The sequence below is a fragment of the Tachyglossus aculeatus genome, chromosome 19, assembly GCF_015852505.1.
Source record: "Tachyglossus aculeatus isolate mTacAcu1 chromosome 19, mTacAcu1.pri, whole genome shotgun sequence".
NCBI lineage: Eukaryota > Metazoa > Chordata > Mammalia > Monotremata > Tachyglossidae > Tachyglossus > Tachyglossus aculeatus.
In genome coordinates this window covers 17,625,127-17,769,305 of record NC_052084.1, presented here as the reverse complement: position 1 = coordinate 17,769,305, position 144,179 = coordinate 17,625,127, and the positions used below count along the sequence as shown (strand labels likewise).

Sequence of the window (144,179 nt, the reverse complement as noted above, 5' to 3'; positions counted from 1 at the left end):
TCACAAGTTGGTAAGGAACAGGTCTCTTCTGTCTGTTTTTTAAGGGGATGTGTAGGTGGGGTTTTATTTTTAAGTGCTTAATATGTTCCAGGCACTGTACTAAGCACTGGGGTAGATACAAGGCTAATCAGGTTGGACACGGTCTCTGTCCCACACGGGGCTCACAGTCTTAATCCCCAGTTTCCAGATGAGGCAACTGGGGCTCAGAGAAGTGAAGTGACTTGCCCAAGGTCACTCAGCGGACATGTGGCTAAGCAGGGATTAGAACCCAGATCCTTCTGACTCCTGGGCCCATGCTCTATCCACTGGGCCGTGCTGTTTCTCTTTGTATTTTCCCCAGCGCTTGGTGTAGCACATTTAATATTCACCCCACCCCTAACCCCACACCAGTTTTGTACCTATCTTTAAATTATATATTATACATTATTTATTTATATTAATGTCTGTCTCCCCCTCTAGACTGTAAGCTTATTATGGGCAGGGAATGTCCACTAATTCTGATGTATTGCACTCTCCCAAATACTCAGTACAGTACTCTGCCCATAGTAAACATTCAATAAATACAACGGATTGATTATAACCAGCGGGCGCTCATTAAATAACACTTCCATGGCTACTACGGCGAGCATAGGTGCTGCTTCTGAGTCACAGAACTTGGCAACAGGGGCTGAGGTTTGAAAGAGACTGGGTGCTAAAGATGAAGATATCAGAAAGAAGGACATCCCACGTCCCAGGGGTATCAGATAGAGGAATCAGACAGAGGACAGACGTAAAACCCGATGAGAGGACCCTTTAGAAGGATATCAGTCATATTTATTGAGCACTTACTGTGTGCAGAGCACTGCAGTAAGCGTTTGGGAGAGTCTAATATACTAATGTAACAGAGACATTCCCTGCCCACAAGGAGCTTGCAGTCCAGGTCGTCCGTTCTCCACACACATCCAGGAAAGGATGTGGCTAGGAGTCCCACTTCATTGCCGGTGGAGAAATTTTTGTTCTCCTTCCTCTGCCCGTCATGTCCTAGAGACACGAGCTGCCTCTGCTAAATATAGAGTGACTTTGTTTATCTAAGTCTGAGCAACTTAACTTTTAATAACCGAGTAATTTAACCTTGTGATGGCGAACCGTGGCCCAGCTAGATGCAGAGGGTGGAGAAATCCCGGGTTGGTGGGGATAGAGAAGCAGCATGGCATAGTGGATAGAACACAGACCTCGGAGTCAGAAGGTCATGGGTTCTAATCCTGCTTCACTACACGTCTGCTGTGCGACCTTGGGCAAGTCACTTCACTTCTCTGAGCTGCAGTTATCTGTAAAAGGGAGATTGAGCCCATGAGCCCATGTGGGACAGGGACCGTGTCCAACCCAATTTGCTTGGCACATAGTAAGGGCTTAACAAATCCCATTGTTTGTTTGGTTTTTTTGTCCCCACGGAGCAGGAGATCACCAGTCAGAATCAGACCGAGGTCAAAAAAGAGGAAAAGAAATCATTTTCTCCCCGGAGACACCCCCCACCCCCCAGCAACTCTGGGGGCTGCAGTCAGAGAGATGCAGATCTGATAGATTTTAGCTCTTGGCTTGCTCCACCCCCAGTTCTGTCTGTGAGGGCATCTGGCACGAGATGCAAAGCTGAACTGATGGACTGTTGTCAGATAAATGTGCATTTTCCATTTGGACTTGTCCAGAGAAGTCCAAGACGTTTCCCACGATCGTCTCGCTCTCACCAGACAATGTATATATTCAAGAGGAAATGTGCTTGAGGGGCAGCAGGAAGGATTGAGGGCAGGTCCAGAATTTCTCCACAGGGAAGAGAGGGAGGCAAAGAGCTGGTCTGGGGGGCATCTCCATAATGCCTGCCTTGTGCTTGGGTCAGGCGGTCATCTTGTCTGGAGAGAGGGAATGGGATAATAATAATAATGGTATTTGTTAAGCGCTTACTATGTGCAAAGCACTGTTCTAAGCACTGGGGAGGTAAAAGGTGATCAGGTTGTCCCACGGGGGGGCTCACAGGTTTAACCCCCATTTTACAGATGAGGTAACTGAGGCACAGAGAAGTTAAGTGACTTGCCCGAAGTCACACAGCTGACAGTTGGCGGAGCTGGGATTTGAACCCATGACCTCTGACTCCAAAGCCCATGCTCTTTCCACTGAGCCACGCTGCTTCTCAAGATCCAACCTCATGAGACCCCTTTCATTCCAAGTGCTCCAATTCTACTCAGTGAGAGTGAATTGCAGTCATCTTCTATATGACTTAAATCATCTAGAAGATGGTGAGCCCCATAAGGGAGATTGTGTATTCTCTTCCAGCCATTAGAACAGTGCTCTGCACTGTAATAAATAATAGGGAGTGGGAGCGAGCACAGACCTGGCAATTAGGTGTGGAGCGTGTCTCTGAAAAGGCTTGAAATCTCTCACTATCTAAGTAGATCTGGGTTCCTATTCTGGTTCTGCCACTTGCTTGCTGTGTGATCTTGGGGAAGCAATTTCAGTTTCCTCATCTGTAAAATGGTTATTCAGTACCTGTTCCCTCTCTTACTGAGACTGTGACCTCTATGTGGGAAAAGGATTATACACCACCTGATTATCTTGTATCTACTCCAGTGCATAGGGCGGCGCTTGGTACTTAACAAATGCTTAACATGCCACTTGTTTACTATGTGATGCTGGGCAAATCACTTAACTTCTCTGTCCCTCAGTTACCTCATCTGTAAAATGTGGATTGAGACTGTGAGCCCCAAGTGGGACAGGGACTATGTCCAACCCGGTTTGTTTGTAACCACCCCAATGCTTATTACAGTGCCTGGCACATTGTAGGCACTTAACATATACAATAATAATAATAATAACAATAATTAGCATCATTATCTCCTCGTCCCCTTCCCTGGCCAAGGACTGTTTCAGGCCTTTTGGTCTCGGGGGGTTTATTTTTGGCATCAGCCGCTGGATCCGGTTTCCAAATGTCCCTGGCTAATGGCACGGGCTGAGGTGGGTAGGGAGACAGAGCCTTCTCCCGTAGGATGACTAAGTGGGGGAAGCCAGGTGGCCTGGAGACCCAAAGGAAACAAACCTGCCTGCTGAGCCCTGAGCTAAATGACAATGTGCCTGCATGACGAGATCCCTAAGCCCCAATAGGGTTTTGTCGGTTCCTAGAGCTGCAAGGTTTCGGCAATGTCCCCAGGCCCAAGCAGAGTTCTGGCGGTGTCCCTGAACTAGGGAGACTTTCAGCAGTGACCCCGGAGCTGGGCACCATTTCGACAATGTCCCCAGACCAGGCGGGCCTTCAGCAGCGTCCCCACATCTGGGAAGGGTTTCAACAGTGTCACCGGTGGTTTCATCAGAATCCCCAGGTCCAAGAAAGGTTTCAGCAACGTCTCCAGGCCCGGGCAGGTTTTTGTCAGCATCGCTGGGGCCAGGCAGGATTTTGATAGTGACTCCAGGCTTGGGCAGGGACCGAAGGCGGGCCGTGAATTAATTACCCATAACATGGTAGGTAAGTTGGCATTCCCACCATCGCTGTCCACTTTCCACTCTGCCTGTAGGTGTGGCCTTGGGATAGGGCTAAAACATCCTGGACATGTCACCCCCCTCCTCAAAAATCTCCAGTGGTTGTGTATCAACCTCCGTAGCAAGCAAAAACTCTGCATTATTGGCTTCAAAGCTCTCCATCACCTTGTTCCCTCCTACCTCACCTCCCTTCACTCCTTCTACATCCCAGCCCAAACATTCTGCTCCTCTGACGCTAACCTTCTCACTGTGCCTCATTTTTGCCTGTCCCACAGTCAACCCCTGGCCCACACCCTACCTCCTCAAATCCACCAAACAATCACACTTCCCCCTTTCAAAGCCCTACTGAAGGCTCACCTCCTCCAGGAGGCCTTCCCAGACTAAGCCCCCTTTTCCTCAGCTCCTCCTCCACCCCCACTTCGCCCTGACTCGCTCCCTTGGCTCTACCCTCTCCCCACCCTATAGCACTTGTGTACATATGTACATATCTATAATTCTATTTATTTATGTTAATACCTGTTTTACTTGTTCTGATGTATATATGTATCTCTAATTCTATTTGTTTATATTTATGCTGCTGATGTCTGTTTACTTGTTTACTGTTTGATGTCTATCTCCCCCTTTCTAGATTGCAGGTAGGGATTGTTTCTCTTTGTTGCTGAATTGTACCTTCCAAGTGCTTAGTATAGTGCTACACAGTAAGTGCTCAATAAATACGATTGAATGGATGGATGAATGCTGGAGGGATGGGGGAAGAGAATAAGGGAAAGGCAGAAGGGAAAGGACAGAGATCCTGAAAGTCCCATCTGACCTGAAAGTCTGAGCCCGATGAGGGGGTCCTGTAGGTACTGAGAAAGAGGCTGCTGCCTGACCCCCTGATTTCCTGCTTCTGGCTGTCTGGGCTGGAGGAGGAAGGGCAGGCGGGTTTTCAAGGGGTGTGAGCTCAGACCTGCCAGGCTGACACTGAGGCCGGTTACTCTTCCGGCCACTAGATTCTGCGGTTTTCCACTCCAACTGCAGGAACCCAGAAGAGACAGGTTTTAAGCAACACGATCTTGGAGCCACTAACAGGCTGGGAAGAAAATCTGGTGTTATTTGTGTTTCAGACCGCACGGTCCCCTCTCTCAGATGCATGCGAAGCTGCTAGTCTCCAGCAGGCATTTCAGGCAATTTCCGGAATGTTGCTATGTCTTGCTGCTCTTTTCTTGTCCCACTCTTCCCAGATGTCTCTGGGGCCTTATCAGGAGGCTAGGGATTCCTCCGGTGTGGATCCGGCAGTTGGACCTTGGGATTTCTGAATCCCTCGGCTTCTGGCAAACTCTTTGCCTCTCCTCCTCCTCTTCTTCTTCTTCCTCTTCTTCTTCTTCTTCTTAATAATGATGGCATTTATTAAGCACTTACAATGTGCAAAGCACTGTTCTAATCGCTGGGGAGGTTACAAGGTGATCAGGTTGTCTCACGGGGGGCTCACAGTCTTAATCCCAATTTTACAGGTGAGGTAACTGAGGCACAGAGGAGTTAAGTGACTTGCCCAAAATCACACAGCTGACAATTGGAGGAGCCGGAATTTGAACCCATGACCTCTGGCTCCAAAGCCCATGCTCTTTCCTCTGATCCACTCTTCTTCTTCTTCTTCTTCTTCTTCTTCTTCTTCTTCTTCTTCTTCTTCTTCTTCTTCTTCTTCTTCTTCTTCTTCTTCTCCTTCTCCTCCTTCTCCTCCTCCTCCTCCTCCTCCTCCTCTTCCTCCTCTTCCTCCTCTTCCTCTTCCTCTTCATTGTTGTCTTATTATTATTGTATTTTAATATTATATTATTGATAATAATAATAACAATGGGTTTTTATGGCATTTGTTAAGTGCTCATTATGTGTCAGCCACTGTAATAAGTGCTGGAGTAACGACAAGGTTGGACATGGTCCATCCCATATGGGGCTCACAATCTTAGTCCCCAATTTACAGATGAGGTAAAAAAGGTTATAAAGCAGATGAGTGGAGGAACCAGAATTAGAACTCAGGTCCTCCACCTCCCAGGCCTGTGCTCTTTCCTCCAAGCCACACTGCTTCTCTCTTCCTCTTCTCTTTTTCCTTCTTCTCCTTCTCCTCTCATGACCTCACATGAGCAGTCAATCAATTAATGATAATTTACTGAGCACTTACCATGTGCTCAGAAAGTATTGTACTAATTGCTTGGGAAGGTACAGCACAACAGAATTAGGGGACACGTTCCCTGCCAATAACAACCTTGCAGTCTAGAGAAATGAGCCAGCTATGTCCTCCAGAAACCCAATCTCAGTGTGGCCATCAGTGGCCAAAGCTCCTGTTCCAACTGCTGGAACTTAGAAACTCATGGGGCTGGGTGGGTTGTGCCTCAGTTTCCCCAGGAGAAGGAAGGGTGGCCCCTGCTCCCAGAAAGGTGTGGAACCAGAGGGTTTCTTAAGCACTTACTCATGAGCATATTCCTTTTGCTGTCTCTCTTCTCTCTCTACTGTACTTTTATATCTGTCTCCTGACTAGATCGTGAGCTCTTTGAAAACAGGTATCATGTCTACTAACTTTAAAGTATTGAGCTCTATCAGGCATAGAGAAGCAGGGTAGTCTAGTGGATAGAGCCTGGGCTCGGGATTCAAAAGGACCAGAGTTCTAATCCTTGGCTCTACCACTGGTCCTCTGAGTGACCTTGGACAAGTGACTTAATTTCTCTGAGCCTCAATTCTCTCATCTGTAAAATGGGGATTAACAGTGTGAACTCCATGTGGGACAGGGACTGTGTCCAAGGAGTAGCATGGCTCAGTGGAAACAGCCCAGGCTTGGGAGTCAGAGGTCATGGGTTCTAATCCCACCTCTGCCACTTATCAGCTGTGTGACTTTGGGGAAGTCACTTCTCTGTGCTTCAGTTACCTCATCTGTAAAATGGGGATTAAGACTTTGAGCCCCACGTGGGACAACCTGATCACCCTGTATCCCCCCAGTGCTTTGCACATAGTAAGCGCTTAACAAATACCATCATTATTATTATTATTAACTTTTATCTACCCCAGCACTTAGAGCAGTGCTTAGCACCGTCCAACATGGGGCTCACACTCAATCAATCAATCAATCAATCAATCGTATTTATTGAGCGCTTACTATGTGCAGAGCACTGTACTAAGCGCTTGGGAAGTACAAATTGGCAACACATAGAGACAGTCCCTACCCAACAGTGGGCTCACAGTCTAAAAGGGGGAGACAGAGAACAGAACCAAACATACCAACAAAATAAAATAAACAGGATAGAAATGTACAAGTAAAATAAATAAATAAATAAATAAATAGAGTAATAAATATGTACAACCATATATACATATATACAGGTGCTGTGGGGAAGGGAAGGAGGTAAGATGGGGGGATGGAGAGGGGGGCGAGGGGGGAGAGGAAGGAAGGGGCTCAGTCTGGGAAGGCCTCCTGGAGGAGGTGAGCTCTCAGCAGGGCCTTGAAGGGAGGAAGAGAGCTAGCTTGGCGGAGGGGCAGAGGGAGGGCACACTCTTCATCCCCATTTTACAAATGAGATAACCGAGGCCCAGAGAAGTGAAGTGACTCGTCCAAGGTCACACAGCCAGCCAGTGGAATCAGGATTACAACCCAGGTCCTTCTGACTCTATCTACGAAGCCATGGTGCTTCTCAGGTTCCCGGGAAGTACAGCTGATGGACTAAGTGATTGATTGATGGATTGACCGATTGGCTGAGCTCCAGATTCCCATCCTTGTCCTATGTCAGGGGTGTTTCTTAGTGAGGAGGGGTCGGGAGCCACTGCCAAACTTTCCTTTAATAAACTTTTCCTTTCATAGGCTGCTGCTGCCATCTTGTGGGAATATTTATCTTATCCGTTGCCATAGCTACCCACAATCAATCAATCATTCATATTTATCGGGCGCTTTCTGTGCGCAGAGCACTGGAATCAGTGTTTTGGAGAGTGCAGTTTGGCAGAGTTAGTCGACAGGTTCCCTGCCCACAGTGAAGCTCAATCAATCAATAAATCCACGGTGCTTACTGAGCACTTACTTGTGTGCAGACGTTTTATTGAGCACTTGGGAGAGAGCGCTACAACAGAGTTGGTAGACATACTCCCTGTCCACAAGGAGCTCACAGTCTGGAGAGGAAATTAATCAACCATTTTCAGAAGCAGCGTGGCTCAGTGGAAAGAGCCCGGGCTTTGGAGTCAGAGGTCACGGGTTCAAATCCTGGCTCCGCCAACTGTCATCTGTGTGACTCTGGGTGAGTCACTTCACTTCTCTGGGCCTCAGTTCCCTCATCTGTAAAATGGGGATTAAGACCGTGAGCCCCCATGGGACAATCTGATCACCTTGTAACCTCCCCAGCGCTTAGAACAGTGCTTTGCACATAGTAAGTGCTTAATAAATACCATCATCATCATCATCATTCATTCATTCAATCGTATTTATTGAGCACTTAGTGTGTGCAGAGCACTGTACTAAGCGCTTGGGAAGTACAAGTTGGCAACATATAGAGACGGTCCCTACCCACCAGCGAGTTATGTGTATAAGTGGGGCTCTGGATGAGGTGAATATTTGATGTGTCTCCCCGTGAGCCCGTGGTGGACAGGGATTGTCTCTATTTGTTGCTGAACTGTACTTCCCAAGCGCTTAGTACAGTGCTCTGCACACAGCAAGCGCTCAGTAAATATGATTGATTGAATGAATATCATGTGCTTAAAGGGTACAAGTCCAAATGCAAGATCAATGCAGGAGGGAGACTGAGTGTTAAGATTGTGAGCACTATGTGGGAGAGGGACTGTGTCCAATCCAATTATTTTATAGCTGCTCCAGCGCTTAGTACAGTGTCTGGCACATAGTAAGCACTTAAATGCTACAATTATTATTGCTATTATTATTGGAGATGAGGGCTTAGGCAGACATTTAAATTACATTACTTAAATAAATAAATTACTCCCATAAATGCTAAGGGAGTTGTGAGGACATAGTGCTTAGATGGGAAGAAAAGACTGACTTGGGGAGATTAGAGATTAATCCGGGAAGACTTCCTGGAGGAAATGTGATTTCAAAAGGGCTTTGAAGATGGAGAGAGATGTGGTCTGTCGAATTGAAGCAGGAGGGAGTAGGGGGGAGGTCACAAACAGGAGTTTGATAGAAGGATAGGTGAGAACGAGGCTCAGTGAGTAGGTGGGGTTGGGAGGAATAGAGGGGTGAGCAGTGGGGCAAAAGAGTGGATAGTAGGAGGAAGTAACTGATCTAGTGCTTTAAAGCCCATGGGTAGGAATTTCTGCTTCATTCAGAGAGAAATGGGGAACACTAGATGTTTCTGAGGAGTCGGGAGGCACATTTTAGAAGAATGATCTGGGCAGCGGAGTAAAATATGATCTAGGGAGGAGAGATCCTAGAGGCCAGGATGTCAGCGAGGAGCCTAATGCGGGAGGACACTCTCAGTTTCAGGGAAAATGTACAGAGCTTCTAAAATGTTTTCATCCCTCCAAGATTCCAGCAACCTCATTCCTCCCGCCCAAATGTGGCAGCAGCACGGAGGTAGAAGGATGGTGGTTCCAATCCCAGCTCTGCCACTTCTCCGCTGTGTGACTTCGGGTAAGTCACTTACTTCTCTGTGCCTCAGTTACCTCATCTGTAAAATGGGGATTAAGACTGGGAGCCCCATGTGGGACATAGACTGCATCTAATTTGATTAGTTGTATCTATCCCAGGGCTTAGTACAGTGCCTGGCACAAAGTAAGTGCTTTATGCATATCATTAAAAGAAAGAGGGAGAGACAGAGAGAGAGAGAGAGATTATGCAACAGGCAAAGGAGCCAGAGAGCAAGTTCGAACATGGAAGAGACCCCACCACCACCGCCACCACCCCTGAAACAGAAATGCTGTTCTTACTCCTCTTCAGATCAGGTGTCTCTACAATTCAACAAACTCGATAAATGATTTTGTTACTTATTCCATTTGGAGAAACTTCTCTTTTATCTCAGTGATTACATCTTTATCTGGCCAACCCACCAGCTTATCTATTTTCCCATAATATAATTGCTAGGGCCCTCTGGCTGCTTGGCAATATTGTCAACATAATGAACATTTCGTTTTTCTCCTGTGCTTAATATTTTTATTTTTCTTGAGCAAACTAATTGGGCTCCATTTCATTTTGTTTTATTTTCCTCAAGACTTGGATGGTGTTTTGTTGCTGCTGTGGCTGTTGCTTCTGTTTTAAAAGTTTAGATGGTGCAATTTTGAAAGGAACCAGGTGGCTTTCTAAGTAACAGATTAATTTTCCAGATGAGGCCTAAGGATTAGTTTGGAGACCAGGGAATGAGGAGACAGAAAACACAGATTCTGTTCTGAGCCCATCACCGACTCACTGGATGAATCTTATTTTGACTTCCAGAAGAGGAGTGTGGCTTAGTGGAAAGAGCACGGGCTTGGAGTCAGAAGGACCTGTGTTCTAATCCCACCTCTGCTTGCTGTGTGACCTTGGACAAGTCACTTAGCTGCTGTGTGCCTCAGTTACCTCATCTGTAAAATGGGGGTGAAGACTGTGAGCCCCATGTGGGGCAGGGACTGTGTCCAACCTGATTTGCTGGCACCACCCCAGTGCTGAATATTGTGTCTGGCCCATAGTAAGTACTTAACAAACACTATTGTTATTATTATTATTATTATTTCAGGTGGTTATTATTTCAGGTGGCTAGTCTTCAGAATAGGTGGAGGCGTGTCTGACTCCCAGACTCAAACTAATGATCATTAAGAACCTTGGTCACACCACCCCCTGACAAACAGAAGTGTGTCTACTAATTCTATTGTCCTCTCTCCAAATCCAAGTCCAGTGGATTTCTTTTTTAAAAAATGGTACATGTTAAAGTGCTCAGTTTGTGCTCTCCCCAGCACTTTGTACAGTGCTCTGCACCTAGTAAGCACTCAATAAACCCAGGCCCTATTGACTCCCAGGCTGGTACTCTATTCATTAGGCCACACTGCCTTTCTGTCGAAAGCCAAAGAGAGATAACATGCGTCTTTGAAGGGAGCAGACAAGAAATATCTTTTCTTGCACTTGTAGCTGTGAATGTCAGCGCTCGTTGTAGGAAAATTGCTCTAAGGGGAAGTGCTGATGAACCAATCAACCATCTTCAACCGGTGGCATTTCGTAAGTATGTTTGACGCTTATCTCCACTCAGAGATTGCCTGAAACTCACAAGGCGTAAAGTTGAGAAATGGTCCCTGCCAGAGAGATCAAAATATTGCCTTTCTGCCGCCGAAAAAGAAAGGAATCTGTTAAGAAAAAGTTTTCTCCCAGTGTCTTTCTAAATGGAAATGAACTGTCATCATCTTCCCCCTGAGCCCCTGATTCTGAATTTATTGGAAATTCCTTGGGGCAAGGGCTTGCCTTCATTTTTTCTTCAGCATTCCCCAGTTAGCATTCAATAATTCCTCTTGGTGATGATGGTGATGATGATGACAATGATGATAAGGAGGAAGAGGTGGAAAAGGAGGAGAAAGAGGAGGAACAGAAGGAGATGGAGGAGCAGAAGGAGGAGGAGGAAGAAATCCCTCTGGAGAAAAGGCCTCTTCCAGCCAATCTGAATCTTCCATTTTCCTTCCATTATTTTTAAATGGTATTTGTTAAGTGCTTACAATGTGCCAAGCACTGTATTAAGCACTGGGGTAGTTTCAAGTTAATCAGGTGGGACACCATCCCTGTCTCACAAGGGGTTCGCAGTCTTAATCCCCATTTTACAGATGAGGCACAGAGAAGTTAAATGACTTGTCCAAGGTCACACAATGAGCAATTGTCAGAGACAGAATTAGAGTCCAGGAAAGAGCCCGGGCTCTTCCCCCAGGACACCCCATTGCAAGCATTGATTCCTCTCATTTCTTGTTTCTTTTGACAACTGGGGTTGTCTCCCTTTCAGAACCCTTTGAAAAAAGGGTGAAAAATCACCACCAAACCTTTCCCTTCTTCACGCTAACAAGCAGTGTGGCCTAGTGGAGAGAGCAGGGGCCTGGGAATCAGAGGACCTGGGTTCTAATCCCACCTCCACCCCCTATCTGCTGTGTGACTGTGGGCAAGCTGCTTCTGTGAGCTTGCTGTGGGCAGGGAATGTGTCTGTTTTTCTATTGGACTCTCCCAAGCACTTAATTGAATTTTTAACATACAGTAAGTGCTCAGTAAACGCGATTGACTGAACTACTCTGCATCTCAAGTCCCCTATCTGCAAATGGGAATTCAATCAATCAACCAATCATATTTATTGAGTGCTTACTGTGTGCAGAGCACTGTACTAAGCGCTTGGGAAGTACAAGTTGGCAACATATAGAGACAGTCCCTACCCAACAGTGGGCTCACAGTCTAAAAGGGGGAGACAGAGAACAAAACCAAACATACTAACAAAATAAAATAAATAGAATAGATATGTACAAGTAAAATAAATAAATAGAGTAATAAATATGTACAAACATATATACATATATACAGGTGCTGTGGGGAAGGGAAGGTGGTAAGATCAATTCAATAACTGTTTCCCCTCTGATTTAGACCATGAAGCCCGTGTGGGAACTGATTATCTTGTATCTATCCCAACACTTAGTACAGTGCTTGGCACACTCAAAGTGCTTAACAAATACTATTAAAAAAAGCTTTAGCCGTTGTTGAATCAATAATATTTATATCTACAAAGAGGAGGAGGAGAAGGATGGGGAGGAAGAGAGGAGGGACGAGGGGGAGGAGGAGAGGAAGGAGGAGGCAGAGGTGGAAGAGTAGAAGAGGGATAGGGGAGGGAAAAGAAGGAATTTGGTAAGGCATTGTCAAATGCACTCTCTAGATTGTGAGCTTTTTGTGGGCAGGGAATGTGTCTCCCAAGCACTTTGTACAGTCCTTTGCACACAGTAAGCTCCCAATGAATACAGTTGAATAAATAAATGGGAGGGGAAGGAGAAGAGGAGGAGCGGGAGGACGAGGAAGGGAGAGGAGGAGAAGAAGGAGGAGGGGATGGGTAAGATGGAGACCACCCCCAGCATACTGCTTTGCAATTTTGGCACCCACCTCCCCTGCTTCCTAATAGAAAGAACCAGAAATAAATTTTCTTTCTCTCTCTCTCTCTCTCTCTCTCTCTCTCTCTCTCACATCCCCCATAAATCCAATATTAACTTCAGTTTATTATTCTTATTAGTTCATACTCACTCCCACAATGAAGGATGTCAATGTGTGTTTCAATTGTACGATTGGCTCTTTGTGAACCAGCTGCTCAGAGGTTTCATTTTATATGGCTCTGCTGCCCCCAGAAGAGCGCTGATCCCCTCTCCTGAAAAAGGGAAGAAGAGTCCCCTAGTCGATAAATTATTATTATTATTATTATTATTAATAATAGCAATATATATATGTTTCCAACTTGTACTTCCCAAGTGCTTAGTACAGTGCTCTGCACAGAGTAAGCGCTCAATAAATACGATTGAATGAGTGAATTTGTTAAGTGTTTACTATGTGTCAGGCACTGTTCTAAGTGTTGGGGCACTGTTCTAAGCGCTGGATGGGCTTGGGAGCCAGAGGCCTGGGTTCTAATTCCAGTTCCGCCACTTGCTTGCTGTGCAGCTTTGGGCAAGTCACTTCACTTCTCAGGGCCCCAGTTTCAGGGATTCAATACCTACTTTCCCTTCTTTTTAGACTGTGAGCCCCATGTGGGACAGGGACTTTTCAACTTGAACAGTACCTATAACAGAGCTTGACACATAGGAAGTGCTTTTTTTTTTTTTCCAAATGGTATTTGTTAAGTGTTTACTACATGCCAAGCACTGTACTAAGCCCTGGGGTAGATACCGGATAATTGGGTTGTCCCACATAGAGCTCACAGTCTTAATCCTCATTTTACAGATGAGGTGACTGAGGTACAGAGAAGTGAAGTGACTGTCAAAGTCACACAGCAGATAAGGGGTGAAGCCGAAATTAGAACCCACGTCCTCTGACTCAAAGGCCCATACTTTTCCTACTAGGTCATACTGCTTCTCTGCACTTAACAAATACCATAAAGAAAAAAACCACCAGGACAGCAGGTTGTATTTGTCATTTTTATTGAAGGCCTGCAGCCTGATTCTTCGAAGCCCAGACTAATTTCATTGAAGCTCTTGACTTGCGGGTCAAGGCTAATTTGCAAGGCTGATTTCAAACATCAATTCTGAAAGAGCGGGGGCCTTGTTTGGAGCCCTTGTCCACTAGGTCGCTTAACAAACGTTGTTGCCTTGGATGACTTCACTTCTGTGCCTCTTCTATTTCTCCTTCCTCAGGGACCTGACAAGCTATCTCACATGAGTCAGAGAATCAATCAGTCAGTGGTATTTACTGAGTGTTTACTGTGTGCAGAGCACTGTACTTAGCGCTTGGGAGAGTAAGATATAAGAGTTGGTAGGCATGTTTCCTGTCTACAAGGAACACACAGAGAGGGAGTGTCCATGAAAGCTTCAGGATGCTGAGTGTCTTGCATGGAAACAGCTATTGTGTTATGATATGTGTTAAGCGCTTCCCAAGTGCCAGCCACTGTACTAAGCGTTGGGGTAGGTCGAAGTTAATCAGGTTGGACACAGTCCATCGATACTGATGCTCTTTATTCAGATTTTGGTAGGCAGAGCTTGGAAGGACACAACTAAAGCTGAATCACAGGACATATAATCAAAACATAGCTTTATAAACACCTTTATTCACAGTAATGTCTGTCTCCCCCTCTAGACTGTAAGCTCTTGTGGGCAGGGAACATGTCTACCAACTCTGTTGAGTTGTACTCTCCCAAGCGCTTCGTGCAGTGCTCTGCACACAGTATGCGCTCAACAAATACCGTAGACTGACTGAACTGGTTGATTTCTTCTCAAGAGCTCAGGCCACTTTCACATCAATCCAAATAGATAAGGAGAGTCTTCTCTATTGGCTCATTTCAGGACAGTTCAATTTGCCGTGGGAGAGGAGAAATTCCTCGGTGAAAGACAATCGTTTCAAAAACTCGGCATTATTAAAATCCTTGAGGGCTTGGAGGATTTGCTTTCTGATTGATTCAGTGGCGACTGTGTTCTAAATAATTCCATTTCCAAGCTACCCAGATAATAGAATTTGGGGGGCTGAAATTAATCTAAATGGGCAGCTGTAAGCATTCTCATTTACACATATTTAGTCAACTTTAGATTACTGGAACACAAAATAACCTGAAGGATTACATATCAGCAATTCTTCCAGACTGTTGTCTTGCCAACCCTCTCTCCTGCTGGTCAACAACATTAAAAAAAAAATTTGTCCTTCATTCAGCTCCATTGAACTAATAGAGTCGGATCATTATATTAACAATCATTTGTTATTCAGCCGTCCTGAGTGAGTCAGCGTCTGGAGATGAGCAGAGAAAGGAAATCTTTGAGTCATCGAGTAAGAAAGTTCCTTTCAATAAATTAAGGGAACCACATTGAAGAGAATTAGCCAAATGTGTTAATCATTTATTGTATATCCAACTGTCCGGGGCGTACATAATTAGCCAGAATTGATATTTATGGGGCCAGAGGGGCTCTAAAGTGATGCGGGATAAACATTGACTTCTGCAAAGCACAGGCTTTCGAAATGAGACTCCAGAAAAATTATCCGGAGAAGAGGTGAGATATTGACCCACTTTTAGGATGTCAATCAATCAATCTGCCAATAGCAGAGGTGAGATATTGACCCACTTTTAGGATGTCAATCAATCAATCTGCCAATAGTGTCTATTAAGCTCCTATTGTCTGCAGAGCAGGAGTGCGAATCCTACTCCCAGGGTTCTTACCATAAAGCAGGGGAGACAGACACAAAAGAAATTACAGATAGAAGGAAGAAGAGAACGGAAAGTGGATATAATGGGGATAAGGCTATAACGTGGTGCTGTACTGAACTGCCCTAGACAATATTAAGGCAGGATGATAATGAGCAAATCTAAGCTCGTTGTGGGCAGGGAATGTGGCTGCTATACTGTTGTATTGTACTCTCCCAAGTGCTTAGTACAGTGCTCTGCACACAATAAGCACTCAATAAATATGACTGACTGATTAGAACCTGAAAGATTAAAACAAGTCTAAAAGAAAGCAGGCAGCGGATTCAGTCAGTGGTATGGCTTAGAGTCAAGAGCCCGGGCTTGGGAGTCAGAGGTCGTGGGTTCTAATCCAGGCTCTGTCACTTGTCAGCTTTGTGACCTTGGGCAAGTCACTTTGCTTCTCTGTGCCTCAGTTACCTCATCTGTAAAATGGGGATTAAGACTGTGAGCCCCACATGGGACAACCTTATTATCTTGTTCCCCTATGACTAGAAGGATGCAGAGGAATGAGGTAATGAGAAGCAGCATGGCTCAATGGAAAGAGCACGGGCTTTGGAGTCAGAGGTCATGGGTTCAAATCCCGGCTCCGCCAACTGTCAGCTGTGTGACTTTGGGCAAGTCACTTCACTTCTCTGTGCCTCAGTTACCTCATCTGTAAAATGGGGATTAAGGCTGTGAGCCCCCCGTGGGACAACCTGATCACTTTGTAACCTCCCCAGCGCTTAGAACAGTGCTTTGCACATAGTAAGCGCTTAATAAATGCCATTATTATTATTATTATTGTTATTATCTATCCCAGTGCCTAGAACAGTGCTTGGCACATAGTAAGCACTTAACAAATACCATCATCATCATGATGAGCAGCGTTCTCTACTAAGCACTTGAGAGAAAAGAGTAAGTAGACACAATCTCTGCCCTCCAGGAGTTTACCCTATAGCAGATTCAAAACAAATGTAATTAATCTGCCTCTTTATTTTTGTTTTTTTGTTTCTTTTGGAGTCTGTGTCTGGGAGAATCTTGAGTGTTTTTGATATAGGGAGAGGCTTGTGTTCTTTTAGCCAAGTGATGGAGTGAAAAGCAAAGAGGGGGTGATGGAGAATTGGCAGCTATAGAAAAGATCTATGGAACCTTCATCAGTAGAATAAAAAGTCTGCAGGACAATGATTTTTGTACACTGCTTGTTTTTGATGCGTATTGGCTGAATTGCGGCTTAGGTAACCACTGAAAACTCGCAGGCGATTTTTTAAACTTTGAGGGCGAACGTGGCAGAATTCCAAGGATTTGCAGATAATCTGAAATAACCCAGAGGCCCAGAGTTGCTCTGCAAACGAAAAACAAGAAACGCCAGGCCTTTACAATGGAAGGAAAAGCTAAGAACACAGGTTGTTCCCCTATGACTAGAAGGAAGCAGAGGACTGAGGTAATGAGTTGGATCATTCAGGAGAAGAAGAATGGAGCCAGGTAGCAAAGGCCTCTATTCTTAGCTTTCCTTGGGCCATGGAGACCTCGCCGAACAGAATTATACCCACCTAGTAAAACCAGTTCATTAACCATGTCCTTAAGCGTCCTTCTCACTCCACTGAAAATAACCTCACTGTGCCAAGATACTGCACCAAGCCGTTGGAAACTCCCCGTTTGAGTGCGTTGTGAGAGGGAGAAGTGCTTATTAATAATAATAATCACAAAGACAATGGTGTTTGTTGAAGCATCTACTGTGTTCCAAGCCCTGTTAATAAGCATTGGAATAGGTACAAGCTAATCAGGTTAGACGTAGTCCCTGTCCCACAGGGGGCTCAAAGTCTTAATCCCCATTATACAGATGAGGTAACTGAGGCCCAGAGAAGTGACTTGCACATGGTCACACAGCAGACACGTGACGAGGCTGGGATTAGAACCTAATTTGGGGGATGTTCATTTTGATTATGCCCCCGACCCCCCACCCCAATCCCCACCAAACACGTTTGTAGCACCTCATCTATCTGAGCAGTGACTTCTAATCCCGGCCCTGCCACTTGTCAGCTGCGTGACTCTGGGCAATTCACTTAACTTCTCTGTGCCTCAATTTCCTCATCTGTAAAATGGGGATTAAGACTGTGAGCCCCATGTGGGACAACCTAATTGCCTTGTATCTACCCCAGCACTTAGAACAGCGCTTGACACATAGTAAGCGCTTAACAAATACCAACATTATTAATATACTAGGTATCAGCTGCTTACCAGAAACCTCTGCAGGGGCCCAGAAATTTTTGACCAATCGAGAGTGTAGGATGGGGAAGTCACTAAGCACTTGGGAGAGTACAGTAATCAATCGATTGTGTTTATTGAGGGTTTATTGTGTGCCAAGCACTGTACTAAGCGCTGGAAGAGTACAGTATAATAGAGCTGGTAGACATAGTCCCTGCCCACAATGAGTTTATAGTCAAGGGGGGGAGATACGGGCATTAATACAAATAAATTATGGATATTCATTCATTCATTCAATCGCATTTATTGAGCGCTTACTATGAGCAGAGCACTGTACTAAGCGCTTGGGAAGTACAAGTCGGCAGCATATAGAGACAATCCCTACCCAACAATGGGCTCACAGTCTAGAAGGGGGAGATGGACAACAAAACTAACCACGTAGACAGGTGTCTGGCATAGTTACCCCATCAACAGGGGGATCATTCACTGGAAACTCGAAGGGACTTTACAAAGTCAGAATGAGTGCGGCTGACTTAAAACGAACTTTTAAGCACCAAAACCCAATTCTGCTTTGCCACCCATAATGATTATTATTATATGACTCCAGCCTCTATTTAGTTGAAGTCTGTGTGGAAATAGGAGGCATTTGCGAGGGAAGTAAACAGATATAATGGGAATCTTAGGAGGTGCGCTAATTCCCTCATGAGAACCTTCGTGTGGTTCCAAAGTGTGAATCCTTAGTATTTAAAGGCCAGAAATTAGCTGATCTCCCACCTCCAGCTGGGCAACGAGGAAACCAATAAAAGGGAGGAGGGTGGGTAATTTAATTTGCCTTTTGTTAACTTCACTCCTTCCCTCTCTCATCCACCTTCCCACTCTCCCTTTATTTTCCAATTAGTAGGTCTAGGTTTGGGTTCTCTGCTTTCCTCGGAGAAACTCTTCGGCTCATTCCGCAGCTCTTCTAAAAGGCTTCCTTCGAGAGGGGAGGTTAAAACAGGTGAAAGTGCTGTCAGATGTTTGGGTAATCTTTTCCAGGGCCTTGCCCTCCATGTTGCCAATTTGTACTTCCCAAGCGCTTAGTACAGTGCTCTGCACAAAGTAAGCGCTCAATAAATATGATTGATTGATTGATTAGCTCTTAATGGAGAGGGGCTGAGGTGTCCAGATGCTTCCCCCCTTGTCTTTGCTGTCGGATTGACTTGTTAATTGAAGAGGATGGAAACCGGCCTCCCACCCATCGAGGACGTGATGACCGGTTATTCTTCACAAGTTTCTAAGGTGAATTATAAATGGCAGGCCAGCAGGAATTAGATTCCAAGAGCATTCTGACCGCCCGATGAGTTAATGTTATCGATATTTAGCCCGCCAGAATAATCAATCAATCGTATTGAGCGCTTACTGTGTGCAGAACACTGTACTAAGCGCTTGGGAAGTACAAGTTGGCAACATATGGAGACAGTCCCTACCCAACAGTGGGCTCACAGTCTAGAAATAATGAATAATAATGAAACAAACGGAAGGCCTCTGCCACTTTTTTTATGGTATTTGTTGAACTCTTACTACTCATTCATTCAGTCGTATTTATTGAACACTTACTGTGTGCAGAGCACTGTACTAAGTGCAATTCAGCAACAAATAGAGGCAATCCCTGCCCACAGCGGGCTCACAATTTAGAAGGGGGAGGGAAACAGACATCAAAACAAGTAAATAGGCATCAGGAGCATCATTACAAATAAATAGAATTACAGATCTATACACATCATTACTACGTGCCAGGCACTGTTAAGTGCTGGGGTAGATACAAGCTAATTCAGTTTGGACACAGTGTGTGTCCCACGTGAGGTTCACAGTCTTAATCCCCATTTTACAGGTGAGGTAACTGAGGCACAGGGAACTTAAAGTGGCTTTCCTAAGGTGACACAGCAGACAAGTGGCCAAGCTTGGCTTAGAGCCTGGGTCCTTCTGACTCATGTGTCTGTTATATTGTACTCCAACCAGCGTGGCTCAGTGGAAAGAGCACAGGCTTTGGAGTCCGAGGTCATGGGTTCGAATCCCGGCTCCATCACATGTCTGCTGTGTGACCTTGGTCAAGTCACTTAACTTCTCGGAGCCTCATTTACCTCAACTGTAAAATGGGGATTAAGACTGTGAGCCCCACATGGGACAATGTAATAACCTTGTATTCCCCCACTCAGTGCTTAGAACAGTGCTTTGCACATAGTAAGCGCTTAGTAAATGCCATCATCATTATTATTATTACAGTGATCTGGACACAATATGTGCTCAATAAATATGAATGACTGACTGGCTATGATTACAAGTAGATCATAGAATTCTCAAGCGGATTGATGGAGTTTCTGGTTAGGACTGACCAATAAGCCTCAGTTTCCCGATGTGAAAACCCGCATAGAGGAATTCTTTTTCTTATTATTATATTTGTTAAGCGCTTGCTTTGTACCAGGTACTGTTCTAAGCACTGGAGTAGATACCAGCTAATCAGGTCCGTGTCCCACATGGGGCTCAGAGTCTTAATCCCCATGTCACTGATGAGGCAACTGAGGCAAAGTGAAGTGGCTTGCCCAGGGTCACACAACAGACAAGTGGCAGAGTCAGGATTAGAACCCAGGTCCTCCCGACTTCCAGGAATTGATTCTAGTGGTTTGTTCAGGGCTACGCTCACAATTTCCTGCCTCATCACACTCGTCTGTCTGCCCCTTCTAGACTGTGAGCCCGTTTTTGGGGAGGGACCGTCTCTAGATGTTGCCAACTTGGACTTCCCAAGCGCTTAGTACAGTGCTCTGCACACAGTAAGCACTCAATAAATATGATTGAATGAATGAATGCCCTACACGCAGTAAGATCTCAGTAAATAATATTATTTTGTTAATATGTTTTGTTTTGTTCTCTGTCTCCCCCTTCTAGACTGTGAGCCCACTGTTGGGTAGGGACCGTCTCTAGATGCTGCCAACCTGTACTTCCTAAGCGCTTAGTACAGTGCTCTGCACACAGTCACCGCTCAATAAATACTACTGAATGAATGAATGACCACCCACGGCCCCTGTTAAGGATGCCCCTCGCTGCCATTTCTGTGAGCCTGTATATATGTCTGTACAGATTTATTACTCTATTTATTTATTTACTTTACTGTGAGCCCACTGTTGGGTAGGGACCGTCTCTATATGTTGCCGACTTGTCCTTCCCAAGCGCTTAGTACAATGCTCTGCCCACATTAAGCACTCAATAAATATGAATGAATGAATGAGGGACCGTCTCTCTATGTTGCCGACTTGTACATCCCAAGCGCTTAGTACAGCGCTCTGCACACAGTCAGCGCTCAATAAATACAACTGAATGAATGAGGGACCGACTCTATATGTTGCCAACTTGTACTTCCCAAGCGCTTAGTACAGTGTTCTGCACACAGTAAGCGCTCAATAAATACGAATGAATGAATGAATGAATATTAATTCTATTTATTTTCTTTTGTTAATATGTTTAGTTTTGTCGTCCGTCTGCCCCTTCTAGACTGTGAGCCCGCTGTTGGGTAGGGACCGTCTCTATATGTTGCCGACTTGTACTTCCCAAGCGCTTAGTACAGTGTTCTGCACACAGTAAGAGCTCAATAAATACGAATGAATGAATGAATATTAATTCTATTTATTTTATTTTGTTAATATGTTTAGTTTTGTCGTCCGTCTGCCCCTTCTAGACTGTGAGCCCGCTGTTGGGTCGGGACCATCTCTATATGTTGCCGACTTGTACTTCCCAAGCGCTTAGTACAGTGCTCCGCACCCAGTAAGCGCTCAGTAAATGATTGAACGAATGAATAAGGGAAGCAGCATAGCATAGTGAAAAGATCCAGGGCCTGTGAGTCAGAGGACCTGGGTTCTAATCCCAACTTTGCCACGTCTGCTGTATGACCTGGGGCAAGTTGCTTCACTGGGCCTCAGTTGCCTCATCTGTAAAATGGGGATTAAGACTGTGAGCCCTACATGTGTCCACCCTGATTGTCTTGTACCTATCCGGGCACTTAGTACAAATACAAATTTATTTATTTATTTATTTATTTTACTTGTACATATCTATTCTATTTATTTTCTTTTGTGAGTATGTTCGGTTTTGTTCTCTGTCTCCCCCTTTTAGACTGTGAGCCCACTGTTGGGTAGGGACTGTCTCTAGATGTTGCCAATTTGGACTTCCCAAGCGCTTAGTACAGTGCTCTGCACATAGTAAGCGCTCAATAAATACGATTGATGATGATGATGATGAAATACCTTTTATTTAAAAAAAAGTGGCAGGGCAGGATCAGAAACAAGGAAGCTCAGGAATGAACTCAGACCGTAGTAGCTATACTAGTCTGGACGTGAGGGGAGAATGAGCAGCCGTCTAGACAGTAAACTCGTCATGTGTAGGGAGTGTGGCTGTTTACTGTTGTACTGTACTCTCCCAAGCGCTTAGTACAGTGCTCTGCATACAGAGAAGCAGGGTGGCTCAGTGGAAAGAGCGCGGGCTTTGGAGTCCGAGGTCAGGGGTTCAAATCCCGGCTCTGCCAATTGCCAGCTGGGTGACTTTGGGCAAGTCACTTCACTGGGCCTCACTTCCCTCATCTGTAAAATGGGGATGAAGACTGTGACCCCCCCCCCCCCCCCCCCGTGGGACAACCTGATCACCTTGTAACCTCCCCAGCGCTTATGATATTAATAATAACATTCTCCCCCTTTTAGACTGTGAGCCCACTGTTGGGTAGGGACTGTCTCTATATGTTGCCAATTTGTACTTCCCAAGCACTTAGTACAGTGCTCTGCACACAGTAAGCGCTTAATAAATGCTAGCATTATCATCATCATCATCAATCGTATTTATTGAGCGCTTACTATGTGCAGAGCACTGTACTAAGCGCTTGGGAAGTACAAATTGGCAACATATAGAGACAGTCCCTACCCAACAGTGGGCTCACAGTCTAAAAGGGGGAGAATATTATTATTAATATGTATTATTACTGTAATAATACAGAATACTGTATTATTACAGTAAGCACTCACTAAAGACAACTGTAGGAGAATTAAACAGCGGCCGTTTGGTGTCCTGGAACTGGGAAACCAAAAGCCAGGAGGGCAGAGGATAAAATACGCTGTATCCCCGCTGAAAACTGGGAGTCGGTTGCAGGAGATGGAGCTTCCGAGTGCACTGCTGTCGTGAAAGCGGAGACTCATGAGCAAAAGCATCTAAAAGATGGAGACACGAAAGGTGGTAAAAGAGAAAACGGCACCAATCAATCAATCAATTGTATTTATTGAGCGCTTGTTGTGTGCAGAGCACTGTACTAAGCGCTTGGGAAGTACAAGTTGGCTACATATAGAGACCGTCCCTACCCAATAGGCGCTGAAGACATCAGAATCTTTTATTCATTCATTTAATCGTATTTATTGAGCGCTCACTGGGTGCAGAGCACCTTACTAAGCGCTTCGGAGAGTCCAATCTAACAATAAACAGACACATTCCCTGCCCACAACAAGTTTACAGCCTAAACGCGAGTTTACAGTTTAGATACAAGCTAATTTAGACCCAACAGCTTTTTTGTGTGTCTTGCATTGGCCTTTATAGTCACACACACACACTCAATCTCTCTCTCTCTCTCTCAAGGGGAAATTCCACCATCAGTGGTGTCTTATAATATGAAAAATAACTATATAGCCTCCGGCTAAGAGCCTTCTAAAGGTTATCTAGTCCCCTGGACAGGACCGGGCAAATCCTTACAATAAATATGATTTTCTCTTACTCTTAAAATTCACCTGCTCTCCAGGCCCACATTCTCACTCCCTGCAAATACGCTTTGGGACCCGGGACAAGTCACTTCTCTGAACCTCAGTTACCTCATCGTTTAAATGACGATTATGATTGTGAGCCCCACGTGGGACAGGGACTGTGTCCAACCTATTTCCCTTGTATCCACCCCAGAGTTTAGCGCAGTGCTTGACACATAGTAAGCACCTAACAAATTCCATAATTATAATTAATAATAATTATCCTCAGCAGCAGCCAGGAGCCATCGTAATAATAATAATAATAATGCTGGCATTCGTTAAGCGCTTACTATGTGCAAAGCACTGTTCTAAGCGCTTGACAGAACTGGACAGAAGCCCTGTGGCTTCCTGCTCCTTAGTCTTCCCCTCCGGCTCTTCACTGGGATGGATCTCAGCGCTTAGAACAGTGCTTGGCACACAGTAAGCGCTTAATAAATACCATTATTATTATTATTATTATTATCTGATCCTCATGAACTAAGGCCAAACCAGAAATTGGCGCCAAAACCATTGCCCGCTTCTGATTTAAATAGGCTCTTTCCCCGGGAAATGAGATTTTAGGAAATGAAAAAAGGTCACCAGTGCTCTGGTTAGCGAAATCAGTGTGGCCCAGTCGAAAGAACAGGGGCCTTGGAGTCCTAGGACCTGGCTTCTAATCCTGCCTCCTCCACTTCTCTGCTGTTTGACCTTGGGCAAGTCACCTCACCTACCTGTTTCGCAGTTACTTTAACTGTAAAACAGGGTTTAAGACAGGTACCCCCATGTGGGACACAGACTGTGTCATTCAGTCATATTTATTACCTTGAATCTACTTCAGGGCTTAATACAACGCTTGGCACATAGTAAGCACTTAACAAACACCATTAAAAAAATAATAAGATGGCCTTCGAAGCAGTGGGGGAAGTGCAGAAGAGATTAGATGAAGCACCGTGGCTCAGTGAAAAGAGCCCGGGCTTTGGAGTCAGAGGTCATGGGTTCAAATCCCGGCTTTTCCAATTGTCAGCTGTGTGACTCTGGGCAAGTCACTTCATTTCTCTGTGTCTGTTACCTCCTCCTCCTCATCATCATCATCAATCGTATTTATTGAGCGCTTACCGTGTGCAGAGCACTGTACTAAGCGCTTGGGAAGTCCAAGTTGGCAACATATAGAGACAGTCCCTACCCAACAGTGGGCTCACAGTCTAAAAGGGGGAGACAGAGAACAAAACCAAACATACTAACAAAATAAAATAGATAGAATGGATATGTACAAGTAAAATAAATAAATAAATAAATTACCTCATCTGTAAAATGGGGATGAAGACTGTGAGCCCCACGTGGGACAACCTGATCACCTTGTAACCTCCCCAGCGCTTCGAACAGTGCTTTGCACATAGGAAGCGCTTAATAAATGTCGTTATTATTATTATTATTATCTACCCTCCCTCAGTCACACTGCCCAGAAATGCCAAGATTGCGCTGGGCACTTGAATGACTCACAGGAACAACCTGGCATAAACAATAGCCAAGCCCATGCAGCACCCTCCTTGTGGGGGTGACGGCTACAATAGCTCTCCTTTGGGGCCCCAGAGGATACTGTGGACGCCGATATGGAGATGAAAGAGAGATCCATTCCTGCTCACAAGTGGCCCCAGGGAAAGCTTTGGCAAAGAAAAGCAAAGGTTGGGCTTGGGCTGCTGCCACGGGCGACTTTGCTCTGCAGCAGAAGATGACACAAAATCTAAAATTCACCTCCCGCTGCGCGTATCCACGCCTGAAGTTAAAAAGCCCATCTCTCCCTAGGATTTCACAGGACACACACTCCTTCACCTTTCCCCTTCCCTCCTCCCTCCCTCGTTCTGTCGCTAAATAGGACTGAAACCAAACTCATATTGCTCGTTTATTCACATTCTAAGTGTATACCATCCATTCCGCAGGCAGAGGCTGACTTTCAAAGGATCCTCGGCTGAGAGTCTTTCCATTCTGCGAGTTTCGTTTCTCCGGGCCGCCAAACTCACGGTAACCCAATTTCAGGGAGCAGGTACACGGGCTGAGGGGGGCAGAGAATGGATGGCGGCAGGGTACCCAAATAGTTGATGTAAAACTGAGTATCCCCAAACATGATTGGAGATAAATACTGCATCAGGACTCTGGCCAGCTGGGAAACCATGGCAACCGACAGACCCTCCTGACTTGCAGCAGTCAGTGAAAGAGCAAAAGACACCAGGCCACCTGTGAGATAAAAAGAAAGTAGGGTAGACAGTAATAATCATCATCATTTCACTATGTGCCAAGCACTGCTCTAAACACAGGGGTAAATGCAATATAATCAGGTCCCACGTGGGCCTCACAGTCTAATAACAATAATGATATCGGTTTCGATGCCTGTCTCGCTCCTTCTAGACTGTGAGTCCGTTGTGGGCAGGGATTGTCTCTCTTTGTTGCTGAATTGTAGTAATAATAATAGCAATGATGATGGCATTAAGCGCGTATTTTGTGCCAAGCACTTGGGAGAGACACAAGGTTATTAGGTTGTCCCACTTGGGGCTCACAGTCTTGATTCCCATTTTCCAGATGGGGTAACTGAGGGCCAGAGAAGTGAAGTGACTGGCCCGAAGTCACACGGCTGACAAGTGGCGGAGCCGGGATTAGAACCCACGACCTCTGACTCCCAAGCCCGGGCTCTTCCCGCTAAGCCACGCTGCTTCTCCAAGTGCTTAGTACAGTGCTCTGCATACTGTCAGTGCTCAATAAATATGATTGAATGGATGAATGAATAATAATTGTGGTATTAAGCGCTTACTATGTGGTGCCAGGCACCGTACTAAGCACTGGGGTGGATACAAGCAAATCAGGTGGGATGCAGTCCCTGTTCCACGTGGGGATCACAGTCTTTATCACCATTTTACAGGTGAGGCCACTGAGACTCAGAGAAAAATAATAATAATGGCATTTGTTAAGCGCTTACTACGTGCAAAGCAGTGTTCTAATCTCTGGGGGGATGTAAGGTGATCAGGCTGTCCCACGTGGGGCTCACAGTCTTAATCCCCATTTTACAGATGAGGAATCTGAGGCACAGAGAAGTGAAGTGAGCCCACTGTTGGGTAGGGACTGTCTCTATATGTTGCCAACTTGTACTTCCCAAGCGCTTAGTACAGTGCTCTGCACACAGTAAGCGCTCAATAAATACGATTGATGATGATGATGAAGTGGCTTGCCCAAGGTCACACAGCAGACATGTGGTGGAGTCGGGATTCGAACCCACAACTTCTGACTCACAAGCCCGCGCTCTTTCCACTGGGCCACGCTGCTTCTCTAAAGAAGGGAAGTGACTTGCCCAAGGTCACCCAGCTCACAAGTGGCCGATTAGAACCCATGACCCTCTGACACCAAGGCCAGGGGCTCTAGCCACTGACCCATGCTGCTGCTTGTCAAGCGCTTAGTATGAGGAGCAGCGTGGCTCAGTGGGAAGAGCCGGGGCTTTGGAGTCAGAGGTCATGGGTTCAAATCCCAGCTCCGCCACTTGTCAGCTGTGGGTAAGTCACTTCACTTCTCTGGGCCTCAGTCCCCTCATCTGTAAAATGGGGATTAAGACTGTGAGCCCCCTGTGGGACAACCTGATCACCTTGTAAGCTCCCCAGCGCTTTGAACAGTGCTTTGCACATAGTAAGCGCTTAATAAATGTCATTATTATTATTTATTATTACAGTGCTCCTCTCACAGTTACCACTCAATAAAAATGACCAAAGGAAGAGCCCTACTGAGAACTCACCTCCTCCAGGAGGCCTTCCCAGACTGAGCCCCCTTTTTCCTCTCCCCCTATTCCCCCCACCCTACCTCCTTCCCCTCCCCACAGCCCCTGTATATATATTTGTACAGATTTAGTACTCTATTTTGCTTGTACATATTTAGTATTCTATTTATTTTGTCCATGATGTGCATCTAGCTTTACCTCTATTCATTCCGATGACTTGACACCTGACCACATGTTTTGTTTTGTTGTCTGTGTCCCCCTTCTAGACTGTGAGCCCGTTGTTGGGTAGGGACCGTCTCTATATACTTGTACTTGCCAAGCGCTTGGTACAGTGCTCTGCACACTGTAAGCGCTCAATAAATACGATTGGATGAATAACAATGATGGTATTTGTTAAGCGCTTACTATGTGCAAATCATTGTTCTAAACACTGGGGGGATACAAGGTGATCAGGCTGTCCCACAGTGGGCTCACAGTCTTAATCCCCCTTTTACTCCTCACCCTGGGCTTCAAGGCTGTCCATCCCCTCGCCCCCTCCTACCTCACCTCCCTTCTGTCCTTCTCCAGCCCAGCCCGCACCCTCCGCTCCTCTGCCACCACTAACCTCCTCACTGGGCCTCGTTCTCGCCCGTCCCACCGTCGACCCCAGGCCCACGTCCTCCCCCTGGCCTGGAATGCCCTCCCTCTGCCCATCCACCAAGCTCGCTCTCTTCCTCCCTTCAAGGCCCTACTGAGAGCTCACCTCCTCCAGGAGGCCTTCCCAGACTGAGCCCCCTCCTTCCTCTCTCCATCCCCCCTGCCTTACCTCCTTCCCCTCCCCACAGCACCTGTATACATGTATATATGCTTGCACATTTTTATTACTCTATATATTTAATTTACTTGTACAAATTTATTCTATTTATTTTATTTTGTTAGTATGTTTGGTTTTGTTCTCTGTCTCCCCCTTCTAGACTGTGAACCCGCTGTTGGGTAGGGACCGTTCATTCATTCATTCATTCAATCGTATTTATTGAGCGCTTACTGTGTGCATTCATTCATTCATTCAGTCGTATTTATCGAGCGCTTACTGTGTGCAGAGCACTGTACTAAGCGCTTGGGAAGTATAAGTTGGCAACATATAGAGACGGTCCCTACCCAACAGGGGGCTCATATATGTTTGTACATATTTATTACTCTATTTATTTTACTTGTACCTATCTATTCTATTTATTTGATTTTGTTAATGTGTTTGGTTTTGTTCTCCGTCTCCCCCTTCTAGACTGTGGCTCATATATGTTTGTACATATTTATTACTCTATTTATTTTACTTGTACCTATCTATTCTATTTATTTTACTTTGTTAATGTGTTTGGTTTTGTTCTCCGTCTCCCCCTTCTAGACTGTGAGCCCACTGTTGGGTAGGGACCGTCTCTATGTGTTGCCGACTTGTACTTCCCAAGCGCTTAGTACAGTGCTCCGCACACAGTAAGCGCTCAATAAATACGACTGATTGATTGATTGATTCTGACACAGGCCACGCCCCCAAGACGACGTCGGCCTCCCCACCAATCAGGCACCGGCCACGCCCCCCATTCCGTCACAGGCCACGCCCCCAAGCCGGCCTCCCAACCAATCAGGTCTCGGCCACGCCCCCCAGCTGTCACAGGCCACGCCCCCAAGCCGGCCCTGGGCCTCCCAAGCAATCAGGTCTCGGCCACGCCCCCAACCTGTCACAGGCCACGCCCCCCAAGCCGGCCTCGGCCTCTCAACCAATCAGGTGTCGGCCTCCCAACCAATCAGGCCTCGGACACGCCCCCAATCCGTCGCAGGCCACGCCCACAAGGCGAAGTCGGCCTCCCGACCAATCAGGTCTCGGCAACGCCCCCAACCTGTCACAGGCCACGCCCCCTATCCGGCTTCCTCCCCCCACTTAGCATGCGCAGGAGCCCCGCCCGCGCCGGGTCTAGCGTGTCGTCATGGAGCGACGGCTGGCGGAGTTCCGGGCCTCCCGAAAGCGAGTGGACGGGAACCACAACGGCGCGGAAGCCGAGCCGGTTCGGACACTGCGGCCCGGACAGGTGAGATCCGCTCGCAGGCCCCGCCCCCTCCGCCTCTGTGACGCCTCGAGGCCCCGCCCCTCCCCGTGTGTGAGGGCTCAATCATTCATTCAGTCGTATGTAGTGAGCGCTTATTCATTCACTCAATCGTATTTATTGAGCGCTTACTGTGTGCGGAGCACTGGGCTAAGCGCTTGGGAAGTAGGCAACATAGAGAGACGGTCCCTACCCAGCAGTCTAGACTGTGAGGGCTCGAGGCCCCGCCCCCTTTGTATGTGAGGGCTCGAGGCCCCGCCCCCTCGTCGTGGGAAGGGTCGAGGCCCCGCCCCCTTTGCATGGGAGGGCGCGAGGCCTCGCCCCCTCCTCGTGTGAAGGATCGAGGCTCCGCCCCCTTCCGTGTGAGGGCTCGAGGCTCCGCCTCCTTCCGTGTGAGGGCTCGAGGCCCCGCCCCCTTCCGTGTGTGAGGGGACGAGGCCCCGCCCCTTCCACGTGTGAGGACTCGTGGCCCCGCCCCTTTCGTGTGTGAGGGAACGAGGCCCCGCCCCCTGCCGTGTGTGAGGGAACGAGGCCCCGCCCCCTGCTGTGTGTGAGGGCTCGAGGCCCCGCCCCTCCGTGTGTGAGGGCTCGAGGCCCCGCCCCCTCCGCGTGTGTGAGGGATCGAGGCCCCGCCCCCTCGTGTGTGACGGCTCGAGGCCCCGCCCCCTTCTCGCGTGTGAGGGCTCGTGCCCCTGCCCCATTCATGTGTGAGGGCTCGAGGCCCCGCCCCCTCCTTGCGTGACGGCGCGAGGCCCCACCCCCTTCTCGTGTGTGAAGGCTTGTGGCCCCGCCCCTTTCATGTGTGAGGGCTCGAGGCCCCGCCCCCTCCTCGCGTGAGGGGTCGAGCCCCGCCCCTTTTGTGTGCTAGGGCTCGAGGCCCCGCCCCCTCGCGTGAAGGACCGAGGCCCCGCCCCCTCCTTGTTCGACGGCGCGAGGCCCCGCCCCTTCTCGCGTGTGAGGGCTCGAGGCCCCGCCCCTTTCGTGCGAGGGCTCGAGGCCACGCCCCCTCCGGGCGTGTGAGGGCTCGAGGCCCCGCCCCCTTTGTGTGCGAGGACTCGAGGCTCCGCCCCCCTTTTGTGAGGGCTCGAGGCCCCGCCCCCTTCTCGTGTGTGAGGGCTCGTGGCCCCGCCCCCTCCTTGCTTGAGGGATGGAGGCCCCGCCCCTTTCTTGTGTGAGGGGCAGAGGCCCCGCCCCCTCATTAATAATAATAATGATAACGGTATTTGTTAAGCACTTACTATGTGCAAAGCACTGTTCTCAACGCTGGGGCTGGGGGGATACAAGGTGATCAGGTTGCCCCACGTGGGGCTCACAGTCTCCATCCCCATTTCACAGATGAGGTCACTGAGGCCCAGAGAAGTGAAGTGACTTGCCCAAGGTCACCCAGCAGACGTGTGGTGGAGTCGGAATTCGAACCCACGACCTCCGACTCCAAAGCCTGGGCTCTTTCCCCTGAGCCACGCTGCTTCTGTGTAGGGGGGCTACTCGAGGCCCTGCCCCATCCCCCGTGAGAGTGAGCCCGCTGTTGGGTAGGGACCGTCTCTATATGTTGCCGACTTGGACTTCCCAAGCGCTTAGTACAGTGCTCTGCACACAGGAAGCGCTCAATAAATACGATTGATGATAATGTGGGATGGGGACTATGACCGACCCGATTGCCAACTTGTACTTCCCAAGCGCTTAATACAGTGCTCTGCACAATCAATCGTACTTATTGAGCGCTTACTGTGTGCAGAGCACTGTACTAGGCGCTTGGGAAGTCCAAGTTGGCAACATATAGAGACAGGCCCTACCCAACAGTGGGCTCACAGTCTAGAAGGGGGAGACAGATAACAAAACCAAACATATTAGCAAAATAAAATAAATAGAATAGATAGGTACAAGTAAAATAAATAAATACAGTAAGTGCTCAATAAATATGATTGATTATCTTATCAACCCCAGTGTTCAGTACAGTGCTTGGCCCATAGTAAGTGCTTAACAGATATCACAAATTATTTTATTATTGTTGGTGATTCTCCTGCCCTACCTGCCCAGCGTCCTGAACCAAAGTAGGTCCTACCTGCGTTGAGAATAGGACTCAAATCTGGTTGAAATATAATAATAATAATAATAATGGCATTTATTAAGCGCTTACTATGTGCAAAGCACTGTTCTAAGCGCCGGGGAGGTTACAAGGTGATCAGGTTGTCCCACGGGGGGCTCACGGTCTTCATCCCCATTTTACCGATGAGGGAACTGAGGCCCAGAGAAGCGAAGTGACTTACCCAGAGTCACCCAGCCGACAAGTGGCGGAGTCGGGATTTGAACCCATGACCTCTGACTGCAGAGCCCGGGCTCTTTCCACTGAGCCACGCTGCTTCGTATGCTCTCTTTCCCTTCACAAACCAAAGTTTGTGCCGAATTTTAGAGCAGAGAGCCTGGAGGATATAGAAAATCAAGTTGCTCTGTCAAGCCCCTACTAAATGGGCGATATTTTTTTTATTGACTATGGGGACTTTTGAAGGAAGAGAGGGGCCACTTTGAAATCAACTCTTGCGACTGTGTTTGTGCCGCAGAAATCAGGCCTGGGAGTGAGAAAGACCTGCGTTCTAATCCCGACTCCGCCACTCACCTGCTGGGTTACTTGGACAAGTCGCTTTTCTGTGCCTCAGTCGCTTCCTCTGCAAAATGAGGATTGTTGCCGACTCGAAGCGCTTAGTACAGTGCTCTGCACACAGTAAGCGCTCAATAAATACGATTGATTGATTGATTAAGAAGCAGCGTGGCTCAGTAGGAAAGAGCCCGGGCTTTGGAGTCAGAGGTCATGGGTTCAAATCCCGGCTCTGCCAGTTGTCAGCTGTGTGACTTTGGGCAAGTCACTTCACTTCTCTGGGCCTCAGTGACCTCATCTGTGAAATGGGGATTAAGACTGTGAGCCCCCCGTGGGACAACCTGATCACCTTGTAACCTCCCCAGTGCTTAGAACAGTGCTTTGCACATAGTAAGCGCTTAATAAATACCATTGTTATTATTATTATTAAGACTGTAAGCCCCTTGTGGGACACAGACCGTGTCCAACCTGATTAGCTTGTATCTATCCCGGCTGTGTTTGCTTAATACAGCGCCGGACACATGGTAAGCGCCTAAATTCCATTTAAAAACAAACAGAAAAAGAAGAATATTCCTCTTGCCAAATTTACCACGAACTAAAGCCGTCTCTTTCTCCACTGAAATTGGAATCTGTTACCACGTCTCCTTTGGCTCATATTTACCAAGTCAAATGTAGCCACCAGCACGGATGTGCCGCAGTTTTAAAACAGTTGGTGTAAACGTTGGCGACTATTCTATTTATTTTATTTTGTTAATATGTTTTGTTTTATTGTCTGTCTCCCCCTTCTAGACTGTGAGCCTGTTGATAGGTAGGGACTGTCTCTATATGTTGCCAACTTGGACTTCCCAAGGGCTTAGTACAGTGCTCTGCACACGGTAAGCGCTCAATAAATACGATTGAATGAATGAATGAAATGTAGCCACCAGCACGGATGTGCCGCAGTTTTGAAACAGCTGGTGTAAACGTTGGCAACTATTCTATTTATTTTATTTTGTTAATATGTTCTGTTTTATTGTCTGTCTCCCCCCTCTAGACTGTGAGCCTGTTGATGGGTAGGGACCGTCTCTATATGTTGCCAACTTGGACTTCCCCAGCGCTTTGTACAGTGCTCTGCACACGGTAAGCGCTCAATAAATACGATTGAATGAATGAATGAAATGTAACCACCAGCACGGATGTGCCGCAGTTTTGAAACAGCTGGTGTAAATGTTGGCAACTATTCTATTTATTTTATCTTATTAATATGTTTTGTTGTCTGTCTCCCCCCTCTAGACTGTGAGCCTGTTGATGGGTAGGGACCGTCTCTATATGTTGGCAACTTGGACTTCCCAAGCGCTTAGTACAGTGCTGTGCACACAGTAAGCGCTCAATAAATACGATTAAATGAATGAGTGAATGAAATGTAGCCACCAGCACGGATGTGCCGCAGTTTTGAAACAGTTGGTGTAAATGTTGGCAACTATTCTATTTATTTTGTTAATATGTTTTGTTGTCTGTCTCCCCCCTCTAGACTGTGAGCCTGTTGATGGGTAGGGACCGTCTCTAGATGTTGCCAACTTGGACTTCCCAAGCGCTTAGTACAGTGCTCTGCACACGGTAAGCGCTCAGTAAGTACGATTGAATGAAGGAGTGAAAGTCCAAAACGTTTTAGCCACGTGACCCCCTTCAAGCCCAAGAAGTTGGCAGCAGATGCAGCTCGTGTTTACCTTCTAGAGGGGCCACTTCTAAATCAACTCACGCGACTGTGTTTGTGCCGCAGAAATTAGGATTCATTATTTCAGGAGGAAGGAATGCATCAGGTTAGTTTGGAAGCTATTAACTATCGAGGTCAAGCCCGTGGGTTAAAACGAATATCGGTCTCTTGTGGCATCGTCGGAAGCCTTTTCTTCCCGCCACACAGTGGTCTGTAGTTCTTAGTGGAATATCATATCAAGGATTGTTGCATATTAGCGTTGAAATGCATGAATAGACCCGTGCGATTCAGAATTGGAATATTGCAGGGCAGGAAGGGAATTCAAGTGCTCTACAAGGGATATTTGGCTCAGTTTTATGAAGTCTAAAACAACACTTTTTTTCTTTAAGAAAAAGGCACTGAGGAACAGGTTCTGTTAACTTTTTACTACTCTTCTTAAGTATCATATACTTTGTATTCACCCCGAAGTTTTAAATGAGGGTTTTGATATTGAGAAAAAAATCCGTCGTTGGTTTTGGCATTTGCAAATACGACTCTGAGGGCCAAGCGGATTTGCTGTGCGGAAGCACGGGGAGAGATCGTTCTCATCTAGCAGCTTGCCTCGAAGTGCGTATTTCCTTCCAGTTCTTTTTTTTCCGTTTTAGTTATATTTATTGTAAATTCTTTATGTTCCAATAATTGCGTACCGTTTCATAAGCCATTTTCTACATAGTGCTGTAAAGCCGTAACGGCACAGTCAGTTCCTTCACTTTGTTTTTGTCTTATTTCCAAAGGATTATGAGGGCATGGAAGAGCCGGGCCGACGAAGAAGCTCTAGAAGTCCTCTAGACTGTGAGCTCAGTAGGGGCAGGGAACGTGTCTACTAATTGTTGCATTATACTCTCCTAAGTGCTTAGCACAGTGCCCTGCACATAGTAAGCGCGCAATAAGTACCAATGATTGAGGCTAAGCTCAGCAAAAGCTTCCAGTATTACTGACAGTTTGGCAGAAGTGACTCAGACAAATTTGTTATTAATGTTTGTGATTTCATGCCTCTTAGTTCCTTTTTCAAGATGGTATCTGAGTTTACTCTGAGCATTTTCTTCTATACCTGTTTCTAATTTTAGTTGATTTCAACCCAGTTATTTCCACAAAGCAGTCCTGCTTGTCACGGATTCTTTTCCTTGGAGATTTGGAATAGCCGCTCGTCAGTTTGTTCGTATTAATGTTTTCTTAAGGATTCACTTTGGTCAAATATCTCTTAGCTATGGCTGGGCATATGAGACCAAGAAAACAACTGCAGAAATGACTGCAGAAGTGAAAAAGCATGTGACTCTGTTTTTCTAATCCTACAGTAAGCTCAAGATGAGGGAATCTCTGAATAAGTTGGAGGAGTGGGGAAAAAGACACTTTTTCAGTAATATTGAAAGTCATTTATGCCTCAGTTAACACTAATGCACCAATTGCCGATGGTCCTTTAAGGTTTCTGTTTTCCGTTCCAGCAATTGTCATGAAGTGAAAACATTTTACTTATGTGTCAGAGGTGCTTTTTCATGCCTGAGTGGGTTTTTTTGTTTTGTTTTCCTTTCTTAATTTCTTCTCGCACCCCATCCTTTAACATTTTGGCCAAATGCGCCAGTAATTAATCTTCCAGGGTTTGAGACTTTTTGTGTGGGGCCCCAATAAACTCCCGTTAATCAACAAACTAATCTGAGGCATCTCTGCAGAGATAGATGTTGCCAGTTTGTACTTCTCAAGCGCTTAGTACAGTGCTCTGCACATAGTAAGCGCTCAATAAATACGATTGATGATGATAATGATAGAAGAGCCTTTTGTAGGGACTTCATCGAGTCTCAGCTCCCTAACACGTCGATCCATTTTTATTCAGTTAGCGGCGAGCCCGTTAGCTCCCCAGGGTGATTATTTTTTCAAGTCGAGCGAGGAAATAGAAACCAACGAGCCCGGGAGTTTTCCAAGCGCAGGACTAACCACCTTTTTAGATCCGTCGGGATTTTTCTCAGCTTCATTACCCTCTGTTCTTCTTTCTTTCGGGTTACATTTTCCAGGAAGCAGCTCAAACTCCCGGGAGCTCAGCAGAGGCCCCAGCTCCGGCCGGCTCTTCTCCAGCCCCACGGTCTCGGTGCCCCCCGATTGTTCTCACTCTCTTGAAGGTGCTCCTGTGGTTGGTCTTACTCGGACTTTTCGTGGAACTGGAATTCGGCCTGCCTTATTTCGTCCTGTCCCTGTTCTACTGGATCTACGTAGGGACCCGGGGCCCAGGGGAGAAGAAGGAAGGCGAGTGGAGCGCTTATTCCGTGTTCAATCCCGGCTACGAAGCCATCCAAGGCACCCTGACGGCGGAACAGCTGGAGCGGCAGTTATTGAACCAGCCCCTGGCCGGGAGGTAGCATTTCCGCCTCATCCTTTGGACACCCGTTACCTAATCTCTCGATCTGGACGCGATTTGATGGGCGGAAGCGATGGGGACACCATTTTATCCCCTTGGATGCTGTGGCGGGGGGGAAAGAGTGATGTCTTTCCATCTCCATTATGTGATATTTGCCTTCTGGGTTTCCTAACGCTTCTTTTCCCGGCCCGCTGCGGCATTTCTGACCGCACTTACAATTCCGTCTCCAGACTGGCTTTCAATTTTCCTAAAAGCCGTGAAAAGGCACTATTGCACGACAGGCGCGACCCCCCACGTACAGAGTTGTATCTTGGGGAGATGGAGACCTGTTCATTTTCATAGATGAGGAAGCCAGCTTCGAGAAGGAGGAAAAGCAAATCATCAGGTGGGACGGTCTGTTGAAAGTTAGGGCTGTTAGGATTGATAAAGCGGCGCCACTTGGAGGCATCAAAGCTGTTAATAAATTGAACCGAATGTCTTTAGCCTCTCCCAAACCTAGAAGAGTTGAAATGGTGATTTTTTTCAATTTTCTTAACTCTTTTCTACCCCTTAACGGTGTTAAGGAGACGCCAGCCTTGTCGGCCTTTATGAAGAAGAATGCCTCCGGTCAGGGGAGGTTCATTCGTTCAGTCGTATTTATTGAGCGCTTATGGTGTGCAAAGCAGTTTGTCTTCATCCACGCGGTCTCTCACTCTCTCCTCTCTGTCACCCGTCTTTCAAGGGCCCTTAGGAAGCAGGTGAATTCTGCACGGTCAGAGGAGTCAAGGAAGTGGAATCAATCAATCAATCGTATTTATTGAGCGCTTGAGCGAAGTACAAATTGGCAACACATAGAGACAGTCCCTACCCAACAGTGGGCTCACAGTCTAAAAGGGGGAGACAGAGAACAGAACCAAACATACCAACAAAATAAAATAGGATAGAAATGTACAAGTAAAATAAATAAATAAATAAATAGAGTAATAAATATGTACAACCATACATACATATATACAGGTGCTATGGGGAAGGGAAGGAGGTAAGATGGGGGGATGGAGAGGGGGACGAGGGGGAGAGGAAGGAAGGGGCTCAGTCTGGGAAGGCCTCCTGGAGGAGGTGAGCTCTCAGCAGAATAGCCTCTTCCAGGGCTACGGAGAGGGCTACTTTAAGGAGTGGCGACTAGGCCCAAGGCTCTCAGTGGACTCCCACCAGCTCCTTCTGGTAGCCTCACCCCTGGGGTGTTCCCTGCAGAGCAGGCATCGAATCAAGCTAAGAATAAAGACAGGGGCAGGGGAATCAACTGTACTAAGCGCTTACTCTGTGCAGAGCACTGTGCTAAGTGCTCGGGAGAATACAACAGAGTTGACAGACACGTTCCCTGCCCACAAGGAACTTCATGGCCACGAGCTTGCAAGGAAGTCAGTCAGTCGTATTAATTGAGTGCTTACTGTGTGCAGAGCACTGTACTAAGCGCTTGGGAGAGTGCAGCGCAACAATAAGCAGACACATTCCCTTGCCCACAACGAGCTTACAGTCTAGAGGTAGGGAGACAGACATTAAAAAAAAAAAAAAATTACAGATATGTACAAAAGTTCTGGCCTTTTAGACCGTGAGCCCACTGTTGGGTAGGGACTGTCTCTATATGTTGCCAGTTTGTACTTCCCAAGCGCTTAGTACAGTGCTCTGCACGTAGTAAGTGCTCAATAAGTACGATTGATTGATTGGGAGTGGGGAAGAACAGAGGGAGCAAGTCGGAGCGATGCAGAAGAGAGTGGGAGAAGAGGAAAGCAGGGGACTTAGGGTAGGCCTTCAATCCAGGCACCCCAAGGTACCTCAACCTATTTCAATCAGAGCTCCAATCGGACTGATTTTTCTCCACATCCATGTGGCCACTTTTTTTTTTTCTTATGGTGTCTGTTAAGCGCTTGCTTTGTGCCAGGCATTGTACTAAACACTGGGGTACATACAAGGTAATCAGGTTGGATACAGTCCACGTCCCACATGGGGCTTACCATCTTAATCCCCGTTTTACAGTGAGGAAGCTGAGGCTCAGAGAAGTGAAGTGACTTGCCCGAGTCACAGAGCAGACAAGTGGCGGAGTCAGGATTAGAACCCACGACCTTTCGACTCCCAGCCTTGTTCTCTATCCACTGGCTCAGTGGGAACGAGCCCGGGCTTTGGAGTCAGAGGTCGTGGGTTCGAATCCCAGCTCCGCCACATGTCTGCTGTGTGACCTTGGGCAAGTCACTTCTCTGAGCCTCAGTTCCCTCATCGGTAAAATGGGGATCGGCTGTGAGCCCCACGTGGGACAACCTGATCACCTTGTATCCCCCCTCCCAGCGCTTAGAACAGTGCTTTGCACATAGTAAGCGCTTAACAAATGCCATTATTATTATTATTATTATTATTATTAGACCACGCTGCCTCTCTAGGTAGCAAGGTCTTGTCACCAGTTCACTCGACCCTGGGATGATATTTTTGCAAGCTTATTTCTCCAAAAACCAACTCAGTGGGGTGGGAATGTAGGAGAGACACCCCAGTCTTTAATGGAAACAGCATTTCAGACCGTCCGCTCACTCAGATAGTCTGAGGGTTTGGTTAGAGCAGTTGGCTGGGATTCAGGAAGCCTGGGTTTAAGTCCTGGTTCACCATGATCTCTTTTTCCTAGTGGATAGAGCTTGGGAGTCTTTTGGACCTGGTCTCTAATCCTGTCTCTGCCACTTCTCTGCTGTGAGACCCGGGGCAAGTCACTCTACTTCTCAGGGCCTCAGTTCCCTCTCCTATAGAATGGGGATAAAGTCCGTGAGCCCTATCATCATCAATCATCATCAATCGTATTTATTGAGCGCTTCCTAGGTGCAGAGCACTGTACTAAGCACTTGGGAAGTACAAATTGGCAACATATAGAGACAGTCCCTACCCAACAGTGGGCTCACAGTCTAAAAGGGGGAGACAGAGGACAAAACCAAACCTACTAACAAAATAAAATAAATAGAATAGATGTGTACAAATAAAATAAATAAATAAATAGAGTAAAAAATATGTACAAACATATACATATGTATATGTATATATATATATGTATATATATATATACAGGTGCTGTGGGGAAGGGAAGGAGGTGGGATGGAGAGGGGGATGAGGGGGAGAGGAAGGAAGGGGCTCAGTCTGGGAAGGCCTCCTGGAGGAGGTGAGCTCTCAGCAGGGCCCTATGTGGGACAGGGGGCTGTGTCCAACCCAATTTGCTTGTATCCACCCCAGCGCTTTAGTACAGTGCTTGGCACATAGTAAGTGCTTAAATACCACAATTATTACAATTTTTATTATTGTTGTTATTCCCCAATTGTAAACTGGGACGATATTATGGACTTCCTAGAGGTCACTCTTTTGGAAGGAAGAAGTGGAATACATTCAAGGCTAGACTGTGAGCCCACTTTTGGGTAGGGACCATCTGTATATGCTGCCAACTTGTACTTCCCAAGCGCTTAGTACAGTGCTCTGCACACAGTAAGCGCTCAATAAATACGATTGATTGACTGTCTCTATATGTTGCCAACTTGGACTTCCCAAACGCTTAGTACAGTGCTCTGCACACCGTAAGTGCTCAATAAATACGATTGAATGATTGATTGACTGTCTCTATATGTTGCCAACTGGTACTTCCCAAGTGCTTAGTACAGTGCTCTGCACACCGTAAGTGCTCAATAAATACGATTGAATGATTGATTGACTGTCTCTATATGTTGCCAACTTGTACTTCCCAAGCGCTTAGTACAGTGCTCTGCACACCGTAAGTGCTCAGTAAATACGATTGAATGATTGATTGACTGTCTCTATATGTTGCCAACTTGTACTTCCCAAGCGCTTAGTACAGTGCTCTTCACACAGTAAGCGCTCAATAAATACGATTGATTGAATGATTGATTGACTGTCTCTATATGTTGCCAACTTGTACTTCCCAAGCGCTTGGTACAGTGCTCTGCACACAGTAAGCGCTCAATAAATACGATTGAGTGATTGATTGACTGTCTCTATATGTTGCCAACTTGTACTTCCCAAGCGCTTGGTACAGTGGTGTGCACACAGTAAGCGCTCAATAAATACGATTGAATGATTGATTGACTGTCTCTATATGTTGCCAACTTGTACTTCCCAAGCGCTTGGTACAGTGCTCTACACACGGTAAGCGCTCAATAAACACGATTGATTGATTGATTGACTGTATATGTTGCCAACTTGTACTTCCCAAGCACTTAGTACAGTGCTGTGCACACAGTAATCGCTCAGTAAATACGATTGAATGATTGATTGATTGACTGTATATGTTGCCAACTTGTACTTCCCAAGCACTTAGTACAGTGCTGTGCACACAGTAAGCGCTCAATAAATACGACTGAAAGAATGAATTCAAGGTGTGAATAGAATTCCTTCTAGAAAGCAAACGGGGGGCTAAAATTGCCGGTGACCCCAGGGCCTCGTCCCTCCCAGAACGTAGCCGGTTGTAACGGGTGAAAGCCGAAATTGCCGTTCGGCTGGTTTTAATAGGATTTTGTCAGAGCTGTGCTTTCCTGCTCCTTCCCAGACACCGCATCGTCGTCGGGGAGGCGGATGGGTCTGCGAGCAAATCAAATACACGGGCAGGAGAGGAGAGACGAAAAGGACAGTGTGTATTGCGCTGTACTTATCAGGCCATTAAACCCGAGGATGGAGCCTTGATTACTTAAATTTGAACAGCCTTTCTCCCTCTTTAAACTTCCTTACGGGTTATGACCCGAGTCCCTGGAATCGAGAGAGCTGTTTCCTTCAATGGCTTCTGTCAACTGCTTTCAGGAAAGGGGCGATTCCCTTCTGCCGCACCTCAGCGGGTGTGAGGATTGACACAGAGGATAAACCCCATATAAACCGGGAAGTAATCAGCTTGCCCTCCAAAGCAGCGTGGAATCAGATCACGGGTTCGAATTCTGGCTCCACCACTTGTCTGCTGTGTGACCGACTGTGAGCCCACTGTTGGGTAGGGACTGTCTCTATACGTTGCCAGTTTGTACTTCCCAAGCGCTTAGTACAGTGCTCTGCGCATAGTAAACGCTCAATAAATACGATTGATGATGATGGTCACTTCACTTTCATTCATTCATTAAGTTGTATTTATTGAGCGCTTACTGTGTGCAGAGCACTGTACTAAGCGCTTGGGAAGTCCAAGTTGGCAACATATAGAGAGGGTCCCTACCCAACAGTGGGCTCACAGTCTAGAAGGGGGAGACAGAGAACAAAACATATTAACAAAATAAAATAAGTAGAATAGATATGTACAAGTAAAATTAATTGAGTAATAAATACATACGAACATATATACAGGTGCTGTGGGGAGGGGATGGAGGTAAGGCAGGGTTTGGGAGGGAAGACAAGGAGTTCAGTCTTGGACATTTCACTTCTCTAGGCCTCAGTTCCCTCAGCTGTAAAATAATAATAATAATAATAATAATAATAATAATGGCATTTGTTAAGCGCTTACTATGTGCAAAGCGCTGTTCTAAAATGGGGATTGAGACTGTGAGCCGCATATGGGGCAGGGACTATGTCCACCCCGATTTGCTTGTTTCCACCCCAGCGCTTAGAACAGTGCCTGGCACATAGTAAGTGCTTACCAAATATCTTTTTACCCACATTGTAACAGAGAGGCTCACCCTGGAGATTTGTCTGTCTGTGTGAGGGTTTTTCAGAGACTTGGAAATCATTCTGTTCACTGCCCTTCCAGCCTTCTCTTCTCTAGGGGTAATAACCCTAATTGGATTAGACTGTCTATCAGGCAATCAGTGGTATTTATCGAGGGCTTCCTGCATGCAGAGTTTACAGCCTGTGGGGTAGACAGACGTTAAAATCCATCAATCAATCGTATTTATTGAGCACTTACTGTGTGCAGAGCACTGTACTAAGCACTTGGGAAGTACAAGCTGGCAAGTTAAAATGAACTACAGAGGATTCCTCCTAAAGGTCTTGACTGGAAAATCAGCCGGGATCAATATGGATGAGCTGGGAGAGGCCCTGTCAGTTTCTGGGACAGCTCTGCCTCATTCCCAGGGTCCCCAATCCCAGTTTTCAAGGCCTTAGTCCTAATCCCAATCCAGGCTGGAAGTCACGGTCTAAGCAGGAGGGAGACCACAGGCGAGTCACTTAACTTCTCCGTGCCTCAGTTTCCTGAGTGGAAAAATGGGGATTCAGTACCTTTTCTCCCTCCTGTTTAGACTGTGCATGCGGATCAGGGACTATGTCCAACCTGAATAACTTGCATCTACCCGAGCAGTTAGGGCAGTGCTTGACTAGTAGTAGTTGCCTAACAAGTCCCATTGTTATTACCATCTATTAGTATTGATTGTGAACAGTGTGTGGTTGTGTGTGTGTGCGCGCGCACACCTAAAGAAGTCCACCTGGGTCCCCCAATCCCAAAATGCCCCCATAAAGACTTCCCCTGGCTGTCGCTTTTTGTTGTTTGCCACTCTTGGTGGTGCGTTATCACTTTGTGTGTTCTCGTCTCACAATCCCAACAGAGCTTCCGTTGGATTGTAGCGCGTCACGCGGGCCTGCCTGGGTTTCCGCCGAGATGCGGCCCTGCCTGAGTCCTCTGGACTGTAAGCTCGTTGTCGGCAGGGAGTCTCTTTATCGTTGTACCGTCCTCTCCCAAGCGGTCTACACATTGTAAGCACTCAATAAATACAGTCGGCCGGCTAAGACTATTTTACCCTACCCTCCAAACATTTCCTCTGTGTTTGCTCCGCACACAGTAAGCGCTCAATAAATACGATTGATTGATGGATTGATTTTGTTTCTGTTTTCCAGCTTCTGCTCTCCAGACTACTGCTTTTTGGGTAACACAGTGTTGTCCATTTGAAGCCAGGAGGGAAGGGGAGAAGCAGTCATGGGGAGTAGCAGGTATCAGGCACCCCCAGTCGGGTCCGGGAAGATTTCCCGATCCACCCAAACCGGCCGAAATCCATCCCTGGCCGTGGGGTTGAGGGGGACCGTGTCCTGCTGGAAGGTGAGAAGAGCAGGAATCACTACAAGTTGCTTCTTTAGCCCCTGGGAGAGAGGTGTGCCTCTGTTTACCCCGGTGGGCCTGGCCAGAGAAGGAGGAGGCTGTGGTCCGGCCCAGCCCAGCGGGCGCTTCCCTCAGCGTGGGGAGTCAGAAGGACCTGGGTTCTGTCTGACCTTGGCTAAGTCACTTCACTTCTCTGGGCCTCAGTGACCTCATCTGTCAAAATGGGGATTCAGAGATCCTGAACCCCATGTGGGATCATCATCATCAGTCGTATTTATTGAGTGCTTACTATGTGCAGAGCACTGTACTAAGCGCTTGGGAAGTACAAATTGGCAACATATAGAGACAGTCCCTACCCAACAGTGGGCTCACAGTCTAAAAGAATGGGATAGGGACTGTGTCCAATCTGACTTGCTGGCATCCGCCCCAGTGCGTAGAACGGAGCCTTATTAGGTGCGGTGATGTGGCGTGATAACGCTGTGGCAATTTCACAAGAGGACTCCATAAAATCGAGTATCCTGGATCTTTGGGAAAGGAAGGGAGATTAATCTGATCCGGGTGAGGGGGAAAAGATCAAGCAATCAATCAACCAATCGTATTTACTGAGCGCTTACTGTGTGCAGAGCACTGTACTAAGCGCTTGGGAAGTACAAGTTGGCAACATATAGAGGCAGTCCCTACCCAACAGTGGGCTCACAATCTAGAAGGGGGAGGCATTTAAATCAATCAATCGTATTTATTGAGCGCTTACTGTGTGCAGAGCACTGTACTGAGCGCTTGGGAAGTACAAGTGGGCAACATATAGAGACGGTCCCTACCCAACAGTGGGCTCACAGTCTAGAAGGGGGAGGCATTTAAATCAATCAATCGTATTTATTGAGCGCTTACTGTGTGCAGAGCACTGTGCTAAGCGCTTGGGAAGTACAGGTGGGCAACATATAGAGACAGTCCCTACCCAACAGTGGGCTCACAATCTAGAAGGGGGAGGCATTTAAATCAATCAATCGTATTTATTGAGCGCTTACTGAGTGCAGAGCACTGTACTAAGCACTTGGGAAGTACAAGTTGGCAACATATAGAGACAGTGGGCTCACAATCTAGAAGTGGGAGGCATTTAAAGACTGTGAACGTCACAATGAAATGACGTAAATTACGATTGTAAATGCGGGTGAAAACTATACGATTGGCCCTTTGATCGCCAGCTGTTCAGAGGTTTCGATTTTGTTTGGCTCTTCTGCATTAATGACCCCTGCTTTGGTGTCATTGCCGGACAAGGATCCTGGATTGAAGCGCTTAGTACAGTGCTCTGCACACAGTAAGCGCTCAATAAATATTATTGATGATGATGATGATGATGATGGGGCTGGCTCAGTCATGACATGGCTTGGGTTCTTTGGTCTTATTTTCAGCACATTCTGGGCCGGGACTGTGCTTTCAGGCTCGGGCTCTTTCCATTAGGCTACGCTCCTTCTCGGCATTTGCTGTTAAACACGTAATTAAGATGATCTTGATGATACTACTGCTATTCAAGAATCTGAATTCACATCTATGGCCATTCATATTTAAGGTTGGACAATCGTAGGGCTTTGGAGACTTTCACTTTGGTATGAAGCTTCACGCCCCATTAGCACTATACTCTATCTGTATCCCCCGAAGGACATGTTGGCCTTTCTTGATATTATAACTCTTAGATATGATGGTCTTTATCGAGCATTTACTAAGGGCTTGGGGGCGAACAGGACAATAAAGTTGGTAGACACAGTCCCTGCTCTCAAGAAGTTGACAGTCCAGAGGGGAATACGGACATTAAAATAAATTATTCATTCATTCATTCAATTGTATTTCTCGCATGCTTACTGTGTGCAGAGCACTGTGTTAAGTGGGAGAGTACAATATAACCATAAGCAGACTCAATGTCTAGAGTGAGAGACGAGCATGTAAATAAATAAATTACAGATATGTACAAATTACGGGTAGGGACATGAGAGAGTGTAAGGTCTCGCTTTGCACATAGTAAGCGCTTAACAAATACCATCATTATTATTATTATTAAGGTATGTACACAGATGCTGTTGGGGCAGGGGTGAATATCAAGTGCACACGCCTGAAAGTCAGAAGGACCTGGATTCTAATCCCGCTCCGCCGCTTGTCTGCTGTGTGACCTTGGGCAAGTTACTTCACTTCTCTGTGCGTCAGTTCCCTCATCTGTAAAATGGGGATTGAGACTGCGAACCCCATGTGGGACATGGATTGTGCCCAATCTGATTAGCCTGTATCTACCCCAGTGCTTAGAACAGTGCCTGGCACATAGTAAATACTTAACAAATACCGTTTTTGTGGGTTTTTTTTTAAAAAAAGGAGCCTAGACTACAGATTCAAGTGCAGAGGGGAGGAGAAGGAAGGTCAAGTAAGGAAAATGAGGGCTTAAAGAAGCCCTTTCGGCTGAGGTATGATTTTAGGAGCACTAGCTGTGATTTAGGAGGGATAGATATCATTATTATCTTAATCTATTATTCTCTGAATAAAAGTGCTTTCTTGATAAGCTAAATGCAGTTTTCCAGGTAAGCTTTGAACACTTGGAGGCTTTCAGCAGAACAAATGAAAAGGCAGCAAAAAGCCATTTCTTTCCTGTTTATAGCTCGGTGTAAAAAGGTGCAGGTTACTGAATGCCACTCTGTAAAAGGTAAAATAGCGTTCTTATTGTGCTTTAGTTACTAAATGTACAGAGTCATGCTTTCAGATCCCATTTAATCATCCTCATTTACCTTTAGATTCCTAACCTGTCTGGGTTCCAGGGGCCATAACTGCCTGGCCTTATTCACCGACCAGATTGTTGCTCTTTCATTCTGGAGAGCGAGAAATCTGACATTCTTCCTAGCCCCCCTTAATACCCAAAGCAGTTCTAGGGCACAAGTGTCCTGAGCGCTTTAAATTCCCACCTATGGATTTCTTTTCCTTCGGGTTTGTAATATAGATAAATGTTAGCGAGCTTGAAGCTGGTTGAGTGTGGAGCAGAGATACTGCGTATTAATACAGTCTTCTAGACTGTGAGCCCACTGTTGGGTAGGGATTGTCTCTATATGTTGCCAACTTGTACTTCCCAAGCGCTTAGTACAGTGCTCTGCACACAGTAAGCGCTCAATAAATACGATTGATGATGATGATGATAATAGCAAACACCCAGACCCATTGACAATCTAAAAGAAACTAGGATGTTCGATTTGCATTGCTATGTTAGTAGAATTTGTCCTCTTTCCCCAAATACCGTGGTGTAGTGGATAGAGCACGGGCCTGGGAATCAGAAGGACCTGGGTTCTAGTCCCGGCTCCGCCACTCGTCTGCTGTGTGACCTTGGGCAAGTCACTTAACTGCCCTGCCTCAGTTACCTCATCTGTAAAATGGGGATTGACTGTGAGACAGGGACTGTGTCCAACCTGTCTTGTTTCGATCCCAAAGCCTAGTACAGTGCCCGGCACGTTGTAAGAGCTTAACACATACAAGTCAGATCAAAAGCTTCCAGGAGCCAGGAAACAGCACGGGCTTGGGAATCAGAGGACCTGGGTTCTAATCCCGGCTCTGCCCCTTGTCAGCTGTGTGACTTTGGGCAAGTCATTTTAGTTCTGTGCCTCCGTTACCTCATCTGTAAAATGGGGATTAAGACCGTGAGCAACCTGGGGCAACCTGCTAACCTGGAATCTCCCCCAGCGCTTAGAACAGTGCTTGACACATAGTAAGTGCTTAACAAAATACCATTATTATAGTTATTGCTAGAGAATAACAATAATAATCGAAGTATTTTAGTGCTTATTATGTGCCAGGCACTGAACCTAAGCGCTAGGGTAGATACAAACTAATCAGATTGGACACAGCCCTAGCCCCACATGGGGTTCACAGTCTTAATCCCCTCCTATAATTCCCTCAGTTACAGATGAGGTAACTGAGGCTCAGAGGAAGCAAAGTGACTTGCCCAAGGTCACACAGCAGAAAAGCAGCGGAGCTGAGTTTAGAGCCCAGGCTCCTCTCACTCCCAGGCCCGTGGTCTAGCCATTAGACCAGATTTACTTCTCCAAATCCGACTACAAACTTGTGAAAAGGAGTGTGTCGTTAGTACCATTTAAGAAGATATTCCAAAAAGTGAATTCGTCTTCACAGCGGAATTCACAGTCAAATAAGAATGAAATCAGTGTGGAATTGCCCTAGCGAACAAAATGAGCTGTAAGCCCCACAAGAAAATGATTATTTAAATAGGAAGAGTTCATTTCTGCGACGATGGCTCTCAAAACAGAAACCCAATTTTTTATAGCTGATTCCCAAAAGAGAGCCGTAGGTTTGCCGCTTTTTGAAAAATGAGATTTTATGACTGAATGTGTTTGGATAGAAGAAGATCAGTTGAATCGTCGGAGTTAGAAGCCACATCCATTCGATTGGCAGTCATTGTTCAAACCCTGTCCACTCTCCAACATCTCTAATTAAATGACATTTCAACCACTGTAGAAATGACCTGCAAGAGGATAAATTAGTCCTCGTTAAGTGCTCTGGAGATCAAAAGCACTATATGAGTAAGAAGCAAAATTCTTTTTTTCCTGGGATGAAAACCACATCTTTTGTGTGTTTTCCCTCCGCACAATGAGTCACCTAAATTGACATCACAGAATCTCGTTGAGAGGGGAAAAAAAAAAAAAATTCACATCAATGGCAGGCTTTTATTTGTCGTACAAGGCACAAATCAAAAGTACCCTGCCCCCTCATATCTGTACAAGGTATACAGTATGTACATTTTCCAGGTAAGATTGACTGGCATGTTTCTTTGCGGAATTACACATCAAAAAATCACATTAAAATCGCACAAGTTTTTTTTTTTTAACATTCAAGAAGCCCAAATAATCTCTGTAGCGGCAAAAGACAGAAACATAGCTTTCTCCCTAAATGCCCTGGTGAGCTGGTCTGTCTTAGTGTGCATGGAGAGACCAACGTCTAATCCTCTGAAACAAACCAGACCCACAGAAGAAAAGCGTTGGCGCGTGGTACAGTACAAGTAGATGTGTCTGAAACCGAGACAGGTGTTTGCTGCTGCCATTTATATTCATTCAATCGTATTTATTGCACGCTTTCTGTGTGCAGAGCACTGTACTAAGCGCTTGGAAAATACAATTCGTCGACGTCTGTTTATTTGTATTGATGTCTGTCTCCCTGCCTCTAGACTGGGGACTCCCTGTGGGCAGGGATTGTCACTCTTTATTGTTGTATTGCACTTCCCCAAGTGCTTAGTACAGTGCTCTGCACACAGTAAGCGCTTAATAAATACAATTAAATTCATTTTAAAGGGCCTCTTTGGACCTGCCATCTCTTTGACCCTCGGAGTGTGCCAGAAGATCATGTCTCCTTTGTTACCCCTTCTCTAGATGGTAAGCTCATTATGGGCAGGGAACGTGTCCGCTAATTCGGTCGTATCGTACTTTCCCAAGCGCTTAGTACAGCGCTCCACACATGGTAAATAAAAACTATTGCAGATTGCAGGCTCAGGCACTGTCCCAGAGCACCGATTTTCTGCACGTAACTGTCTATTTTAGTCTTAAAAACTTGGAAGGAGATGGTTCACCACCAGTGCACGGTCTTTTTTTCTTTTCTGTTTTATTTTCCCAGACTTCTTTGTCACGCTCATCATCAGTCGCGCTAGATTTCTCGGGCTTGACTAATTACTGATGTTGTGTCAAATATTGGGAGGATTGAGTGGCCCACCATGCCAGGGGGGCTATTAGCAGAGTGTTGAGAGACTTCTCCTCGCCTCAAAATGTCGATGTGTTTTCTCTACTGGGACCTCTCCCCACTAAGGTTTAGGGGAAACTGATATGTTACATATAGATTATATGATAGATTACACATAATCTGATAGATTACATATCTATTCTATTTATTTATTTATTCTATTTATTTTATTTTGTTAGTATGTTTGGTTTTTTTTCCTCTGTCTCCCCCTTTTAGACTGTGAGCCCACTGTTGGGTAGGGACTGTCTCTATATGTTGCCAATTTGTACTTCCCAAGCGCTTAGTACAGTGCTCTGCACATGGTAAGCGCTCAATAAATACGATTGATGATGATGATATGGGCGGATGAAGCATGGATCAGTCCGAAACGACTTGGATCAAAGCTGGTCCTTAGGGAGCAGGCCCTGAAACCAGTCGAGGCTCCCTGCATGCACCCTTCTGAATTCAATCCAAAGAAACAATGTTGTCTCTGTCACGTTGATACGCGCGGAAATAGTTCGAGCTGCAGAGGGATGCCCCTGGTTTAGGGAAATGATTTGACCGGTCCCGGCTTGCTAAACGTTCACTCCTTTCTTCCATCCACCGAGGAGTTAGAAAAGGAGAAAATGAGAGCTAGACTGTGGCCAGGCTAATTAGGTTTATGGCAAATACTTAGCATCATTCTCACTCAGAATCGTCGGTAAACTGAGATATTTAGAGTATAGCGGTTCTTCACAAAAGTGGGAGGCAAGCGTTACGGGTGTAGAAGCAATTTAGAGAAAGAAAAATAGACCCTTGTAATGTGTTTTACTTTTTTAGTGCACACAGCAGGGGTTATAGATGGGGAGATCCTTAACCAGTTAACCAGTGGTATTTATTGAGTGTCTACTGGGTGTAGAACACTGTACTAAGCCCCCTCTCCATCCCCCCCATCTTACCTCTTTCCCTTCCCCACAGCACCTGTATATATGTATATATGTTTGTACATATTTATTACTCTATTTATTTATTTATTTTACTTGTACATATCTATTCTATTTATTTTATTTTGTTAGTATGTTTGGTTTTGTTCTCTGTCTCCCCCTTTTAGCCTGTGAGCCCACTGTTGGGTAGGGACTGTCTCTATATGTTGCCAATTTGTACTTCCCAAGCGCTTAGTACGGTGCTCTGCACATAGTAAGCGCTCAATAGATACGATTGATGATGATGATGACAATATGAAAATATCGTGAGTGCAAGGAGGCAAACACCCACCTTTCACTGTCCTAAATAAATCCCCTCTTGATTGGGCCGTCCCAGGATCTCTGGATTTTGGGAGATTGTTCAAAACCTTCTGCTGTGGCTCACCCCATTAGAGGAAAACAATTCTCTCTGGGTTTGTCCCAGGCAGAAGATAGATTACAAAGGGCTTACATCCCTGGTGCAGAAAAGCTATTAACACTAATAATGTGTAATTGCATATGAGAAAATAAAGATTGCCCCACTCTTGTCTCTGACTTTCGCTCTTCTCGACCTTCACCCTAATGGCGACCCATCTATTATCCCTAACTTTTCCCTCTCCTTCCCTACCCTTCCCAGTGGGAAAAAATCACTCTTCCAAACCTTCCCTTTCACTCGCTGATATTTAGGACCTGCCTGCCTTCCTGTGTTAAATGGATCGAAATTTGGAATTGTTCATTTCAAGCGCAGCAGAGAGACCAGGAACCAGAGACAGAGGCGAGTAAGCACTTTCTTTTGCGGGTATTGATGTATCAGTCAATCAATTAATGACATCTACTGAGCACTTACTCTGTGCAAAGCACTGTACTAAGCGCTTGGGAGAGGACAACAGAATTAGCAGCATATTCTCTGCCCGTAACGAGCTTACATATACATATATACGTACTGTGTGAATGAATGTTTCCAAGCCTGCCCGGATTAACTGGGATCCCAAACATCAGAGTGGGAGAGAGTAACGAATCTGTTGATGCCCTTTCGTTTATTTGTGCTTCTGCATCTGACTTCATCCAAACCCTCCCACTGAAAAGCAGAGAGGAAGGGGAAAAGTCCAGCTCCGGAATCAGGATCGGTGAGTTCAGGTTTCGTCATATGCCAACTCTCGCTTTGCCGCTTTCTGTTCGAAACACTAATTGAGTTTCTCAGCCACCCCCCGGCAGAAAATTGCTAAATTTTCCGTCAGTAGCTTCATTTCATTTTTTATCTGCTCGCCCTCTTGTATTGAGCTTGGACGTTGGCATTCAGCTAATGGTCTTCGGGATCAGGCTGGTGCCGTTCTGTGTGTGAGTGGGTAAAACTCTCGCTTGGTCATGCACTATGCTACTTGTTTGTCCCTTGTTAGTCAATCGTCTTTATTGAACGCCGACTGTGTGCAGAGCACTGTACTAAATGCTTGGGAGAGTGCAATATAACAACAGACATTTCCTGCCCACACGGGCTTACAGTCTAGAGGGGGAGACGGACATGAACATAAATAAATTACAGATGTGTACATAAGTGCTGTGGGGCTGGGAGGGGTGATGAATAAAGGGAGCAAATCAGGGTGACGAAAAAGGGAATGGGAGAAGAGGAAAGGAGGGTTTAGTCAGGGAAGGCCTCTTGGAGGAGATGGGCCGTCAGATTATTACTCTATTATTACTCTATTTTACTTGTACATATTTATTCTACTTATTTTATTTTGTTAATATGTTTTGTATTGTTCTCCGTCTCCCCCTTCTAGACTGTGAGCCCACTGTTGGGTCGGGACCATCTCTGTATGTTGCAAACTTGTAATAATAATAATAATGATGGCATTTATTAAGTGCTTACTATGTGCAGAGCACTGTTCTAAGCGCTGGAGAGGTTACAAGATGATCAGGTTGTCCCACGGGGGGGGGGGGCTCACAGTCTTCATCCCCATTTTACAGATGAGGGAACTGAGGCCCAGAGAAGTTAAGTGACTTGCCCAAAGTCACACAGCTAACTGGCGGAGCCGGGATTTGAACCCATGACCTCTGACTCCAAAGCCCGTGCTCTTCCCCACTGAGCCACGCTGCTTCTCTAAGCATTCAGTACTGGTTGATTGTCTATTTATTTTACTTGTACATATTTACTATTCTATTTATTTTATTTTGTTAATATGTTTTGTTGTCTGTCTCCCCCTTCTAGACTGTGAGCCCATTGTTGGGTAGGGACCGTCTCTATATGTTGCCAACTTGGACTTCCCAAGCGCTTAGTACAGTGCTCTGCACACAGTAAGCGCTCAATAAATACGATTGAATGAATGAAGGCTTGGAACGGGTAAATGTCGGATAGCATCCTCTCCCAGCGGGGACAAGAGTGGCCCTCACCCATTGTCAATTCCTAGTTGCCAAGTCTTAATTCCAAAGTCTTTGTGGCCAGGCGGTTGGGAAAATCCATCATCTTTGCCCTCAGTTTGGACAGTTTCAATGAAGCACATTAGGCGATACTTGAAATATGTAAGATATAGACAGAGGGAGGTCATTTTAAGAAAAAGTATCGCAGATTTCAGGGCTAGGCCCCTTGTACTCTCCCAAGCTCTGCACACAGCAAGTGCTCAATAAATACGATTGATCGATAGTTGTTTATAGGAATGTCTGGCCCCCCTCTAGACTGTGAACTCGTTGTGGACAGGGAGTGTACCTTTTTATTGTTGGGTTGTATTCTCCCAAGCGCTTAGTACAGTGCTCTGCACAGAGTAAGCACTCAAATACGATTGACTACCCACTTATTTGGGCAATGTGAAGTGATTCTAGGATGTTTCCCCAACCACAGCTACTATCCAGGGTACGGAAATCAGAGATGTTGGCAGTCTTGTGTATCCGTCTAAAGGATAATCCGCAGTTCGGACTTTAACAGAATTATTGCAGAATAGACCTTAACAGAAAACACAGCGACAGGACTTCAACACTCAGCGATACGAGCACAAAAGATAGAGACAAACAGGAAAAGATTTTCTAAGTTTAAGGCTGGTGAGATATATATACATGTATATATATATATATATGTTTGTACATATTTTTGCTCTATTTTATTTGTACATATCTATTCTATTTATTTTATTTTGTTAGTATGTTTGGTTTTGTTCTCTGTCTCCCCGTTTTAGACTGTGAGCCAACTGTTGGGTAGGGACTGTCTCTATATGTTGCCAATTTGTACTTCCCAAGCGCTTAGTACAGTGCTCTGCACATAGTAAGCGCTCAATAAATACGATTGATGATGATGATGATGATGATATCAGGTGTTTAAACAGAAACCGAGCGGCCTGGAGGATTTCCGCCTGCCGTGGATTCCATAGTGCCTAGGAGCTGTTGGAGCATGGGGGAATTGGGGAAGAGTTTACAGAGCTGAGCTTGGCCTATCACTCAAACGAGTATTAATAGTACGAGCACTGGGCGGGCAATTTGAATCCTAGCTCCGCCACTTGTCTGCCGTGTGACCTTGGGCAAGTCACCTCACTTCTCCGAGCCTCAGTTACCTCATCTGTAAAATCGGGGTTGAAACTGCGAGCCCCACGAGGGACAGGGACTGGGTCCAACCCGATTTGCTTGAATCCACCCCAGCACTTAAAACCGTGGCTGGCACATAGTAAGCCGCCTAATACCGTTATTATTATTGTTGTTATTTCCTTTACTGGCGTGTCACCAGATAGGTAACAGGCCATAAAGAAGAAATTATCCTTTCTCACAGCATAAAATAGAAGGGCCGGTACAAGCTGGGGGGTTTTGTTGGTTTTTTGGGGGGTGTTTTTTGCAGCTAGCGGAGCACACACAGACCCCTCCTCCTTCCAGGAAGAGGGAGAGCCGTATTATGTGCAGGCTCAACTGAGTGTCTGCTTTGGACACCCCCACCGTGGTCTGAATTCTCACAGCCCCTCTGTCCCCGCCTACCCTCATAACAGTGTAGCCACGTACCTCAAAAGGCTGATTTTTGTTTTGTTTTCCTCCCAAACTGAAAGACCCCAGCGTGGCTCGACTCCACATTTGTCATCAGCAGTGAGATACCTTTCATCTGCTCTTGGAACCAAACCGCCTAAGATAAAGCCGTTCGCATCCCTTATCAGCAAAGACTCCCCCGCTTCTCTGAAGCCGAACGGTAAGAAAGTTTCTGCCGGATGTATTCGGAGGGCCCCATAATTTCCTCCATAAATCAGGGGGCCCTGAGGAGGCAGAGGAGAAGAGGGAGATTGAGTCGTCAAGTACTGTGGACTGTGAGCCCACTGTTGGGTAGGGACTGTCTCTATATGTTGCCAACTTGTACTTCCCAAGCGCTTAGTACAGTGCTCTGCACACAGTAAGCGCTCAATAAATACGATTGATTGATTCTCCCAGAGTGCTCTCCCCCGGCCGGTTTGCATGGGCCAAAGTTATCTTCCATTCCGAAAGCTTCTTGCTCCTCGAATCGGTCAATCGAGGCGGCTTTTTGGTGCTTTTCTTCTACAAGAGAGGCGCAGCAATGTGGCCACTGGCCTGATTTTTCCCAAATGACCACGGGCAGGAGCGAGAGCTTTTTGTTCTTTTTTTTTTTTTTTTGGTCTGTTGCTACTGACAGGTATTATTTATGAAGCTGCAGTAGGAGCAGGGCAAAAGCTAATAAGCACAAAGCACAAGCAAATAACCCATCCCTTCCCCACTCCCCAGACGGAAGATGTCAGGGGCCGTTGATTTCTTTTTCAGCTAGGAGGGAAAAAAGACGCAAATAGTTTTCTTCAGCTCCCGCTTCCTTCGGCGTCGCCCTGACTTTGTCCCTTGGCTCTTTCCCCCCTCTCCCAGCCCCATAACATTTCTGTGTATATCTGTAATTTTATTTATCTGTGTTGATATCTGTTTATTTGTATTGATGCCTCCCTCCCCCCAACCCCCGATTGTGAGCCTATTGTGGACAGGACTTGTCAGTCTTTATTGTTGTATTGTACTTTCCCAAGCGCTTACTACAGTGCCCCGCACACGGTAGGTGCTTAATAAATACGATTGAATGAAGGTAGACAATTCACCGCAACACGTCGAAAGCAGCGTGGCTTAATGGAAAGAGCCCGGGCTTGGGAGTCGGAAGTCGTGGGTTCTAATCCCGACTCTGTCAGCTGTGTGACTTTGGGCAAGTCACTTAACTTCTCTGTGCCTCTGTTACCTCAACTGTAAAATGGGGTTTAAGACTGTGAGCCTCTCGGGGGTTAACCCGATTACTTTGTATCTCCCCCCAGAGCTTAGAACAGTGCTTGGCACATAGTAAGCGCCTAGCAAGCATCATCATTCTTCTTCTTATTAAAACTGGGAGGGAAAAAGAAAGTTCCCAGTGGTGGGGTTTGCAAAGGAATGCAAGTGGCCACCTGCTCCATGCCTGGGGGTGGTTTGGACGCACTGTCAGAAGGGAGAACACTTCTCTACTTCCCTCTGCCCTTTGGGGGCCGGAGGGGACAGACTCTTCCCAGAACAAATGGAAATATGGAAGGTAGATATGTAGGGAGGGAAAGGAATCACCAGCCAGGGAGGTGGAGGAGAGGACGACTGAATAAGGACAGCACCTGCAGTGTTTGTGGTGAAGTAGGCCCCAGCCAATCTTGCTTCCTTTAAGAACTGACCCAAGGGATTGCCTTTAGAGCAAGAGAAGGGTGCACTTGAATAGCAGCGGCCCTGACCGACTCAGTTTCCCTCCAGGCGCCAGCCCCATCAGCCGGCTTCACAGTCAGACCCGCCAGAAACTGAGGGTGGTTGGCAGGGCGAGCCTGGAATCTACGGAGCAAGAAACGTGACTTTCACTCCACCATCAAACAGTGCTTTCGCTCCGGAATTGGTAACTGATTGATAATTGATAACTGATTGATTGATAATTGGCCTCTACCATCTCCCCAGCCTCAGAGGGGGATCCCCTTTTAGCATTTATTTATTTCTCGATTTATTTATACCGGTATCTGTCTTCCCCGCTAGACTGTGAGCTCGTTGGGGGTAGGGCACGTGTTTGATGGTTGATACGCTCCCAAGCGCTTAGTGCAATGCTTTGCACACAGTACACGCTCAATAAATACGATTAATAATAATAATAATAGGATGCCAGCCAAGGAGGTGGGCCGGGTCGCTAGGAAATGCACTGCAGTGGCTGGGGTTGGAAAACAATGAGGCCGTTTAGGGCAACTTGGAAGTGGGCAAATGCCAGTGGCCTGGACGAGTCGGAGCAAAAATATCATCTGCAGCCCCCGGGGCAGTTTTCATCAATTTCTGAGCCGTGGCTTCTCCCCTCCCACCCAACTAATAAGCCATTGACCTTGCGTTTGGCACCTGGGTTGATTTGCTGATGTGTCTGCGGACACCTGGAGGCCTTGTGCCTTAACGAGCAGAACATCCACCGCCTCCTCTGCAAAGCCGGCGATGATTTACCCCTCCCAGGGAGATAATCCGGTTAAGTTGCTTTTCCTCTGAGACGACGAGAGGGGATGACGGGCAGTTTTAGCTGCAGGAAGCCTGGCAAGTGGCCGCGTAGACGCTACCTCCGCTGCTTATGCTGCCGGCTGGACACTGGGTGGGCTTCATGCTGCTGTCCCTCTCGATGGACAAGCGCTCCAGCCTCCAGCGGGCCCAGCTCTTCCGAAATTCAGCCTGGACCTTTCAGGAGAAGCAAGGGAAACGATCACAGTCATAACCGTGCTGTTTGTGGGGCGCTTACTACGTGGCAGGCACTGTACTAAGCCCTGGGGGGGGGAAGTGGACCACAACCACGGTTCCTGTCCCACATCGGGCTCCCAGTGATGGTAATAATAATAATAATGGCATTTGTTAAGCGTTTACTCATGCAAAGCACTGTTCTAAGCGCTGGGGAGGTTACAAGGTGATCAGGTTGTCCCATTTTTAATCCCCATTTTGCAGATGAGGTAACTGAGGCACAGAGAAGTGAAGTGACTTGCCCAAAGTCACACAGCTGACAGTTGGCGGAGCTGGGATTTGAACCCATGACCTCTGACTCCAAAGCCCGGGCTCTTTCCACTGCTTCTCCTAATAATAATGATGATGGTTTTATAATAACCATAATCAATGCATAATAATGATGGTGCTTACTATGTGCCAAACACTGTTCTAAGCACTGGGGTAAGTCTAAGTTGGACACAGTCCCTGTCCCACATGGATCTCCCAGTCAATCCCCAGTTTATGGAGGAGGTAACCGAGGCTCAGAAAAGCTAAGGGATTTGCCCCACAGTCTTCATCCCCATTTAACAGATGAGGTAACTGAGGCCCAGAGAAGTAAAGTGACTGGCCCGAGGTCCCACAGCATCCCCCGGCTTACCTCCTTCCCCTCCCCACAGTCCCTGTATATATGTACATACGTTCATACATATTTATTACTCTATTTTACTTGTACATATTTACTATTCTATATTTATTGTCTTTTGTTAATATGTTTTGTTTTGTTGTCTGCCTCCCCCTTCTAGACTGTGAGCCCGCTGTTGGGTAGGGACCGTCTCTATATTAATTCATTCATTCAATTGTATTTATTGAGCACTTACTGTGTGCAGAGCACTGGACTAAGCGCTTGGGAAGTCCAAGTTGGCAACATCTAGAGACGGTCCCTACCCAACAGCGGGCTCACAGTCTAGAAGGGGGAGAAAGACAACAAAACAAAATGTATTAACCAAATAAAATAAATAGAATAAATATGTACAAATAAAATAAATAGAGTAATAAATACGTACAAACATATACATATATACAGGTGCTGTGGGGAGGGGAAGGAGGTAAGGTGGGGGAAATGAGGAGGGGGAGAGGAAGGAGGGGGCTCAGTCTGGGAAGGCCTCCTGGGGGAGGTGAGCTCTCAATAGGGCTCTATATGTTGCCAACTTGTACTTCCCAAGCGCTTAGTACAGTGTTCTGCGCACAGTAAGCGCTCAATAAATACCACTGAATGAATGCCAGGGCAGAAGCCCTGTGGAGAGGCTGGGCTGAAAGACTTGCTAAGACCGTGTAAGCAGCACGGAGAAGCAGCACGGCTTAGTGGAAAGAATAATAATGATGGCATTTGTTAAGCGCTCACTATGTGCAAAGCACTGTTCTAAGCGCTGGGGGGATACAAGGTGATCAGGTGTACAACCCAGAGGGGAAGACAGACAATAACTAGGCTGTGAGCCCACTGTTGGGTAGGGACCATCTCTGTATGTTGCCAACTTGGACTTCCCAAGCGCTTAGTACAGTGCTCTGCACACAGTAAGTGCTCAATAAATACGATTGATTGATTGATTGAATAATAGAAGTAAATAAATTACAGATAGTGCTTTGCACATAGTAAGTGCTTAAGAAATGCCATTATTATTATTACTGTACTAAGCACTTGGGAGACTACAATATAGTAATGAACAGACACATTCCCTACCCACAACGAGTTTACAACCTAGAGAGGAAGACAAACAATAATAGAAGTAAATAAATTACAGATAGTGCTTTGCACATAGTAAGTGCTTAATAAATGCCATTATTACTGTACTAAGTACTTGGGAGACTACAATATAGTAATGAACAGACACATTCCCTGCCCACAACGAGTTTACAACCTAGAGGGGAAGACAGACACTAATAGAAGTAAATAAATTACAGATAGTGCTTTGCACATAGTAAGCGCTTAAAAATGCCATTATGATTATTACTGTACTAAGCACTTGGGAGACTACAATATAGTAATGAACAGACACATTCCCTGCCCACAACGAGTTTACAACCTAGAGGGGAAGACAGACACTAATAGAAGTAAATAAATTACAGATAGTGCTTTGCACATAGTAAGCGCTTAATAAATGCCATTATGATTATTACTGTACTAAGCACTTGGGAGACTACAATATAGTAATGAACAGACACATTCCCTGCCCACAACGAGTTTACAACCTAGAGGGGAAGACAGACAATAACTAGCCTGTGAGCCCACTGTTGGGTAGGGCCCGTCTCTATGTGTTGCCAACTTGGACTTCCCAAGCGCTTAGTACAGTGCTCTGCACACAGTAAGTGCTCAATAAATACGATTGATGGATTGATTGAATAATAGAAGTAAATAAATTACAGATAGTGCTTTGCACATAGTAAGTGCTTAATAAATGCCATTATTACTGTACTAAGCACTTGGGAGAGTACAATATAGTAATGAACAGACACATTCCCCGCCCACAATGAGTTTACAACCTAGAGGGGAAGACAGACACTAATAGAAGTAAATAAATTACAGATAGTGCTTTGCACATAGTAAGCGCTTAATAAATGCCATTATTATTATTATTATTACTGTACTAAGCACTTGGGAGACTACAATATAGTAATGAACAGACACATTCCCTGCCCACAGTGAGTTTACAACCTAGAGGGGAAGACAAACAATAATAGAAGTAAATAAATTACAGATAGTGCTTTGCACATAGTAAGCGCTTAATAAATGCCATTATTATTATTACTGTAGTAAGCACTTGGGAGAATACTGTGTGCTCTGCACACAGTAAGTGCTCAACAAATATGATTGATTGATTGAATAATAGAAGTAAATAAATTACAGATAGTGCTTTGCACATAGTAAGCGCTTAATAAATGCCATTATCATTATTACTGTACTAAGCACTTGGGAGAGTACAATAAAGTAATGATCAGACACATTCCCCACCCACAACGAGTTTACAACCTACAGGGGAAGACAGACAATAATAGAAGTAAATAAATTACAGATAGTGCTTTGCACATAGTAAGTGCTTAATAAATGCCATTATTATTATTACTGTACTAAGCACGGGAGAATACTGTGTGCTCTGCACACAGTAAGTGCTCAACAAATACGATTGATTGATTGATTGAATAATAGAAGTAAATAAATTACAGATAGTGCTTTGCACATAGTAAGCGCTTAATAAATGCCATTATTACTATACTAAGCACTTGGGAGACTACAATATAGTAATGAACAGACACATTCCCTGCCCACAACGAGTTTACAACCTAGAGGGGAAGACAGACACTAATAGAAGTAAATAAATTACAGATAGTGCTTTGCTCATAGTAAGCGCTTAATAAATGCCATTATTATTATTACTGTACTAAGCACTTGGGAGACTACAATATAGTAATGAAGAGACACATTCCCCGCCCACAACGAGTTTACAACCTAGAGGGGAAGACAGACACTAATAGAAGTAAATAAATTACAGATAGTGCTTTGCACATAGTAAGCGCTTAATAAATGCCATTATTATTATTACTGTACTAAGCACTTGGGAGAATACTGTGTGCTCTGCACACAGTAAGTGCTCAACAAATATGATTGATTGATTGAATAATAGAAGTAAATAAATTACAGATAGTGCTTTGCACATAGTAAGTGCTTAATAAATGCCAATATTATTATTACTGTACTAAGCACGGGAGAATACTGTGTGCTCTGCACACAGTAAGTGCTCAACAAATTTGATTGATTGATTGAATAATAGAAGTAAATAAATTACAGATAGTGCTTTGCACATAGTAAGCGCTTAATAAATGCCATTATTACTATACTAAGCACTTGGGAGACTACAATATAGTAATGAACAGACACATTCCCTGCCCACAACGAGTTTACAACCTAGAGGGGAAGACAGACACTAATAGAAGTAAATAAATTATAGATAGTGCTTTGCACATAGTAAGCGCTTAATAAATGCCATTTTTATTATTACTGTGCTAAGCACTTGGGAGAGTACAGTATAGTAATGAACAGACACATTCCCCGCCCACAACGAGTTTACAACCTAGGGGGAAGACAAGCAATAATAGAAGTAAATAAATTCCAGATATGTACATAGAAAAGCAGTATGGCCTAGTGGAAGGAACCTGGGCCTGTAATTTATCATTTATAAATTAATAGTACTGTGATTGATTGATTTTACTTGTACATATCTATTCTATTTATTTTATTTTGTTAATATGTTTGGTTTTGTTCTCTGTCTCCCCCTTCTAGACTGTGAGCCCACTGTTGGGTAGGGACTGTCTCTAGATGTTGCCAACTTGCACTTCCCAAGCGCTTAGTACAGTGCTCTGCACACAGTAAGCACTCAATAAATACGATTGAATGAATGAATCTAGCTTTATTTCTATTTATTCTGATGACTTGACACCTGTCCACATGTTTTTTGTTGTCTGTCTCCCCCTTCTAGGCTGTGAGCCCATTGTTGGGTAGGGACTGTCTCTAGATGTTGCCAACTTGCACTTCGCAAGCGCTTAGTACAGTGTTCTGCACACAGTAAGCGCTCAATAAACACAATTGAATGAATGAATCTAGCTTTATTTCTATTTATTCTGATGACTTGACACCTGTCCTCATGTTTTTTGTTGTCTGTCTCTCCCTTCTAGACTGTGAGTCCATTGTTCGGTAGGGACCATCTCTAGATGTTGCCAACTTGGACTTCCCAAGCGCTTAGTACAGTGCTCTGCACACAGTAAGCGCTCAATCAATACGATTGAATGAATGAATCTAGCTTTATTTCTATTTATTCTGATGACTTGACACCTGTCCACATGTTTTTTGTTGTCTGTCTCCCCCTTCTAGGCTGTGAGCCCGTTGTTGGGTAGGGACCGTCTCTCGATGTTGCCAACTTGGACTTCCCAAGCGCTTAAGTACGGTGCTCTGCACACAGTAAGCGCTCAATAAATACGATTGAATGAATGAATGAAATGCAGCCTCCCTCTCCAAATGCGCTGCTTTTCTGTCCCGCAACCCAGAGCTGGGCCGGGCTTGGAGCAGAGCGACATTGCGCGACACTGCGCGACTGCAAAGCCAGTTTGGAGAGGAAGAGTCGCGTGCTGGAAAGGCCCAAGTGAGAAGCAGTGTGGCCTAGTGGAAAGGGTGGTCTAGTGGCCTTTCTCGACTGTGAGCCTGCTGTTGGGTAGGGACTGCCTCTATGTGTTGCCGACTTGGACTTCCCAAGCGCTTAGTACAGTGCTCTGCACACAGTAAGCGCTCAATAAATACGATTGATTGATTGAAAGAGCATGGGCTTGGGAGCCAGGAGACCAGTTCTAGTCCCAGCTCCACTATTTGGGAAGCGGCGTGGCTCAGTGGAAAGAGCCCGGGCTTTGGAGTCAGAGGTCATGGGTTCGAATCCTGCTCCACCAAATGTCTGCTGTGTGACCTGGGGCAAGTCACTTAACTTCTCTGAGCCTCAGTTCCCTCATCTGTAAAATGGGGATTAAGACTGTGAAGCCCCACGTGGGACAAACTGATCACCTTGTATCCCCCCCAGCGCTTAGAACAGTGCTTTCCCCCGGGGCCTGGAATGCCCTCCCTCTGCCCATCCGCCAAGCTAGCTCTCTTCCTCCCTTCAAGGCCCTGCTGAGAGCTCACCTCCTCCAGGAGGCCTTCCCACACTGAGCCCCTTCCTTCCTCTCCCCCTCGTCGCCCTCTCCACCCCCCCATCTTACCTCCTTCCCTTCCCCACAGCACCTGGATATATGTATATATGCTCGTACATATTTATTACTCTATTTATTTTACTTGTACATATCTATTCTGTTTATTTTATTTTATTAGTATGTTTGGTTTTGTTCTCTGTCTCCCCCTTTTAGACTGTGAGCCCACTGTTGGGTAGGGACTGTCTCTAGATGTTGCCAATTTGTACTTCCCAAGCGCTTAGTACGGTGCTCTGCACATAGTAAGCGCTCAATAAATACGATTGATTGATTGATTGATTAGTTGCTGAGGGACCCTGGGCTTTGTTTTCCTCGCCTATAAAATGTTCTTCCTCCCCTTCTTTAGACCGAGAACCCCTGTGTAGGGTGGGGACTGAGTCAGGTCTGCACATTTGGAATCTACCCCATTCATTCATTCATTCAATCGTATTTATTGAACGCTTACTGTGTGCAGGGCACTGTACTAAGCGCTTGGGAAGTCCAAGTTGGCAACGTATAGAGACGGTCCCTACCCAACAACGGGTTCACAGTCTAGGAGGGGGAGACAGACAACAGAACAAAACACGTGGACGGGTGATGGCAGTAAGATAAGCGGGTGATGACGTCGAGAGACTTTAGCAATTAACATTCAATTAATCAATCGTATTTTTTGAGCGCTTACTATGTGCAGAGCACTGTACTAAGCACTTGGGAAGTACAAATTGGCAACATATAGAGACAGTCCCTACCCAACAGTGGGCTCACATTCGATGGGAATAATAAAATAAGCAGATGATGACATCACAGAGAGCAAGTAACAATTAACATGCAGGAGTGACCATAAAATAGGCAGAAGATTATTGATCGCTTACTGCATGCGGAGCACTGTCCTAAACGCTTGGGAGAGTGACAATATCCCAGCTCCTCCGCTTGTGTGGCCTCGGGCAAAACGCTTCACTTCTCTGGGCCTCAGTTACCTCATCTGTCAAATGGGGGTGAAGGCTGTGAGCCCTTTGCGGACCAGGGACTGTGTCCAGCCCTATTTGCTTGTACCCACCCCAGCGCCTAGTACAGTGCCTGACGCATAATATGTGCTTAACAAATACAAATTTTCCAATTTTGTAAGTGAACGTGGGGGTCATCTGAGGACACCGATGGGGTCATAGAGAGTTCATAGGGTCATCTGAGGACACGAGTGGGGTCAGGGAGAGTTCGTAGGAGAAGCAGCGTGGTTCAGTGGAAAGAGCCCGGCCTTTGGAGTCAGAGGTCATGGGTTCAAATCCCAGCTCTGCCAATTGTCAGCTGTGTGACTTCGGGCAAATCACTTCACTTCTCTGGGCCTTAGTTCCCTCATCTGTAAAATGGGGGTGAAGACTGTGAGCCCCCCGTGGGACAACCTGATCACCTTGTAACCTCCCCAGCGCTTAGAACAGTGCTTTGCACATAGTAAGCGCTTAATAAATGCCATCATCATCATTATTATTATTAGGACAGTGCTCAGCCCATAGTAAGACTTTAGCAAATACCGCCTTTATTATCCTCTCCCGCCTTGATTACTGCATCAGCCTCCTTGCTGACTTGCCTTCCTCCCGTTTCTCCCCACTCCAGCCCATGCTTCACTCTGCTGACCGGATCATTTTTCTACAAAATCACTTGGTCCAGGTTTTCCCACTTCTCAAGAACCTCCAGTGATTGCCCGTTCACCTCCACAACAGGAACTCCTCACCATTGGCCTTAAAACATTCAATCACCTTGCCCCCCAAACCACCTTCCCTCCCTGATTTCCTACTATAGTTCAGCCTGCATACTTCATGCCTCTAATGCCAATCTACTCCTGTACCTCAATCTTGTCTATTTCGTCTCTGATCCCTCGCCCACATCCTCCCTTTGCATATCCAACACACAATTCCTTTCCCCACCTCAAAGCCTTAATGAAGGCACATCTCCTCCAATCAATCAATCAATCAATCATATTTATTGAGCACTTACTGTGTGTTACAAGATCCAAGAGGCCTTCCCTAACTAAGCCCTCATTTTCTCTTCTCCCACTCTCTTCTGCATCGCCCTTGCCCTTGAATTTGCACCTTTTAATCATTCGTCCCTCTTCCGCCCCACAGCACTTCCGTGCATATCCATAATCTATTTATATTCATGTCTGTCTCCCTCTCTAGACTGTAAGCTAACTGTGGGTAGGGAACATATCTACCAATTCTGTTACACTGAACTTTCCCAAGAGCTTAGTTCAATACTCAACACACGATAAGTACTCAATAAATAGGATTGGTTGATCGATTAATTCCTTCCTCTCCCCCTCGTCCCCCTCTCCATCCCCCCCATCTTACCTCCTTCCCTTCCCCACAGCACCTGTATATATGTATATATGTTTGTACATATTTATTACTCTATTTATTTTACTTGGACATATCTGTTCTATTTATTTTATTTTGTTAATATGTTTGGTTTTGTTCTCTGTCTCCCCCTTCTAGACTGTGAGCCCACTGTTGGGTAGGGACTGTCTCCATATGTTGCCAACTTGTACTTCCCAAGCGCTAAGTACAGTGCTCTGCACACAGTAAGCGCTCAATACGATTGATTGATTGATTGATTGATTGATTATTCTTATTCACCACAGAAAGGCTGTGGATTAACGTGTCCTGTCTGGGGTGGCGAAGTCAACCTCTTCAAGGAGAATTTGGGGTATGTGGGGGAGGGAAGGAAGTAGTGGGGGGGGGGGGATATTCATTCATTCAATAGTATTTATTGAGCACTCACTGTGTGCAAAACACTGTACTAAGCACTTGAGAGAGTATGCTCTAACAATAAACAGACACATTCCCCGCTCACAACGAACACATGCAGAGATTTCATCTGGGGAGAAGTGATCTTTGTACTGAGGTTTTGGAGCTCAATCAATCGTATTTATTGAGCACTTACTATGCGCAGAGCACGGCACTAAGTGCTTACGAGAGTACAAAATAGCAGAGTTGGCAGAAACATTCCCCGCCCACAACGAGCTTACAGTCTAGAGGGGGAGGCAGGCATTCATATAAATAAATTATGGATATCATCATCATCAATCGTATTTATTGAGCGCTTACTGTGTGCAGAGCACACATATAAGGATATGGACATAAGTGCTTTGGGGCTGAGGGTAGGGTAAATCATTTGTGGAGTTTGTACCATCCCCTAAAGTGCTCCTGGTTCACTGCCCTCAAAGGATACAGATGGAAATCAAAATAAAGCCAGACTCATCGTCCCCGGTGCCATGGACTGATCTGAGAAATTTCCCCTGCCACCATTTCCACCATCAGCCCCACCACAGCTGCTCCTCCTCCTCCGCCTCGTCCCCCTCTTTCTGTTTGCCATCCACCCATTCCCCTCCCGTCCCCAGGGGCCTGCCTCTTACCTCGTTGTTGATGAAGCAGTAGAGGATGGCAACCAACAGCCCCTGAAATCCAATTCCAACAGATGAGCTCTCCAAGCATCCAATGCCCCTTAGGGGAAGCCCCAAAAGCTCCACGTGGAGGGATGGGGGTCAGGGGTCGGGACCAAGGGGGATCGGGGGAAGGGGGTGAGGCCCAGGTGGACGGGGCAGGTTCCAAAATCCCAGGAGGGCATAAGGACGTTAGCTGTGACAAGACAAGTAGACAAGCAGTCCCACACAACTACAGTTGCCCGAATCTGACCGTGGCCACAGGCCGCTCGAAGGCACCAGATGGTAGTTTCCCTCCCTGACAACGGCCCAAAGCTTTGGCGAATGGCCTTCAAAAATCCCCAACATTTGCCTCTCAAAAAATCTCCTCGGACCTCGTGTGCATCTAGCTGATCCTCCTTAAGCCTTTTCCCATCCCCAGCTCTCCCCTTCAAACCCCAGAGATTCCCTTTAATAGGACCACATCGCTCTTTCATGATTCTTTTTTTCCCAACCCTTCTTAGCTCAGCCACTTGCCTGCTCTGTGGGCTTGGGCAAGTCATCTACCCTCTCTGGGCCACCATGTCCTCATCTGTAGAGATTCAGGACCTGTTCTCCCTCCATCTTAGAAGTGAATAATAATAATGGTATTTGTTAAGCGCTTAGTATGTGCCGAGCACTCTTCTAAGCGCTGGGGGAGATACAAGCTTATCAGGTGGGGCTCACAATCTTAATCTCCATTTTACAGCTGAGGTAACTGAGGCACAGAGAAGTGAAGTGACTTGCCCAAGGTCACACAGATGACAAGAGGCAGAGCCTCTTAACAAATACCATTAACCCCCCCCCTCCCCAAAATGAATACCACGAATATTACTGTAGGCTCCCATAGTTATTAGCCACGAGACCCCCCCCCCCCCCCCCAGCAACTTTTATTCCATGTAATTCCCAGTCCTCCCTAGTTCCTCTTGCCAGCCTTGCCTGGCTCCTACCTGGAAGGAGGTGAGGGAGAGTTCAGCAAATAGCTTGACGTAGCGCAGGGTCCCCCGGGCGTGCTCATCCACCACGAAGGCGAAGATGACCTCGTGCGTCCCCAGCAGTGGGATGAGGGTGAGGGTGGATTTGGCCAATCTGAAAAGGCAGAGGGGGCACCGAGTGGGAGAAAAAGGAAGGCAGAAGGGGGGTGCCAACTGGTTGCCCCAGGGATAAGGGGAGATCCAAGATCCTGGGCCTCCCTTTCGGCCCTAGATTGTGAGCTCCTCGAGGGCAGGGATCGTGCGCACCCATTGGATCATCCTCTCCTAGGTGCCTAATGCAGCCCTCTGCACACGGTGAGTGCTCAATAAATACCATCGACTGAAAACCCTGCACGCTGCGGGAAGTGGGGAGAGGGGAGATACAGTCTTCCAGGAATCGGACGTTGAAGTCGGCGGAGAAGGCGGCAGTGGGAGTCAACACTTGGAGGTGTCACAGACGCCGATTCTGGTCTAGGCCGCAATGGGGCTTTTGGTTTATCAGTAGATTTCCATGATCCCGCTGTTGGGTAGGGACCGTCTCTGTACGTTGCCAACTTGTACTTCCCAAGCGCTTAGTACGGCGCTCTGCACACAGTAAGCGCTCAATAAATACGATTGAGTGAATGACTGAATGAATGATCCCCTCCAGACTGTAAGCTCATTTTGAGCAGGGAATGTGTCTGCTTATTGTTATATCGTACCTTCCCAAGCGCTTAGTACAGTTCTCTCAACACAGGAAGCACTCAATAAATATGATTGAATGAATGAATGAACTATTCGGACGCCATCCATCTCCCCTCCCACAGGGTAGAATCCTGCAGCATGGCTCAGTGGAAAGAGCCCGGGCTCTGGAGTCAGAAGTCGTGGGTTCGAATCCCGGCTCCGCCACCTGTCTGCTGTGTGACCTTGGGCAAGTCACTTAACTTCTCTGAGCCTCAATTACCCCATCTGTAAAATGGGGATTAAGACTGTGCGTCCCACATGGGACAACATCATCGCCTTGTATCCCCCCACCCCAGCGCTTGCACATAGTAAGCGCTTAACAAATACCATCATTATTATTATTATTATTGTTATTATTGAGGACTGACGAGATTCAACAACGGAAAGCCACTTGCCTGCATTTGGTATCAGCTTTACGCATCAGATTTGCCTGCAGCTTGGAAAAGATGATGCAGATGATGCGGATGAAAATGAGGAAGTTCACCTGGCAGAGAGAGGAAGGGGGAATAACAACTACTGCACTCCTTGGGGATGTCAGGGCACAGGGACCGCCCCCCCTCCCCCAAAAAAAGACTGCTGCACCAAGAAACAGCCCCCAAAGTGAGTAACCAGGATTTGGCCAATATATAGATCTTCCCTCCCGTGCTGACCAGAGCAGGCCCAGCTCACCGCAATTAGGCCAGAATATTGCCCCAACTACCGGGCTCGGAATCGGAGTTGGGGTGGAGGGGAACAGGGAGAAAGGGTAAGGAGGGGCCGGTAGCTACAGAGCATTTTTGCCCCCACCTCGGACCAGACGTGGTGGGGTCTTGGCCTTCTTGAGCCTCAGTATTTCCCGCTGTACTTTGGGAGGCAGCCTGTGAAAACCGCCCAAGGGAAGGGTGGGAAACAGATGATATCCTGGGGCCTTGAGGAGGCCGAAAGGGCTTCGGGAAGGACAGAGAAATGGCAGGAAGGAGTCACATGGTGGACTGCTCCTTCCTACCCACAATCAATCAATCAATCAAATTTATTGAGCCCTTACTGTGTGCAGAGCACTGGACTAAGCGCTTGGGAAGTACAAGTTGGCAACATAATAATAATAATAATAATGATGGTATTTGTTAAGCGCTTACTATGTGCAAAGCACTGTTCTAAGCGCTGGAGGGATGGCTCACAGTCTTAATCCCCATTTTACAGATGAGAGAACTGAGGCACAGAGAAGTCAAGCAACTTGCCCAAAGTCACCCAGCTGACAACTGGCGGAGTTGGGATGTGAACATCTAGAGACAGTCCCTACCCAACAGCGGGCTCGCAGTCTAGAAGGGGGAGACAGGGAACAAAACCAAACATATTCACAAAATAAAATAAATAGAATAGATATGTACAAGTAAAATAAATAGAGTAATAAATATGTACAAACATATATGCATATATACAGGTGCTGTGGGGAAAGGAAGGAGGTAAGGAGGGGGGATGGAGAGGGGGACGAGGGGGAGAGGAAGGAGGGGGCTCAGTCTGGGAAGGCCTCCTGGAGGAGGTGAGCACAGTCCCTACTATTGGGTTGACATGTACGTTTCCTTAAGCCGTGCATGGCCTGAGCACTTCCAAGCCACTCTCCCGAGCCAGGTATCTGAGCCCTGTTTGGCCCCCACTCCCTTCCCCACCCTCAGCCTCCCCCGCTTCCCCTCACCCCTATGGCGATGAGGATGGGGAGCCGGACGATCAGCCAGTAGTTCATGTTCGTGTTCCTGGTCCAGCAGCTGAGGGGACACGAAACACCGGGGTGACCAACCCAGACCCGGGCCTAGAGAGAAACCCCTTCCCCTGGTCCACAATCAATCAATCAATCAATCGTATTTATTGAGCGCTTACTATGTGCAGAGCACTGTTCCACAGGTTCTTCCCACCGCGGTGGGGCTGCTCGGCGAGGTGGACCTGGACCCCAACAGCCGAATTATTATGATTATGGAATTTGAATTCCCAGGCTTGTGTCTGCTCATTGTGGGCAGGGAATGTGGCTGCTATATTGGACCCTCCCAAGCGCTTTGGACAGTGCTCTGCACATAGTAAGCCTCCGTAAATATGTTTGACGGGCTGACTGATGTGTCTTCCCTCAGCTTCCTCCCAACCTCTCTTCTCCCAAGCCACCGCTCCCCTATTCGATTCCTACTTCCCACATCCTTCCCGTCTCCTCGGCCCCGTTTTCTTCTCTTAAACGCTCAATTACGTCGGGCTTTGCCTCTTCACGTCCCTCCATTCCCGTCTTTCCAGCTCCTCATCCCTCACCCCGCCGTCCCCAATCCCCCTTTCACAAGGATCTTGCCCAAGCCAGGCCCCCGACCCTGCCCGAGGAAAGAAGAAAGGAACGCCTACCCTTCATCTTCATAGAGGTATTTGACTATTCCCCAAGGAATGACAAACATCATGGGCACACCTACGGAGAGAGGAGAGAGAATCAGGTGGCTGTCACACTTCGCCATCACCAAGGCTACATCAGCCAAGAGGTGACATAGAACAGTGCTTTGCACATAGTAAGCGCTTAATAAATGCCATTATTATTATTATTATAATGGCCCAGGCAAGGTAGAATGTCCCCCTCTGGGTTTGGGGGCCAGGGCAGCTCAGCCTGCTCATCATCCACCACCAGTCAGTCTGTTGTATTTATTAATAATAATAATAATAATCATGATGGCATTTGTTAAGCGCTTACTATATGCAAAGCACTGTTCTAAGCACTGGGGAAGATACAAGGTACAAGTTGTCCCACTTGGGGCTCACAGTCATCATCATCATCAATCGTATTTATTGAGCGCTTACTATGTGCAGAGCACTGTACTAAGCGCTTGGGAAGTACAAATTGGCAACATATAGAGACAGTCCCTACCCAACAGTGGGCTCACAGTCTAAAAGTCTTCATCCCCATTTTACGGAAGAGGTAACTGAGGCCCAGAGAAGTTAAGTGACTTGCCCAAAGTCACACAGCTGGCAATTGGCTCTTCCTGTGTGCAGAGCACTTGGGAAAGTACAATATAACAGGCACATTCCCTGCCCACAATGAGCTTACAGTCTGGAGGGGGGAGACAGACGTTAGTAGAAATAAATAAAGGACAGATATGGATTTAAGTGCTGTGGGGCCGGCCGGGGGCGGTGAATAAAGGGAGCAAGTCAGGGAGATGCAGAAGGGAGAGGGAGAAGAGGAAAGGAGGGCTTAGTCGGGGAAGCCCTCTTGGAGGGGATGAGCCTTCAATAAGTCTTTGAATGCGGGAACAGTCAAATCCCAAATGCTCTCAAAGTGTTTTTAAGACGTCTGTCCCAGTGATTCAGCTAAACCCTTTATCATTGCAGAAGCCATTAAATTAAGGGGGTTTTTATTCTTTGCCAGTTATATGCACGAGAGCTCACCTCCTCCAGGAGTCCTTCCCAGACTGAGTCCCCTCCTTCCTCTCCCCCTCTTCCCCCTCGCCTTACCTCCTTCCCTTCCCCACAGCACCTGTATAGATGTTTGTAGGGATTTATTACTCTATTTTACTTGTACATATTTATTCTATTTATTTTATTCTGTTAATATGCTTTGTTCTCCGTCTCTGTCTCCCCCTTCTAGACTGTGAGCCCACTGTTGGGTAGGGACCGTCTCTATATGGTGCCAACTTGTACTTCCCAAGCGCTTAGTCCTGTGCTCTGCACACAGTAAGCGCTCAATAAATACGATTGAATGAGTGAATTTGTGGAGGGAGGGTATTCCAGGCCGTCACAGACTCACTCATCCAACCTGGCCATGTGCGAAGGTGACAGGAAGGAAGGAATTGTATCTACCCCAGTGCTTACAATAGTGCTTGGTTTAACAGCACCTGTATATATGTTTGTACATATTTATTACTCTATTTATTTATTTATCTTACTTGTACCTATCTATTCTATTCATTTTATTTTGTTAGTATGTTTGGTTTTGTTCTCTGTCTCCCCCTTCTAGACTGTGAGCCCGCTGTTGGGTAGGGACTGTCTGTACGTGTTGCCGACTTGTACTTCCCAAGCGCTTAGTCCAGTGCTCTGCACACAGTAAGTGCTCAATAAATATGATTGATTGATTTATTGATTGATTGATTGAATTGGGCCCAGTGGCCTTGTAGGGAAAGGGAGGCCTGAATTACTCAGGGACTGAACCAGGACAGGAGGGAGGGTGAAGACGGGCCTTTTTTGTCCTGCTCACTCAGGGGCCTTGGGGAGGGCAGAGGGGGCAGGAGGGAAGGAGAGGGGGGCCAGGGAGGGTTTTCAACTGCAGCACAAATATCCCTGGAAGGTCATAGCCACCCCTTCAAAGCCCTACTGAGAGCTCACCTCCTCCAGGAGGCCTTCCCAGACTGAGCCCCCTCCTTTCTCTCCCCCTCCCCATCCCCCTGCCTTACCTCCTTCCCCTCCCCCAGCACCTGTATATATGGATATATGTTTGTATGGATTTATTACTCTATTTTATTTGTACATATTTATTCTATTTATTTTATTTTGTCAGTATGTTTTGTTTGGTTGCCTGTCTCCCCCTTCTAACAATAATAATAATGGCATTTATTAAGCACTTACTATGTGCAAAGCACTGTTCTAAGCGCTGGGGAGTTGACAAGGTGATCAGGTTGTCCCACGGGGGGCTCACAGTCTTCATCCCCATTTTACAGATGAGGGAACTGAGGCCCAGAGAAGTCAAGTGACTTGCCCAAAGTCACCCAGCAGACAAGTGGCGGAGCTGGGATTTGAACCGATGACCTCTGACTCCAAAGCCCGGGCTCGTTCCACTGAGCCACGCTGCTTCCCCTCCTACCACCTCCTCCAGGAGGCCTTCCCAGACTGAGCCCCCTCCTTCCTCTCCCCCTCCTCCCTCTCCCCGTCCCCCCGCCTTACCTCCTTCCCCTCCCCACCGCACCTGGATATATGTATATATGTTTGTACGGATTTATTACTCTATTTTATTTGAACATATTTATTCTATTTATTTTATTTTGTCAGTATGTTTTGTTTGGTTGTCTGTCTCCCTCTTCTAATAATAATAATAATAATAATAATAATGGCATTTATTAAGCGCTTACTATGTGCAAAGCACTGTTCTAATCAATCAATCGTATTTATTGAGCACTTACTGTGTGCAGAGCACTGCAGAGCTTGGGAAGTACAAGTTGGCAACGTATAGAGACAGTCCCTACCCAACAGTGGGCTCACAGTCTAGAAGCACAGTCCTAAGCACTGGGGAGGTGACAAGGTGACCAGATTGTCCCATGGGAGGCTCCCAGTCTTCAACCCCATTTTACAGATGAGGTAACTGAGGCCCGGAGAAGTGAAGTGACTTGCCCAAAGTCACACAGCTGACAGTTGGCGGAGCCGGGATTTGAACCCATGACCTCTGACTCCAAAGCCCGGGCTCTTTCCACTGAGCCACCCTGCTTCTCTACTTCTAGACTGTGCTTCTAGACTGTGAGCCCGCTGTTGGGTAGGGACCATCTCTAGATGTTGCCAACTTGGACTTCCCAAGCGCTTAGTACAGTGCTCTGCACACAGTAAGTGCTCAATAAATACGATTGATTGATTGATTGATTGATTGATTGATTGATTGATGGACGCATGACTGTAGCTGAAGGGGGATATGAGGTTGAGGTCTCCATAGCTTGGAAGCAGCATGGCCTAGTGGACAGAGCATGGGCCTGGACGTTGGAAGGACCTGGGTTCTAATCCCAGCTCCACCGCTCGCTTGCTGTGTGACCTTGGGCAAGTCACTTCACTTCTCTGTGCCTCATTTACCTAAAAAATCTTCCTCAAAAACCTCCAGTGGCTACCAATCAATCTGCGCATCAGGCAGAAACTCCTCACCCTGGGCTTCAAGGCTGTCCATCCCCTCGCCCCCTCCTACCTCACCTCCCTTCTCTCCTTCTACAGCCCAGCGCGCACCCTCCGCTCCTCTGCCGCCAATCTCCTCACTGTCCCTCGTTCTCGCCTGTCCCGCCATCGACCTCCAGCCCACGTCATCCCCCGGGCCTGGAATGCCCCCAATCCCTCTGCCCATCCGCCCAGCTCGCTCTCTTCCTCCCTTCAAGGCCCTACTGAGAGCTCACCTCCTCCAGGAGGCCTTCCCACACTGAGCCCCCTCCTTCCTCTCCCCTTCGCCCCCTCTCCATCCCCCCATCTTACCTCCTTCCCTTCCCCACAGCACCTGTACATATGTATATATGTCTGTACATATTTATTACTCTATTTATTTATTTTACTTGTACATATCTATTCTATTTATTTTATTTTGTTAGTATGTTTGGTTTTGTTCTCTGTCTCCCCCGTTTAGACTGTGAGCCCACTGCTGGGTAGGGACTGTCTCTATATGTTGCCAGCTTGTACTTCCCAAGCACTTAGTCCAGTGCTCTGCACACAGTAAGCGCTCAATAAATACGATTGATTGATTGATAGGGACTGTCTCTATATGTTGCCAACTTGTACTTCCCAAGCGCTTAGTCCAGTGCTGTGCACACAGTAAGCGCTCAAAAAATACGATTGATTGATTGATAGGGACTGTCTCTATATGTTGCCAACTTGTACTTCCCAAGCTCTTAGTCCAGTGCTCTGCACACAGTAAGCGCTCAATAAATACGATTGATTGATTGATTGATTGATAGGGACCGTCTCTATATGTTGCCAACTTGTACTTCCCAAGCGCTTAGTCCAGTGCTCCGCACACAGTAAGCGCTCAATAAATACGATTGATTGATTGATAGGGACTGTCTCTATATGTCGCCAACTTGTACTTCCCAAGCGCTTAGTCCAGTGCTCTGCACACAATAAGCGCTCAATAAGTACGATTGATTGATTGATTGATCAGGAAGGACTTCCAGAAGGTGAGGCCTCGCTTCCCGAACGGGAGCGTGAAGGGGAACATGGGCCTTCGCCTCTCTGGAAAGTTTTCAAAGCGGGCAGGCTAGGTTTGCCCAGAGACAGGGAATGGGCCTTCTGGTTTCTCAGCCCGGGGGGGTCTATCAATCAATCAATCGTATTTATTGAGCGCTTACTGTGTGCAGAGCACTGTACTAAGCGCATAATTCTTATCTATCATAAAGGTCTATCATTTCCAAAGCTCTAAAGGCAACGTGAAGCCCTCGGTCCTGACACAACCGCATCCCGGTCCCAATGCCAGCCGCCTCTCAGACCGGCATTAATCTTTTAGACTGTGAGCCCACTGCTGGGTAGGGACTGTCTCTAAATGTTGCCAACTTGTACTTCCCAAGCGCTTAGTACAGTGCTCTGCACACAGTAAGCGCTCAATAAATACGATTGATGATAATAATGATGGCATTTTATTAAGCGCTTACTATCTGCAGAGCACTGTTCTAAGCGCTGGGAAGGTTACAAGGCGATCAGGTTGTCCCATGGGGGGCTCACAGTCTTAATCCCCATTTTACAGGTGAGGTCACTGAGGCCCAGAGAAGTGAAGTGACTCGCCCAAAGTCACCCAGCTGACAGTTGGCGGAGCCGGGATTTGAACCCACGACCTCTGACTCCAAAGACCGCGCTCTTTCCACTGAGCCACGCTGCTTCTCATTAGCGGCCGCCTCACACCGGGCAAGCCATCCAGCCACCCTGCCAGAACCCTCCGCCTTTATCTGGCAACATCTCATCATCACCATCAATCGTATTTATTGAGCGCTTACTGTGTGCAGAGCACTGGACTAAGCGCTTGGGAAGTCCAAGTTGGCAACATATAGAGACAGTCCCTATCAATCAATCAATCAATCAATCGTATTTATTGAGCGCTTACTGTGTGCAGAGCACTGGACTAAGCGCTTGGGAAGTACAAGTTGGCAACATATAGAGACAGTCCCTATCAATCAATCAATCAATCAATCGTATTTATTGAGCGCTTACTGTGTGCAGACCACTGGACTAAGCGCTTGGGAAGTACAAGTTGGCAACATATAGAGACGGTCCCTATCAATCAATCAATCAATCGTATTTATTGAGCGCTTACTGTGTGCAGAGCACTGGACTAAGCGCTTGGGAAGTCCAAGTTGGCAACTTAGAGAGACAGTCCCTACCCGACAGTGGGCTCACAGTCTAAAAGGGGGAGACAGAGAACAAAACCAAACATACTAACAAAATAAAATAAATAGAATAGATATGTACAAGTAAAATAAATAGAGTAATAAATATGTACAAGCATATATACAGGTGCTGTGGGGAAGGGAAGGAGGTAAGACCTTCCTGCGATTTTAGAGATGCCCGCGGAGAGCATTAAGTCTCCCCCTTTTAGACTGTGAGCCCACTGTTGGGTAGGGACCGTCTCTAGATGTTGCCAATTTGTACTTCCCAAGCGCTTCGTACAGTGCTCTGCACATAGTAAGCGCTCAATAAATACGATTGATGATGATGAAGTCAGCCAGGTTTATCCTTTTTTTCCCCGGTTAGAAAATAGCCAACGGACTCAGCCTGGAAAATAGCCTCAATTAAGGAGACGTCACTGCTACCCATCGCCGGCCGGCTCTGTACCTTATCGCTCCCAGACTCCCCAGGAGCTGCGTTCCCTGACGGATCACCTTTGGCTCCGAGCCCTCGGATCCGCCTGGAAAAGACGGATGGAGCGGTAGAGAAACAGCACGTTGTCCCGGTAGTTTCGATAGAAACCAAGCCCGAAGGCCTGTTTTCCATTTCTCAGGAGGAACAGAAGTCGATTTCCTCCCCTACCACTGCCCTATAATAAGAATAACCGTGGTATTTGTTCGGCGCTTACTATGTGCCAGGCACTGGGGTGGACACTAGCAAATCGGGTTGGACACAGTCCACCTCCCACATGGGGCTCACTCTCTTAATTTAACAATAATGGCATTTGTTAAGCGCTTATTATGTGCAAAGCACCGTTCTAAGCGCCGGGAAGGGGAAACAAGGTAACGAGGTGGTCCCACGTGGGGCTCACAGTCTTCACCCCCATTTTACAGATGAGGCTCAGAGAGGTTAAGTGACTCGGCCAAGGTCACACAGCGGACACGTGGCGGAGCCGGGATTCGAACCTCTGATCTCTGCGGGCTCTTCCCACCGAGTCACGCTGTTTTACAGATGAGGTAACCGAGGCACGGAGAGGTGGAGCGGCTTGCCCGAGGTCGCGCGGCAAGTAGACAAGTGGCTGAGCCAGGATTAGAACCCAAGACCTTCCGACACCCAGGCCCACGCCCTATCCACTAGGCCACGCCGCTTCTCTGCCCTGGGGGAATGAACAACCTGATGAACTTGTACTTACCCCATTGTTTGAAACAGTGCTTGACACATAGTAATCATTTAATAAATATGTTGCCAACTTGTACTTCCCAAGCGCTTAGTACAGTGCTCTACACACAGTAAGCGCTCAATAAATACGATTGATGATGACCATGATGATCTAAAAAAAAAAACTTGATTGTGGTATCTAAGTGTTTATTCTGTACATGGCTCGGGAGAAAGAGCCCGGGCTTTGGAGTCAGTGGTCATGGGTTCAAATCCCGGCTCCGCCAGTTGTCACCTGTGTGACAACCTGGGTTGTCCCACGGGGGGCTCGCAGTCAATTCCCATTTTACAGATGAGTTTGGGCAAGTCACTTCACTTCTCTGGGCCTCAGTTACCTCATCTGGAAAATGGGAATTGACTGTGAGCCCCCCGTGGGACAACCCGATCACCTTGTGACCTCCCTAGCACTTAGAACAGTGCTTTGCACATAGTAAGCACTTAATAAATACCATCCTTATTATTATTACATATCTGAAATTTATTCATATTAATGTCTGTCATTCATTCATTCAATCGTATTTACTTCTGTGAGCCTCAGTTACTTCATCTGTAAAATGGGAATTAAGACCATTCATTCAATCATATTTATTGAGCGCTTACTGTGTGCAGAGCACTGTACTAAGCGCTTGGGAAGTACAAGTTGGCAACATATAGAGACGGTCCCTACCCAACAACGGGCTCACAGTCTAGAAGATAATAATAATGATGGTATTTGTTAAGCGCTTACTATGTGCAAAGCACTGTTCTAAGCGGTTGGAGGATACAAGGTGATCAGGTTGTCCCACGTGGGGCTCATAGTCTCCATCCCCATTTTCCAGATGAGGTAACTGAGGCACAGAGAAGTTAAGTGGCTTGCCCAAGGTCACCCAGCTGACAAGTGGCCGAGCGGGATTCGAACCCATGACCTCTGACTCCCAAGCCCGAGCTCTTTCCACTAAGCCACTGTCCTTGTCCCTCTGTACTGTAAACTTCTGGGCAGGGAATATGTCTGTTTATTGTCATTCTGTATTCTCCCAAGCCCAGAGAAGTGAAGTGAGTTGCCCAAAGTCACACAGCTGACAACTGGCGGAGCTGGGGTTTGAACCCACCACCTCTGACTGCAAAGCCCGTGCTCTTTCCATTGAGCCACGCTGCTTCTCTGAATGACCTAACGCCGTGGGGGAACAGTGTGGCTCACTGGAAAGAGCGCGGGCTTGGGAGTCGGAGGTCATGGGTTTGAATCCCGGCTCGGCCACTTGTCAGCTGTGTGACCTTGGGTAAGCCACTTAACTTATCTGTGCCTCAGTTACCTCATCTGGAAAATGGGGATTGAGACTGTGAGCCCCAAGTGGGACAACCTGATCACCGTATATCCACCCCCCGGGGCTTAGAAGTGCTTTGCACATAGTAAGCACTTAAATACCAAGCGCTTAGTACAGTGCTCTGCACACAGTAAGCGCTCAATAAATACGATTGAATGAACGACTAGGCCAGCAGGGGCCTGAGGGATCCCTGAGGGACAAAATGGATGCAGCAGCGGCAGCAGGGAGGGCCCTGAAATCAATCAATCAATCAATCGTATTTATTGAGTGCTTATTGTGTGCAGAGCACTGTACTAATCAATCAGTCAATCGTATTTATTGAGCGCTTACTGTGTGCAGAGCACTGTACTAAGCGCTTGGGAAGTCCAAGTTGGCAACATATAGAGACAGTCCCTACCCAACAGTGGGCTCACAGTCTAAAAGGGGGAGACAGAGAACAAAACCAAACATACTAACAAAATAAAATAAATAGAATAGATATGTACAAGTAAAATAAATAAAGAAATAGAGTAATAAATATGTACAAACACATATACATATATACAGGTGCTGTGGGGAGGGGAAGGAGGTAAGATGGGGGGGATGGAGAGGGGGACGAGGGGGAGAGGAAGGAAGGGGCTCAGTCTGGGAAGGCCTCCTGGAGGAGGTGAGCTCTGGGAAGTCCAAGTTGGCAACATCTAGAGACGGTCCCTACCCAACAGCGGGCTCACAGTCTAGAAGGGGGAGACAGACAACAAAACATATTAACAAAGTAAAATAAATAGAAAATATGTACAAGTAAAATAAATAGAGTAATAAATCCGCACAAACATATATACAGGTGCTGTGGGGAGAGGAAGGAGGTGGCAGGGATGTGCCCGGAGAAGAGACAGATGAGCGCCTGGGAAGAACCATCCATTCATTCATTCATTCGATCGTATTTATTAAGCACTTACTGTGTGCAGAGCACTGGACTAAGCCCTTGGGAAGTACACGTTGGCAACATATAGAGATGGTCCCTACCCAACAGCGGGCTCACAGTCTAGAAGGGGGAGACAGACAACAAAACAAAACATATTAACAAAGTAAAATAAATAGAATAGTAAATATGTACAAGTGAAATAAATAGAGTAGTAAATATGTACAAACATATATACAGGTGCTGTGGGGAGAGGAAGGAGGTGGCAGGGATGTGCCCGGAGAAGACAGATGAGCGCCTGGGAAGAACCATCCATTCATTCATTCATTCAATCGTATTTATTGAGCGCTTACTGTGTGCAGAACACTGTACTGAGCCCTTGGGAAGTACACGTTGGCAACATATAGAGCTGGTCCCTACCCAACAGCGGGCTCACAGTCTAGAAGGGGGAGACAGACAACAAAACAAAACATATTAACAAAGTAAAATAAATAGAATAGTAAATATGTACAAGTGAAATAAATAGAGTAGTAAATATGTACAAACATATATACAGGTGCTGTGGGGAGAGGAAGGAGGTGGCAGGGATGTGCCCGGAGAAGAGACAGATGAGCGCCTGGGAAGAACCGTCCATTCATTCATTCATTCGATCGTATTTATTGAGCGCCTACTGTGTGCAGAGCACTGGACTGAGCCCTTGGGAAGTCCAAGTTGGCAACATATAGAGCTGGTCCCTACCCAACAGCGGGCTCACAGTCTAGAAGGGGGAGACAGACAACAAAACAAAACATATTAACAAAGTAAAATCAATAGAAAACATGTACAAGTAAAATAAATAGAGTAATAAATCCGCACAAACACATATACAGGTGCTGTGGGGAGAGGAAGGAGGTGTCTCAGTCTGGGAAGGCCCATTGAACCCCAGAGGTGATAAATTCAAGGAGAATTTATTTTTGACACAACTGGAGTCTCGTCTTGTCTTACGCTGTCGAGTCGTCTCTGACCCACAGTGACGCCGTGGACACATCTCTCTCCGAATGCCCCCCGCCCCGCCATCTGCAATCAGTCTGGTAGTGTATACACAGAGTTTTCTTGGTAAAATTAAAATCACCACTGCCTCCTTCCGCACCATAAATTTGAGTCTCTACCCTCGACCCTCTCCCGTATCGCCGCTGCCCAGCACAGGTGAGTTGTTTTGACTGGTAGCCCATTGCCTTCCATTCGCTAGCCACTGGCCAAGCCAGGAATGGAATAATCGTGCCTCGGTTTGACTCTCCCTCCCGTAGTTGAGACCGGTAGAGTGCTGGAAACTCTCCAGGTGCAGCCCTGAGAGGTAAGCTACAACACAGTCGGTGGACATGTTCCCCGTCCACCGGGAGTTTACCGTCTAGAGGGGGAGACGGACATTAAAATCAATTAAGGGTAAAGTTCAAAGTGCGTAAGTGACACAGAAGGGAGAGGGAGGGGGGAGAGAAGATGAAGGCTTAATTGGGTAGCACCTCTGGGTTGAGGATGTGATTTTAAAAAGGCTTTGGAAGTAGGAAGAGTGGTGGTCTGTGTGGTTGTACTAATAATCATATTAATAATTGCGGTATCTGTTAAACGCTTCCCCACAGCACCTGTAGATATGTTTGTACATATTTATTACTCTATTTATTTTACTTGTACATATCTATTCTATTTATTTTATTTTGTGAGTCTGGTTTTGTTCTCCGTCTCCCCCTTGTAGACTGTGAGCCCGCTGTTGGTACGGACCGTCTCTATATGTTGCCAACTTGTACTTCCCAAGCACTTAGTACAGTGCTCCGGACACAGTAAGCGCTCAATAGATACAGTTGATTGATTGATTGATTGATTGACCGGCCGTCCTCGGAGCGCTTCTTCGAGGAGGCCGGTCCGGCCTCAGTAGCCCGGTCCGGGCGGCTCCTCTGCAGGGTGAGCGTCGCTCGGTGAGAGGCGGAGGCACGACCAGAAATGTTTCAGCAAAAAAGGCAGCGCCACAGTCCTCAGCAAACTTTTTTGGCTAAAACATTCCCAGCTGGGCTCCGCTCGAATCCGGGCTCCCTTATCCTGCTCGACGGGCATCCCGAGAAGGCCGGGAAGCTCGACTCACCGTACGTTCTCCCGCCCATTCTCTCCCGACACAGCCAATTTGGTATCGATAATCATAGCAGAGGGGGGATGGGTGAACTCTGTGCCAAACACTGTAGTAAACATTGAGGTAGACACGATATATATATGTATATATGTTTGTACATATTTATTACTCTATTTATTTTACTTGTACATATCTATTCTATTTATTTTATTTTGTTAGTATGTTTGGTTTTGTTCTCTGTCTCCCCTTTTTAGACTGTGAGCCCACTGTTGGGTAGGGACTGTCTCTATATGTTGCCAATTTGTACTTTCCAAGCGCTTAGTACAGTGCTCTGCACACAGTAAGCGCTCAATAAATACGATTGATGATGATGATGATGATGATCATAGCAAAGGGGGGATGGGTGAACTCTGTGCCAAACACTGTAGTAAACATTGAGGTAGACACGATATATATATATATGTTTGTACATATTTATTACTCTATTTATTTTACTTGTACATATCTATTCTATTTATTTTATTTTGTAAGTATGTTTGGTTTTTTTCTCTGTCTCCCCCTTTTAGACTGTGAGCCCACTGTTGGGTAGGGACTGTCTCTATATGTTGCCAATTTGTACTTCCCAAGCGCTTAGTACAGTGCTCTGCACATAGTAAGTGCTCAATAAATACGATTGATGATGATGATGATGTTTGTACATATTTATTACTCTATTTTACTTGTACATATCTATTCTATTAATTTTATTTTGTGAGTATGTTTGGTTTTGTTCTCCGTCTCCCCCTTTTAGACTGTGAGCCCACTGTTGGGTAGGGACCGTCTCTATATGTCGCCAACTTGTACTTCCCAAGCGCTTAGTACAGTGCTCTGCACGCAGTAAGCGCTCAATAAATGCAATTGATTGATAGAAGCAGATGGGACACAGCCCTTGTGGATCGTATTTATTGAGTGCTTATTGCGTGCAGAGCACTGTACCGGGCGCTTGGGAGAGTACAATGCAACATAAACGGACACATTCCCTGGCCACAACGAGATTACGGTCTTTTATGAGCTGGTGCGTTTCCTGCCTTAGGTTTTCTCGCTGTCTCTGAAGCCCCCCAGCCCAGCTGGGGAAGGTGGTTCCCCTGGGGATCCTGGGCCACTTCAGCCTTGGCTAAAGCCTCCTATGTACTGGATGCCATTCAGTGAAGAAGCAGCAATGAGGCCTTTGGACGTAGACAGAAGATTGGGTGGGGAGTGACAAGTCTAGGGCTCCAATATCAACAAGGATGATGGAGAGCGTGACCTCAGGGATTGAACCGATACCCTCCTTTCCCCCCACCCGTCCCTCGGCCCTCTCCCCCTCCAAAGCAGCGTGGCCTAATTCATTCAATCGCACTTATTGAGCGCTCACTGTGGGCAGAGCACTGGACTAAGCGCTTGGCAACATACAGAGACGGTCCCCACCCAACAACGGGCTCACCACCTGGGTTCTGATCCCTGCTCTGCCACTTGCGTGCCTTGTGACCTCGGACAAGTCGCTTCACTTCTCGGCGCCTCGGTTCTGTTCATTCCTTCAATCGCATTTGTTGAGCGCTCACTGTGTGCAGAGCACCGTACTAAGCGCTTGGGAAGTCCAAGTCAGACTGCGACTGTGAGCCCACTGTTGGGTAGGGACTGTCTCTATATGTTGCCAATTTGGACTTCCCAAGCGCTTAGTACAGTCTCTGCACATAGCAAGCGCTCAATAAATACGATTGATGATGATGACAGCGTCATATAGAGACGGTCCCTACCCACCAACGGGCTCACAGTCTAGCAGGGGGAGGCAGACAACAAAACAAAACGTGTAGACGGGTGTCCAAATCATCCGTTCCCCCGCCTACTTGGGCTGTGAGTCCTCTGCCCCGTGAGCTGCGTCCAACTTAATTTACGTGTATCTTCCTCAGCGTTTAGAGCAGCGTTGGACACGCAGTGAGCGCTTCACCAATACCGTAAAAAGAAAAATAAATAAATCCCTCCGACCCCCACCTTACCCCAGCCAATGCACAGATAGATCCGGAAGATCCTTTGCTCGGAAAAGACGGAGAGCACGAGCAGAGTGTACAAGTAGACCCCCTCCACCAGGAGCCAGTAGTAGTTGGCGGCCACACAGTACTGCATCATCAGGAAGACCAAGCGGCAGCTCAGAGATTCCTGGGAAAGCAGGGCCTTGTCAGTTGTTTGCCCGCTCCAATCCTGGCCTTACTGGGCCCCTCTGGGTAGGGACCGTCTCTACGTGTTGCCAACTTGTACTTCCCGAGCGCTCAGTACAGTGCTCTGCACACAGTAAGCGCTCAATAAACACAATTGATGGTGGTGATCCGTCCCATCTGCTCCCCTGCCCCTAACCGGGATCCCTCTTCCAATTTTCCAGCCTCCGCCCCAACTTTCCAGAAAGCCTCTCTTCATTAGGTAGAAGGGGGCACTGTATTAAGCGTGGGTTAGATATAAGATTGTCAGTCAGACAATCATAATAATAATGGTATTTGTTATAAAAATAATAACAATGGCATTTATTACTGTGTGCAAAGCACTGTTCTAAGCGCTGGAGAGGTTACAAAGTGATCAGGCTGTCCCACGGGGGCTCACGGTCTTAATCCCCATTTTACAGATGAGGTGACTGAGGCCCAGAGAAGTGAAGTGACTCGCCCAAAGTCACACAGCTGACAGTTGGTGGAGCCGGGATTTGAACCCACGACCTCTGACTCCAAAGCCCGTGCTCTTTCCACTGAGCCGTGCTGCTTCTTGCTAAGCGCTTGCTACGTGCCAAGCACTGTTCTAAGCGCTGGGGTAGCTCAGGTGTCGCTCACAGTCTTAACCCCCGTTTTACAGATGAGGTAACAATCAATCGTATTTATTGAGCGCTTACCGTGGGCAGAGCACTGTACTAACAGGCACAGAGAAGCTGAGTGACTTGCCCAAAGTCACACAGCTGACAAGTGGTGGAGCCAGAATTAGAACCCACGACCTCTGACTTCCATTGAGCACTTAATGGGTGCACGGCACTATACTAAGTGCGTGGGAGAGCACAATACAACAATAAACGGACACAGTCCCTGCCCGCAACAAGCTTACAATCTAGAGGGGGAGACAGACATGAATATAAATAAATAAATTACGGTACGGACATAAGTGCTGTAGGGCTGGGAGAGGGGAGATGAATAAAGGGAGCGAGTGAAGGTGACGCAGAAGGGAATGGGAGAAGAGGAAAAGAGGTCATAGGGAGGGCTTCTTGGACGAAATGTGCCTTCAATAAGCCCTTAAAGAGGGGAGTACAGTCCCTTAATCAGAGGGAGGAGGATTTAATTCCCATTTTACAGATAAGGTAACTGAGGCACAGAGAAATGACTTCCGCAAGGCCACCCGGCAGACAAATGGCTGAACTGGGATTAGAAACCGGGTCCTCCGTCTCCCAGGCCCGTGCTCCTTCCACTAGGTCATATTCGAGACGTAATTCTTTCCTGCGATGCCACACACACACAGCCACCTGAACTCAACTTTGGTCATTAAGGAAGAACTTCCTGACTGTCCGTAGGAGCCGTAATAGTAATAGTCAGAGGAGGAGGAGGAGTAGATGGGGTATTGATACATATGGAAGGGAGGCAGCGTGGCTCAGTGGGAAAGAGCCTGGGCTTTGGAGTCAGAGGTCATGGGTTCGAATCCCGCTCCGCCACTTAGCTGTGTGACTTTGGGCAAGTCACTTAACTCCGCTGTGCCTCAGTTCCCTCGTCTGTAAAATGGGGATGAAGACTGTGAGCCCCACGTGGGACAACCTCATCACCTTGTATCCCCCCAGTGCTTAGAACAGTGCTTTGCACATAGTAAGCGCTTAATAAATGCCATTATTATTATTATTATTATGGAGCATCCACTTGGTGCGTGCACTGGACTAAGCAACCCGAATGAACTAGGCAAATCCTCCGTCCACTGTCGGGGCGAATTACAACCTGGATCGGATGGCTGGGGGAAGGTGAGCAAACAGTAGAAGAGAAGAGGAGAAACAGCGTGACCTAGTAGATAGAGCTTGGGCATGGGAGTCAGAAGGTCCTGGGTTCTAATCCCAGCTCTGCCACTCGTCTGCTGTGTGACCCTGGGCAAGTCACCTCACTTCTCTGTGCCTGTTACCTCATCTTTAAAATGGGGATGAGGACTGAGAGCCTCGTGTTGGGCACGGACGGTGTCCGACCTGATTACCTTGTACCTACCCCAGTGCTTAGGTCGGGGCCTGGAATGTATTAAGAGTTTAACGAATACCATTAAAAAGGGCAGGAAAAACCGAGAAGTTCCTTCTCTTGCTCCTTCCACGTCAACCTCTCCCAAGAAAATCCCCTTCCTCTTCCTATCCCCGCCTCCCCTCTGTGGAAGGAGCCGTTGGGAAAAGCCAATGGCCAAGTTAGGGGGAGTCGAGAGGAGGAAGAAGAAGAAGCAGCGTGGCTCAGTGGAAAGAGCCCAGGCTTTGGAGTCAGAGGTCATGGGTTCGAATCCCGGCTCCGCCACTTGTCCGCTGTGTGACTTTGGGCAAGTCATTTCACTGGGCCTCGGTTCCCTCATCTGTAAAACGGGGATGAAGACTGTGAGCCCACGTGGGACAACCTGATCATCTTGTATTCCCCCCAAGCACGTAGAACAGTGCTGCACACATAGTAAGCGCTTAATAAATGCCATTATTATTATTATTATTATTATTAAGAAGAGAAGCAAAGGTCCTGGGTAATCGGGAGCCAGGACAACTAGCCCCTAACTGATCCAGATTGGGCCATACCTCCTTCCAACTGGCCTCTGGCCCCAGACGCCCTGTCCAGCTCTGAACGTCTGGAGAGAGAGGGCGACGGACAAGTACTTAGATAAAGGAGAAGCAGGGTGGCCTAGTGGATAGAGCCCAGGCCTGGGACTCGGAAGGACCCGGGTTCGGCTCCGCCACTTCTCCGCTGCGTGACCTTGGGCAAATCACCTCGCTTCCCTGTGCCTCACCTGTAAAACGGGGATTAAGACTGGGAGCCCCGTGTGGGACACGGGCTGTGTCCCAACCTGATTAGCCTGTATCTACCCCGGCGCTTAGTACGGGACTTTGCCCATAGTAAGTGCTTGATAAATACCAATTAAAAAAAGTGCTGGGAGCAGGGGAAGGGATGGGAAGGTCTCAAGGTATGGGTCCCCCCCACCGAATCTCTTGCCTCGTCCCTACCTGGTAGGCAAGGAATCTGTCCCACTGGTGCTGCTGGGTGGTTGTGTTGTACATCCACTTGAGGACGGTGTCCTTGATGAAGACGGACAGGGCACGGAGGATGAAGGAAGTGAAGAGGTTCAGGTGGATGTAGTTCCGGGTGCAGTGCAGGTGTCTGGAAGAGTGAAATTCAGTTGAAAATTCAGTCGTCTGGATGTTAACCAGTTATCTGGTTAACTGCGGCTTAACCGGATTCCTGGACACGTGGGTAGTTTAAACGAGATTGAGGCCGCCGTTAATAGGGGCAGTGGTGGTGGTGGGCTGGAGGGATGGAGAAGCAGCGTGGCTTAATGGAAAGAGCATGGGCTTGGGCGTCAGATGTCATGGATTCTCATCCCGGCTCCGTCACTTGTCAGCTGGGTGACATTGGGTGACTCTGTGCCTCAGTTTCCTCATCTGTAGAATGGGGATGAAGACTGTGAGCCACAAACGGGACAACTTGATAACCTTGTATCTACCCCGGTGCTTAGAATAATAATAATAATGATGATGATGGCATTTATTAAGCGCTTACTATGTGCAAAGCACTGTTCTAAGCGCTGAGGAGGCTACAGGATTATCAGGCTGTCCCTCATGGGGCTCACAGTCTCAGTCCCCATTTTACAGATGAGGTAACTGAGGCACAGAGAAGTGAAGTGACTTGCCCAAAGTCACACAGCTGACAATTGGCAGAGCCGGGATTTGAACCCATGACCCCTGACTCCAAAGCCCGGGCTCTTCCCTACTGAGCCACGCTGCTTCTCTACGCTGCTTAGAAGAGTGCCTGGCACGTAGTAAGCACTTAACAAATACCATCGTCATTAGTAGTAGTAGTATTTGGCTACAGGGCCAGCTGAACTCAATGAGAAATCAGTCAGTCCATCATATTTATTGAGTACTTACTGGGTGCAGAGCATTGTACTGAGCACTTGGGAGAATATAACAATAAAACAGATGCACATTCCCTGCTTACAGCTAGAAGGGGAGATAGACTTGAATAGAAGTAAATCAATTACAGATATGGATATATGTGCCGTGGGGCTTGCGGTGGTGGTGGGGATTAATAAAGGGGCTGGCTTTCGACTGTGTATGCCTCATCTCTCATTCAATCATATTTATTGAGCGCTTACCGTGTGCAGAGCACTGTACTAAGCGCTTGGGAAGTACAAGTTGGCAACGTATAGAGACGGGCCCTACCCAACAATGGGCTCTCCCTGGTGCTTCTAACATTCCTCCCCAAACTTACCTCGTGTCAGTTCTCTCTCCTGCCCTTCCACCTGGGAGAGTGGCCAGACAGATTGTTGATTAGTTTGATTCGTCCGAGCGTTTTCCCGGACAGACCAACAAACATTCCTACTGCGTAAAGTGCACACCTGCCCTAACTGAGATTTTCCTCTATTATGCGGCTACGTGTATTTTTTTCCCCGTAAGGACAATGAAGACGGTGTCTAGCTATTAAGATGTGGATGGTGACTGGCTTCCTCCAGGCTCCGGAGGTGTAGAGCTGTTGGCGTTCATTACTCCGGCCAGGCTATTATCACCACTGGGAAGGCAGTGTGGCCAAGTGGATAGAATTCAAGATGGCAAGTCAGGAGACCCGGGATCTAATCCCAGCTCTGCCGTTGGCCTGCTCTGTGAGCCTTGGCAAGTCATTTAACCTCTCTGATTCCTTGTTTCCCCATGGAGAGAAAATACCCTATCGGGACTGCCTGATAGCATAACCTAGTTTCCACCTCAGTGATTAAAACACAATAATCATGGTGTTTATTAATTATTTGTTTACTCAGTGTTATCAAGCTCTGCAATGGAAGTCATTACCCTGTCTGCCTTATGTTCCCATTCTCAATCCAGGTTCACTTGGCCCTCACAGTGTCCTGGATTTCCCACTTCTTTACCCACGAGTTTCTCTCTGGGCTTCAGAATTATAGTCCACAGAAGTCCTAATGGACGTGGTCATGATGGAGGAGCTGTAGTTGAACCACAAAATTGTCCTCCTGGAAAATACAGGTGTTTCCATGGAGAAGTGGACATGATGGAGAAGTGGAGACACCTGCACTTTCCAGGAGGACAAGTTTGTGGTTCAACTTCAGCTCCTCCATCATTCTCCCCTCCCACCCCTGCCTGTCCTAGCTTTTCAAAATAACAATATCAATCAATCAATCGTATTTATTGAGCGCTTACTGTGTGCAGAGCACTGTACTAAGCGCTTAGTACTACAATACTACTACGACTAATAGTAATAACAGTATTTGTTAAGTGCTTACTTTGCGCCAAGCACTGTTCTAAGCACCGGGGCTTAAATAATCAGGCCAGACAGTCTCTGTCCCTCATGGGGTTCACAGTCTAAGGCAGGAAGGGGTACAGTTCTTTATTATGGTCACACCTCCCCAAAGAGGTGTTCTTCAATTAAACCTTCTTTTCCCCAGTTCACTCTTTCGTCTGCTTCATCTATGCGCTTTGACCTGTGACTTTGTGCATTTGATCTTTTCCTCACCCCCAACCCCACAGCACTTATGTACATAGTTTTAAATTTTTAAATATGTTTTAAATATGTTAAATAAGTTTTAAATATGTACATAGTTTAAAATTATGTACATAGTTTTAAATTATATATTATGAATTTTTTATTCATACTAATGCCTCTCTCCCCCTCTAGACGGTAATCTCGTTGTAGGCAGGGAATGCGTCTGCTAATTCTGTTGTATTATACTCGCCCGAGCACTTAGTATAGTAAGCGCTCAATAAATACAATTGAATGAAAAGTAGGAGCTCAGTAAATATCACTGATTGATTGATTGATTGAACCCATTGTATGAGTGGCTCAGTGGAAAGAGCATGGGCTTTGGAGTCAGAGGTCATGGGTTCAAATCCCAGCTCCGCCAATTGTCAGCTGTGTGACATTGGGCAAGTCACTTCACTTCTCTGGGCCTCAGTTCCCTCATCTGTAAAATGGGGATTAAGACTGTGAGCCCCCCGTGGGACAACCTGATCACCTTGTATCCCCCCAGTGCTTAGAGAAGTGCTTTGCACATAGTAAGCGCTTAACAAATGCCATTATCATTATTATTATTATTATTATTATTATTATTTTTCTCTGGGCCTCAGTTACCTCACCTGCAAAATGAGGATTAAGACTGTGAGCCCCCCGTGGGACAACCTGATCACCTTGTATCCTCCCAGCGCTTAGAACAGTGCTTTGCATGTAGTAAGCGCTTAACAAATGCCATCATTATTATTATTATTATTATTCTCTGGGCCTCAGTTACCTCATCTGTAAAATGAGGATTAAGACTGTGAGCCCCCCGTGGGACAACCTGATCACCTTGTATCCCCCCAGCGCTTAGAACAGTGCTTTGCACATAGTAAGCGCTTAATAAATGCCATTATTATTATTATTATTATGGACAAGGAAATAGGCTTAGAGACAGAAAGTGACTTGCCCAAGGGCACACAGTGGGCAAACAGTAGAGCAGTGATTAGGACTCAGTCCCGTGCTCTATCCACAGGGCCACACTGCTTCTCCTGCCTCAGATAGAACTCATCATCGTCCCCGGCTGGGCAGGGTCTAGGTAAAGGACGCACAGAACAAAACGAGATATCCCCTTCCCCGTCACTCACCTAAACTGGAGGAGGATGGCAGTGGCTACGATCAGGGCGGAGAAGGAGAGGGCATAGCCCACCGTGTAGATGATGGAGAGAAACAGAAACTTCTCCTCGGGGGGACTCTGCAGAGGGAAGGGACGGAGAACTGGTCAACCCCCGTCTCCTCCCTCCAAGCCCTGGACCCCTCTTTCTGTTGTCAGGGTGAAGCGCTGCCAACAGCCTGCCAGCTCCATAAATCTCTGGTCATCTCATTTCCCAGCTTCTCCATCCTCCATTCCCCCACCCGCCTGTACCCCTCTGTCGCCTGGGACTGACTTTCATTCATTCATCCATTCATTCAATCGTATTTATTGAGCGCTTACTGTACTAAGTGCTTGGGAAGTACAAGTTGGCAGCATATAGAGACAGTCCCTACCCAACAGTGGGCTCACAGTCTAGAAGGGGGAGACAGAGAAAAAACCAAAGCATATTAACAAAATAAAATAAATAGAATAAATATGTACAAATAGAGTAATAAATACGTACAAACATATATACATATATACAGGGGCTGTGGGGAGGGGGAGGAGGAGGAAGGGGAGAGGAAGGAGGGGGCTCAGTCTGGGAAGGCCTCCTGGAGGAGGTGAGCTCTCAGTAGGGCCTTGAAGGGAGGAAGAGAGCGAGCTTGGCGGATGTGCGGAGGGAGGGCATTGCAGACCAGGGGGATGACGTGGGCCGGGGGTCGATGGCGGGACAGGCGAGAACGAGGTACAGTGAGGAGATTAGCGGTGGAGGAGCGGAGGGTGCGGGCTGGGCTGGAGAAGGAGAGAAGGGAGGGGAGGTAGGAGGGGGCGAGGGGATGGACAGCCTTGAAGCCCAGGGTGAGGAGTTTTTGACCTCCCCTCCCGTAGAGCGTTGGCAAAGCACTAAGAGAACCAGGAGCTCCTGGTCACCTTCCTGGCACTCATCCATGCCCTCCAGTCAGAGGCCCTGGTCCAGAGGGGAAACAGTGTCACGTTTCTGGTCATCCTGCCCGCAAGCACCGTGGTGGGGGAGATGACCTCGGAGGGAGAGATGGCTCGGGGAGACCGCGCTCCAGCCACGGAAAATGGGAAAGGGTCCGCTCTTGGACGAGGTGCGACCCACTAGGATCCAGGAAGAGGGAAAAATCCAACCTCCTCTCAAAGGCCCCGCCCTTCAGCTCCACACTTCAGAATTATCCCCGGTGTTAGTGTGGCTCTCTGGGCCTCCATAGACAGGCACTGGGGGAGACAGAGGGATAATAATAGTAATAACTGAGAGATTCGTTAAAAGCGCTTACTGTGTGCCAGGCACTGTACTAAGCGCCAGGCACAGTACTAAGTGCTGGGGTGGAGACAAGCAAATCAGGTAGGATACGGTCAGTAGGTTTGGTTTTGTTCTCTGTCTCCCCCTTTTAGACTGTGAGCCCACTGTTGGGTAGGGACTGTCTCTAGATGTTGCCAATTTGTACTTCCCAAGCGCTTAGTACAGTGCTCTGCACATAGTAAGCGCTCAATAAATACGATTGATGATGATGATGATGATGATGATGATGATACGGTCCCTGTCCCATGTGGGGCTCACAGTCTTAATCCCCATTTTCCAGATGAGGTAACTGAGGCCCAGAGAAGTGAAGTGACTTCCCCGAAGTCACACAGCAGTTAAGTGGCAGAGTGGGATTAGAACCCAGGCCCCTTGTTCTATCCACTAGGCTAAACTGCTTCTCATGCACAGGAGCCTGAGCTTGGAGGTGTCCTGGTCAGCCCATGACACCAACGCAAGCCTTGAGGGAGGCTCGGAGGCAGCGATGATAATAATCTCTGGAGAAGCAGCGTGGCTCAGTGGAAAGAGCACAAGCTTTGGAGTCAGAGGTCATGGGTTCAAATCCCGGCTCCGCCAACTGTCAGCTGTGTGACTTTGGGCAAGTCTTAACTTCTCTGTGCCTCAGTTACCTCACCTGTAAAATGGGGATTAAAAGTGTGAGCCCCTTGTGGGACAACCTGATCACTTTGTAACCTCCCCAGTGCTTAGAACAGTGCTTTGCACATAGTAAGCGCTTAATAAATGTCATTATTATTATTAATAGTAATATTAATAGCGATATCTGTTATGTGCTTATTATGTGCCAGCCACTGTATTGAGCGCTGGGGTAGATACAAGGTAATTGGATTAGGCACAGTCCCTGTCTCCCATGGGGCCCACAGCCTTAATCCCCATTTCACAAATGAGGCAACTGAGGGCCAGAGAAGTAAAGTAACTTGCCCAAGATCACCCAGCAGACACGTGGCAGAGTCAGGATTAGAATCCAGGTCCTTCTGAGGGCCAGAGAAGTACAGTAACTTGCCCAAGATCACCCGGCAGACACGTGGCAGAGGCAGGATTAGAATCCACGTCCTTCTGAGGGCCAGAGAAGTAAAGTAACTTGCCCAAGATCACCCGGCAGACACGTGGCAGAGGCAGGATTAGAATCCAGGTCCTTCTGAGGGCTAGAGAAGTAAAGTAACTTGCCCAATATCACCCGGCAGACACGTGGCAGAGTCAGGATTAGAATCCACATCCTTCTGAGGGCCAGAGAAGTAAATTAACTTGCCCAATATCACCCGGCAGACACGTGGCGGAGTCAGGATTAGAATCCACATCCTTCTGAGGGCCAGAGAAGTACAGTAACTTGCCCAAGATCACCCGGCAGACACGTGGCAGAGGCAGGATTAGAATCCACATCCTTCTGAGGGCCAGAGAAGTAAAGTAACTTGCCCAAGATCACCCGGCAGACACGTGGCAGAGGCAGGATTAGAATCCAGGTCCTTCTGAGGGCTAGAGAAGTAAAGTAACTTGCCCAATATCACCCGGCAGACACATGGCAGAGTCAGGATTAGAATCCACGTCCTTCTGAGGGCCAGAGAAGTAAATTAACTTGCCCAATATCACCCGGCAGACACGTGGCGGAGTCAGGATTAGAATCCACATCCTTCTGAGGGCCAGAGAAGTACAGTAACTTGCCCAAGATCACCCGGCAGACACGTGGCAGAGGCAGGATTAGAATCCACATCCTTCTGAGGGCCAGAGAAGTAAAGTAACTTGCCCAAGATCACCCGGCAGACACGTGGCAGAGGCAGGATTAGAATCCAGGTCCTCTGATTCCCAGGCCCGTCCGTGCTCTGTCCACCAGACCACGCCGCTTCTCCTGAGAGATGGCAGAGAGGACTGGTTTGTTGCACCCTCCGGGAGCCTCCCTCCCATGGGGTCTGGGGCCGCAGACACCCTCACCCACTCACATTCACCAATGGATAGCACTCGGGCCATGGGTTCAAATCCCGGCTCGGCCACTTGTCAGCTGTGTGACTTTGGGCAAGTCACTTCACTTCTCTGGGCCTCAGTTCCCTCATCTGTAAAACGGGGATGAAGACTGTGAGCCCCCTGTGGGACAACCTCATCACCTTGTAACCTTCCAAGCGCTTAGAAGAGTGCTTTGCACATAGTAAGTGCTTAATAAACGCCATTATTATGAATCCTAACTCAATCAATCAATCAATCGTATTTATTGAGCGCTTACTGTGTGCAGAGCACTGTACTAAGCGCTTGGGAAGTACAAGTTGGCAACAGATAGAGACGGTCCCTACCCAACAGTGGGCTCACAGACTAGAAGGGGGAGACAGAGAACAAAACCGAGCGTATTAACCAAATAAAATAAATAGAATAGATATATACAAGTAAAATAAATAAATAAATGGAGTAATAAATATGTACAAACTTATATACAGGGACCTCAATCAATCAATCACATTTATTGAGCGCTTACTGTGTGCAGAGCACTGTACTAAGCGCTTGGGAAGTCCAAGCTGGCAACAGATAGAGACGGTCCCTACCCAACAGTGGGCTCACAGACTAGAAGGGGGAGACAGAGAACAAAACCGAGCGTATTAACAAAATAAAATAAATAGAATAGATATATACAAGTAAAATAAATAAATAAATGGAGTAATAAATATGTACAAACTTATATACAGGGACCTCAATCAATCAATCGTATTTATTGAGCGCTTACTGTGTGCAGAGCACTGTACTAAGCGCTTGGGAAGTCCAAGCTGGCAACATATAGAGACAGTCCCTACCCAACAGTGGGCTCACAGTCTAAAAGGGGGAGACAGTCTGCTGCGTGACCTCGGGCAAGTCACTTTACTTCTCTGTGCCTCAATCACCTCCTCTGTAAAATGGGGATTGAGACTGTGAGCCCCACATAGGACAGGGACTGTGTCCAACCTGATTGGCCTGCCTCCACCCCAGCACTTAGTACAGTGCCTGACAATATAGAGAGCGCTTAACAAATGCCATAAATGTTATTATTATTATTAAAGTCCACCCCCTCAGGCCAGACAGGGTCAATGGGCAGCCCCTGGCATTGTGGAGGTCCGGTGGTCTGTCCTGGAAGGGGCCAGAGACATCTAATCCAGTCCCCTACCTTTAGGATGGCAGCCCCTGCCCCAATTCCTCCCCAAGCCCCGCTCCTTGAGGGACTTCACGCCTCCCACTGCTGGCAAGTTGTCCCCCTTAGGGCCTATGCTAAGCCCGCACCCTCCGCTCCTCTCCCGCTAACCTCATGGGTTAGGCCATGGGTTCGAATGCTGGCTCGGCCACTTGTCAGCTGTGTGACTTCGGGCAAGTCACTTCACTTCTCTGGGCCTCAGTTCCCTCATCTGGAAAATGGGGATGAAGACTGTGAGCCCCCTGTGGGACAACCTCATCACCTTGTAACCTCCCCAGCGCTTAGAAGAGTGCTTTGCACATAGTAAGTGCTTAATAAATGCCATTATTATGAATCCTAACTCAATCAATCAATCAATCGTATTTATTGAGCGCTTACTGTGTGCAGAGCACTGTACTAAGCGCTTGGGAAGGTTGGCAACATATAGAGACAGTCCTGACCCAACAGTGGGCTCACTGGCCCGGAATGCCCTCCCTCCACACATCCGCCTTAGAACAGTGCTCAGCGCTCAGAACAGTGCTTTGCACATAGTAAGCGCTTAATAAATGCCATCATTATTATTATTATATGTATATATGTATGTTTGTACATATTTATTACTCTATTTATTTAATTATTTATTTTACTTGTACATATCTATCCTATTTATTTTATTTTGTTAGTATGTTTGGTTTTGTTCTCTGTCTCCCCCTTTTAGACTGTGAGCCCACTGTTGGGTAGGGACTGTCTCTATATGTTGCCAATTTGTACTTCCCAAGCGCTTAGTACAGTGCTCTGCACATAGTAAGCGCTCAATAAATACGATTGATGATGATGATGATGATGATTATCCACCAAGCTAGCTCTCTTCCTCCCTTCAAAGCCCTACTGAGAGCTCACCTCCTCCAGGAGGCCTTCCCACAATGAGTCCCCTCTTTCCTCTCCTCCTCCCCACCCCCCCACCCTACCTCCTCTCCCTCCCCACAGCACCTGTATATATGTTTGTATGGATTTATTACTCTATTTATTTTACTTGTACATATTTACTGTTCTATTTATTTTGTTAATGATGTGCATCTAGTTTTACTTGTATTTATTCTGATGACTTGACACCCGTCCGCATGTTTTGTTTTGTTGTCTGTCTCCCCCTTCTAGACCGTGAGCCCGTCGTTGGGTAGGGACCATTTCTGAAGCAGCGTGGCTCAGTGGAAAGAGCCCGGGCTTTGGAGTCAGGGGTCGTGGGTTCAAATCCCGGCTCCGCCAACTGTCAGCTGTGTGACTCTGGGCAAGTCACTTCACTTCTCTGGGCCTCAGTTACCTCATCTGTAAAATGGGGATTAAGACTGTGAGCCCATCGTGGGACAACCTGATCACCTTGTAACCTCCCCAGCGCTTAGAACAGTGCTTTGCACATAGTAAGCGCTTAATCCCCCTCTCCATCCCCCCATCTTACCTCTTTCCCTTCCCCACAGCACCTGTATATATGTTTGTACATATTTATTACTCTATTTATTTCTTTATTTATTTTACTTGTACATATCTATTCTATTTATTTTATTTTGTTAGTATGTTTGGTTTTGTTCTCTGTCTCCCCCTTTTAGACTGCGAGCCCACTGTTGGGTAGGGACCGTCTCTATATGTTGCCAACTTGGACTTCCCAAGCGCTTAGTACAGTGCTCTGCACACAGTAAGCGCTCAATAAATACGATTGATTGATTGATTGATTTTATTTTGTTAGTACGTTTGGTTTTGTTCTCTGTCTCCCCCTTTTAGACTGTGAGCCCACTGTTGGGTAGGGACTGTCTCTATATGTTGCCAACTTGTACTTCCCAAGCGCCTAGTCCAGTGCTCTGCACACGGTAAGCGCTCAATAAATACGATCGAATGAACGAATGAATACGCTAAGCCTCTCCTGCTGCAGACTGAAGCCCATCCCTTCCCCCTCGCCAACAGGTTGGCCAAGAACTTCCCAGAATTTCACACGGAGAATTTCACCGTGAGCACGTAAGGGGCCTGCGGAGCCTGCAACCGGCCCAAACTGGGCTCAGAAACCTCTCCCAGACACGTTACACACACCCACACACGCATGCTCTGGAAGTCAAACTGAGGCCCGGCGTCGGCCTCAGTGGACACGGTCCCGGCCCCGTAGCCCCGGAGAGGGGGTTTGCTCCCCAAAGGCTTTCTGGGCCTCCTGCTTGAAGCCCCAGGACAGCGCGGCCCACCCCCAACCCCAATTTCTACGACCCTTCTGACCCTCCCCGTTGATGCCATCACTCAGCGCGGCCAGATTTTAGGGGGGGGAGAGGTTCTCCTCCGTCCAGGTTGATGTCGATGTGGACCTGACCAGAGGCAGGGGGATGGACGGGACGTTCCCAAATCAGGAGCCCCCGTTTCACTCTATCCGCACCCCTGTCCGGCTAGGCCGCCTCTGCCTTCTCTCTCTGTCCCCGAGCCCCCGCCTCCCCGCTGACGGTCAGCCCCTACCTTAGCCCCTGGCCTCCCCTGGCCCTCACCAGTTGTCCCCTTTCGGTGTCCTCACACTCGGTCAGGTTTCTCCAGGTCAGGCTGGCGTTCTTCTCCCGCAGCCACGTGCCCTCGGTGGTGCAGAAGCGGTAAGCCTGTCCGTGGGGGACTGGGAGACCAGAGCGGTGAGGCGGCCACCCGGAGAGACCCGGAGGGGAGGGAGTGAACCAAACACCACCTCCAAGAGCTGATCCCCAGCCTCCCAGCCCCCCAAAACCCCACCAGGCCCTTCCCAGGCCACCCAGGGGTTGAGCCACAAAGCCCCCCGCCACCAACACCCCCATCCCTGTGAGCCCACTGTTGGGTAGGGACTGTCTCTAGATGTTGCCAACTTGTACTTCCCAAGCGCTTGGTACAGTGCTCTGCACACAGTAAGCGCTCAATAAATACGATTGATTGATTGATTGACTGATCCCATCCCCAACGGCCAGGGGCGACTCCGATGCTCCCACAGTGTTTCCCGAGGAAACAGTCGGTCAGTGGTATTTATTGAGTGCTTGCTACCAATTGTCAGCTGTGTGACTTTGAGCAGGTCATCATCATCATCATCATCATCAATCGTATTTATTGAGCACTTACTGTGTGCAGAGCACTGTACTAAGCGCTTGGGAAGTATAAATTGGCAACATAAGTCACTTCCCGGTGCCTCAGTTACCTCATCTGTAAAATGGGGATGAAGACTGCGAGCCCCCGTGGGACAATCTGATCACTCTGTATCCTCCCCAGCGCTTAGAACGGTGCTTTGCACGTAGTAAGTGCTGAACAAATGTCATCATTATTATTGTTACTACTAGAGAAGCGGCGTGGCTCAGTGGAAAGAGCCCGGGCTTTGGAGTCAGAGGTCATGGGTTCGAATGCCGGCTCGGCCACTTGTCAGCTGTGTGACTTTGGGCAAGTCACTTCACTTCTCTGTGCCTCAGTTACCTCATCTGTAAAATGGGGAGGAAGGCTGTGAGCCCCCTGTGGGACAACCTGATCACCTTGTAACCTCCCCAGCCCTTAGAATAGTGCTTTGCACATAGTAAGCACTTAATAAATGCCATCATTACTGTTACCTCCCCGTCTTACCTCCTTCTCCCCATTTTACCTCCTTACCCCATCTTACCTCCTTCTCCCCATCTTACCTCCTTCCCCATCTTACCTCCTTCCCTTCCCCACAGCACCTGTATATATGTTTGTACATATTTATTACTCTATTTATGTATTGTACTTGTACATATCTATTCTATTTATTTTATTTTGTTAGTATGTTTGGTTTTGTTCTCTGTCTCCCCCTTTCAGACTGTGAGCTCACTGTTGGGTAGGGACTGTCTCTATATGTTGCCAACTTGGACTTCCCAAGTGCTTAGTCCAGTGCTCTGCACACAGTAAGCGCTCAATAAATACGATTGATATTGATTGATTATTATTATTATTACTGAGTCCCTCATTGAGTGAGCAGCCATCCCAGCCCCTCTCTCTCTGACCAATCTCCCCCAGGAGGGGCCGGGGATGCAGTGTGCGTGAACTCTTCTGGCAGCTGATCTCCCCGAGCTGTGTTGCCGACTTGTACTTCCCAAGCGCTTAGTACAGTGCTCTGCACACAGTAAGCGCTCAATAAATACGATTGATTGATTGGGGCTGGTGGGTCAGAAAAGTCTTGCCTCTTTAGGGGGACTTTTCTGACTCCTCTGGGGCTGGAGAGCTGGGGAGCAGGAGGAGGCTGGGGCTCAGGGGTGGATTTTGAGGAGGGAGGAGATCATGGCATAGTGGATAGAGCACAGGCCCGGGAGCCAGAAGGTCATCGGTTTTAATCCCAGCTCCACCACTTGTCCGCTGTGTTACCTTAGGCAAGTCACTTCACTTCTCTGGTCCTCAGTTCCCTCATCTGTCAAATGGGGAATAAGACTGTGAACCTTATGCGGGACACGGACTGTGTCCAACCCGACTTGCTTGTATCCACCCCAGTTATTTTACTTGTACAAATTTATTTTATTTTGTTAGTATGTTTGGTTTTGTTCTCTGTCTCCCCCTTCTAGACTGTGAGCCCACTGTTGGGTAGGGACTGTCTCTAAATGTTGCCAGCTTGGACTTCCCAAGCGCTTAGTACAGTGCTCTGCACACAGTAAGTGCTCAATAAATACGATTGATTGATTGATTGCTTAGTGCAGTGCCTGGAACAGAGTAAGCGCATATCATTATTATTATTATCTCCTCTAGAGATACTGCTGGGAGAGGTGGAAGAGTTGAAGAAGGGGCAGGAATAGGGAGAGATTGGGGAGGGGCAGGGGAGATTTTAGGGAGTTCACACCTGACAGTGTCAATTTTCTCAATTAAGTAGGTGGCCAGGTCATTTAGGGCAAAGGGATGGGGGACGTGGGGGACAGGGGTTTGAGGAGGGAGTTTAATATCTGGAGCGCTATAAGCACTTAGTACAGTGCTCTGCACACAGTAAGCGCTCAATAAATACGATTGATGATCATATCTGGAATAACTGGCGAGGGCAATAGGCATGGAGGTCAATAGAGAAATAATTTTGCCGGGCAGAGGAATTCTGGAGTGGGGAATTTTTATTTGCTTGGGATTGAATCTCACACCCTGGAGTGAAGTCATGACAAGTCCCCTCTCCAATGAAGGCAAGGCAGAAGGGAGCTAGGTCTGAAGTCGAAAGAACTTTCTGAGAGGGGTGGTAAAAGGGAACCCACAGAACAAATGCCAGGAGGAGGTGATGGATTATCCTTCCTTGGAAACCCGAGAAGCAGTGACCTTGGGCAAGTCACTTAACTTCTCTGTGCCTCAGTGACCTCATCTGTAAAATGGGGATTAAGACTGTGAGCCCCCCGTGGGACAATCTGATCACCTTGTAACTTCCCCAGCGCTTAGAACAGTGCTTTGCACAGAGTAAGTGCTTAATAAATGCCATTATTATTATTATTATTATTACTGCAGGACAGGGCAGTGGGAAGGTGGATATGGTTCAGTTGGTACATCAGACGTGGAGCCCAAGACCATCTCTGGAGCTGGAGCTAAATGAGACCTGTGTGCTTGAATTCTCTGTCAATTATCCTTTATTAGCATTAAATATTAAAAGCCGGACTGCTTCCCAGCCATTCCTGTCCATTCCCGTAGTCCCTGGACACTAATCAGAGGCCAGAGGGAGAGGCCAGTGAAGAGCACTGGTGTTAATAGCCTCGTTTATCTTGGTTGGGGATGAGCTAGTAAATCAAGTGCAGTCCCGGGGGCTGACTAACCTCCTCCTCCCACAGAAAACAAAATACGATCTCGCATGCCAGGAGCCATGGGAATATTTCATTAGCTAGATCGCTTATGTTGGAAATAAAAACAAAATTAAACGCTTTCTCTCTTGGAAAAAAAAATGGTCTCTGTGTGTTACTCCAGCTGGACGTCAGAAATGGGCCGAGATTAGTCATGTCATTGTCCTTTAGGATGAATTACCAGGCCGGCATTTAATGCCGCAAATTACTGCATGTCCGGTGAATCACTCCTTGCTGGGGCGGCGATGAGGGTGGGAAATGGGGATGGGAAAGGCTGGTGAGGAGGGAGGGAAGAGGTTTTGTTTTGTTGTCTGTCACCCCCTTCTAGACTGTGAGCCCGTTATTGGGTAGGGACCGTCTCTAGATGTTACCCCCTTGTACTTCCCAAGCGCTTAGTACAGTGCTCTGCACACAGTAAGCGCTCAATAAATACAACCGCAAGAATGAATGAATGAGTTAACTATTTTAGGAAGGAGGGGGGGATTTGAGTTTGGGATTAGCAGGAGGGTTGGAGTTTGGAGATGTGTGCTAGCCAGGTTAGCCAGAGCAGAGAGAAGCTAGCCAAGAGGGAGCCAATGGAATTAGGACCTTGACAGCCTTGCTGAAAATAATTTGTTTTATATGCGAGGTGATGGGAGAGGACAAGGGGGTGGGAGGCTTTTTGATGGGGAATGATGAGTAGCTGAGTGCAGGACAGACTGGAAAGGGGAAAGGTTGGAGGCAGAGAAAGCAGGGTTTGTGCTCTTATTGCGATTCTAGGGAAGGGGAGGAAGAGGACGATCGGGGACATTTTGCTGAGGAAGAATCAAGCTTAAGGAGACTCCAGGTTGCAAGCCAGGGATCGAAGAGGATGGTGATGCGGTCAGAAGTAATTTGGACTCCAGTTTGTCCTGCACTCACCTGCTCCTCACTTTTTTTAAATGGTATTTGTTAAGCGTTTACTATTTGCCAGGTACTTTACTAAACTCCGGGGTAGATACAAGCTAATCAGGTTGGACACAGTCCCTGCCCTACGCAGGGTCCACCGTCTTAATCCCCGTTTTACAAATGAGGTAACTGAGGCCCAGAGAAGTGAAGTGACTTTGCCCAAGGTCACACAGCAGACAAGCGGCGGGGCCGGGATTAGAACCCAGGTCCTTTGGTCTCATGCTCTATATAGGCCACACTGCTTCTCAGGGAAAGTCACTTCACTTTTCTGTGCAAGTGTAAAATGGGGATGAAGACTCTGAGCCCCATGGGAGACACAGACTGTATCCAACCTGATTTGCTTGTATCTATCTTATTGCTTAGTACAGTACCTGGCACGTAGTAAGTGCTTAACAAAGACTATTAAAGGAAGACAAAAAAAACCCCTGATCCCTCTGCCCCAGAGGGCAGAGCTGCTGTTGCTGAGAGTCCTAGTTCCATGATGAACCCCAAGTCGCCCCTCACTCTGTACATTAGCTGGAGCCAAAGGCAGGAAGACCATTAAGTTTCCAGTCACTCTTCCATGCCCCACAGGGGAAGGTCGCCCATTCCGTCCTGAGGCGAGCAAATGGAATCGGAAGAAGCCGCAGCTGCCAGGGTGGCCAGGGATGTGACCTCAGGGAGGGGAGGAGGCCGTCAGGCCAGAAATGACCCATTAGGAGTCCCCTCATGGGCAACTGACAATTAGCCCCGCATCATCCTCGTCATCAATCGTATTTATTGAGCGCTTACTGTGTGCAGAGCACTGTACTAAGCACTTGGGAAGTACAAGCTGGCAACATGTAGAGACAGCCCCTACCCAACAGTGGGCTCACAGTCTAAAAGACTCCTCGATTCCTCTCTTTAACCTGTGGATGAATCCCCTGCCCTCTTGAAGGCAACGAGCGAGCCATCGGGCCTGGGAGGAGCACAGGTTTGAAATCCGGGAAGTCCGGCCATTCCAGGAGAAAGTCCCAAGCCTCCGGGCGGGGCCGTGAAAGCAGAAGCCCAGTTCCAGGGGAAGAGGGATGGGGTGGGCAGCTCGGAACGCCCCCCCGGGAACCAAACCTAGCAGAGAAGGAAAATCCATACGGAGACAAGGACCGACTGGGAGCCGGTTGTTGGATAGGGACCGTCTCTCCATGTTGCCGACTTGTACTTCCCAAGCGCTTAGTACAGTGCTCTGCATATGGTAAGTGCTCAATAAATACGATTGAATGAATGAATGGTCTTCATTCCCATTTTACAGATGAGGTAACGGAGGCTCAGAGAGTCAATCAATCAATCAATCGTATTTATTGACGGAGGCCCAGGGAGACGGCGATCCGGGGAGCCGTTTTCTTACCCTTGCTGGCCCAAGGCAGATACCAGGGGCAGGTAACGTTGACAAAGGTCCCCGGGATGCCATCGGGCCAACAGGCGTAGTCGTCAAATGTTCTGTTACAAACTGTGACTCCTGGGGACAGAGAAGGAGAAGACGAGTCAGGTTGGGGGAGTTGGGCAGGGGCGTCTCATATGTCTCCCTCCTCCCAGGAGTCTTTAGACTGTGAGCCCAATGTTGGGTAGGGACTGTCTCTATATGTTGCCAATTTGTACTTCCCAAGCGCTTAGTACAGTGCTCTGCACATAGTAAGCGCTCAATAAATACGATTGATGATGATGTGGAGCAGGGGGCAGAATACCCAGAGTTTTGAGCTCTAAGCTCTAACGGATGAGCAAGTGGACCAAGGCTCTCCCGGCTCCCACTTGTCCTTTGCTCCCAAGGGATCGGGGGCTGATTCACACCCTCGCTAGAGAATTCTGGAAAAGGGAAATGCTCACAGAGGTTTTCCTGCTCCTCTGAGCACCCTCTCCTTTTCATTCATTCAATCGTATTTATTGAGCGCTTACTACGTGCGAAGCACTGTTCTAAGCGCTGGGGGGATACCAGGCGATCAGGTTGTCCCACGTGGGGCTCCCAGTCTTCATCCCCATTTTGCAGATGAGGTCACTGAGGCTCAGAGAAGTGAAGTGATTTGCCCAAGGTCACACAGCAGACATGTGGCGGAGCGGGATTCGAACCCATGACCTCTGACTCCAAAGGCCGTGCTCTTCCCACTGAGCCATGCCACTTCTCTTTCTTCAAAAGCTTCCAAAGCCTCCTCCAGGAAGCGAAACAGTCACCCCAGTTCTCCAAAGGACTTATCATCAGTGACATGCCAGGGCTCACATATTTACTATTCCATTGATTTTGTTAACGACGTGCATCTAGCTTTATTTCTATTTATTCTGATGCCTTGACACGTGTCCACATGTTTTGTTTTGTTGTCTGTCTCCCCCTTCTAGACTGTGAGCCGGTTGTTGGATAGGGACTGTCTCTCTATGTTGCCAACTTGTACTTCCCAAGCGCTTAGTCCAGTGCTCTGCATACAGTAAGTGCTCAATAAATATGATTGAATGAATGAATGAATAGTTTTAATTCCCATTTTACAGATGAGGTAACTGAGGCTCAGAGAATCAATCAATCAATTGTATTTATTGAGCGCTTACTGTATGCAAAGCACTGTACTGAGCACTTGGGAAGTCCAAGTTGGCAACATATAGAGACAGTCCCTACCCAACAGTGGGCTCACAGTCTAAAAGGGGAGACAGAGAACAAAACCAAACATACTAACAAAATAAAATAAATAGAATAGATATGTACAAGTAAAATAAACACAGTAATAAATATGTACAAACATATATACAGGTGCTGTGGGGAAGGGAAGGAGGTAAAATGGGGGGGATGGAGAGGGGGACGAGGGGGAGAGGAAGGAAGGGGCTCAGAGAAGTTAAGTGACTTGCCCAAAGTCACACAGCTGACAGTTGGCGGAGCTGGGATTTGAACCCATGACCTCTGACTCCAAAGCCCGGGCTCTTTCCACTGAGCCACGCTGCTTCTCATGATTATGAGCCCACTGACCTGCGGCTGGTGACGGCGTCTCCCACAGGAGCCTGAGACACTGCTGCCGATATTCCCTCCACTTGTGCAGGGTCGCGGACAGGGACACCGACGGCCCCTGGGAAAAGAGCAGGCGAGGTCACGTCACTACCAAGAGCACAACGGGTCCCTTGGACCCCCCAGTGCCCACTGGCCCCACTCCCCTCCACCCAGTTAATAATAATAATAATAATAATGGCATTTATTAAGCGCTTACTATGTGCAAAGCACTGTTCTAAGCCCTGAGAAGGTTACAAGGTGATCAGGTTGTCCCACGGGGGGCTCACAGTCTTCATCCCCGTTTTACAGATGAGGGAACTGAGGCCCAGAGAAGTGAAGTGACTTGCCCCAAGTCACCCAGCTGACAGTTGGCGGAGCCGGGACTTGAACCCATGACCTCTGACGCCAAAGCCCGGGCTCTTTCCACTGAGCCACGCTGCTTCTCAGTTGCCCTCGTCCTAACATCCCCTGGGAACTAGGAGTTGATGCGAGCTCGCTGCGGGCAAGAAAAGTGTCTGTTGTTGAAGTGGGCTCTCCCAAGCGCTTAGTACAGTGCTTTGCACACAGGAAGTGCTCAATAAATACAATCGGATGGATGGATGATTCAGGCAGATGCTGCGGCCTCTCTCCTCCTTTCCCCTACTCCTCTCCCCTCCCTCTCTATGGATCTGCCCAAGAGGATCAGATACCCACTGTCTGCTGGGACCTGTCCCAACCCCAGCCAGTCAGTCGTATTTATTGAGCGCTTCCCATGTGCAGAGCACTGTACTAAGTGCTTGGGAGAGTAAAATATAAAAATAGCACAGACACACTCCCTGCTCACAGTGAGCTTACAGTCTAGAGGGGGAGACAGAAATTAATATAAATAAATAAGATTACAGCTATGTAATAAGTGCTGTGGGGCTGAGAGGGGGCTGAATAAAGGGAGTACTCCCACTTGAGTACTGCTGTAATAATAACCATAATATAATAATAGTATTTGTTAAGTGCTTCCTATACTCCCAGCACTGTACAAAGTGCTGGGGCAGACACAAGCTAATCAGGTTGGACACAATCCTTGTCCCCCATGAGGCTCATAGTCTAAGTGGGAGGGAGAACAGGCATCGAATTCCCATTTTGCAGATGAGGGAATTGAGGCACAGGGAAGTGAAATGACTTGTCCAGGGTCACAAAGCAGACAAGTGTCAGAGTTGGGATTAGAACCCAGGTCCTCTGACTCCCAAGCTCGTGTTCCTCCCACTAATAATAATAACATTTGTTAAGCGCTTACTTTGTGCAAAGCACTGTTCAGGTTACAAAGTGATCCGGTAGGGGGCTCACATTCTTAATCCCCATTTTACAGATGAGGGAACTGAGGCCCTGAGAAGTGAAGTGACTTGCCCCAAGTCACCCCGCTGACGATTGGCGGAGCCGGGATTTGAACCCGTGACCTCTGACTCCGAAGCCCGCGCTCTTTCCACTGAGCCACGCTGCTTCTCACGCTGCAGCCGTGCTTTCTAGTAGAAGTAGCGGCAGCATTGAACAACTGCCCACTTGGTGCCGAGGGATGGGCACAGATGGAAGGTTCCCACGCCAATGTACTGGGGACACTGGGACCCCCGGGCCGGACCCCTCTGAGATGCTCCCCGCATTTCAGCGTGGCTGAAAGCACGGGCAGCGTGGCTCAGTGGAAAGAGCCCGGGCTTTGGAGTCAGAGGTCATGGGTTCGAATCCCGGCTCCACCACAAGTCTGACCTTGGGCAAGTCACTTAACTTCTCTGAGCCTCAGTTACCTCATCTGTAAAAATGGGGATTAAGGCTGTGAGCCCCACGTGGGACAACTTGATCACACTGTATCCCCCCCAGCGCTTAGAACAGTGCTTTGCCCATAGTAAGCGCTTAACAAATGCCATCATTATTATTATTATTATTATTTCCTAGACTAGCGGCTCGGAGCCGTTTCTTGGAGGCAGGAGGTTGGTCTCCATGACCCTTACAGGCTTTCTAACCTCAGGTTTTCAAGTTGCTCATACGCAGTGTGCAGCACAGGGAAAATAACCCTTTGCAGCCCCTACTTCTCCCTGGGGCGCAGAGTACATATCTTGTTATCTTCAACCACTTCTGTCCTCTGTGAGATGGCCTGGAGCGGGAGTCAGGCAAGTCAGTCAGTCAATATTTATTGAGCGCTTACTCTGTGCAGGGCACCGTACTGAGCAGTTGGGACAGTACGCTTTAAAAACACAACAGGCACATTTCCTGACCACAAGGAACTTATAGCCAAAAGGGGGGGACCGACATATATAAAGAATATATATAGAATATAAATAATAGAATATAAAGAATATATATATAGAGAGAAAGCATATATAAAGACCGACGTACATAAAAAGAAAATGACAGATATGTACACAAGTGTTGTGGGGCTGGGAGGGGGATGAATAAAGGGAGCAGAAGGGAGTGGGAGAAGAGGGCTTAGTGAGGGAAGGCTTCTTGGAGGAGATATACCTTCTAGACTGTGAGCCCGTTGTTGGGCAGGGACCGTCTCTATATGTTGCCAACTTGTACTTCCCAAGCGCTTAGTACGGTGCTCCGCGCACAGGAAGCGCTCAATAAATACGATTGAATGAATGAATAACAAATACCACAATTATTATTATTATTGTTATTCTTTCCCTTCCCCCGTTTAAATGGCCAGGGTACCTAGGGGTCATCCGTGAGCCCGTTTATAGACTGTGAGCCTGTTGTTGGGTAGGGACCTTCTCTATATGTCACCAACTTGTATTACCCAAGCGCTTAGTACAGTGCTCTGCACACAGTAAGCGCTCAATAAATACGATTGAATGAATGAATGAATGAATAATACGATTGAATGAATAAGGCTTTGAGGAGGGGAGAGTGATGGTCAGTCAGAGCTCTTTGTGGGCAGGGAATGTGTCTGTTCACTGCAGCGCTCTGCACACAGTCAGGACTCAATAAATACGATTGAATGAATGAACGAATTAATTAATTAATGGGTAAGAAATGGAGCAGCTCTCAGAGCCCAGTTTCCTCACCTCAGGCCACGGATCCCGAGCCTATCCCCCGCTTCACAGCTCCGAGGGGCAGAGACCCTCTCCCTCCAACCCCTCTCCACATCCTTCCTAAGTAGCTACTGCGGCCCAAGGGAGAGGCCTTGGCCCTGGGCCTTGGCCAGCCCCTCCACAGGGGAAAAGCTATTTTTGGCCAGTCCTTTCACAACTGAGGGCTTGAGTCAGGTCATTAAAAAATCGATACCTGACTCATTTTCATGGGGATAAGGCCTTCTGTACCCATGAAAAGCCCCACGGCAGAGGAGGGCCCTCAGCCCCCTCGGGTCTCAGGACCAGAGACACCCTCCCCTCCCAACATCCCAGGCTTTCCCAACATTCCATTATGTTGCCGACTTGTACTTCCCAAGCGCTTAGTACAAGTGCTCTGCACACAGTAAGCGCTCAATAAATGCGATTGATGATGATTCCCAGGGCCGGCCCCCAGACTGAGGCATCACTCCCGCGGGTAGACGGGAGAGGGCACGGAGCGAGGTCACCGATGGGAAGGGTGCACCTTGTCGTGGGGCAGGGAACGTGTCTATCGGCCCTGTAACATTGTACTCTCCCAGACACTTAGTACAGTGCTTTGCACACAGAAAGTGCTCAATAAATACAATTGATTGATTGGAGAGGGGAGAACTCTCAGTGATGCCCGGGGGGCTGCCCCAGAGGCTGAGGCCCCTCCTTCCTCTTCCCCTCTCCATCCCCTCCGCCTTACCTCCTTCCCTTCCCCACAGCACCTGTATATATGTATATATGTTTGTACATATTTATTACTCTATTTATTTTACTTGTACATATCTATCCTATTTATTTTATTTTGTTAATATGTTTTGTTTTGTCTCTGTCTCCCCCTTCTAGACTGTGAGCCCACTGTTGGGTCGGGACCGTCTCTATATGTTGCCAACTTGTACTTCCCAAGCGCTTAGTACAGTGCTCTGCACACAGTAAGCGCTCAATAAATACGATTGATTGATTGATTGATTGATTGAGGCAAACCAGGGGAAGCCACAGGGACAGAACTCCTCTGATATCAGATTGGAACCCAGGATGAAGAAACGAAGGAATTGGAGGCAGTGGGGAAAAGGTAGAGAGCAGGAGGGAAGAAGTGGGGTGGGGATGTGGGGGAAAGCAGCAGAATAATAATAATAATAATAATAAATAATAATAACTGTGGCATTCATTACACTTTTACTATGCACCAGGCACTGTACTAACTAAGGGCTGGGGTGGATATAAGCAAATTGTGTTAGACACAGTCCTTGTCCCACGTGGGGCTCACAGTCTCAATCCCCATTTTCCAGATGAAGTCACCGAGACCCAGAGAAGTGAAGCGACTTGCCCGTGGTCTCACAGCAGACAAGTGGCAGAGCTGGGATTAGAACCCATGACCTTCTGGCTCCCAGGCCTGCAATCTAGTCATTATTTTATGGTGCTATGGACATAAGTGCTGTGGGGCTGGGAGGGGGAATGAATAACGGGAACAGGTCAGGGTGATGCAGAAGGGAGTGGGAGAAGAGGGAAAGAGGGCTTAGTCAGGGAAGGCCTCTTGGAGGAGATGTGCCTTTAATAAGCTTGGTGTGGACGGGGACCGTCTCTTTCTATTGCTGTATTGTAATAATGGTATTTGTTAAGCGCTTACTATGTGCCAACCACTGTTCTAAGTACTTTCCAAGAGCTTAGTACAGTGCTCTGCACCCAGTAAGCACTCAATCATCATCATCATCATCAATCGTATTTATTGAGCGCTTACTATGTGCAGAGCACCGTACTAAGCGCTTGGGAAGTACAAATTGGCAACATATAGAGACAGTCCCTACCCAACAGTGGGCTCACAGTCTGAAAGGGGGAGACAGAGAACAAAACCAAACATATGAACAAAATAAAATAAATAGAATAGATATGTACAAGTAAAATAAATGGAGTAGTAAATATGTACAAACATATATACATATATACAGGTGCTGTGGGGAAGGGAAGGAGGTAAGATGGGGGGGATGGAGAGGGGGACGAGGGGGAGAGGAAGGAAGGGGCTCAGTCTGGGAAGGCCTCCATAAATAATAAATAATAAAGGCCTCCATAACTCAATAAATACGAATGAATTGGAATGAGGTTTTAAAGGCTTTCCCAGGCTGAATGATCCTTTCTCCTCTGCCCTTTCCCTTTAGGACGAATCTCCAGCCTCTCTGACAAAGTGTCCTCACCCCTGGCTCTGACGCCCAGGCTTGATAGTCTGCCTCCCCCAAGAGAAGTGAGCCCCAGACCACGGGCGGCCCAGGCCTTCCCAGACTGAGCCCCTTCCTTCCTCTCCCCCTCGTCCCCCTCTCCATCCCCCCATCTTACCTCCTTCCCTTCCCCACAGCACCTGTATATATGTTTGTACATATTTATTACTCTATTTATTTATTTTACTCATACGTATCTATTCTATTTATTTTATTTTGTTAGTATGTTTGGTTTTGTTCTCCGTCTCCCCCTTTTAGACTGTGAGCCCACTGTTAGGTCGGGACTGTCTCTATATATTGCCGACTTGTACTTCCCAAGAGCTTAGTACAGCGCTCTGCACACAGTAAGCGCTCAATAAATACGATTGATTGATTGATTGATTGACTGACCTCCTGGGGGCTGGATGGAAGCGACATGGCGGGCTCCCCTGTGGCAGGGCACAGACCCAGCGGGCAGAGACGACGGATGAAGCCCAGCTTGGCAGTGACAGAGCCGGGGGGAGGGCACACGAGAGCGGGCATTTTACCAGCTTTCGCCTCCGCCTCTCCGCCGGGCCCAGCGGGGCCGGTTTTCTGGAGGGAAGGGTTGACAGTTATGAGGTCAAACACCCCCCCCAAATCCCCGTCAGGGATGTAACATCATTAGGCCGAGGCTGCGCCCATCACCGCCAGGAGCCCGCTCTTGCCCGGTGACTCATTCATTCATTCATTCAATCGTATTTATTGAGCGCTTACTGTGTGCAGAGCACTGGACTAAGCGCTTGGGAAGTACAATAATAATAATAATGGCATTTATTAAGCGCTTACTATGTGCAAAGCACTGCTCCAAGCGCTGGGGAGGTTACAAGTTGTCTGACGGGGGGCTCACAGTCTTAATCCCCATTTTACGGATGAGGCACAGAGAAGTTAAGTGACTTGCCCGAAGCCACACAACTGACGAGTGACTCCCGGGGGCCACGGGCCTGGGATGCCCTCGGTGGCGACGGGGGAAGGGGCTCTGGGCGGGGACTGGCAGGGGTCACGACTCCGTGCGTGCATGTGGGCACATGTTTGCGATTGTGGGCGCTCCTGGGGGCCCGCAGGAAAGTCAAATCCAGGCGGGAGCAATAGCGGTCGTTGGCACTGGGCTGGGAGCAGGGCGAGGGGCTTCTTACAAGAGATAGATGGCCCACCCTCCCCATCCTCATTCGGTGGGAAGCCGGAGCTGCCTCGGTTGTTGGATTTTCAGTTTCTTAGGATCATCGTGAGCTTCCCCTAGCCCCTCTCTGACGTCCAGGGCCCTCCTCAAGAGACAAGCCAACAGCCGACGTGGCTGAAACCCAACCTCTGCCATCCCACTCCTTCCAAACCTCGGGCCACCCACCACCCTTTCCCACAGAAATTCTTTATCGTTGGTTTTCAGGCGCTCAATCAGTTCACCTCCTCTTACCTTTCCTCACTGCTCTCTCACTACAACCCGACCCACACTCTTCGCTCCACTAATTCCATCAATCAATCGTATTTATTGAGCGCTTACTATGTGCAGAGCACTGTACCAAGTGCTTGGGAAGTACAAATTGGCATCACATAGAGACAGTCCCTACCCAACAGTGGGCTCACAGTCTAAAAGGGGGAGACAGAGAACAGAACCAAACATACCAACAAAATAAAATAAGTAGGATAGAAATGTACAAGTAAAATAAATAAATAAATAAATAAATAGAGTAATAAATAAATATGTACAACCATATATACATATATACAGGTGCTGTGGGGAAGGGAAGGAGGTAAGACGGGGGGATGGAGAGGGGGACGAGGGGGAGAGGAAAGAAGGGGCTCAGTCTGGGAAGGCCTCCTGGAGGAGGTGAGCTCTCAGCAGGGCCTTGAAGGGAGGAAGAGAGCTAGCTTGGCGACCTATTCCTAATTCCGACCTATTCACTGAACCTCCCCCTTTTAGACTGTGAGCCCACTGTTGGGTAGGGACTGTCTCTATATGTTGCCAATTTGTACTTCCCAAGCGCTTAGTACAGTGCTCTGCACATAGTAAGCACTCAATAAATACGATTGATGATTATTATTCTATTTATTTATTTATTTTACTTGTACATTTCTATCCTATTTATTTTATTTTGTTGGTATCCCCCTTTTAGACTGTGAGCCCACTGTTGAGTAGGGACTGTCTCTATGTGTTGCCAATTTGTACTTCCCAAGCGCTTAGTACAGTGCTCTGCACATAGTAAGCACTCAATAAATACGATTGATTGATTGATTGATTGATTGAATGATGATGAACCTCAATGTCCTCTGTCTCATTCATTCAATCAATCGTATTTATTGAGCGCTTACTTCGTGCAGAGCACCGGACTGACAGATAGACAGCGGTGTCTGTCTCACCACCTGCCCCTTAAGCACGCTGAAGCAGCGTGGCTCAGTGGAAAGGGCACGGGCTTTGGAGTCAGAGGTCGTGGGTTCAAATCCCGGCTCTGCCACTTGTCAGCTGTGCGACTTTGGGCAAGTCACTTCACTTCTCTGGGCGTCAGTTCCCTCATCTGTAAAATGGGGATGAAGACTGTGAGTCCCACATGGGACAACCTGATTACCTTGTATCTACCCCAGCGCTTAGAACAGTGCCTTGCACAAATACCAACATTATTATTATTATTATTATTATCCCTCTGGTGTGGAACTCCTTCCCCCTTCTTATCCAAAAGACCACCACTCTACCGCTGTCAAAGCCCTCCTAAAATCACATCTCCTCCGAGAGGCCTTCCCTGACTAAGCCCTCATTTCCCCACCCTAGCTGCCCTCCTTTCTGTGTTGTCCGTGCCTTTGGGTCCGGACCCCCCAAAATTTTTCGATTCTCATCCCACCCCAAACTCAGAGTACTTGTGTACATTTTTTAATGGTATTTGTTAAGCACTTACTATGTGCCAGGCACTGTACTAAGCATTGGGGTAGAAACAAATCTATCAGGCTGGACACAGCCCAAGTCCCACAAGGGGCTCACAGTCTAAACCTCCATTTTACAGATGAGGTAACTGTGGCACTGAGAAATTAAATAATAATAATAATAATAATAATAATGGCATTTGTTAGCGCTTACTATGTGCAAAGCACTGTTCTAAGCGCTGGGGGGGATACAATGTGATCAAGTTGTCCCACGTGGGGCTCACAGCCTTAATCCCCATTTTTACAGATGAGGTAACTGAGGCTCAGAGAAGTTAAGTGACTTGCCCAAGGTCTTATTGTGTGCAGAGCACTGTACTAAGCGCTTGGGACTTGCCCAAGGTCACACAGAAGACAAGCAGCAGAGCCGAGATTAGAACCCAGGTCCTTCTGATTCCCCGGGCCTGTGCTCTATCCAGTACGCTAGGCTGCTTTGAGAAGCAGCGTGGCTCAGTGGAAAGAGCCCGGGCTTTGGAGTCAGAGGTCATGGGTTCAAATCCCGGCTCCGCCACTCGTCAGCTGTGGGACTTTGGGCAAGTTACTTCACTTTTCTGGGCCTTGGTTCCCTCATCTGTAAAATGGGGATTAAGACTGTGAGCCCCCCCGTGGGACAACCTGCTCATCTTGTAAGCTCCCCAGCGCTTAGAACAGTGCTTTGCACATAGTAAGCGATTAATGAATGCCAATATTATTATTATTATTAATACACCTTGCTGCTTACCGTGTGCAGAGCACTGTACTAAGTGCTTGGGAGAGTACAGTATGGCGATTTTAGACTGTGTTTTACACTGTGAGCCCACTGTTGGGTAGGGACTTTATATGTTTCCAACTTGGACTTCCCAAGCGCTTAGTACAGTGCTCTGCACACAGTAAGCGCTCAATAAATACGATTGATTGATTGATTGATTGATTGATTGATATAACAGACGCATTAGAACGCAGGTCCTTCTGATGCCCAGGCCCTGGGCTCTAGCCACGTCTCATATATCTCTAGCCTTACACTCTGCATTTCCTCTATCTGTGACATTAGATTGTTGATCTCCTGTAGACTGTAAGCTCCTCTGAGCAGGGAATAATAATGATGGTATTTATTAAGCGCTTACTATGTGCCAAGCACTGTTCTAAGCGCTGGAATGTGTCTACTAACTCCACTGTAATAATAATAATAATGATGGCATTTATTAAGCGCTTACTATGTGCCAAGCACTGTTCTAAGTGCTGGAATGTGTCTACCAACTCCACTGTAATAATAATAATAATAATGATGGCATTTGTTAAGCGCTTACTATGTGCCAAGCACTGTTCTAAGCGCTGGAATGTGTCTATCAACTCCACTGTAATAATAATAATAATAATGATGGCATTTGTTAAGCGCTTACTATGTGCCAAGCACTGTTCTAAGCGCTGGAATGTGTCTACTAACTCCACTGTAATAATAATAATAATGATGGCATTTATTAAGCGCTTACTATGTGCCAAGCACTGTTCTAAGCGCCGGAATGTGTCTACCAACTCCACTATCATAATAATAATAATAATAATGATGGCATTTATTAAGTGCTTACTATGTGCCAAGCACTGTTCTAAGTGCTGGAATGTGTCTACTAACTCCACTGTAATAATAATAATAATAATGATGGCATTTGTTAAGCACTTACTATGTGCCAAGCACTGTTCTAAGCGCTGGAATGTGTCTATCAACTCCACTGTAATAATAATAATAATAATAATGATGGCATTTGTTAAGCGCTTACTATGTGCCAAGCACTGTTCTAAGCGCTGGAATGTGTCTACTAACTCCACTGTAATAATAATAATAATGATGGCATTTATTAAGCGCTTACTATGTGCCAAGCACTGTTCTAAGCGCCGGAATGTGTCTACCAACTCCACTATCATAATAATAATAATAATAATGGCATTTATTAAGCGCTTACTATGTGCCAAGCACTGTTCTAAGCGCTGGAATGTGTCTACTAACTCCACTGTAATAATAATAATAATGATGACATTTATTAAGCGCTTACTATGTGCCAAGCACTGTTCTAAGCGCCGAAATGTGTCTACCAACTCCACTGTAATAATAATAATAATAATGATGGCATTTGTTAAGCACTTACTATGTGCCAAGCACTGTTCTAAGCGCTGGAATGTGTCTACCAACTCCACTGTAATAATAATAATAATGATGGCATTTATTAAGCACTTACTATGTGCCAAGCACTGTTCTAAGCGCTGGAATGTGTCTACTAACTCCACTGTAATAATAATAATAATAATGGCATTTATTAAGCGCTTACTATGTGCCAAGCACTGTTCTAAGCGCTGGAATGTGTCTGCTAACTCCACTGTTAGAATAATAATAATAATGATGGCATTTATTAAGCGCTTACTATGTGCCAAGCACTGTTCTAAGCGCTGGAATGTGTCTACCAACTCCACTGTAATAATAATAATAATGATGGCATTTATTAAGTGCTTACTATGTGCCAAGCACTGTTCTAAGCGCTGGAATGTGTCTACCAACTCCACTGTAATAATAATAATAATGATAGCATTTATTAAGCGCTTACTATGTGCCAAGCACTGTTCTAAGCGCTGGAATGTGTCTATCAACTCCACTGTAATAATAATAATAATAATAATGATGGCATTTGTTAAGCGCTTACTATGTGCCAAGCACTGTTCTAAGCGCTGGAATGTGTCTACTAACTCCACTGTAATAATAATAATAATGATGGCATTTATTAAGCGCTTACTATGTGCCAAGCACTGTTCTAAGCGCCGGAATGTGTCTACCAACTCCACTATAATAATAATAATAATAATGATGGCATTTATTAAGCGCTTACTATGTGCCAAGCACTGTTCTAAGCGCTGGAATGTGTCTACCAACTCCACTGTAATAATAATAATAATGATGGCATTTATTAAGCGCTTACTATGTGCAAAGCACTGTTCTAAGCGCTGGAATGTGTCTACTAACTCCACTGTAATAATAATAATAATGATGGCATTTATTAAGTGCTTACTATGTGCCAAGCACTGTTCTAAGCGCTGGAATGTGTCTACCAACTCCACTGTAATAATAATAATAATAATGATGGCAGTTGTTAAGCACTTACTATGTGCCAAGCACTGTTCTAAGCGCTGGAATGTGTCTACCAACTCCACTGTAATAATAATAATAATGATGGCATTTATTACGCACTTACTATGTGCCAAGCACTGTTCTAAGCACTGGAATGTGTCTACTAACTCCACTGTAATAATAATAATAATGATGGCATTTATTAAGCGCTTACTATGTGCCAAGCACTGTTCTAAGCGCTGGAATGTGTCTACCAACTCCACTGTAATAATAATAATAATAATGATGGCAGTTGTTAAGCACTTACTATGTGCCAAGCACTGTTCTAAGCGCTGGAATGTGTCTACCAACTCCACTGTAATAATAATAATAATGATAGCATTTATTAAGCGCTTACTATGTGCCAAGCACTGTTCTAAGCGCTGGAATGTGTCTACCAACTCCACTGTAATAATAATAATAATAATGATGGCATTTATTAAGCGCTTACTTGTGCCAAGCACTGTTCTAAGCGCTAAAATGTGTCTACCAACTCCACTGTAATAATAATAATAATGATGGCATTTATTAAGCGCTTACTATATGCAAAGCACTGTTCTAAGCGCTGTATTGTTCTCTTTCAAGCGCTTAGTACAGTGCACTGCACACAGTAAGAGCTCAATAGCTTGACTGATGGATTAGGAGCAGTAGGTCCCAATTAAAGTCCTGACAGACACTCAGCGAGACTTAATCAGGCCCCTACTCCCTGGATGAATAGCAGGGAGGAAGAGTCAGACTTTCTTTCATTCCTTCATTCAATCGTATTTATTGAGCGCTTACTGTGTGCAGAGCACTGTACTAAGCGCTTGGGAAGCACAAGTCAGCGACATATAGAGACGGTCCCTACCCAACAACGGGCTCACGGTCTAGAAGGGGGAGGCAGACAACAAAACAAAACACGGAGACAGGTGTCCAGATCGTCAGAACAAATAGAATTAAAGCTCTATGCCCATCATTAGCAAAATAAATAGAATAGTAAATATGTACAAGTAAAATGAATACAGTAATAAATCTGTACAAATCTATACAAGTGTTATGGGGAGGGGAAGGGGGTAGGGCTCCAATATAGGCCATCCATCATTAGGAGACCAGGTACATTTAAATCGGCATTTTTGCAGAAAATAAAGCGCTTAAAAGTGTAATCAAATTCTATTTATTGGAACGGAGATTTAGAGGTGCAGTTTTTGTGCCTTTTTATCCATGTGCTGCTTTCCTGCATCATCATCAGCCTCAATGATATTTAGTGAGTACTTACGGCGTGCAGAGCACTGTACTAAGTGCTTGAGAGAGTACAATATGACAGAGTTGGTAGACCCTTTCCCTGCCCACAACGAGCTTACCGTCTAAAGGGGGACAGAGGCATATGTCCGGAACGTTTTCGTTGTGTCAGTAAGAGTCAGACCAGTCAGCCTTAGCTCTGCCACATTTTTTTTTAGTGGTATTTGTTCAGTGCTTACCTTGTGCCAAGCACTGGGGCAGATACAAGATCATCAGGATGGACACAGTCCCTGTCCATATGCAGCTAAGTAGGAATCCCCGTTTTCCAGCTGAAGAAACTGAAGCATGCAGAAGTGAAGTGACTTGCCCAAGGTCACCTAGCAGACAAGTGGCAGAGCCAGGATTATCATCATCAATCGTATTTATTGAGTGCTTACTGTGTGCAGAGCACTGTACTAAGCGCTTGGGAGGTCCAAGTTGGCAACATATAGAGACAGTCCCTACCCAACAGTGGGCTCACAGTCTAAAAGGGGGAGACAGAGAACAAAACCAAACATACTAACAAAATAAAATAAATAGAATAGATATGTATGAGTAAAATAAATAGAGTAATAAATATGTACAAACATATATACAGGTGCTGTGGGGAAGGGAAGGAGGTAAGATGGGGGGATGGAGAGGGGGACGAGGGGGAGAGGAAGGAAGGGGCTCAGTCTGGGAAGGCCTCCTGGAGGAGGTGAGCTCTCAGTAGGGCCTTGAAGGGAGGAAGAGGATTAGAACCCAGGTTCTCTGCCTCTTAGGCCTGTGCTCTTTCCACGAGGCCACGCTGTTTCTCTGTATGACCTTGGGCAAGTCAGTTATGTTCTCTGTGCCTCAGTTTCCTCATGTGTGAAACAGGAACAAAATGCCTGTTCTCCCTCCCTCTTTGACAGTAACTCTCATGTAGAACAGGGACAATGAACCTTTTGAACCCTCCTGTCCTCTTCTCCCACTCCCTTCTGCGTTGCCCTGACTTGCTCCCTTTATTCATCCCCCCTCCAAGTCCCACAGCACTGATGTAACATATCTGTCATTAATTTCTTTATATTAACTGTAAGCTCGTTGTGGGCAGGGAATGCACCCGTTATATTGCAGTGCTCAGTACGGTGCTCGGCACACAGTAAACACTCAATAAATGCAATCGACTGACTGTTATGAATGAGCTGACTATCTTGCATCTACCCCAGTGCTTAGCGTACGGCTTGGCACAATGTAAGCTTGTAATACAATCATCCTCAAGCCATTCCTCCCTCCTATCCATTATTTCCCTAAGAAGTTGTCCGAGCCCAGCCCACTCCGGGAAGAATATGTTCCAGAAAGGCAGACGGAGAATCCCAGAGTTGGAAGCACAGGGTCTCTTGAACTTAGTCCAACCTTCCCCTTGCCATTCATTCATTCATTCATTCAATTCTATTAATTGAGCACTTACCGTGTGCAGAGCACTGTACTAAGCGCTTGGGAGAGTACACTATAACAATAAACAGACACATTCCCTGCCCACAATGAGTTCATTCATTCATTCAATCGTATTTATTGAGCGCTTACTGTGTGCAGAGCACTGTACTAAGCGCTTGGGAAGTACAGGTTGGCAACATATAGAGACGGTCCCTACCCAACAGTGGGCTCCGGTCTAGGGGAGAAGGCAGACCAGAAGCTAAAGTGGGAGGGGAGGAGTTCAAACAATCGGTCACCCAACGGTATCGACTGAGCCCCTACTATGTGCAGAGGCACTGTACTAAGCGCTTGGGAGAGTACAGTGCAATGCAGTTGGTAGACCTGTCCTCTGTCCACCAGGAGCTAATAGTCTAGAGGGGGAGATGAGGCAAAACGAATGATGGATATGTATTTAAGTGCTGCAGGGCTGAGGGTGGGGGGGAATATCAAGCATTTAAATACAGATCCAAGTATAGAGGTGAATCCATGTGCATAGGTGACGCAGAGGGGAGAGGGAATAGGGGAAATGAGGGTTTAGTCGGGGAAGCCCTCTGGGAGGAGATGTGCTTTTCATAGGCTTTGAAGGTGGGGAGAGTGGAGGCCTGTTGAATCTGTTGGGTAGGGACTGTATATGTTGCCAATTTGTACTTCCCAAGCGCTTAGTACAGTGCTCTGCACATAGTAAGCGCTCAATAAATACGATTGATGATGATGATGAAGAAGGGAGCCCCAGACCAGAGTGGGGAGGTGGTCAAGCTGACGACCAGAAAGATGAGATTAAGGCACAGTGAGTAAATTGGCATTGCAGGGGCGAGACGTGTGGGCTGAATTATAGTAGAAAAATCAGCGGAGGAAAGATAGGAAGGGGCGAGCTGATTGAACACTTTAAAGCTGATGGTAAGGCATTTCTGTCAGATGCGGAGGTGGATGGGTAACCACTGGAGGTTTTTGAGGAGAGGGGAGACGTGAAGCGCATGTTTTTTCGGAAAAACGATCCAGCTAGCAGAGTGATGTAAGGACTGGAGTGGGGAGAGACAGGAGGCAGGAAGGTCAGTGAGAAGGGTGATGGATTATAGGATAAGTGTTTGGATCACTTTGGGCAAGTCACTTAACTTCTCTGGGCCTCAGCTACCTCATCTGTAAAACGGGGATTAAGACCATGAGCCCCCCGTGGGACAACCTGCTCACCTTGTAACCTCCCCAGCGCTTAGAAACAGTGCTTCGCACATAGTAAGCGCTTAATAAATGCCGTCATTATTATCAGCCTAATAGCAGTTCAGATTGGGAGGAAAGGGTGGATTTTAGTGATGTTGTGAAGGTTGAACCGACGGGATTTGGTGACAGATTGAATACGTGAGTTGAATGAGAGAGATGAGTTGAAGATCATCCTAAGGCTTGTGACGATCAGGAGGATAGTGGTGTTGTCTACAGTGATGGGGAAAATCTTGGGTAGGACAGGGTTTGGGTGGGAAGATAAGGAGTTCTCTTTTGGACCTGTTAAGTTTGAGGTGTTGGCAGGACATCCAAGTGGAGATGTCACGAAGGCCGGAGGAAGTGTGAAGGAGAGTGGTAGGGGTTGGAGAGGTAGGTTTGGGAATTGACCGCACAGAGACGGTTGCTGAAGCTGAAGGGGTGAATTCACTCATTCAATCGTATTTATTGAGCCCTTACTGTGTGCAAAGCACTGTACCAAGTGCTTGGGAGAGTACCATATAATGATACGTGAGTTCTCCAAGGGAGTGGGTGTAGATGAAGAATAGAAGGGGCCCCAAAACTGAGCCTTGAGGGACCCCCACAGTTAGAGGGTGGGAGGCAGAGGGGGAACCAGCAAGAAAAAGCAGCCAGAGAGATAAGAGGAGAGCCAAGAGAGGACAGTGTCAGGGAAGCCAAGGTTGGATGATGTTTCCAGGAGAAGGGGGTGGTCCACAGTGTCAAAGGCAGCTGAGAGGTACGGGAGGATTGGGATGGAGTAGAGGCCGTTGGATTTGGCAGGAAGGGGATCACTGTTGACCTTTGAGAGGGAAATTTCCGTGGATTGAAGGGGGCAGAAGCCAGACTGGAAAGGGTCAAGGAGAGAATTTGAGGAGAGGAAGTGGAAGCAGCAGGTATAGAAGTGGTCTGTGCTCCCGCTGTTTTTGGGACCTCCACTGCCGCACCCCAGGGGCAGGAGAACCATCCAAGTGAAAACGCTGGAGATTCAAAGATGTTTTAGGGCCCAATCTGCCCCCATAGGGGAGTTAAGGGGACCACTAGAGTCTACGGTACTGTACCCCCGCCCCCCCACAATGTTTCATTCATTCATTCATTCAACCATATTTATTGAGCGCTTACTGTGTGCAGAGCACTGTACTAAGCGCTTGGGAAGTACAAGTTGCTATTGTGTGCAGAGCACTGTACTAAGCGCTTGGGAAGTACAAGTTGCCAACATATAGAGACGGTCCCTACCCAACAACAGGCTCACAGTCTAGAATGGGGAGACAGACAACAAAACAAAACATGTGGACAAGTGTCAAGTCGTCAGAACAAATAGAATTAAAGCTAAATGCACATCATTAACAAAATAAATAGAATAGTAAATAGGTGCAAGTAAAATAAACAGAATAATAAATCTGTACAAGCATACATACAGGTGCTGTGGGGAGGGGAAGGAGGTAGGGTGGGGGGGGATGGGGAGGGGGAGAGGAAAAAGGGGGCTCAGTCTGGGAAGGCCTCTTTTATTACCTCTGGTGTGGTTACTTCTGAGCTAAAAATAGCCCAGGAGTATCAAGGGAAAGGGGATGAACTGTGGTTTTGGGGGGCACCCAGCTTCCTCTGGCTCTGTATGAAGACCACAGGATATACCAGAAGGAGCATTAATTAGGTTGGGGTTTTAGTCCCTCTTCTGCCCTGGCCTGCAGTATGATTTGGACAAGTGCCTTAGCCTATAATAATAATAATAGTAACGGAACGGTATTTGTTAAGTGCTAATTTTATGCCAATACTGTGTTAATAGTTGGCTGAGGCGGATACAAAAAGACAATCAGATCAGGCAGATGTCCCTGCTCCACAAGGGGCTCACAGTCTAAGGCTGGGCGGGGAATGTGTCTGTTTATTGTTGCAGCATACTCTCCCAAACGCTTAGTACAGTACTCTGCCCATAATAAGTGCTTAATAAATATGACTGAACAAGAGGGAAGGATAACTTCTATTTAATCTCCATTCTATGGATGAGGAAACTGAGGCACAGAACAGTGATTCTGCCAAGGTCCCACACCTCCCAGGGGGTGGAGCTGGGATTAGCCAGATCCCCTGACTCCCAGTTCTGTGTTTTTTTCCACTGGGACCTTTCTCTGAGTCTGTTTCCCTCTCTAAAAAATAGGGAGGCAAACCTATCACCCTTAATCAACAGCATTAATTTCGCATCTATATAAGCAGAGCGCTGTGCTAAGCCCTTGGAAGAGCCAGATAGAATTAGCGAACATAATCCCTGCCCACATAGAATTTACCCTCTAGTTGGGTGAGAAAGACAGATAAATGACAGAAACAAGGAGTTAACAAAAGATAAGTTACTTGTTTAGGAGTCACAGAGGGGCTGAAGGGGCAGTTGGCAAGTGTGGAGGTTAGACGTGGGGAGGTGAAAAATAGGGAGGTAAATCTATCACCCTTAATCAGCAGCATTAATTTCGCACCTATATACGCAGAGCGCTGTGCTAAACCCTCGGAAGAGCCAGATCGAATTAGCGAACATAATCCCTGCCCACATTGAATTTACTCTCTAGTTGGGTGAGAAAGACAGATAAATGACAGAAACAAGGAGTTAACAAAAGATAAATTACATGTTTAGGTGTCACAGAGGGGCTGAAGAGGCAGTTGGCAAGTGTGGAGGTTAGACGTGGGGAGGTGAGAGATTAACAGGGGAAACTGAACAAGCCAGATGAGCCCACTGTTGGGCTGTCTCTATATGTTGCCAACTTGTACTTCCCAAGCACTTAGTACAGTGCTCTGCACACAGTAAGCGCTCAATAAATACGATTGATTGATTGATTGATTGAATGATTGAAATAAAAGTATCTGGGGAAGTTAAAACACCACAGAAACTATGTTTCTCCCTGCCGATGGGGATGGGAGCAGTAGAGGAGAAGGATCTCTGACCGGGAGAGCCAAGAGAGGGGAGCGCTCTGAAATGTCAAAGATGCAGCTTAAAAGAAGATAATCATTGCGGCATTTGTTAAGTGCTTACTCTGTGCCAGGCACTGTACTAAGCCCTGGGGTGGGTACGAGCAAACTGGGTTGGATACAGTCCCTGTCCCACATGGGGCTCCCAGTCTCAATCCTCATTTTATAGATGAGGTAACTGAGGCCCAGAGAAGTGAAGTGACTTGCCCGAGGTCACAAAGCAGACCAGTGGCAGAGCCAGGATTAGAATCCATGACCTTCTGACTTCCAGCCCATGTTCTGGCCACTCTTGAAGGAGGATAGAGGACGAGAGACTTGGGGTAGTAGAAGGACCACATGACCGGGTGAGGAGATGGAAAGTTCAGGGGGTCACTTGGTTGTGCAGGCTGAGAATTGGGGGTTTCGGGAGGAAGGATGGGGGGAGAGGAGTGGGTGGAGGTTGAGGCGCAGCCCTGGAGGAGTGAGCAGTGGTCATGGGTGATTGGAAATCTGGATATTGGGAGGGAAGAGAGTGAAGCGATGGTCTTTGTTAGAGAAAGACCCGGCAGGAGGAAGGATGGGGGAGGAATGGTCATGGGAGAAGGGGCATTTCTCTAAGTGCTCCCCAGGATATGTTCCCCACAGTCTTGGCAGGCTTAGAGGGGGGGAACTTTGGGGAGGACAGGCAGGTGAGAAGGTGCGAGGCTCCCAGTCTCTCAATCCCCATTTTACCGACGAGGTAACTGAGGCCCAGAGAAGTGAGGTGACTCGCCCAAGGTCACACAGCAGACAAATGGCCGAGCCGGCATTAGATCCCGTGCCTTTCTGACTTCCAGCCCAGGCTCTGTCCACCCTTGAAAGGAGATAGAAGCTGAGAGAAAGTTCCCTCCCTCATTTCAAAGTGAGCCGGCTCCGAGGCTTCGGAGCCAGAGAAGCAGTGTGGCTTAGTGACGGGAGCTAGGGCTTGGGAGTCAGAGGACGTGGGTTCTAATCCTGGCTCTGCCCCTTGTCAGCTGTGTGACCTTGGGCGAGTCGCTTCACTTCTCTGGGCCTCAGTTACCTCATCTGTCAAACAGGGGACTGTGAGCCTTATGTGGGACAACCTGATTACCTTGTATCTAACCCAGCACTTCCCCCAGGGGAGGTCACCAGTAGGCAGCACTTATATATATATAAGTATATAAAGTACTTAAAAGTATATAAAGTATACTTATATATATATAAAGTATACTTATGTATATAAGTATATAAATTTGTCATTTTATATATTTATATTGATGCCTGTTTACTTGTATCGACACCCGTCTCCCCTCCTCTAGACTGTGGGCTCGTTGTGGGCAGAGAAGCAGCGTGGCTCAGTGGAAAGAGCCTGGGCTTGAGAGTCAGAGGTCACGGGTTCTAATCCCCGCTCAGTCACTTGTCAGCTGTGTGAGCTTGGGCAAGCCACTTCACTTCTCTGGGCCTCAGTTACCTCATCTTTAAAATGGGGATGAAGACTGTGAGCCCCCCGTGGGACAATCTGACTACCTTGTATCTCCCCTCCAGCGCTTGGAAACATGTTTGGCACATAGTAAGTGCTTAACAAATGACATTATCATTATTATTATTGTCTCTATTGCTGTATTGGACTTTCCCGTGCGCTTAATACAGTGCTATGCACACAATAAGCGCTCAATAAATATGACTGAATGGATGAGGGATGCCGAGACCCCCTGGGAGAGGGTGGGGAGGAAGGGGCTCAGCTCGGAGCTCCGAAGAGAGAGGGGGTCGGGGGGAAACTGGGGCGAGGCAAAGCACTGTGCTATGCTCCTCTTCCCTACCCCCGACAGGTTTCTGCCCCTTCTTCCATGCCCCTGTCCCCTCTCATTTCACCCTATCCTGCCCCAACAATAATAAAAATAATAATAATAGCATTTGTTAAGCGCTTAGTATATGCCAGGCACTGAACCACGCTCCTCTTCCCTACCCCCTGACACATTTCTGCCCCTTCCCGCCATTTGCCCCTTCTTCCATGCCCCTACCCCCTCACCCTCTCCTGCCCCAATAATAACAATGATAATAATAATGGCATTCGTTAAGCTCTTACTACGTGCCACTGTACTACGCTCCCCTTCCCCACTCCCTGACAAGTTTCTGCCCCTTCTTCCATGCCCCTGTCCCCTCTCTCCATCCTGCCCCGATAATAAAAATGATAATAATAATGGCATTTGTTAAGCACTTACTATGTGCCAGACACTGTAATATGCGCTTCTTTCCTAACCCCTGACACTTTTCTGCCCCTTTCCCCCTCTGCTCCTTCTTCCATGCCCCTGTCCCCACCTCCCGTCCACCCCATCCTGCCCCAATAATAATACTATTTAGGGCATTTAAGCGCTTCCTAGGTGCCAGACACTGTACTACTCCCTGACAGATTTCTGCCCCTTCTTCCATGCCCCTGTCCCCACCTCCCGTCCATCCCTTCCTGCCCCCACAACAATACTATTTATGGCATTTAAGCGCTTACCTAGGTGGCCGGCACTGTACTACGCTCCCCTTCCCTGCTCCCTGGCAGGTTTCTGGCCCTTGTTCCATGCCCCTGCCCGCCGTCCCCGGGTCCCGGCCCGCCCCCCGGGGGACTCACCTGGGGTCTGGGTCCGGCCGTGCCCGGGGCCCCGAGGAGGAGCAGGAGGAGGAGGAGGAGGAGGAGGAAGAGGAGGGGCCGCAGGGGCCGGGGCATGGCCGAGGCGGTCAGGACGGGAGCCCGATCCCGGGACCCATAGGGTCACCGGCTGCGGAGCCGCTCGCCCGGGACCGCAGCCACCACCGGGACACAGAGACACAGACGACAGAGCCGGAGCCGGAGCCGGAGCCGGTCCAGCCCAGCTCAGCCCAGGACCAGCCCAGCCCAGCCAAGTCCAGCCCAGTCCAGCTCAGCCCAGACCAGCCCAGCTCAGCCCAGGACCAGCCCAGGACCAGCCCAGCCCAGCCCAGCCCAGCCAAGTCCAGCACAGTCCAGCTCAGCCCAGACCAGCCAAGTCCAGCCCAGTCCAGCTCAGCCCAGCTCAGCCCAGGACCAGTCCAGGACCAGTCCAGGACCAGCCCAGCCCAGCCCAACCCAGCCCAGCACAGACCAGTCCAGCCCAGCCCAACCCAGCTCAGTCCAGCCCAGTCCAGCACAGCCCAGACCAGCCCAGCTCAGCCCAGCCCAGTCCAGCCCAGCCCGGTCCAGCCCAGCCCAGCCCAGCCCAGCCCAGGACCAGCATAGCCCAGACCAGCACAGTCCAGTCCAGTCCAGTCCAGCACAGTCCAGCCCAGCCCAGCCCAGCACAGCACAGTCCAGCCCAGTCCAGCCCAGCACAGTCCAGTCCAGCTCAGCACAGTCCAGTCCAGCACAGTCCAGCTCAGCACAGTCCAGTCCAGCCCAGCCCAGCCCAGTCCAGCCCAGTCCAGTCCAGCCTAGCCCAGCCCAGTCCAGTCCAGCCCAGCCCAGCTCAGCCCAGGACCAGCCTAGCCCAGCCCAGTCCAGCCCATCCCCTCCCAACGTCGGGGGCGGGGCGTGTGGGCGGGCTTGGGGGTCTTCCCCTCCTTCCCTCCCCTCCCATCCCGTCCTCCCATCCCGTCCCGTCCCCTCCCGTCCCCGCCGGCCGAGCGGTGGCCCCCCTCCCCCCAGCCAGGTAGCCAAAGTCCGGCGTCCGGATCCTCTTCGGCCACCGCCCCCCCCTCCTCCCCCCGGGTCCGCGACCACCAGGTTGAAGCTCTTGTGGAAAAATGGATGGGGTGTGGGGGCGCAGGGCCCACCCCTTGGGTGACCAGAGGAACGCCCTCCCTCCGCACATCTGCCAAGCTAGCTCTCTTCCTCCCTTCAAAGCCCTACTGAGTGCTCACCTCCTCCAGGAGGCCTGCCAAGCTGGCTCTCTTCCTCCCTTCAAAGCCCTACTGAGCGCTCACCTCCTCCAGGAGGCCTGCCAAGCTGGCTCTCTTCCTCCCTTCAAAGCCCTACTGAGCGCTCACCTCCTCCAGGAGGCCTGCCCGCACTCAGCCCCCTCCTTCCTCTCCCCCTCTTTACCCCCTTCCCCTCCCCACAGCACCTGGATATATGTTTGGACAGATTTATTACTCTTTTGATTTTACTTGTACATATCCATTCTATTGATTTCATTTTGTTAATATGTCTTGTTTCGTTGTCTGTCTCCCCCTTCTAGACTGTGAGCCCGCCGCTGGGTAGGGGCTGTCTCTATATGTTGCCAACTTGGACTTCCCGAGCGCTTGGTCCAGTGCTCTGCACACAGTAAGCGCTCAATAAATACGATTGAATGAATGAATGAATTCTATTTATTTTATTTTGATAATATGTCCTGTTTCGTTGTCTGTCTCCCCCTTCTAGACTGCGAGTCTGCTGTTGGGTCGGGACCGTCTCTAGATGTTGCCAACTTGGACTTCCCAAGCGCTTAGTCCAGTGCTCTGCACACAGTAAGCGCTCAATAAATACGATTGAAAGAAGGACTGAATGAATGAGAGAGGACCCTCCCTCTCTTTCCCCTCGCCCTGCCGCATGGCCCTCCCTGTCTACCCGGGGGCACGTCCCTACCCCTCTCTTCCAGCCCACCAGGACAGTCCGTCCGTGCCAGTTAGGGTATCCCTTCCTTTCTCTGGTCACTTCTGGCCTTGTACTTCCCAAGCGCTTAGTACAGTGCTCTGCACACAGTAAGCGCTCAATAAATACAATTGACTGATTGATTCTGGCCTGTCCCAGGAGAGGAGGTGCCCCCCTACCCACCCCCTCTCTATCTCTGCCGACCCGGGGGACACTTACCATCATGGGTGGCCGCTTTCCCAACGCTTAGAATAATAATAATAATAATAATAATAATAATAATAATAATAATAATAATAATGACATTTATTAAGCTCTGGGGAGGTTACAAGGTGATCAGGCTGTCCCCCGGGGGCCTCACAGTCTTAATCCCCATTTTACAGATGAGACCACTGAGGCCCAGAGAAGTGACTTTCCCAAAGTCACACAGCTGACAATTGGCGGAGTTGGGATTCGAACCCATGACCTCCGGCTCCAAAGCCCGGGCTCTTTCCACTGAGCCACGCTGCTTGGAACAGTGCTTGGCACATAGCACATTCCTCTGCTCCTCCTCCCCTTCCCATCGCCCCCACTCCCTTCCTCTGCCCTCACCCACAGCACTTGTGTATATTTGTACAGATTTATTACTCCTCTCTTTATCAATCATGTGTCTATAGCTATAATCCTATTTATCTGTTCTAATGGTATCGACGGCCGTCTGCTTGTTTTGTTTTGTCTCCCCCTTCTAGACTGTGAGCCCGTTGTTGGGTCGGGACCGTCTCCGCTGCTGATCTGTACTTTCCAAGCGTTTAGTACAGTGCTCTGCACACAGTACGCGCTCAATTCATGCGATTGATTGACTGACTGAATGAATGAATAGTAAGCGCTTAATCAATCACTCAATCATATTTATTGAGCGCTTACTGTGTGCAGAGCACTGTACTAAGCGCTTGGGAAGTACAACTTGGCAAAACATAGAGATAGTCCCTACCCAACAGTGGGCTCACAGTCTGAAAGGGGGAGACGGAGAACAAAACCAAACATACTAACAAAATAAAATAGAATATATATGTACAAGTAAAATAAATAGAGTAATAAATAGAGTAATAAATATGTACAAACATATATACATACAAACACCATCATCATCATCCCTGATGTGGAAGCAGGTGAGAGGTGGTGGGGTGGGGGGTTCCAGGGCCAGTCTCAATCATCAAAAGCCACAAGGAATGGGGAGGAAAGAAAAACAAGAAAAATTTGAACGTTTCCTCTCATTTTCACGTCTTCCTCCAGCTGACCTTTCCCCAGATTCACTCATTCATTCAATCGTATTTATTGAGCGCTTACTGTGTGCAGGGCACTGTGCTAAGCGCTTGTGGGAAGAGACGGGGAATGAAGGGGACAGTGTCCCCTGTATATATGTATATATGTTTGTGCATATTTATTACTCTATTTTACTTGTACTTATCTATTGTATTTATTTTATTTTGTTGAGATGTTTGGTTTTGTTCTCCGTCTCCCCCTTCTAGACTGTGAGCCCACTGTTGGGTAGGGCCTGTCTCTAGATGTTGCCAACTTGGACTTCCCAAGCGCTTAGTACAGTGCTCTGCACACAGTAAGCGCTCAATAAATACAATTGATTGATTGATTGTCCTCAAGTAGACACATAACACTGGCAGATGCAGCGGCCACTGGTAACTGAGAGCAGTTGGGTGTTCGATTTTTGGTGATGAGAGGTGAAGGAGAGGCTAAAAGACCACTTTTTGGTCCTGAAATCTTCCCTTCTGTAACCCCCACTTCCTGAGAAGAGAGTGCTCTCTCCCAAGCACTTACTACAGTGCTTTGCACACAGTAAGGACGAATCTTTGTTCCTGAAATCATCATCATCATCAATCGTATTAATTGAGCGCTTACTATGTGCAGAGCACTGTACTAAGCGCTTGGGAAGTACAAATTGGCAACATATACAGTCCCTACCCAATACTGGGCTCACCGTCTAAAAGAATCTTCCCTTCTGTACCCCTTCCACCCAAAGAAGAGATTGTACTCTCCCAAGCACTTAGTAATAATAATAACGGCATTTGTTAAGCGCCTACTATGTGCCAAGCACTGTTCTAAGCGCTGGGGAGGTTACAAGGTGATCAGGTTGTCCCACGAGGGGGCTCACAGTCTTCATCCCCATTTTACAGATGAGGTAACTGAGGCCCAGAGAAGTTAATCAATCAATCAATCGTATTTATTGAGCGCTTACTGTGCGCAGAGCACTGTACTAAGCGCTTGGGAAGTACAAGTTAAGTGACTGACTTGCCCCAAGTCACCCAGCTGACAAGTGGCGGAGCCGGGATTTGAACCCATGACCTCTGACTCCAAAGCCCGGGATCTTTCCACTGAGCCAAGGGTGAATCTTTGGTCCTGAAACCTTCCCTTCTGTAACCCACTCTTCCAGAGAAGAGAGTGTACTCCCCCAAACACTTAGTACAGTGCTCCGTACACAATAAAGTCTCAGTACATATGATTGATTGATTGGTGTGAACAGCTTGGGGGTAGGGGAAAGGATAACGATAGCATTTATTAACGATAGCATTTATTAAGCGCTTACTATGTGCAAAGCACTGTTCTAAGCGCTGGGGAGCTTACAAGGTGATCAGGTTGTCCCATGGTGGGGGGCTCACAGTTTTAATCCCCACTTTACAGATGAGGGAACTGAGGCCCAGAGAAGTGAAGTGACTTGCCCAAAGTCACCCAGCTGACAGTTGGCAGAGCCGGGATTTGAACCCATGACCTCTGACTCCAAAGCCCGCGCTCTTTCCACTGAGCCAGAATGGGGGAGGCACCTTCTCCAACCTTTGGGGAACCATGGGAGAAAGTTTCTAGACTTCTAGACTTGTACTTCCCAAGCGCTTAGTACAGTGCTCTGCACACAGTAAGCGCTCAATAAATACGATTGATGATGATAGACTCTTCTAGAAACCAGTCAGAGGACCTGGGAGTTAGAAGACCTGGGTTCTAATCCCAGATCTGCCACTTGCCTGTTATGCGACCTAAGGCAAAGTTACTTCTCTTCTCTCTGCCTCAGTGACCTCATCTGTAAAATGGGGATCAATCAATCAATCAATCGTATTTATTGAGCGCTTACTGTGTGCAGAGCACTGTACTAAGCGCTTGGGAAGTCCGAGTTGGCAACATCTAGAGATGGTCCCTACCCAACAATCAATCAATCGTATTTATTGAGTGCTTACTGTGTGCAAAGCACTGTACTAAGCGCTTGGGAAGTCTGAGTTGGCAACATCTAGAGACGGTCCCTACCCAACAGTGGGCTCACAGTCTAGAAGGGGGAGACAGAGAACAAAACCAAACATATTCACAAAATAAAATAAATACAATATATAAATTATATATATAAAATATAATATATTATATTATATTATATCATATAATTATATACAATATATAATTATATATAACATATAATGTATATTATATATTATTTATAATATATAATTATATATAATATATAATATAATATATAATATATTGTATATATTATATATAAATACAATAAATAAATACAACATAAATAATAAACATAATAAACATAAAAAATAAATAAAGCAAAACATAGAATAAATACATACAAGTAAAATAAATAGAGTAATAAATATGTAAAATAGAGTCATAAATATAATAATAATAATAATGATTAAGATTTTGAGCCCTATGTGGGACAGGGACTGCGTCTAACCTGTCTTACTTGTACCTACCTCAGTGCTTGGCACAGAGTGAACAAATACCATCATTATTCTATTTGCCTTTGCTGGTGAATTTCTTAATAATAATAATTAATGATAATAATAAGTATTTGTAAAGTGCTTACTATGCGCCAAGCAATCTACTGGGGTAGATCCAAGATAATCAGTTCGGACACAGTCCCTGTCCTACGTGGGGCTCACAGTCTAAGCAGGAGAGAGTGGGATTCAATTGTAATTTGTAAATCGTAATTTATTTATTTGTTTACATATATTAATGTCTTTCTCCCCCACTAGACTGTGAGCTCGTTGTAGGCAGAGAATGTGTCTGTTATTGTATTGTACTCCCCAAGGGCTTAGTACAGTGCTCTGCATACAGTAAGTGCTCAATGAACCTCCCTCTCTCCATCCCCCCCGCCTTACCTCCTTCCCCTCCCCACAGCACCTGTATATATGTTTGTACGTATTTATTACTCTATTTATTTATTTTATTACCTATTTATTCTATTTATTTTATTTTGTTACTATGTTTTGTTTTGTTGTCTGTCTCCCCCTTCTAGACTGTGAGCCCACTGTTGGGTAGGGACCGTCTCTAGATGTTGCCAACTTGGACTTCCCAGTGCTGTGCACGCAGTGAGCGCTCAATAAATATGAATGAATGAATGAACTGAATGAATGAATGAAATCCCTTTTGTACAAGTGAGACGACTGAGGCACTTAAAAGCTAAGTGACTCGCCCAAGGTCACCCAGCAGGTGAGTGGAGGAGCCGGGATTGGAACTCAGGTCCTGTGATTCCCAGGCCCTTGCTCGTTCCACTAGGCCAAAATGTTTCTCTAATTATGGGCTCCCCACCTCCAAGCCCACCTGTCCCATCCTGGGAAGCAGCGTGGCTCAGTGGAAAGAGCCCGGGCTTTGGAGTCAGAGGTCATGGGTTCAAATCCCGGCTCTGCCACTTGTCGGCTGTGTGACTTTGGGCAAGTCACTTCACTTCTCTGCGCCTCAGTTACCTCATCTGGAAAATGGGGATGAAGACTGGGAGCCCCCCGTGGGACAACCTGATCACCTTGTATCTTCCCCAGCGCTTAGAACAGTGCTTTGCACATAGTAAGCACTTAATAAATGCCATTATTATTATTATTATTATCCTGTCCCCCAAGCCTAGAGGAGAAATTCCTCAGCTTCCCTAAATCCCTGGGGCCAGAGTTTAATAACCCTCCATGTTGGGAAATCCTTCCCAGAGCAGGGTGATGCTTTCCTTTGGCTTGTCTGCCAGTAAATTGGGAAGCAGATAATAATAATAATAATGGCATTTATTAAGCACTTACTAGGTGCAAAGCACTGTTCTAAGCTCTGGGGAGGTAACAAGTTGATCAGGTTGTCCCACGGCGGGGCTCACAGACTTAATCCCCATTTTACAGATGAGGTAACTGAGGCCCAGAGAAGTGAAGTATATATGTTTGTACATATTTATTACTCTATTTATTTATTTATTTATTTTACTTGTACATATCTATTCTATTTATTCTATTTATTTTATTTTGTTAGTATGTTTGGTTTGGTTCTCTGTCTCCCCCTTTTAGACTGTGAGCCCACTGTTGGGTAGGGACTGTCTCTATATGTTGCCAACTTGGACTTTCCAAGCGCTTAATACAGTGCTCTGCACACAGTAAGCGCTCAATAAATGCGATTGATTGATTGATTGAAGTGACTTGCCCAAAGTCATACAGCTGACAAGTGGCGGAGCTGGAATTTGAACCCATGACCTCTGACTCCAAGAGCCTGGGCTCTTTCCACGGAGCCACGCTGATGGTTCTGCTCCTCTGTGCAATGGCCCTTACTGCTTCTCTCATTCTTTCATTCATTCGATCGTATTTATTGAGCGCCTACTGTGGGCAGAGCACTGTACTAAGCACTTGGAAAGTACAAATTGGCAACATATAGGGGCGGTCCCTACCCAACAACGGGCTCACATTCTCCTTTGCCTCCTTCAGCCCGGAGAGGAGCTTTCGCTCACTGTGGGCAGGGACCGTGTCTACCAACTCTGTTCTATCGTCCTCTCCCAAGCGCTTAGTACGGTGCCCTGCACACAATAAGCGCCCAATAAATACCAATGGTTGCTTGATTCCTCTAGACTTGTAAGCTCCTTGTGGGCAGGGAATCTATCAACTCTGTTCTACTGTCCTCTCCCAAGTGCTCAGTACAGTGCTCTGCACACAGTAAGCACTCAATAAATACCACTGACTGCTTGATTCCTCTAGACTTGTAAGCGTCTTGTGGGCAGGGAATGTGTCTACCAATTTTGTTCTATTGTACTCCCCCGAGCGCTTAGTAATAACAATAATAATAATGGCATTTATTAAGCGCTTACTATGTGCAAAGCACTGTTCTAAGCGCTGCGGGTAGTATAGTGCTCTGCACACAGTAAGCGCTCAATAAATACCGTTGATTGATTCAGTCTTTTGGACTCCTTTCCACCTCCTGCTGGGGCTCTGACGATTCATTCATTCACTCATTCATTCAATCGTATTTATTGAGCGCTTACTGTGTGCAGAGCAGTGTACTAAGCGCCTGGGAAGTACAAGTTGGCAACATATTCCAGTGCTTAGTACAGTGGGCGACTTCTCCTGCTGCACTGTAAGCTCCTTGTGGGCGTCTACCTACTCTATTATATTGTAGTCTCTTAAGCGCTTAGTACAGAGCTCCAACCACAATCGGCGCTCAAACGATACCCTCTGCTGATTCTCCCTGCAGAACAACATGGCAGCAGAGCTGCTGGGGGTTAAATCGGCTCAGCGGTCCATCGTATTTATTGAGCGCTTATTGAGTGCAGAGCGCTGCACCGAGTCCTTGAGAGAGTACAATATAGCAATACAACAGACACATTCCCTGCCCACAGTGAGCTTACAGTCTACAGCTCATCATCATCATCGTCATCATCAATCGTATTTATTGAGCGCTTACTATGTGCAGAGCACTGTACTAAGCGCTTGGGAAGTACAAATTGGCAACATATAGAGACAGTCCCTACCCAACAGTGGGCTCACAGTCTAAAAGGGGGAGACAAGTAGCTCAGCTACTTGTACTTGTCTCTTGGAATAAGTGTGTTTTTATAAGCGTTTAGGGAGGGGAAGGCCTGCGGTTCGGCTAAATGAGGGGTCAGGTGTTTTAAAAAAGGGAGACGAGTCTTCCCTTCTTCCCACAACTCCAACCTTTATCACCCGCAGGCAAATTCTTTGCCGCTTGACTGCTGTGTGACCTTGGGCAAATCACTTCACTTCACTGGGCCTCAGTTCCCTCATTTAGAAAATGGGGATTAAGACTGCGAGCCCCACGTGGAACAGGGACGGCATCCAACCTGATTACCTAGCATCTATCCCAGAGCTTAGAAAAGTGCTTGTCATATAGTAGGTGCTGTACAAATACCTTTAGAAAATAAAGTTTTCTAATAAATATAAATAATAATAATAATAACAAATATTTTTTAATAAAAATAAAGTTGACTTCTCCCGGCTAACACCCTCAACTCCCCAAATGCTTGTAACCTTCCCACCCAGGGCCTCATCCCCATCTTTTTTTTTTAAATAGCATTTATATTAAGCGCTTACCATGTGCAAAGCACCGTTCAAAGCGCTGGGGAGGTTACAAGGTGATCAGGTTGTCCCACGGAGGGCTCACAGTCTTAATCCCCATTTTACAGATGAGGGAACTGAGGCCGAGAGAAGTGAAGTGAGTTGCCCCAAGTCACCCTGCTGACAAGTGGTGGAGCCGGGATTTGAACCCATGACCTCTGACTCCAAAGCCCGGGCTCTTTCCACTGAGCCACGCATCTTGTAAATCAACTGATGGAATGTGCGAAAGAGATTCAGTCTCCACAGCTGAGGGGTTCAAAAAGCACTCATTCAATCATATTTATTGAGCGCTTACCGTGTGCAGAGCACTGTACTAAGCGCTTGGGAATTACGAGTCGGCAACATATAGAGACGGTCCCTACCCAACAACAAAATGCAGGGTGACTTAGTGGAAAGAGGAACCAGAGGAAGTGGGTTCTAATCCTGGCTCTGACATTTGCCTGCTGTGTGAGCTTGAGCAAGTCATTTCACTTCTCTGTGCCCCAGGTACCCGATCTGTAAAATGGGGGTGAAATACCTGTTTTCCCTCCCCCTTAGGCTGTGAGTCCCATGTGGGATAGGGACTGCATCCAACCTGATCATCTTGCATCTACCCCAGTGCTAAGCATGGTGCTTGGTGCAGAGTAAGCACGTAAAATACCACTATGATTATAGAAATAACATAGTTTTCTGCTTTCCTGAAAGGGGAAATCGTGCCTCATTAATCTGCTGGAGTCCTTTGAAGGGGTCGATAAGAGTGTGAATAAAGGGGAACCAGTAGGCGTAATATATTTAGATTTTCAAAGGCCTCTGACAAGGGTCCACCCCCATGGCTTTCAAAAAGCTGAATTACTGGGGATTGGAGGGAAGGTTCTGTGGTGCATACATAAGAAACTAAAAGATGGGAAATAATCATAATGGTATTTGTTAAGTGCTTACTATGTGCCAAGCACTGTTCTAAGAGCTGTAAGGTAATCAGGTTGTCCCACGTGGGGCTCACAGTCTTCATCCCCATTTTACAGATGAGGTAACTGAGGTACAGGGAAGTTAAGGGACTTGCCCAAGGTCACACAGCAGACAAAGTGGTGGAGCAGGGATTAGAACCCACGTCCTCTGACTCCCAAGCCCGTCCTCTTTCCACTAAGCCACGTTGCTTCTCAAGACTGTGAGTTGGTTGTGGGCGGGGATTGTCATCGTTTATTGTTGCATTGTTCTTTCCCAAGCGCTTAGTACAGTGGTGTGCACACAGCAAGTGCTTAATAAACACAGATGAATGACTGGAGCCTGGAGAAAACTGACAAGTGGTTTCTTTGTGGTGGGGAGGCAGAGGTGGGAATGTATCTGATTGTTTTCCTGTACTCTCCCAAGCACTTAGTTCAGTGCTCTGCACACAGTTAAGTGCTCAATAAACACAACTGAATGAATAAATGAATGAATAAATGAATGCTTGCTCCTGTGCTTATCACCGTGTTGAATTCTTTTTGTCTGACTGAACCCAAGGGACCCCTCTACCATTCTTACTTTGTGACAACTCTTTCTGGACTCAGAATTTTGGGATTGGTAGGCCAAATGAGTGCAAGACTTAAAGGTCTGCCCATTTTACAGATTCTTCCCGGGTGAAATACGCAGAAAGTGAGTTCTGGAGCATCTCGCTTCCCAGGCTAAGCTCCCCTTTTCCTCAGCTCCCCCTCCCCTCCCCATAGCTCTGAATCACTCCCTTTGCTCTACTTCCCCTCCCCTCCCCATAGCACTTGTGTATATATGTACATATTTATAATTATAATTCTATTCACTTTTATTAATGATGTGTACATATCTATAATTCTTTTTGTTTATAATTATGCTACTGATGCCTGTTTACTTGTTTTGATGTCTGTCTCCCCCCTTCTAGACTGTGAGCCTGTTGTAGGCAGGGATTGTCTCTGTTGCTGAATTGTACTTCAGCACTTGTGTATATATGTACATATTTATAATTATAATTCTATTCACTTTTATTAATGATGTGCATATATCTATAATTCTTTTTATTTATAATTATGCTACTGATGCCTGTTTACTTGTTTTGACGTCTGTCTCCCCCCTTCTAGACTGTGAGCCTGTTGTAGGCAGGGATTGTCTCTGTTGCCGAATTGGACTTCCCAAGCGCTTAGTACAGTGCTCTGCACACAGTAAGCGCTCAATAAATATGATTGAATGGATGAATGAACTCTCTCCTGCGGCAGATTCCACTTGGTTCCTCTCGTTTGTTTGGTCCCCTGTTGAAATGGAAAATAACCCTTCAAAAGCCCCCTTCATCTACTTAGGAACAGCTTATTTTGTCGCCCTTCATCCTCCTCTTTCCCAGGCTAAACAGCCTTCATTCCATTCTCCTTCCCTCAAAAAGACCCATTTTCCACGGGCTTAATTATTTTTGTTTCTTCCAGCCTCCCTTGATGGCTTCCTGATGAAGGTTTTCCCCTGAAAGGACCCAGCAGGTGGCTGATTTCTCTCTCCCCAACGGCCTGAGGAGTCTGTGTGGGTGGAGAGAAGGAGGGAGAGGAAGGAAGAGAGGGAGAGATGGGGGGAGGAAAAGGGAGAGAAGGAGAAGAAGAGGAGTGGGGAAAGAGGGGGAGAGAGAGAAAGAAAGAGTGAGTGTGTGTGTGAGAGAGAGAGAGTCAATCGCGGCCACCAGCTGTTCTCCATTTTCAATGGGAAAGGGGTCAAGAGAAAATAGGCTAAAACTGCAGCAAGAAGGATTTGGGCCAGACAGAGGGAAAAATTTCCCAGCTGTCAGGTGGAAGCACTAGAACTGGGAGAAGCTGTGCGATCTCCTTCCATAAGGTAAGAACGGGAACATTTAAGCGAAGCCGAACTTGTGAGCTCGTTGTGGGCTGTGAACGTGACTGCAAATTCTCCTGTATTGTACTCTCCCAGGCTCTGCACATTGTAGGCGCTCAATACATGTCAATCAATCCTATTTATTGAGCGCTTACTGTGTGCAGAGCACTGTACTAAGAGCTTGGGAAGTACAAGTTGGCAACATCTAGAGACGGTCCCTTCCCAACAGTGGGCTCACAGTCTAGAAGGGGGAGACGGAGAACAAAACCAAACATATTAACAAAATAAAATAAATAGAATAGATATGTACAAGTTAGAGTAATAAATATGTACAAACATATATACATATATACAGGTGCTGTGGGGAAGGGAAGGAGGTAAGACGGGGGGATGGAGAGGGGGACGAGGGGGAGAGGAAGGAGGGGGCTCAGTCTGGGAAGGCCTCCTGGAGGAGGTGAGCTCTCTGACTGATTGAAGGGGGGAATGGGCTGGTTGGTCCCTGAAGGGTCCTGGTGGTCTGAGAACTCTATACTTTCCATCCTAACAACTAACTCATTCAACCACTCATTCATTCAATCATTTATTGAGGACTTACTGTGTGCAGAGCACTTTACTAAGCACTTGGGAGAGTATGATAGAACAATAAATAGACATAAATAAATAAATAAATACTCTGAGCCCAGGGTAGCTACCTTCCCCATCCAAGTTTGTCTTTTCCTCCAGTCAGTCAATTGCTGAGCATGGGCAGGTCACTGGGATGGCCTGTGGGAGAGAACCACAAGGGTTGAAGACAGTGATCCCTGCCCTCAGGGGATCTAAAGAGGGAGGCAGACACAGAATAATTAGTGGGTAAGTGGAAGAAGGATCAGGGCCATTCGGACGACTTGCGGCGTGTCCGTGATTTATTATTTAACGATTTGACTTGGCGAAGTAAGTTCAATTATTAATTGCTCGCTCGTCACTGATGTGAGTTATAGAGTCCACCGACACAATCTAGAGTCAGCCCAGTCCTGTCGAAGATTTTATTTTGTGCATTACAGTGCAAAGCTGGGTGCCAACTTTTGCAAAAAGCGCGGAGAAGGGTGTGCCCACCCAGCACTGGGGAGAAGATGCATCGTGATGCCCGAGTGCTCTCGGCCTGTTGTGGAGACTGTCTCACCCAATTTTGGAGAACTGAAGGGCTTGTCTAATATTCTTCATATTCCCCCGGTAGATTGTGAGCTCCTGAAGGGCAGGGAACGTGTCTACCGACTCTGTTGTATTGAACTCTCCCAAACGTTTAGTACAGTCCTTTTCACACAGCTAGTGCTCAATAAATACGAATGAATGAATAAAAGAAAGTTACTAAGGAGTGAAATTGCATGGCAGAATGCAGCTGTTGATAATTAATTGTATTCTGGTTAGCGTCTATTTTTTAATTTACACTTCACCATTTGCAACATTCCCCAGCCCCCGTGGAAAGTGTAAAAGAGGAGCTTTATCTTCTCCAGAAATAACACACATTCAAATGGCAGCCTCAGATAGACATTGAATTACCAGTTAGTGAGAAGCAGCATGGCCTAGTGGAAAGAGCCTAGGCCTGGAAATCAGAGGATCTGGGTTCTAATCCCGACTCTGCCATTTATCTGCTGCGTGACCTTGGGCAAACCACTTAACATCTCTGTGCTTCGGTTCCCTCCTGTAAAATGGAGATGAAAATTGTGAGCCCCATGTGGGATAGGGATTGGGTCCAACCTGATTTGCTTGTATCCACCCCAGGGCTTAGAACAGTGCCTGGCACACAGTAAGTGCTTAACAACAAATACCACAATTATACTACAGTTATTCTCTGTGCCTCAGGTTCCTCATCTGTAAAATGGAGATTAAATGCCGGTGCCCTCTCCTCCTTAGCCTTTGAGCCCCTTATGGGACAAGGACTGTGTCCAATCTGATTATCTTGTATCTACCCCAGCGCTTGACACATTGTGCTTTACAAATCCTGTGATTATTTAACTTAAAGTGCATAGGTAAGAGTTGAAGGGGGCTCTGGGATGTCAGAATTGGGGGAAGCGGTTACTTTGGGAAGGCTTCCTGGAGTGCCAGTTTGCCCCCAGGGACTCTAGTCAGATAATAATAATTATGGTACTTGTTAAGCGCTATCATCATCATCAATCGTATTTATTGAGCGCTTACTATGTGCAGAGCACTGTACTAAGCGCTTGGGAAGTACAAATTGGCAACATATAGAGACAGTCCCTACCCAACAGTGGGCTCACAGTCGAAAAGACTGTGAGCTGGTAAAGCGCTATGTGCCGAGCACTGTTCTAAGCACTGAATAGATCCAAGTTAATCAGGTTGGACACAGTCCTTGTCCCACGTAGGGCTCACAGTCTTCATCACCATTTTACAGACGAGGGAACTGAGGCCCAGAGAAGTTAGATGACTTACGCGAGGTCATGCAGTAGACATGCGGCGAAGCCGAGATTAGAACCCAGGTCCTCTGATTCCCAGGCCCGTGCTCTAGCCACTAAGCCACGCTGCCTCTCGCCCAGGAGACTTAAAAATTCAGGAAAGTGCCCCAACAATTATTTCAGGCAGCTTCTTCCGTGGGCAAGGTCGAGAGGTGATATCCCAAACCCAATCCTCACCTCTGTCTCCTCGAGGGCGACAGTGCCGGCCCCTTCCTTGAAGGAGTCGTCTGCAGTGTCTGCTCGCCACTGGCTCGACGCTTGTTTACCAGCCCTTTGGGCACCGCTCCAGGTCCTAGCAGTCATCCCGAGATGATTTACTCTGTCTTCGGCCGGAATGAGCCAGAACGAGGAGGACCAGTGGGCACTGGCGTGGCGCGTTCGATCCGCCAAATGTCCCACCACCATTTCGAGCCACGATTCTTCAAAGCTGCCAGGAGAGAGGCTAGTTAGGATTCTGCTCCCCACTTCTCATAATAATAATAATAATAGTCATATTTGTTAAGCACTTACTAGGTGCCAGACTCTCTAATAATAATAATAATAATAATAATGGTATTTGTTAAGCGCTTATTACATGCTGTTCTAAGCAATGGAAAGGTTACAAGGTGATCAGGTTGTCCCACGGGGGGCTCACAGTTTTAATCCCCATTTTAGAGATGAGGTAACAGGCCCAGAGAAGGGAAGTGACTTGCCCAAAGTCCCACAGCTGACAGTTGGCGGAGCTGGGATTTGAACCCATGACCTCTGACTCTAAAGCCCGGGCTCTTTCCACTGAGCCATGCTGCTTCTCTGTACTAAGCGCTGGGGTGGATATGAGCAAATCAGGTGAGACACGGTCCCTGTCCCACATTCATTCATTCAATCGTATTTATTGAGCACTTACTGTGTGCAGAGCACTGTACTAAGCGCTTGGGAAGTACAAGTTGGCAACATATAGAGACGGTCCCTACCCAACAGTGGGCTCACAGTCTAGAAGATTAAGGGAAGAAGGGAGTCCCACTTGAGGTTCACAGTCCTCGTCCCCATTTTCCAAGTGAAGGAACTGAGACCCGGAGAAGTGAAGTGACTTGCTCAAGGTCACACAGCGGACAGGCGAAGGAGCCAGGACTAGAACCCCGCTATTCTGACTCCAAGGCCTGAGCTCTTTCCATTAGGCCGCACTTCCCCTAGTTAGTTTTCGGCTTTCTGTATCGATTACCCAGGTTACTAAATGCTCTTCCGTGTCCAGGAATGGGACAGGCTCAGTTTGCCTTTGCTTGGCCGCGGGTCTCAGGAGAGAGGGAAAAGTTGGTGCTGATGAGAACCGCGAAGTACTAGCCATTCATTCATTCATTCATTCAGTCGCATTTATTGAGCGCTTACTGTGTGCAGAGCACTGTACTAAGCGCTTGGGAAGTCCAAGTTGGCAACATATAGAGACGGTCCCTACCCAACAGCGGGCTCACAGTCTAGAAGGGGGAGACAGAGAACAAAACATATTAACAGAATAAAATAAATAGAATAAATATGTACAAGTAAAATAGAGTAATAAATCCGTACAAACACATATACATATATACAGGTGCTGTGGGGAAGGGAAGGAGGTAAGGTGGGGGGGATGGAGAGGGGGAGGAGGGGGAGAGTGACCAGTGATCCACATCCTGCTTCTGGCCCCCCTTTCAGATACGACAGACCACCGCTCTCCCCACCTTCAGAGCCTTATTAAAATCACGTCTCCTCCAAGAGGCTTTCCCCAACTAAGCCCTAATTGCCCCTACTCTCTTCTCCCTCTGCATCACCTAGGTACTTGGATCAATTCCCTTAAAGCACTTCACATACTCCTCACTCTCGGGCCTATAGCTTTCATTTAAAAATCTGTAATTTATTTTAATGTCTGTCTCCCCCTCTAGACTAAGCTTCCTGTCAACAGGGGACCTGTCTACCAACACTGTTGTATTTACTCTCCCAGGCACTTAGTACATTATTCTGCACGCAATAAACGCTCGATCAATACCATCGATCGATTGACTGTACAGGTTCCATGAAGCCGGAGCCTTCCCAGAGGCAAAGAGGACACGAGACGGTTCGCACGTTTGGAAAACGGATGAAAAAGAAAGGTCATTTTCAGGCCTTCTGGTAAATGGGGCTCTCAGCTCATCAAGGACCTCGAGAAACTCAGTGTCCTACTGAGCCTGAAATTAAACAAGAAGCCAACTCAGAGACTCTAAGAAGTCGATTGTTGCAAACAAGCGGACCCAAGCTAACTCCTCTCCGAGGCTTCGGCCCTCCAATTACAGTCCTGTTTGGCTCTCACTGGGTCGGGAGGATTCTGAACGTCACTCTTGGCATTTTCTCAGGTGGAGAGGATTGTCCTGGGGTTGTGGCAACACTGAAGCTCTGTCACAGGCAGATTTCTCTCTGAGAATTACCGAAACCTATTCAAGGTGAAAATTGGCTTTTGGTTTCAATTACAAGTGTCAGGGTTGCCTAAAATCCTAGGCCGAAAGGAATCTTGTATGGATATCTCGTTCTCCCTTCTGCTTCTGGCTTAGGCCTAAAGTCATGCTCATCGGAGTGAGATCTTCTGTATTTCTTAAAGAGCTCCTCAGATTAAAAAAAAAAATCTACAACAACGGTTAGGGAGACCAGCTAATATCCCTTCATAGGCTACCAACCTTATTACAGCATTATTCTTTCAGTGTTCCTCCATGATAGCATTATTGAATTTTAATGACTGTGTTTACTGGACTTGTTCTCTCATTTAAATAATACTGCACTATCTAACTGGCCTTACCCACTTCCTCCCCTCTCCCGCTTTCATTTATTATTTTTCTTAAGGTGTTTGTAAAGCACTTACTATGTGCCAGGCACTGTACTAAATGTTGGGGTGGTTACCAGCTGATCAGGTTAAGAGTCCACGTCCCATACGGGGCTCACAGTCTTAATCCCCATTTCGCAGATGAGGCAACTGAGCTCCAGAGGAGTTCAGTGACTTGCCCAAGGTCACACTGCAGACAAGTGGCAGAGGTAGATTTTAGAACCCAGGTCCTTCTGACTCCTGATAATGAAGGATTTTCATTCACGTGAGCTGAGTGCTTAAATCCCGCTTCCACTTAACGTTAGAAAATGGCATCTCTGGTCCTCTTGCTGTCTAGGATGTGAAAAATAACCCTCTGAAAATTGAATGCTTACAAAAGTACACAAATCAAATTCAAAATCTTTTACTATTGGTACATATTTACCTATGTGCACATAAAACCATCTAATTTAAAATATTTAGTTTGGGTACATATTTACCCTGTGAGTTGACCTCTAATTATTGTGGTTTCTTAATCACCATTCCACAATATATTTATGTTGTTTAAGTCCATTCTGGGGATCTGGGGAATGCATTAATTAGAGCAGCCATTCATCAAATTTTATACTAGACAGTCTGGTTTTTCAGGGGCTCTGTCCTCAGTCTGGAAGAGTCACAGCCCCGGAGGCCTTTATGAATGTATTTTTATTCAAAGTGCCTAGCCATCCTCTGCTTTGGTTTCTATTTCCGTGTTTCCAGAAGCAGAATTCAGGTTCGCGGGGATGCTCATTCGTTTATTCAATCGTATTTATCGAGCGCTTACTGTGTGCAGAGCACTGTACTAAGCGCTTGGAAAGTACAATTCGGCAACAGATAGAGACAATCCCTACCCAACAACGGGCTCACAGTTTACCCTTGTTCCCAAAGCAGCACACATCACGTTGTGTACGTTTTGGTGTCGACCTCCCCCTCTAGATTATAAACTCGATGTGGGCAGGGAACGTGTCTACCAGCTCTCTTGTACTGTCCTCTCTCAAGCGCTTAGTACAGTGCTGCATGCAATAAATGCTCAATAAATCCATTGATGATGGAGTTTCGGGCGTGCCATCATCAATGCACCTGTGGGACACGAACTGTTTCCGACCTGATGACCATGTATTTATCCCAGCATTTAATAGAGTGTTTGGCACATAGTAAGTGCTGAACAAAAATGCCACAATTGTTTACATTAATTCCTAACCTAGATTTGATTTACCATTCTTTCATTTGACTCCTTAGTTTTGTGAAATGAGTGAAAGGGGCTAAGCTGGGCTATAACAATGTCACAGCTAATCTGTACTGGAGGAGCAGCGTGGCTCAGTGGAAAGAGCCCAGGCTTTGGAGTTGGAGGCCGTGGGTTCAAATCCCACTCCGCCAATTGTCAGCTGCGTGACTTTGGGCGAGCCACTTAACTTCTCTGTGCCTCAGTTACCTCATCTGAAAAATGGGGATTAAAACTGTGAGCCCTCCGTGGGACAACTTGATCACCTTGTAACCTCCCCAGTGCTTAGAACGGTGCTTTGCACATAGTAAGCGCTTAACAAATACCATTATTATTATTATTATTATTATTAATTATTATTATTACTGAGAAGCAGCATGGTGTAGTGAGAGGTAGCATGGCATAGTGGATAGAGCACGGGCCTGGGAGACGTGAGGTCATGAGCCCCAGCTCCGCCACTTGTCTGCTGCGTGACCTTGGGCAAGTCACTTCGCTTCTCTGTGCCTCAGTTACCTCATCTGTAAAATGGGGATTGAGACTGCGAGCGCCAGGTGGGACGGAGACTGTGTCCAACCCAATTTGCCTGGATCCGCCCCACTGCTTAGTACGGTGCCTGGCACACAGTAAGCGCTTAATAAATACCACAATCATTCTTATTGCTATTATTATTACTTTCTGCCTGAGGCTCTCCAAAGTTCCCTGGAAGAAGGAATAATCAGGAGGGCCCCGGGCAGCAATCGAACTACGTGATAACATAAATATAAAAGCAGGGAACATAAATATAAAATATAAATATATATAAATATATAAACATAAATATAAAACCCTTCGTTCTGTGGAGCGCATCACAGCAGAGGCCAAAGCAAGGCCAAGAACAGTGCTCTGCACATAGTAAGCGCTTAACAAATGCCATCATCATTATCATTATTATTATTAAGTAGTGTGGCCTAGTGGACCTGGGTGTTACAGGACCTAAATTGTCATCTCAGCTGTGCCACTTGCCAACTGTGTGACTTTGGGCAAGTCACCTAACCTCCCGATGCCTACCGTTCCTCATGCGTAAAATGGGAATTAAATACCCATTCTCCTTCCCCCTTAGACTGTGAGCCTAAGTACGGTGCTCTGCACACAGTAAGCGCTCAATAAATACGATTGAACGAATAGCGTGGGACAGGGACTGCATCCGAACTGATTGCCTCGTGTCTATTACAGAGTAAGCGTCCAAAAAAAAATACCA

At 47.1% G+C, this 144,179-nt stretch overlaps 2 protein-coding genes across 2 annotated transcripts; one reads left to right on the top strand and one right to left on the bottom strand.

Moving 5' to 3' along the window:
• Window positions 1-28,990: 28,990 nt before the first annotated feature.
• On the top strand, window positions 28,991-36,601 carry SAYSD1 (SAYSVFN motif domain containing 1). The gene is made up of 2 exons (XM_038760865.1): window positions 28,991-29,092; window positions 35,439-36,601. Exons 1-2 carry the CDS (start codon window positions 28,991-28,993, stop codon window positions 35,778-35,780), a joined length of 444 nt encoding a protein of 147 aa, XP_038616793.1. The 3' UTR covers window positions 35,781-36,601.
• An 18,683-nt stretch (window positions 36,602-55,284) lies between these two features.
• Window positions 55,285-139,310, bottom strand: GLP1R (glucagon like peptide 1 receptor). The gene is made up of 14 exons (XM_038760864.1): window positions 139,083-139,310; window positions 124,352-124,402; window positions 103,562-103,658; window positions 101,966-102,076; window positions 96,412-96,530; window positions 89,452-89,558; window positions 85,816-85,969; window positions 82,625-82,784; window positions 69,410-69,470; window positions 68,727-68,796; window positions 67,450-67,538; window positions 66,308-66,446; window positions 65,313-65,354; window positions 55,285-56,128 (listed from the first exon to the last, which is right to left on the bottom strand). Exons 1-14 carry the CDS (start codon window positions 139,308-139,310, stop codon window positions 55,973-55,975), a joined length of 1,584 nt encoding a protein of 527 aa, XP_038616792.1. The 3' UTR covers window positions 55,285-55,972.
• Between the last annotated feature and the right edge of the window lie 4,869 nt (window positions 139,311-144,179).

Excerpts from the sequence above, each read along its gene's own strand:
- GLP1R (XM_038760864.1), bottom strand. The coding sequence starts at position 139,310 with ATGGTGGTGGGACATTTGGCGGATCGAACGCGCCACGCCAGTGCCCAC. Across the intron at positions 69,471-82,624 it reads CTATCTGTGCATTGGCTGGG|GTGTGCCCATGATGTTTGTC; the intron begins GTAAGGTGGGGG and ends CTCTCTCCGTAG. Across the intron at positions 66,447-67,449 it reads AAAGCTGATACCAAATGCAG|ATTGGCCAAATCCACCCTCA; the intron begins GCAAGTGGCTTT and ends CTGCCTTTTCAG.
- SAYSD1 (XM_038760865.1), top strand. The coding sequence starts at position 28,991 with ATGGAGCGACGGCTGGCGGAGTTCCGGGCCTCCCGAAAGCGAGTGGAC. Across the intron at positions 29,093-35,438 it reads GGACACTGCGGCCCGGACAG|GAAGCAGCTCAAACTCCCGG; the intron begins GTGAGATCCGCT and ends TACATTTTCCAG.